Source organism: Scyliorhinus canicula, chromosome 7 (genome assembly GCF_902713615.1).
Source record: "Scyliorhinus canicula chromosome 7, sScyCan1.1, whole genome shotgun sequence".
Lineage (NCBI taxonomy): Eukaryota > Metazoa > Chordata > Chondrichthyes > Carcharhiniformes > Scyliorhinidae > Scyliorhinus > Scyliorhinus canicula.
The window spans coordinates 17,231,699-17,358,767 of NC_052152.1; the positions used below are offsets into that span (position 1 = coordinate 17,231,699).

At 49.1% G+C, this 127,069-nt stretch overlaps 1 protein-coding gene across 1 annotated transcript; it reads left to right on the top strand.

Annotated features, from left to right (window-relative positions):
• Positions 1-53,453: 53,453 nt before the first annotated feature.
• Positions 53,454-116,217, top strand: tmprss3a (transmembrane serine protease 3a). Its single transcript, XM_038801412.1, has 13 exons — positions 53,454-53,532; positions 54,766-54,913; positions 55,468-55,584; positions 76,695-76,811; positions 78,760-78,883; positions 83,393-83,518; positions 85,170-85,213; positions 96,750-96,915; positions 101,050-101,219; positions 102,477-102,572; positions 108,671-108,816; positions 111,649-111,801; positions 116,158-116,217. The coding sequence occupies exons 1-13, from the start codon at positions 53,518-53,520 to the stop codon at positions 116,176-116,178; spliced, it is 1,443 nt and encodes a 480-aa protein (XP_038657340.1). The 5' UTR covers positions 53,454-53,517; the 3' UTR covers positions 116,179-116,217.
• Positions 116,218-127,069: the final 10,852 nt, after the last annotated feature.

A 127,069-nucleotide genomic window follows, 5' to 3' on the forward strand; every position in this document is an offset into this window, starting at 1 on the left:
CTACCCACTTGTGATTACCCTCACCAGATGCACTGATTGCCCCATGGGGTTTGTGGAACACGAGCTCCCCCGCTGATGAGCAGAGTCCCTCCAGATGAGGCTCATTGAATCAACCCTTAAGAGCCAGCTCAGATTAGGACCGGCATGATCCTCGGTTGGGGCCTATGTGCTGTACACCACATTGTAGGGGTTTTTTTTGGTTATAAATAAACCTCTGTTTGAATCACCTTCTCGGATCTCCTGACCTCTTGTACAACTGAAACACAACTCGCACATCAGGTGGTCAGGTCTATCAGAAGGGAGACTGCAACAGAGCAGAAAGAAAGTATTGTCTGATTAATTCACTTTAAGAGATGATGCTGAATAAGAGCTGGTTGGTGATCCCAGATATTATTGCAAGTGGTGTCATAAAAGCTAACGGAAAGGCAACCTTGCTCTTGATGTCATCAAATGATTGCCAAATGATCAGCTCCAGATGCCCCCATTAAAAATCCACATAAAAGACATGTGCGTTTCTTAAATCTTAACACTTCCTGAAAGCTACAAATCAAAGCTCCGCTCATCCCGGATGTTCAGTGCTGTACTCCAAGAACTTGCCTGCTGTTTGTCATCAGGGGAGCTTCCCCTCAGGAATCCCTGTGACAGGATTTACAAGAGGCTGATGCTCTCTTCCTTTATTTTCATGTCAGATGCCATCTCAATTTGCTGAGCGTAACATGAATCATTCCAAGTTGCCCATTGCCAATTGTCACTGCATCCTATTAACGGAAAACACAAACGTCCTGTCGATCTGGTCAGCAATCAGTCAGCTTACACGTGACATCCTCTTTTGGTGCACAATCTAGCGCACAGCTCATTTCCGAAGCTGTGTGGGGGAAATAGAGACATAAACCTTGATTCTTTCAGGTGTTCCTACAGGTCGACAGGAACGGAAGATTGCTAACTGACACTGTGCATGCGCCGACATCAACTTTCACATCGTGTCAATTATGAAGAAATTTGTCACTTCACCTTCAGTGTATTTAGGGCTAGTCAAGTGGGCCTACGTCAGGCTGCCAAATGCTTTTGGACATATCATCCCAAAATACACATTCAGCATCCCTTAAGCACACCCCAGTAACATTGTGCGGAAATGATTTATTCCTTGTGTACAAAACGCTTATGTTGCTGTAACAGATTGAAGATCGCTGCCAAAATAGTTACAGAGGGAGATAGAGGAACAATGTTCTCTTGCACAGGATTTTGTTTCAATTCAATTTGTCCTCTATATCCTATCTTCTCACTCCGTCCTGTATGCCACACAATTGGGTTCTTGTTGATGCTCACAGTCCTGGAGACACTGGATTAGTTAAAGAAATTAAATGAAAATCGCTTATTGTCACGAGTAGGCTTCAATGAAGTTACTGTGAAAAGCCCCTAGTCGCCACATTCCGACGCCTGCTCGGGGAGCCTGGTACGGGAATGTAAAGGCACTGCCAACATTCACAAAGGTGTTTCATGAGAACATTCTTATGCTCTTGTTCAAGAGAGGGATTGTGGAGTGAAACAATATTCCAACCACTTGAAGTCTTGACTCTGTATCAGTGTTTTTGCCCATGCAAGCCATCTACTTTAACTCTGTTCTTCTGCTCACTCCCCATACCCTTCAATATTCCTTTTCTTTAAGCAATCATTTACGTCAGGAGAAGTGGTGACCTCATGGTAATGTCACTGGACTAGAATTCCAAAGGCTCATGCCTCTGGGGTATGGTTCAAATCAAGAACAAGAACGAAACAGGAACAAGAGGAGACCTTAGGCTCATCGAGCCTGCTCCATAATTCAATACGTTCATGGCTGATCTTCAACTTCACTTATACTTTCCAGCCCACTTCCCATATCCCTTTATTCGCTGAGAGACCAAAGGTCTGTCTGGAGTGTGTGTGCATGTGTGAGAGGGGTGAGCGTGGGTGTGTATGATAGAGAGAAGGATGGGTGTATGTGTGTGAGCAGTGAGTTTGTGTGTGTGTGAGAGGGGGGTGAGTGTGTGAAAGAGGATGGAGAGTGTATGTGTGATACAGGCTGAGTGTGTGCGTGTGAGAGAGAGAGGTAAGAGTGTGTGTGAGAGAGAGATGTGTGTGTGTGTGTGTGTGAGAGAGGGGTGAGTGTGTGTGGAGGGGTGAGTACGTGTGTATGAGAGAAAAGGGGGAGTGTGTGTGTATGTGTGGACTGAATGCATGTGTGTGAGAGAGGGGCAAGTGTTTATGTGTTTCTGTGTGTGATTGGGGTGTATGGGCAGCACGGTGGTGCAGTGGTTAGCATTGCTGCCTCACAGCGCCGAGGTCCCAGGTTTAATCCCGGCTCTGGATCACTGTCCATGTGGAGTCTGCACATTCTCCTCGCATTTGCATGGGTTTCACAACCCAAAGATGTGCAGCTTAGGTGGATTGGCTAGGCAAAATTGCCCCTTAATTGGAAAAAATGAATTAGATACGCTAAATGTATTTATTTTTAAAGTGATTGGGGTGAATGTCGGTACACTGATGTGTCTGAATTGATAAACAAGCTCTCTAGCAACTTTCCCAGTTTTAAAATCAATCTGTGAGCAAAAGGTTCCAATAAAAACTGACAAAACGTAGGTAAGACTTATAAGTATTTTTTGAACAACAGAACATTTAATTACAATAAATGGAAACATATATGACGTAGAAACATCTTTTAAGTTTGTTTTTCGTGTTTGTAGCTATTGCGCAATTGTTGTGATTTAATTTTTCAATATAATAAAAATGTTTCTTTGGGGTGCATGTAGGTCCCTTGGGAGGTGAAAAGAGTATCACTGGTAAACTTTGGGAAACTCTGATTTAAACTTTTGCACTTGGTACCATCGTGTCCAGCAGTGAAAGTAAAAATGTGAACTAAAAGCCCTTATTTATCAACCATACAGTGAATGACAAGCCAACTAATTACCACCCTATCAGTATCAGCAAAGTGATGGAAGGAGTCATCCACAGTGCTACCAAGTGGCACTTACTCGGCAAGAACCTGTTCATAGACACTCAGTTTGGGTTCCGCCAGGGTCACTCAGCTCCTGACCTCATTACAGCCTTGATTCAAACATGGACAATAGAGCTGAATGCCAGAGGTGAGGTGCGAGTGACTGCCTTTGACATCAAGGCGGCATTTGATCGAGTATGGCATCTCAGAGCCCTAGCTAAACTGGAGTCAATAGGAATCTGGGGGGGAAACTCTCTGCTGGTTGGAGTCATACCCAGTACAAAGGAAGATGGTTGTGGTGGTTGGAGGTCAATAACCTCAGCTCTGGGACATCACTGCAGGAGTTCCCAGGGTAATGTCCCAGGCCCACCCATTGTCAGCTGTTTCATCAATTACCTCCGTTCCATTATAAGGTCAGAGGTGGGTTTTTTTTACGGATGACTGCACAATGTTCAGCACCATTCGCGACCCCTCAGATAATGAAGCAGTCCATGTCCAAATGCAGCAAGACCTGGCAGCTTGGGCTGCCAAGTGGAAAGTTACATTTGTGCCACACAAGTGCCAGGCAATGACCATCTTCTACAAGAGAGGATCTAACCACCACCACTTGACATTCAATGGCATTACGATCGCTGAATCCCCCACAATCAACACCCTAGTGGTTACTATTGATCAGCAACTGAACTGGACTAACCATATTAAAACTTTGGCTACCAGGACAGGTCAAAGGCTAGAATTCGTACGGTGAATAACTCACCTCCTGATTCCCCAAAGCCTGTCCACCATCTACAAGGCACAAGTCAGGGTGTAATGGAATACTTTCCATTTGCCTGGATAAGTGCAGCTCCAACAACACTCAAGAAGCCCGACACCATCCAAGACAAATCAGCCTACTTGATCTTCCACAAATATTCAAACCCTCCACCACCGGTGAACAGTGGCAGCTGTTTGGTCTGGTCCATGTCAAAGTTTATATAGTTATCCACCCGGGCAAACAAGGCATCCATGACTTCACAGATGCACTTCTGGGCTGAAGCCACACAAGTCCCCGCTTGAGCCCCAGAATGATTCTGAGGCATAGACGTTCACGGCTGCGGTGACCTTGACAGCCATCAGAAGCAGGTATCCTCCTCCTCCATGTGGTGCCAGGTCCACAAGGACATGGCACAGGTGCCACACTGAGGCAGAGCCTCCTGCGGCACACACTGTCCACCATCTGTTTGAAAGACCAGCGATGTCTGTGCACCGTGGGCTATCGCCGGCCTTCCCGTCTGGGTCCCTCCCTGACCTGATGGGCGGGTGGGTCCTCAGGGTGTGGGGCAGGGCCGTCCAACCCAACCCAATCTTCCTAAATCCCCACCTCCCCTGAAGTGTCCCCTCGGCGCCCCAGAGGTAAGTTTAGAGAGGATACTCACCTCTTCACTCCCCCTCGGAGTCCACGGCACCAGGTTGGCGCTGAACGGGGGGATTGATCTGCGGGGGGGCCTGAAGGGGGGGGGGGGGGGGGCATTTGAAGAGTCCATAATGGGGTGTTCCTCATTTGGGGGAGGGGGAACTTGCCAACGATTTGGGGTGGGGGGGAAGGGGATCATTGCCATTGATTGTAGGGGAAGTGCTGTAGGTTTATTCTGAGATCAAAAAATATACATCAGCTACAAAACATACCATATAATTTTTTACATTAATGTGGGTGCATAACACACCCTCAGTGTGTTATATGCCTTCAGTCCTAGTCTGTAAAAAAACTAACCACAATTACTGACAATGAAGGCAGCACAGAATCCACAACAAAAGCCTCATACAACTTGATTTTTATAAGAAGGGATCGGATGCTTTGGAGTTTAGATTCAGGAGCCTTTTAAAATGCAAAATACAGTGATTGAGAAACCAGAGGGAAGCCGTAATCTGTTGAATTAATTGAGAGTACATGAAGTCTCATTATCTCCATAGTGACCAAGGACAAATAACCTCAAGTAAACACAGAGGGCTGCGGGATATTCTGCCCTACTGAGATCCTATCAAAGAATTAGTGAAGCAAAATAAGGAAGGTGCTTCATTAAAATATACACTCAGTGATATGCAAACAATCTGTGCAACATTATCCTTCAACTCCTGTCTGCAAAAATGCCCAGAGCAATAAGTCAGTGCGGAACTTAAACACCAATGTCCCTGAAGATCATTATTCTCCTGCAGTAGAGCAGAGACTTGGCAATATTTGGGCTTTTGCAAGCAAAAGAACAAAGTGGCTTCTGCTCCCCGCAATATGTGCACAAATCTTTCTCCCCCGCAATTGTGCGGAAAATGTGAGTTTATTCTTCAATTCTATCTTGAGGCAACTGAGATTCAGGAGGCTAAAGGGGAATACCTTGACACATAAGATGTACTTGGGCTCCACGTTCCCTTCTGTTTATTGCCTGTGCTGCCAACATCTGAGGACCGATGAATCTCGTACTGGAACAATTTAATTTTTCGCACCTTCTGACGAATGGGGCTGAGTTTGTTTGCCAGGGAGAGACGGGGACAGGAGTTAAGGTTGTTTTTTGGGTCAGGAAATTTTCCCCACTGGTTGATTTTCACGGAAGAGGAAGTTGCGGGGGTTAGGTGGGGTGATGAGCTTTCATTAATATGGAGGTGGGTTCTCTGCTCAATTAGCGCCAGTGACAACAGGAATGGAGGTGGGTCAGTTGAAGTGTGGACCTCATTTTAGACTTCTCACCGCAGCCATCACTGGGGCTAGTGGTTGTCCAGTGAAGGGAGGCCAGTGAATCGTCTTGGATTCTTCCACTGCACCACAGGGAAGGGAGGCGTCGCAGGGGAGCCGGAGGACCGACACACAGGGTAAAATTGCCACTTGCTTCATCAATGTCAGCTTGGGTGTCATTCTAAAGGCTCTGAGAGAGAGGAGGGAGGTTGCATTCGCAGAGCGGGTCAGGAGGAAGCCACCTGTAGAAACCAAAGAGGCCTAAATTCAGACCGCTACAACCATCAGTGGCAGAATCGAAATGAGAATAACCTGGATCCAATGGTATAAAAGGATTCACTTATTTGATATGCTCGGACGGCGCCGAGCTCCCAGGTTCGATCCCGGCTCTGGGTCACTGTCCGTGTGGAGTTTGCACATTCTCCCCGTGTTTGCGTGGGTTTCGCCCCCACAACCCAAAGATGTGCAGGCGGGGTGGATTGGCCACGCTAAATTACCCCAAAATTTGAAAAAAATGAATTGGGTACACTAAATTTAAAAAAAAATTGATATGCTCAGGAGAGTTGCGTGCAACCCCCAAGCTTCAGGACAGGGTTCACGGCCTATACCATCCAGCCCACCAGAGGATCATCTGGGTACATGTTGCTCCTCAACATGGGAGGGGTGTGTGTCCAGGTCACATACTGATCCTTCAGATGGGCTCCCAGCTGCAATGTCGCTGGGGCCTGCCATCACTGTGACATGCAACTCCGAATGGATAGGGGCTGGTGACATTAGACACCGAGATCAGAAATGCTTTATCTCACTCACTACTGTATTTGCAGGTGAAACGAGTAGACAATGTGAGGGAGAGGGATCGGACGGGAGGCGGAGTACCGTTCTTCACCAGAATTATCCCAGTGGAGCAGGCAGTGATGGAGATAGCCAGGATGGTGAGAGAGGAGGTAAATGGACCTGGCGGAACAGTTCACTGTGGACCTGGTGATTGCAGAGGGTGACGTCGTCATTAAAGGGGTGTTCTGTACGCCACCACATTCAACAGCTGGTCACAGATGAGTAAGATTGGGTAGCCTCAGCACGTCAGACATTTCTGCTCCGAGGCCAACTCTCATCATCTCTTTTTGCGTCTCCCACAAGTACAGGTGCCCCACACCTGGCAGCATCATCTCCCCATCCCACCACCGTGAACCCAGAGGAAAACACAGGATGTAAAGAAGCATCATTGCAGCTTGTAAGCACATCCTCCACCAGTTCAGATACTCTCACATTGGTGAGTCCTCATGCCCGGTTAGATATGGTGGCACTGGTTGCTGAGCACAGCATTGTGTTCAGGAGGAGGGGCCAAAGGCCGAGCCAGCTGTAGGCAGTCCCCCTCAGAGGATGAAGTCACTGGAAATGAGGTAGCAGAAAATATACTGTGTGTCAGAGTTCGCTAATGTGAAGATGCCGGCAGTGGTCTGGGGTGGGCACAGTAAGAAGTCTCACAACACCAGGTTAAAGTCCAACAGGTTTATTTAAAATCACAAGCTTTCAGAGTGCTACTCCTTTATCAGGTGAAGTTGAGGCAGGTTCACAAACACAGCATATATAGGAGAGACACAATATGCAACATAATTACAGATTGGCATCACGTCCTTTAGGGAAGGAAATTTGTCGTCCTTACCTGGTCTGGCCTATATGCGACTCCAGACCCATAGCAGCAATATGGTTGACTCATAACTGCCCCCTCAAGGGCAATTAGGGATGGGCAATAAATGCTGGCTCAGCCGACAACACTCGCATCCCATGAACAAACCTGTCTCTCTCTCTCTTCCTCCTCTTTTAATTCTCTCCTTAAAGCATACCTGTGCAAACAAGCATTTGTTCCAATGTCTCCTCATGTGGCTACTTCTCAATGTTTGTTTGACAATGTACTTTGAGATGTTTTATTATACAACAGGAACAAAATCAATGTAAGTTGCTGTTGTGAAGTCAGGATTCCGGAACTGCAGAATTTTGCTTTTAGGTATTCGTCTGCCCTCAGAACTGGAAGCTGGGTGTTAAATGCGTCCCATATATCATTGACTCAGAGTACAGAGATGCAATTAATGGATTCAATGGCTTGTGAATAATTTAGTTTCTTTGAGAAAGAGGTTTAAAAAATGCAGGACAATTTGCAAGGGTCATCTGGATGGGCAAAAAGAGCATCAAGTCAGATGTCAGGAAGTCCCCCCACACCCACTGCCCGACAGGCAGTCATCCCCCTCCGGAATTAATTACCTAAATATCCGATGAGTTTGGATTCCCTATAGTCCATTCAAGTGGAACTTTACTGAGTTGGAAAGATAGATCCAGTCATGAAGGGTGTGTCGCCTGTTCCCTTTTGATGTAAGAAGCAGTAGCAAGGCCGAAACTTGATGCCCACCCTTGCTAGTCAATTTCGTCAACAGGATACAGCTAACAATGTAGGCTGACTTCCTTATAGATCATTAATGAGCCAGCTGAGTTTTAGTCACCATTTATTTTGGCTCCCTTCTCTCAAATTTCCAAAGGAATTAAACTTTGCAATTTTCTGTGATTTGAACTTATGCGGTGGGATTCTCCGGTTGCCGATGGCGAAATCACGTTTGGCCATCGATCCGGGAATCGCCGTTGATGGCCGAATCGGGGACGGCACCGCTTTCGTGATGCTCCACCCCCTCCAAAGCGGCGTATTTTGGCGAGCCGGCCAAAGGGGGGCACTATTTCGCAGGCCGGGTCCGCTAGCGGCCGGCGCGATGTTGCACGGTGCGGCCACTGTAGGCCACCGCCGTGCACATGCGCAGCCACGGACCGAGCACATCTCTGGGCCGTATCGGCAGCTAGAGCCGGATGCTCCACGCTGCCTTGATGCTCGCCCCCAACCAAAGGGAGGATCAGTGGCCGTTTTACGCCATTTTTTCTGTTGTAAAACGCCACCGTTCCCACGCCAGCGTGGGGACATAGCCTCAAAATCGGAGAATCCAGCTCATGATCTTTAGATTACGAGCCAATATCATGACCATTAGGTATCATATCCATTGTGGCTGGGTGACGCCATGAGTCACCAACATCTCAGGTTGGCCTGATTGATTTTCCCTCAGTAAGTCAGAAGATAGTTCCCCAGACTTTCCCCGGAATTGGCGGCAGGAAGTGATGTGCGGCTGGAAGGTGGGGGTAAGTGCAGCAAAACTGGTCACCTATTTCCGAGGCGGTGGGGTGAGGGGACGGTGGTTGACTTCATGGCCAATACCCAACCATTCTATCATCATGTGTACGCAGCAGGAAAAGATCTAAAAAGAAACATCTGGAAGGCAGGAAGATCAGAAAACTGAAGGCAGAGAGAGGATGGGTGCTGAAATCTGAAGTTATTGCAGTGAATTTAAAATGCCAAGGAGTTCATATTGTCCCCTCTCCGGTTAATGTCCCAGATTAACATCCATCAGCTGCCAATATTTATGATGTGATTGATCATGATCAGATAATCTGCTTTTGTGATGTTGATTATGGGACAGATATTGGCCAGAACACCTGGGATAACTCCACTGTTCTTCTTCACATAGTGGCCCAGGATCCATTACATCCACCTGAACAGGGAGATGGGACCTGGGTTTACACGCCTCATCCAAAAGCCAACACGTCTCTCAATGCAGTGCTCCTTCGATACTGCACTGCAGTGTCAGCCTGGATCTGTCCCTGCCCAAGCCTTGGAGTGGGACTTCATCCCTGACCCTGTGGTTCAGAGGTGGCTACCAACAGCTGACACACACCCAAACCCTGTTTGGAATTACGTTGGGAATGAGTAACATCCCACCGGGATGGTGATTCAAACTTACCTCTCCATCCCCGGCCCACCCCGCCTTCTTGCATCAGGAAACGCATAATGCCGTGGCCATGCATGCACATCTTGTGATGTTGGGATTGCCCGTATAAAGGCCTGGGGGAATTTGAATTCAGCAAATTAGCACAGATGCTGGAATCTGAAATAAAAACAGAAAATGCGGAACAATCTCAGCAGGTCTGATAGCCTCTGTGGAGAGAGAAGGGAGCTTGATTGTGGCACAGAAGGGAATTTGAATTTCATGACCTGTGCTATTTCTGATGCGATGGGAGGGGTTTGTGGAACCCTGTGGGAATCTCACAAGTCAGATCTGTTCATGAACCTTGAAAGAAGCCTGCTGAGAAATCGGGAGACTTTTGAGAAGTTAACTTAAACTGCCTTGCGAATACCCTCTCATATCTCCCATCCTTCCTCCATGCTTCTCATATCACCTGTGCTCTCTTCATGTCTTCTCATGACCCCCATGTCCCCTTCCTGTCCCTTAATATCCATTCCATATGACCGTGTCATTTCCAACTCCCTTGCCCCTTCCATTCTCCTTCTATTACCCCCATGCCACAATGCATCATCAATACTCACTCTTCAATTATCCATTATGTACGGAAACAATGAGCTACATAATAACAATGACGAGTCTTTCAAATGCTTTAAAACTGAAAAAATGAACAACTCAGAAACCATTTTTATAAAAATAGCTTTAGCTCTTACAACTGCATAAAAGTGTCAATCAACGTCAGTCATTCATATTATGAGTGAATAATGCTTAATCCTCATAATAGCTCTTAATCTCATCAAATAAATAGGTAGGCATTGAAAAACCACATCAAAGAAATACAGTGAGCACTGTTGCTTCACAGCACCAGTAACCCAGGTTTGATTCCCAACTTGGGTCACTGTCTGTGCAGAGTCTGCGCATTATCCCCGTGTTTGCATGGGTTTCCTCCGGGTGCTCCGGTTTCCCCCCACAAGTCCCGAAAGACGTGTTTGTTAGGTGAATTGGACATTCTGGATTCTCCCTCAGTGTACCCGAACAGGCGCCGGAGTGCGGCGACTAGGGGATTTTCACAGTAACTTCATTGCAGTGTTAATGTCAGCCGACTTGTGACAATAATAAAGATTATTATTATTATAAACCTCAAAGTGTTAATCAAATAAACATAGCACTCCCCTTCAAGCTGTCAACTTCACCTACAAGACTGAGGGGTGAATTCTCTGTCCCCCCAGCCCTCTGTTCCTTATGCGGCCTGACATCGCCGGCAGCGGGATTTTCCATTCCCACTGCCGGCCAGTGGGATTTCTCATTGCGCCCACCGCATGCTGCCGGGAATTGCAGGGGCGGCAGTGCGCTGCCGGCGGAACAGAGAATCCCGATGGCAGAGAATTCACCCCAGAGTTCATTATTCAGTCTTAAAGCTTATCGTGGCATTCCTAATGAGACAACCTGGTAACTGTATCAACAGAGGCAAACTGAACAGATGATCAGATATCTGTTTTTCCTCGATGGACTGGGACACCAATCAGCCAAAACGGTACTGGAATGAGATTGCAGAAAACTGGGCAGGCCTGTTAACCAGTCTGCCTGCATTGCTGCCTTATGCCTGCTTTGGGAGGAAGTGGGACCAACATCTCAAGAGAGTTCCCCAACTTTCAGAAGTCGGGTATGCAACGGCGGGAAACCGCCTGACCTATTGTTCCCGACTCTAAGGGGAAAATCTGGCCCACGTTGTTTCTTTGTGTTGACCATGTAGGAGGAAAGGTCCTGACAATATTTTGAACTAACCTCTACTGGTGATTGGTAGCGATGGGTCCTATGCGAGTTGCATCAAACCTTTAAAATATACCGTGCAAAATCTCTGACATTTAAAGAACTCATGATATTCCATTAATATGGTGAAGTTCCTTACATTAAAATGACAACTAGACTTTAGAATAGTCCATTGCCAGTTAAACACTTTGGGATGTTCTCGGGTCATAGAACTCAAGTCTTTATTTTAGATGGCGCCTGTTGAATTATATGAAGTGGGTTAACACCTCAACTAAAATGCCAAAGAGAGAAACTTCAGGAAAATATGTTGAACTGTCTATACATAGGTTAATATCCCACACTTTGTGTTCAACATATCCGTTCACACTGCTCCAAGTTCAGATCGAGTTCAAAACAGTTGACTAGCCAAGGAGAAAGTTCCTCGTGTTACTTCCCTCTGCATGTGACAGAATATAGATAGTTTACTCTTTAAAGGTTCCACACACGGTTTGACAGGCTTTAGATCACAGTGAGATTCCAGAACTGCTTCAAATGGTTCTCTAATAGCCTTGACTGCTTGTGCTGTGGAATTCAATCCATTTAAAAACTGCTGCCCACACGCAGGACAGGATATGGGCATTAATTTAACAGTCAGTTTTGTAGCCTGGAAAACCCCTGGCGACTATCCGAGTGAATAAAGGTTTGAAGTGCTCAAGTGACACTTTTAGCAAAGATTCATTCACTTAAAGTGACTGGGCTGGATTCTCCACAGCCCGACGGTGAAATCGTGTTTGGCGATGGGGCGGAGTATCCAGTTTCCCGCATGAAATTGGAACACGGCGCCGGTTCAGCGATTGTCCGACGCCTGAAAAGCGGCATACTCGGGGAGTACGCCGCGCCGATTATCCACCACATGGGGCCATTGCCCGAGGCCCGCCCCGCTATTCTCCACCCCCGACCAGCCGAATTGCCAACGGCGTGGACCACTCATGGTCCCACTGTCTGTGATACTCGCGAGGCGGCTGCGGACTCAGTCTGGGGCCACCACAGTCGGGGGAGGGCCGATCGGAGGACAGGGGGAGCCTCATTCGGTACTGGAGATTTTTCATGCAGTCAGTTTGCGTCGGGCGAGTGGCCTATCGGGGGCACTATATCCGCGGTCCAGGTCCATGGTCTGAGTCCACCATGGAGCACGGCACGGCCGCCAGTGGCCACCACCATGCGCATGCACGGCATCTGACCCGGATGTGCGGGGGGCCGTATCGGCAGCTGGGGCTACGAGCTCCCACGACAGCCGCCTGCTAGCCCCCTACAAGGCTGTGAATCTGTGGCCTTTTGACACCGGTTCTCGGGCATAAAAGACCACAGTTTTTGTCATGATATGCAAACATGCGACCAATGACCACTCAGAATAGGACACAACCAATGGGCAGTCAGGACACTCAGAGGAGGCATCACCACAAGGGGACATGACATAAACACTATAAAAGGGATGAGACACTCACACCCTGCCTCTTTCCACAGACAAATATCTGGAGAGTTGGACAGGGTTGATCAGCAGCATCACACCCCAGCACGTGGCTTAGAGCAAGCTGGTACAGTTAGACTGAGTTACTACAGTTAGATTAGCAGAGAGTCAAACTCATTTGAGAACTGTGTTAATAGTTCAATAAACAAGTTGAACTCATTTCAGAGTCTGGAACATCCTTTAGTTAAGACTGCATCAAATAGCAGCCTGTGTTATACGAAGCAACATAACACAACAGTTTTCACGGCGGCGTGGAGACATAGTCCCTGAAAAGGAGAATCCAGCCCTATGAGTTAATGTTTGTGTTAAAATAGTGAAAAGAAATTGAAGCCAATAATGTGGATTTGTGAAATTTATTTTAGCTTTTGGACCACCCCAGTGGGATGGTCCCATTGCTGCTCTGTACAAACAGTGATGGGATGGTCCCATTGCTGATCTGTACAAACAGTGAATGGATGGTCCCATTGCTGCTCTGTACAAACAGTGATGGGATGGTCCCATTGCTGATCTGTACAAACAGTGATGGGATATCCCATTGCTGGTCTATACAAACAGTGAATGGATGGTCCCATTGCTGATCTGTACAAACAGTGATGGGATGGTCCCATTGCTGATCTGTACAAACAGTGATGGGATGGTCCCATTGCTGATCTGTACAAACAGTGATGGGATGGTCCCATTGCTAGTCTGCACAAACAGTGATGGGATGGTCCCATTGTTGCTCTGTACAAACAGTGATGGGATGGTCCGATTGCTGATCTGTACAAACAGTGATGAGATGGTCCCATTGCTGGTCTATACAAACAGTGAATGGATGGTCCCATTGCTGATCTGTACAAACAGTGATGGGATGGTCCCATTGCTGCTCTGTACAAAGAGTGATGGGATGGTCCCATTGCTAGTCTGCACAAACAGTGATGGGATGGTCCCATTGCTGATCTGTACAAACAGTGATGGGATGGTCCCATTGCTGGTCTATACAAACAGTGAATGGATGGTCCCATTGCTGATCTGTACAAACAGTGATGGGATGGTCCCATTGCTGCTCTGTACAAAGAGTGATGGGATGGTCCCATTGCTAGTCTGCACAAACAGTGATGGGATGGTCCCATTGCTGATCTGTACAAACAGTGATGGGATGGTCCCATTGCTGGACTCTTTGGGCATCAGTAGTTGTTCAAGTCGCCATCTAAAATGAAAGGAACTGAAGAAATCCATTTCTGCACAAAGTTGACAACTCTGGGGAATCTGCTGTGGTAATTTTGTGCAGTGAAATATCAATCTTTTGTCTTTTTGAATGCACTTGCTGTATAATTATGTACAGTGACTATACTGATTACTCCCCTATATTCTTTATCTCAGTTTACTGCATCATTCAACTTTGTCCCCATGTTTTTGCTGATGGCAGACTGTTGTGTTGTGAATATATATCACGTGCAGAATGATTCACTTACAAAGTACATCAAGTGTTTGATTCGCATGGCTTCATTTGTTTGGGAGTGAAGCCGTAAACATCATAACATTGAAAGATGTCTGGTGCATGCCTACAAACACTTGAGTGAGCAGTTAAGAGTGAGTCTGGCGTTTCCTACATCTCTCTGACCAGAGGGGTGTGATTGACCAGAACCCATCTCTGTTCATCCGACTTCAAACCTGTCCCCAATGCATCAAAAGAGGAATGGCCATTTTGTCGACTGGCAGACCCCCTCAGCACACGCTAGCAAAATCCACCAGCAAAAACCGTCCAAAATCACTACAAAGCTGTTTCTGAGCCTCAACAAGAGATGGTTGGCAATGGTCGTCTATTCACCAGCTTGCATGCAGAGGGAGAACATTTGCAAGGACGTCGGCAGGTTTCCCCGTTTTTTTGTGATTTTTCTATTCATCAGGTAATGAATGTTAACAAAATGGAAATGGAAAGCTTTTGCTGTAGGAGGTCACAGAAGTGTTGTAGAAGGGCATAGAATTCCTACAGTGCAGAAGGAGGCCATCTGGCCCATCAGGTTTGCACCGAACCTCTGAAGGAGCACACCTACCCAGGCCCACTCTTATCTCTGTAATCCCACCTAGCCTTTGAGTTTCTGGACACTACGGGGCAATTTTAGCAGGGCCAATCCATCTAACTTGCACATCTTTGGACTTTGGGAGGAAACCGGAGCACCCGGAGGAAACCCACGCAGACACGGGGAGAACATGCAAACTTCACACAGTCACCCAAGGCTGGAATTGAACCTAGGACCCTGGTGCTGTGAGGCAGCAGTGCTAACCACTGTGCCACCGTGCCGCCCCAGTTCCGGCTACAGCAGTGTGGCCTTTTGTATTTTCCACTGATTTGGGTGAAATAGCCAATTATGTTAATTGAAGACTATGGAGCTGTTGTGGTTCAATGGGTACCATATCTGCCCTTATGTCGGAAGTTCTGGATTCAAGCCCCACTTCAGGTCCTGATGGCCATGGAAGGTTCATTCATAACGTGACCAAACAGGCTGACTATCAATCTGCAAAATTCTTCCCACATACCTAGTGGCAGATGATAAGAATGGGAATGATTCCTGGCCAGCGTGTGATGGGAAGAAACTGGAGCCACGACCATCATTATCCATCGATCCAGGCTATGACATGCCTGTGAAAGCGCATGTTGCCACGGCAACCTGGACTTCTGAGGAGTCGCGGGGCACAATTGGCTGGATGGCCAGTGTGGATCAGAATGGTGCTAACTGCATGGGATTCGGTTCCCATTCCGGTTGGGGTATGATTCGGGACCTCCCTCCTTGCCCTACCCATGTTGGAAGGTGTGGCACCATAGGTCGGACCTGCCTTTAGACAGAGAATTGAAGAAGGTTTCCCAGAGAACCTAACGGACGTGGACCGAGTTCACTTCAACTGGCTCAATGGCCGTCTCGTAACTCCAATCCATTCAGAGGAAACCTTCAGCTCATCAATCAACCCATGCACTTGAAATAAAAAGGGCAATGCCGATCTTCTTAAAGTAACAGCTCCACCCAGACATCTTCAGTTGGTTGGCTGTTTGGCATATCTCGGCTGGCATGAATGCCACCGGAATACGAATATGAGAGCACAAGAAATATGAGCAGGAGTCGCCCACATGGTCCATCAAGCCTGCTTCACTATTGAATATGATCGTAACTGATCATTTGCCTCAACTCCACTTTCCTGCGCACTCCCCATATCTTAAGCGAGCAAAATCTTTCTGTCCCAGCCTTAAATGTATTCAACGATAGAGCATCCTAATGCCCTCAGGAGTACAGATTTCAAAGATTCACGAACCTGAGAGTGAAGAGGTTTCTGCTCATTAACTCGATTCTGTTGCTGTGCCAGTATATTTATTTCCTTAACTGATGTTTACTGAAGGATCCCGGACCCGATCAAAGCCAATTTCAGCATCAGAACTGAAGCATGTATTTTCAGCCGTTCGGATCAGATCTTATTTCCGCAGTCAGTCCTGTGAATGGTGGGGGACAATTGAAAAAATTAGCTGGCGGATGAGGCTTCACAAATATCCCCATCCTCAATGATGGAGAAGCCCAGTACCTCAGTGCAAAAGACAAGGCTGAGGCATTCGCAACCATAAGACCATAGGACCATAAGACATAGGAGCAGAATTAGGCCACTCGGCCCATCAAGTCTGCTCCGCCATTCAATCATGGCTGATATTTTCTCATCCCCATTCTCCTGCCTTCTCCCCATAACCCCTAATCTCCTTATTAATCAAGAACCTATCAATCTCTGTCTTAAAGACACTCAGTGATCTGACCTCCACACCCTTCTGCGGCAAAGAGTTCCACAGATTCACCACCCTCTGGCTGAAGAAATTCCTCCTCATCTCTGTATTAAAGGAACGTTCCTTTAGTCTGAGATGGTGTACTCTGGTTCTAGTTTTTCCTACAAGTGGAAACATCCTCTCCACATCCACTCTATCCAGGCCTCGCAGTATTTTGTAAGTTTCATTAAGATCCCCTCTCATCCTTCTAACCTCCAACGAGTACAGACCCAGAGTCCTCAAACGTTCCTCAGACGACAAGTTCTACATTCTAGGGATCATTCTTGTGAACCTCCTCTGAACCCTTTCCAAGGCCAGTGATGCACTATCAATTACTACAAAGACAAGAGTAGTGAATAATTGAGGCTTCATTGAGCAAAGATGTTGTGCCTCCTGTAGCTGCTACCAGAATGCGAGGAGCTCGGGTGTGCACACACATTCATACACCGCCTACTGGGCGGAGCCAGCAGGCAGGGATTTATCCATGTACCTCTAGTACAGGAGCCTTACCGTACTACAGCTAATATCTATTATACAGTTAGTGGTCACTACCACATTCAACCCCTGTTAAAAAGCAGTCTGGCGGCGGTGGTGGAAAATCTTACAGTTCAGGCAAAATTTACAGGTTCAGTCGGTCGGGTGCCTTGATCGTCCGGTGTGATTGCCTCGGTCCCGGCGGTGATGCGGGCGCCAACGTGGTCAACTGTGACTCCGGGAGTGTGTCTTCATCGCCCCCGAGTGGAACCAGTGGCAGGATGGATCGTCCTGGGGCGGGGGCTGTGGTGCGCTGGGGGGAGGGTGAGTGGCGCCGGGGCAATCGGACGGGGGGGGGGGTGTCAGGTGGTGGGCCATGGGTGGGGATCCAGCTGGTGCCAGGTCCCAGAGGGAGACTGTGACCTGGCGCCCGTCGGGGTGCGCCACGTAGGCGTACTGCGGGTTCGCGTGCCATAGTTATACTCTTTCGACCAACAGGTCCGCCTTGTGGGTCCACACGTGTTTGCGAAGGAGGACGGGTCGAGGAGCTGCCAGCAATGTTGGGAGTGAAACCCCGGAGGTGGACTTCCTGGGGAAGGCAAGGAGACGTTCATGGGGGGTTTCGTTAGTCGCAGTGCAGAGTAGTGATCGGATGGAGTGGAGCGCGTCGGGGAGGACTTCCTGCCAGCGGGAGAGCGGGAGATTTTTAGACCCTAGGGCCAGCAGGATGGCCTTCCAGACCGTCCCATTCTCCCTCTCCACCTGCCCGTTTCCTCGGGGGTTGTAGCTGGTCGTCCTGCTTGAGGCAATGCCCCTGCTGAGCAGGAACTGACTCAGCTCATCGCTCATCAAGGAGGATCCCTGGTCGCTGTGGACGTAAGCGGGGAAACCGAACAGGGTGAAGATGCTGTTGAGCGCTTTAATGACTGTGGCAGAAGTCATATCAGGGCATGGGATGGCGAAGGGAAATCGGGAGTGCTCATCGACCACGTTCAGGAAGTACGTATTTCGGTCGGTGGAGGGGAGGGGCCATTTGAAGTCCATGCTGAGGCTTTCAAAGGGGCAGGATGCCTTCACCAGGTGCACTCGATCTGGCCGGTAAAAGTGTTGTTTGCACTCCGTGCAGACCTGGCAGTCTCTGGTGACAGCCCTGACCTCCGCAATGGAGTAGGGCAGGTTGCGGGCCTTTATGAAGTGGAAGAATCGGGTGACCCCCGGGTGACAGAGACCATCGTATTGGACCCGGAGTCGGTCCACTTGTGCGCTGGCACATGTATCTCGGGATAGGGCATCGGGGGGGCTCATTGAGCTTCCCGGGGCGATACAAAATCTCGTAATTGTAGGTGGAGAGCTCGATCCTCCACCTGAAGATCTTATCATTTTTGATCTTGCCCCGCTGTGTATTATTGAACATGAAGGCAACCGACCGTTGGTCAGTGAGGAGAGTGAATCTCCTGCAGGCCAGGAATGCCTCCAATGCCGCACAGCTTCCACGATGGCTTGGGCCTCCTTTTCAACAGAGGAGTGCTGGATTTTGGAGGCATGGAGGGTACAGGAAAAGAATGCCACGTGCCTGCCTGCCTGGTTAAGGGTGGCAGCCAGTGCTAGGTCTGATGCATCGCTCTCGACCTGGAAAGGGAAGGACTCATCGACCACGTGCATCGCGGCCTTGGCGATGTCTGCCTTGATGCTGTTGAAGGCCTGGCGGGCCTCAGCCGTCAGTGAATGAGTGGGAGGACCTTGTCCGCATAGTTAGGGACCCACTGGGCATAATAAGAGAAAAACACCAGACATCGTTTCAGGACCTTGGGGCAGTGGGGGGGGGGGGGGGGGTGGAGTTCCATGAGGGGGCGCATGCGGTTGAGGTCGAGCCCTCGAACTCCGTTTTCCACAACATAGCCAAGAATGGGTAAGCGTTAGTGCGGAACATGCACTTCTCCTTATTGTACGTGAGATTAAGGAGTTTGGCGGTGTGGAGAAACTTGCGAAGGTTAACGTCGTGGTCCTGCTGATCGTGGCTGTAGATGGTGACGTTGTCCAGGTACGGGAAGGTGGCCCGCAGTCCGTACCGGTCAACCATTCGGTCCATCTCATGCTGGGAGACCGAGACCCCTTTAGTGACGCTGAAGGGAACCCTAAGGAAGTGATAGAGGCGCCCATCTGCTTCGAACGCAGTGTATTGGTGGTCTGCCTTGCGGATGGGGAGCTGGTGGGAGGCAGATTTCAGGTCCACTGTGGAAAAGACCCGGTACTGTGCAATCTGATTGACCATATCAGATATGCGGGGAGTGGGTACGCATCTAACTGCATGTACCAATCGATGGTCTGACTGTAGTCAATGACCATCCTGTGATTCTCCCCAGTCTTTACTACCACCACTTGGGCTGTCCAGGGGCTGTTACTGGCCTCAATGATGCCTTCCTGCAGAAGCCGCTGGACCTCAGGCCTGATGGAGGTCCTGTCCTGGGCAATGTACCGTCTGTTCCTGGTGGCGACGGGTTTGCAATCCGGGGTGAGGTTTTCAAACAAGGAAGGTGGATCGCCCTTAAGGGTCGTGAGGCCGCAAACAGTGAGGGGGGGTAGGCGTCCGCCGAATTTTAAGGTTAAGCTTTGGAGATTGCATTGGAAGTCCAGACCGAGTAACAGGGCAGCGCAGAGGTTGGGGAGGATGTAGCACACAGCAGCAAAATGTCCCTTCTTTCCGCAGGCCTTGCAGGATGCGCTCCGCGCCGGGCATCGTTGCCGGGGGGGGGTTTGGTCTGCCCGCAGAAGTAGCATTTGGGCCCCCCGGGGTTGGCTGGCTGCCGCACGGTGCAGGCTTGCGGTGGGCTGGGGTCTGTAGCTGGTGGGGCCCACAATGTCCACGAGGGTGCCGTGCAGTCGGGGGCGTACGACTGGACGTTACAGGAGGCCACTGCTAGTGAATTCGCGGCAAGGTCAAGTGTACCCCCCTCCAATAGGCGCTGGCGGATGTACGCCGACCCCATGCCCTTAACATAAGCATCTCTGATTAACAGTTCTGTATGCTTGACTGCCGAAACTGCCTGGCAATCACAGTTCCTCGCCAGGATGTGCAGGGCACGCCAGAAATCGTCTAGGGACTCACTGGGGAGTTGCTGTCTCATAGACAGGAGGTGCCTGGCATAGAGTTTGTTAACCGGCCGAACGTAACATCCTTTCAGGCGCTCCATTGCTTCAGAGTAAGTGAGCGCATCCCGGATGAGAGGAACAATGTCAGGGCTCACCAATGAATAAAGGACCTGGAGCTTCTGTGCGTCCGAGGGTTGTTCAGCCGATGTTCGGAGGCAGCTTTCGAAGCAGGCTAGCCAGTGGTCAAAGGCGGAATTGGCGTTGGCTGCTTGAGGGTGCAGCTGTAGGCGATCAGGCTTGATGCGAAGATCCATCATTTAAAAAACTTTGCTCAATAAATTGATGCACTATCAATTACTACAAAGACGAGAGTAGTGAATAATTGAGGCTTTATTGAGCAAAGATGTTGTGCCTCCTGTAGCTGCTACCAGAATGGGAGCAGCTCCGGCGAGCACACACATTTATACGCCGCCTACCGGGCGGAGCCAGCGGGCAGGGATTTACCCATGAACCTCTAGTACAGGAGCCTTACCGTACTACATCTAATATACAGCTACTACATCTAATATACAGTTAGTGGTGACTACCACAGCCAGCACATCCTTCCTTGAGATATGGGGTCCAAAACTGCTCACAATACTCTAAATGAGGTCTGACCAGAGTCTTATACAGCCTCAGAAGTACATCCCTGGTCTTGTATTCTAGCCCTCTTGACATGAATGTTAATATTGCATTTTCCTTATTAACTGCAGACTGAACCTGCACGTTAATCTTAAAATAAGCGTGAACAAGGACTCCCAAGTCCCTTTGTGCTTCTGATTTCCTAACCATTTCCCCATTTAGAAAATAGTCTATGCCTAAATTCCTCCTTCCAAACTGCATAACCTCACACTTTTCCATATTGTATTTCATTTGCCACTTCACTGCCCACTCTCCTAGCTTGTCCAAGTCCTTCTGCAGCCGCCTTGCTTCCTCAATACTACCTGTCCCTCTACAGATCATTGTATCATCTGCAAACTTAGCAACAGTGCCTTCAGTTCCTTCTTCCAGATCATTAATATATATTGTGAAAAGTTGCACAGATCCGTGAGGCACACCACTTGTCACCGGCTGCCATCCTGAAAAAGACCCCTTTAGCCCAACTCTCTGCCTTCTGCCAGTCAGCCAATCCTCTATCCATGCCAGGATCTTACCCTTGACACCATGGCTTTTAACTTATTTAACAGTCTCCTATGCGGCACCTTGTCAAAGGCCTTCTGGACATCTAAATAAATCATGTCCACTGGTTCTCCTTTGTCTAACTTCCTTGTTAACTCCTCAAAGACCTGTAACAGATTAGTTAGACACAACCTCCCTTTGACAAAGCCGTGCTGACTCAGTCCTATTTTACCATGCACTTCCAAGGACGAAACAACAACCTTCAGCCAGAAGTGCCGAGTGGATTATCCATCTCGGTCTCCTCCGGAGGTCCCCAACATCACAGATGTCAGTCTTCAGCTAATGTGATTCAATCCACATGATATAAAGAAACAGCTGAAGGCACTGGATACTGAAAAGGCTATGGGCCTTGACAATATTAGGACTGAAGACTTGTGTTCCAAAACTTACTGTTTCCCTAGTACAGCTACACACTGGCATCTACCCAGCAATGTGGAACATTGCCCAGGTGCGTCATGGACACCGCTATAAATAACAGTGAAACGGAATGTCATGATATGCAGACATGCAGATAATGATATACGGACAGGCACAGACAAGCAGCTAATGGACACAGAGAACAGGACATGACCAATCAGCAGGCAGGACACTCAGGGGTGGTATCTCACTATAAAAGGCACAAGGCGCTCACACTCCGCTCTTTCCACTGATGAACATCTACAGAGTGAGTCAGGGTGTATGTACAGTATCACACCTCCAGCACGTGGCTAAGAGCTAGTCTGGTTCAATCAGACAGAGTAACCACACTTAGGTTAGCAGAGAGTCGAACTCATAGAGAACTGTGCTAACTGTGCTGCTGGTTCAATAAATCAGATTGAACTAAGTTCAAGGCCTGGAGTATCTTTTGGTTAAAGCTGCATCCAGTTGCAGCCTGTGTTATCCCAGAGTACATAACACATCACAGAATACCCGGAGGCCTTGTTCATCATGGCCGGGGACTTCAACCAGGCCAACCTCAAGAGTGTACTGCCAAACCTCCACGAACACATGTCCTGCCCCATCAGGGGCCCCAACATCCTTGACCACTGCTACACAAACATCAAAGGCACCTACCGATCTATCCCCCAACCACATTTTGCAAAATCAGACCACAAGCCTTCTCCCAGCGTACAAGCAGAAACTTAAGTGGGAGAATCCGGTTAAGAAGGTTGGGCAATGCTGGTCTGAGGCAAGGGAAGACCTATTACATGACTGCTTGGAGTCAGTGGACTGATCCATATTCAAGAACTCAGCAGTCAACCTCGATGAGTATGCATTCATCATCACTGACTTCATCAGGAAGTTTGTAGAAGATTGATGCCAAAGAAAGTAGTACATACAGCCCCAACCGGAAAACGTGGTTTAATCAGGGGATTCACTCCCTACTGAAGTCTCGGTCTGAGGCATTCAAGACAGATGATCCTGACCTATAAAATAAATATAGGTACGACCTCCGCAAAGCCATCAGGGATGCCAAGGGACAATACCAGACTAATCTAGAGTCACAGACTAGGGTGGTCTGTAAGAAAGCAATTAGCAGAGCAATGTGAGTATCTGAGACAGCTCTGGCTGGTAAAGTAGGCCAAGTCCCAAGATATTCTATGAAAATATCAATGGGACGAGGATAATCAGGGAAGAGTAAGGTCCATTGAAGACCAAGGGGGAAATCTCCGGGTGGCGCCAGAGAACATTGATAGGGTGTTAAATGAATGCTTCACATCCGTCTTCACCCAAGAGAATGAGGAGGTAGACAAGGAACTCGGGGAGAGAGACTGTGAGGTTCTTGAGCAAGCTGACATACAGTGTCAAGGTATTAGAGGTGTTGGCAAGCTTGAAAATGGATAAATCTCCAGGTCCGGGTGAATTGTGTTGCAGGCTGCTGTGGGAGGCAATGTAGGCGATTGCACGGGCTCTGACCCAAATGTTTTTATTTCTCTCTGGCCACAGGGGAGGTGCTAGAGGATTGGAGAACAGCTAGTGTGGTTCCACTATTTAAGAATGGTTGCCAGGGAACTACAGGCCAGTGAGTCTCACGTAAGTGGTAGGGAAACTATTGGAGAACATTCTGAAGGAACAAATCTATCTCCACTTAGAGAGGCAAGGTTAGATCAGGAACAGTCAGCATGGTTTTCAGAGGGAGGTCATGCCGAACGAATTTGATTGAATTTTTGAAGCGGTGACAAGACGTATAGATGATGGTATTGTAGTTGATGTAGTTTATATGAATTCCAGCAAAGCTTTTGATAGGGTGCCACATGGGAGACTTATAAAGAAGGCAAATACATGTGGTATACAGGATAACTTGATAAGGTGGATTAAACTTTGGCTTAGCTGTAGGCGACAGAGGGTGGTGACAGATGCCTACTTTAGTGACTGGACGCCAGTGTCCAATGGCGTTTCACAGGGATCTGTGCTGGGTACCCTACTATTTGTCATTTATATAAACACCATAGATGACTATGTGTAGGATCAGTAAGTTTGCGGATAACACAAAAATTGGCAAGGTGGTTAACAGAGAGGTTGAGTGTCTTGAGTTGCGGGAAGATATAGATGGGATGGACTGTCGGGGGTTCTACTACGTCAGTCTGCGTTCCCATGCCTTATTCATAGCCCATGTGACACTGTGAGCCTTTTGAGGCCCTCCTACCCCTGGTTCTGTACTCGGGACTTACAGCAGAGTGAGTGTAAAAAGACAGGCAAGGCCTCTGATGAAAAGTCAAAAATAGGGTTTATTTCAAATAAAAACAAAATCATCAAACTTACACTACCCCTCCCACCCGGCTTATTCACTCTTCCAACTTCTTCCATCAGGCAGGAGATACAAAAGTCTGAGAACACGCACGAACAGACTCAAAAACAGCTTCTTCCCCGCTGTCACCAGACTCCTAAATGACTCTCTTAGGGACTGATCTGTTCTCTTCACACATCGTCTCTACTGAGTAGTACTACACTCCTGTATGCTTCACCCGATGCCTGTGTCTATGTATTTACATTGTGTATTTTATGTTTGCCCCATTATGTATTTTGTTTTCATGTACGGAATGATCTGTCGGGACTGTATGCAGAACAATGCTTTTCGCTGGAGATTGGTACACGTGACAATGAACAGATCCAACAAATCCAATGCCACAAACTGGATGAGGGACAGAGAAGGGAACAAGCAAATACTATATACCATAAGGAAAAGAAAACAAATCCCAACACCAACCTCCCACTTCCCTCTCCTGACTGACTAGATTGGGGCTTGAGGTGTCAGGAGCTATGCTCACCACTGTGATCTGGACAGATGCTTCCAACATGCGGTTCAGTTCCCCCCTTGGCATTGCCTGGTTGGTGGTATTGTATCCCAGTCATCGTTGAAGCCCTCTACTGCATTCCAGGTCAGTCGGGGTGTGTTCCGTCAGTGGTTCTCTGGTGAGGTTTCCGTTGCTGATGTCGGTTCCTTGTTTCTCAGGTTTGATCTCGATGCACCTGGGTAGATAAGCTTGAAACTTCCTGAAGTGCTGGAACTGGACTGCACCCCTTTCCTAAGAACAAAACTCAATTCTTGACTTCTCCCACCCATATTATAGAACATAGAACATACAGTGCAGAAGGAGGCCATTCGGCCCATCGAGTCTGCACCGACCCACTTAAGCTATCACCTCCACCCTATGCCCGTAACCCAATAACCCCTCCTAACCTTTTTGGTCACTGAGGGCAATTTTATCATGGACAATCCATCTAACCTGCACGTCTTTGGACTGTGGGAGGAAACCGGAGCACCCGGAGGAAACCCACGCACACAGGGGAGAACGTGCAGGCTCCGCACAGACAGTGACCCAGTGGGGAATCGAACCTGGGACCCTGGCGCTGTGAAGCCACAGTGCTATCCACTTGTGCTACCGTGCTGCCCTTATAGTTGCCAGGATGGACGATCTGGGTGCCCAATCTTGACTTGGTTTTGCCTTGCATTATGTAATAACTGCTTCCAGGTTAACCTGACCAGGTGCTGATTGCTTGGCCCATTGTCCTGATGTAGTGGGTAAGCTGTGGGACTGTCTATGGCTTAATGGGACTGTCTGTTACTGGGCCTTTGTTGGGATGGAGGTGTTAACGGGGTTTGTGGACTATCCTCACATTGAATCTGGAGGTGGAGGACAGATGTGGGCGGTGTGGGGATAACCCGGCCAACCATGTTCATATGTTTTGGGCATGCCCAAAACTGAGGGAATTCTGGCAGGGATTTGCAGATGTTATGTCGGACGTCCTGGAAGGTAGGGTAACTCTGAGTCCAGAATTGGCAATATTTGGGGTGTCGGAGGATCTGGGGGTGAAGGGGGGGAGGGAGGCCGATATCCCGGTCTTCTCCTCCCTAGTGGCCCGGAGACGGATCTTGGTGAGATGGAGGGACACGGAGCCACCAAAATCAGGAGTGTGGGTCAGCGATATGGTAGGGTGCCTCAGTCTGGAGAAAATCAAGTTGGCTCCAAGAGGATCAATACAGGGATTCGCCCGGAGTTGGCAGCCGTTCATCGATTTCTTTAACAAAAACTGAACGTCAGCAGTAAGGGGGAAAGGGAAAAAGGGGGGGGGGGGGGATGACAGGAAAATAGGAGGCATGGTAATGTTAAATAAGGTCAGGTAATTTAGTATATGGGCAATTGGGGATAGGGCGGGAGAAGGGGGTACGTGGTTTATTGTTTGTTGTTATTTTAGGGAGTATTTTGCGTGTCGACCTGCACGGTTGTTTTAGAAATGTCAATATGTTAAACTGTGAAAATTACAAATGCTTCAATAAAATATTATCTGAAAAAAAACACTGCAATGATGTTACTGTGAAAAGCCCCGAGTCGCCACACTCCGGCGCCTGTTCGGGTACACTGAGGCAGAATTCAGAATGTCCAATTCACCTAACAGCAAGTCTTGCGGGACTTGTGGGAGGAAACCGGAGCACCTGGAGGAAACCCAAGCAGACATGGGGAGAACGTGCAGACTCCGTACAGACAGTGATCCAAGCTGGGAATTGAACCTGGGACCCTGACACTGTGAAGCAACATTGCAACCATGCTGCCCAACCAAGTCATAGATTACAAAAGCAGGGAGGTCATGTTGGAATTGTATAGAACTTTGTTGAGGCCAAAGCTGGATTACTATGTGCAATTCTGGTCACCACATTATAGGAAGGATGTGATTGCACTGGAGAGGGTACAGAGGCCATTCACCTGGATGTTGCCTGGGATGGAACACTTAAGTTATGAAGAGAGGTTGGATCGGCTTGGGTTGTTTTCTTTGGAGCAGAGAAGACTGAGGGACAATCTGATCGAGGTGTACAACAGTGTTTTTCAAACTTTTTTTCCGGGGGCCCATTTTTACCAACCGGCCGACCTTCAGGACCCACGTCGACTGACCTTCGCGTCCCATGCCAGACAACATTCGCGACCCAACATTTTCCCTTATCTTTAATGCGAGAGGTGAGTCTGCTTGGTCCTCATATACTTGTTTAACAAAATGGAGGATTCACAGTTGTGCCCAAACATGTGGGGCGCGATTCTCCGCACTCACGACGGGGCGGAGAATAGCGGGCGGCGTAAATTTTTACGGACACGCTGGTCCGACGCCCTCCCACTATTCTCCCCCCCCCCCCCCCCCATGCCCGCCTCCCGACACAAATCACTGCCCGCCGTTTTTTTACGGCGAGCAGCTATTCACCCCTGGCCGATGGGCCGATTTCTAAGGCCTTTACGGCCGTTTTTATGAACGTAAAACACACCTGGTCTGACCGTTCGTAAAAACGGCCGTAAAGTCCCGATCTGGGGAACCATGGCACCGATTGGCACGGCAGTACCATGGCCGTGCCAAGGGTGCCATGGGCCCACGATCAGTGGGCACCGATCGCGGGCAGTGGGTACTTACCCCACGCACTCTTTCTCCCTCCGCCGCCCCGATGGATCCATCCGCGGGGCTTCTGCGGGGCATAACGGCCCGAGCATGCGCGGGTTTCACGCACAAGCGCGATGCAGTCATCCGCGCATGCGTGGGTTGGAGTCGTCTAATCCGCGCATGCGTGACTGACGTCACCTGACGCGTCAGCCGTCGCTAACTCTGGCTAGCAGGCTTAACGAAATTCGTTAAGCCCGCGATGCCGGAGTTCACGGCCGCGCGATGCTAGCCCCGACCGGGGAGATGAATCGGTTCCCGGTCGGGGGGGGGGGCGGAGGCTGGCGTCAAATGCGCCCGTTTTTGACGCCAGCTTCCCGAGTTTTCGTGACTCGGGAGAATCGCGCCCATGATGTCAGCATTCGGTGTGTGTGACCTGCTCTCTGCCTTGCTCCAGGCAGGAAGACTGCATTGACAGTTTAAAAAAATATTCTCCTATGTCAGCACGCTGACGACAGGAGGTGGCGGTGCTTCTCGCTGGCTCCGTGCATGCGCACTGATGAGCGGGTATGCATGCGCAGTGCGCCTGCATTTTCTTAGCTGGTTTAGCCCGTCATTTTTAAAGCCGCTTGCAGCCAGCAATATTAAAAGTCGGCTGCTGTGGCCATTAGCCGTGAATTCCTGCAATTAGGAGCGCCACGGCGGATGGCTCCACAACCCTCCCGACACCCGCCCGCAACCCACCCACCGGTCACGACCCCCATTTTCAAATGCCGGATAAATTATGAGGGGCATAGACAGGGTGGATAGGGATATCCTGTTTTCCCTAGTTGAAGGGTCAGTTACAAGGGGACACAAGTTCAAAGTAAAGGGTAGGAGGTTTAGGGGGGATTTGAGGAGATTATTTTTTACCCAGAAGGTGGTGACAGTCTCGAATGAATGGCCTAGGCGGGTGGTAGAGGCGGGGTGCCTCATATCCTTTAAAAAGTACCTGGATTAGCAGTTGACCTTCAAGGTTGTGGGCCAAGAGCTGGTAAATGGGGTCAGGTAGGTGGGTCAGGTGATTTTCACTTGTTGATGCAGACCCGATGGGCCGAAGGGCCTCTTCTGCACAGTGTGATTCTGTGATGACTTCAGCTTGTTTTCGGTACATGCATGGTGAGGAGGGCTTACGTTGCAAAAGCAGAAATGGCTTGAGGGAAAACTAGGTTGTTGCTTAGCAACAGGGGCCACATTGGGATGGAACAAACGTGTGCGTTAGTTTAAAGCTGGGTGCAGGAGAAGCTGGACAGGGCCAGCGAGCTGCAGGGAGCAGGCTCCCCAGAAAAACAAAAGAATGTCAAGACGTCAGGGAACAAAAGGAACATCTCAGGAAGACGGTGAGGTTAAAGGAACAATGAACAAGAAGCTGAGCAAGTCGTGCTCAGGGGAATTCAAGTAAAAGGCAGAGAAAATGCTCCAAGTTAAATAGGCAGCTGCAAGAACCAGATTTAAAGTCATTCAGGTGAAAAACCAGTCACTTTAGGTAAATCAACAGTTTGGTGGCATCTGCCTATGAAGCAGTAGTTTTCTGTTGGCATGACTGAGTACCTGGCAGATTGCGTGGAAGTTTGACTGCATGTGACAATCCAAGGCAGAGGAACACTGAAAGGAAAGATTGAAATCCTGGAACTGGATCCTTGGTGAAAACATTCGAGAGAAAGCGTTGTTTGGGAGAAGATTGTGACGAACCAGATAGGGACTGCTGGGATCTTGGATTCATGTCTCACTACATTTAACCCCCCACCATCTGTCCGGGCTTGTGAAATCCTACTAGCTGTCCTGGCTTGAGACAATTCGCAGCTCTTTAACCTGTGATTATCCCTCCCTCCAGTCGCACTGTCTAGACCTGTAAAGACTTAATTACCTGCAAAGACTCCCATTCAAAGTATCATCTTGCATCATTGACTTTGTCTTTATATGCTGTGTTTGTGTCACCTAGCTCTTCACTCACCTGAAAAGCTAGTGATTCCAAACAAACCTGTTGGACTTTAACCTGGTGTTGTGAGACTTCTTACTGTATCTTATAGTGTACCAGTAGTGTTAAAAGTTGCAAAGGCTTTGGGAAAATGAAGCCATCTTTTCATAGTGTTGTTTTTTTTTAAGGGGAGGTGTGATGAATGTGGGAACTTTTAACATTTATTGTATTATGTGGCTGCTGAAGTAATGTTACTAACATAACTTTGGTGAAGGTATCCAGATGACATGTCTGATAAAGCTGTGATTAAGGTTTTAACAGTGGGGCAGGCTGCGATGTCACTATTGCAAGGGGCTGAGTGTTTTTATTTTATTTTCCAGCCCAGCCCTGTGTCTGTCTGAGCTTTCTGCTCTGGGTTGTGAGGGGGGTAAGTTTCTCCGACTGACTTCTGAAAGCTTTCTCTCCAAGGACTTTGTGAATAAATCTGTAAGCCACTGAGTATTAATTTTATTAATACGTCTGATTTGATCTGTGTGTTGATTTGGCTTAATTGAATTTTTAGAAGTAGATGGGAGAGATCTTTCTTTAGTTTCTTAAGAACTGTTTAACTTTTAATTGAAAGGCTGTTTTCCAGGTTCTCTTCCGTAGCCCTGTAGCTTCGAGCAATTAAGGTTCAGGTCCAGGTACTTTTAAAAAGAGATTAGTGTCTCTGCCTCCACAACCAACTCTGGCAATGATTTCCAAACTCCCACTACCCTCTGCGTAAAAACTTTCTTCCTCAAGTCCCCTTTACACCTTCTGCCTCTTCTCTTGCATCTATGTCCCCTGGCTCTAGAATTCTCCGCCAAGGGAATCAATTTTATCCTGTCACTCTATCTCTTCCCCTCATAATTTTGTGCATCTTGGGCAGCACGGTAGCGCAGCGGGTTAGCACTGCAGTCTCACAGCGCCAAGATCCCAGGTTCGATCACGGCCCTGGGTCACTGTCCGTGTGGAGTTTGCACATTCTCCCCGTGTCTGCGTGGGTTTCGCCCCCACAACCCAAAGATGTGCAGGGTAGGTGGATTGGCCACGCTAAATTACCCCTTAATTGGAAAAAAATGAATTTGGTACTCTAAATTTAAAAAATATAATAATAATGTTGTACACCTCAATTAAGTCACCCCTCAGCCTTCTTTGTTCTAAGGAAAATAATCCCAACCTATTTAATCACAGTTTACAAATTGAAAAATCATTGGGGTTTCCCATCCGATTTCCTAATATAAATTAGGGATCTGGTCTGGTACTGGAACAAGATTCCAAGGTTTTTTTGAGAGTTTGGAACCCCTCGTGTAGAAGTCAGAATTCCAGTGAGACCAGTTAGCTCACAGTGTGATAAGCAACTGGGGACATGATGAAAAATCCACAAAGGTTTTATTGAGTGATGTCTGTCGCTGGGTTTGACAGTGTGCTGTGTTGGTTGGCCTGTTGGTTTACATGGACAGTGCACCTACTAAGAACATTAGGGCATAAGATAACTTTTGTAACTTGTGTTATTCTGGCCATTGTGATAGGCGATATTCTGAAGGACAATACAGAGGCCAATCAACCTGCAAACTTAGAAGAGGTGTCAAAGAGATTTCACAAAAGGGAAATGCACCTTTCAAGCCACTGAGGTGACCTACCTGGGGCAGGGTGGATACACAAGGATAACATGAAAGACAAGGTCAAGGTGATAAAGGTAGTGCCAGCCCCACAAACACAACTGAGCTCAAATTGTTTTGGGGGATGGTAAATTACTGTGGGTGTTTTTGACCAATCTTATCAATGATCTTGACCCCCTTCAATATTTCTGCTGAAGAAACATTATAGTTGGCCTTGGAAAGCTCCCCTGGAGGAGACTTTCAACAGTGTAAAGCAATTGCTACATTCCTCAAACCTGTTCGTACACTTCGACCCATCTGAAGAACTGATATTGACCTGCGACACCGCTCCGTATGGTGTTGGCGCCGTGTTCTTCCACGAGATGGACGAGGGCTCTGAAAGGCCGAAAAGGGTATGTGTCAAGAACCCACTCAGAGACTGGAAAACGTTACTCGCAAATCGAGGAGGAAAGACTATCAATTGTCATTAACGTCAAGAAATGCCACCAGAATCTATGTTTCTGACCACAAACCGCTCTTGCGTCTCTTCAAAGAGGTCAAGGCTACCCTGCCGATCGCCTCAGTAAGAGTTCAATATTGGACGTTAATTCTGTTTGCTTATGAATAAACCTTCAACCACCGAATCACCAATCTGGAACACACTTAGTGAAAGAGGGTACTCTTACCCGCCTACCTTTGCAAGAAAGTATCACACGTTCTCCAGTACCACAAGAAATCATCATGGCATTAAATGTTTTAGACACATTGCGGGTCTCGGCTATTCCATTTGAAGCTGGGTGGTAAGGAACAGTTCGAATGTGGTTGGTACCTTTGAAAGTGGTGAAGTTTTGAAACTCAGCGCCGTAACCACATTCGAACTGTTCCTTACCACCCAGCTTCAAATGGAGTAACTCAGAGAGCTGTCCAAACTTTCAGGCCGAAAGAAATTGCCAGGAGGAACCTTGGAGACAAAATCTCACCATTCCTCCTTCTCTAGCAAACCACTCCACAAACAATAAGGGAAGTTCCACCAGCAGAACTGCCAATGAAACACTGGGCGTGATCTACCGGCAGCATTCCGCTCTCGCTCGAGAGCAATGCAGCCTGTAGATCCCAGGAGACGCCTCCCACGGGCTTTCCATCATCCTTTATGCCTTGCGGCATACAGGACTCAAAGATTTTCCATTAAAAACCCCCCATCGGCTCAGAGCGAGACTGAGCCTCATATTTCCAAATTTGCCCAGGAGGGTAAAAACGAGTCAATCAGAAAGCAATACATGATTCACACAGTACAGCACAATCATTGATGGTAAATTAAGTTGTAAATGAGAGAAACCTCAGTCGTGGATCAAGTTGGATCACAGGAATTATTGTCTCTTACACTGGACACCTTTCATACCCTTCCCTTCTCTCTCTTTCCATCTCTCTCTTCCCTTCTCTCTCTTTCCTCCTCTCTCTTCCCTTCTCTCTCTTTCCTCTTCTCTCTTCCCTTCTCTCTTCCCTTCTCCCTCTTCTCTTCTCTCTCCACAGAGGCTGTCAGACCTGCTCAGATTGTCCAGCATTTTCTGTTTTTGTCCCTTTCATACCAAGTGAATGTGGAGGGAAGGATCATTCGTAAACGTGTGGATCACCTGAGGAGTATGGAGACGATCCAGCTGTCAGTTTAGTCATCAAGAAATCTTTTCATAAGCACCGACGTACCTGATTGACCGGTTATCAACATACCTGATTTCTCCGTGGATGCAGATAGCAATGAACTGTCTGTAGCAGACGAGGTTCCTGTTAATCAGTTCCTGTTAATATCAATTCCAAGGAATTACGCCCACTGTACAAGAAACAGAAAACCCCCTCAAAGACTTGATTGACAATTGTCCAACTCATGTATGTAATGTTCAGTTAGTATTTAGGACCGAGTGAATTGCTATTGAAGATCTGCAAACAAAAAATAAAAGCTACTGTCTATTGAGCCAGCGTTCCATTCTGGGGCCTGACTGCTGAGTTGTAACATCAGCTGGGGTTGTAACATTAGTCAAGTTCCACTTTATACAGTGAAGGGTACACTGGTTGTGGGGGGGGGGAAAGAATGTTGATGAGGCGAGGGCCAAGTGCGAGAAACCTAATTCTCATAACTCCATTTCGATGGGGAGACTGATGGTAATTGGTGACATTGTCTCCTTCCGAAGCTGGGTTTGCTGGCCTGCCCTTCCCAATACTTTGCTCTCAATTTGAAGTGTTCCGGTTGTTCCATTTAAAATGGCGGTCTTTGGCTCACATGGCCGACCCTTGACGACCAGCAGGGATTCTCCCTGGAATTGAAGAACAATGAACGCAACACAATTGTGAGTGAAAACTGGGTGAGGAGGGGGTGGGAGAGACTCACAGGGACGCTCCCCAAAGTTGTGCTGCCTGTTTCTTCACTCTTTCCGGTCATTGATTCAAGGCATTTCGCGACGCGGGGGGGGCAAGGTGGGCTGCTTGACTGGCAGTCAGGATTCACCCAATCGAAGGACGAAGAACCTGCTCGCTGCCCCATTGGATTTGGGAAGGTGGTGAGATGTGGGCCCAATGGGGGAGGGTGAGGGGGGGGGGGGGGCGGAGAGATGTGGGATTGGGGCACTTCGAGGTAGGGAGTGATCTGATGAAGCCCCCAGAAAACCCCCCAATCAGAGTTGGCAGCTCTACAGTCCATAAGACCAGAGGACAGAGGAGCAGAATTAGGCCATTCGGCCCATCGAGTCTGCTCTGCCATTCAATCATGGCTGATATTTTCTCATCCCCATTCTCCTGCCCTTTCCCCATAACCCCTGATCCCCTTATTAATCAAGAACCTATCTATCTCTGTCTTAAAGACACTCAGTGATTTGGCCTCCACAGCCTTCTGCGGCAAAGAGTTCCACAGATTCACCACCCTCTGGCTGAAGAAATTCCTCCCCATCTCTGTTTTGAATGATCATCCTTTTAATCTGAGATTGTGTCCTCTCCACATCCAATCTACCCAGGCCTCGCAGTATCCTGTAAGTTTCAATAAGATCCCCCCTCATCCTTCTAAACTCCAACGAGTACAGACCCAGAGTCCTCAACCGTTCCTCATACGACAAGCTCTTCATTCAAGGGATCATTCTTGTGAACCTCCTCTGGACCCTTTCCAAGGCCCACACATTCTTCCTTAGATACGGGGCCCAAAACTGTTCACAATGCTCCAAATGGGGTCTGACCAGAGCCTTAGGCAACCTCAGATGTACTTCCCTGCTCTTCTATTCTTGCCCTCATAGAATCATTAAATTTACAGTGCAGAAGGAGGCCATTCGGCCCATCGAGTCTGCACCGGCCCTTACAAACAGCACCCAAGTGAAGCCCACGTATCTACCCTATCCCCGTAACCCAGTAATCCCCACTTTTAAAAAAAATTTAGATTACCAAATTATTTTTTCCAATTAAGGGGCAATTTTAGCGTGGCCAATCCACCTGCTCTGCACATTTTTGGGTTGTAGGGGCGAAACCCACGCAGACACGGGGAGAATGTGCAAACTCCACACGGGCAGTGACCCAGAGCCGGGATTGAACCTGGCACCTGGCAGCAGTGCTAACCACTGCACCACCATGCTGCCCTACCAGTAACCCCCACTTAACATTTTTTGGACACTTAAGGCAATTTATCATGCCCAATTCACCTAACCTGCTCATCTTTGGACCGTGGGAGGAAACCGGAGCACCCGGAGGAAACCCACACAGACACGGGGAGAACGTGCAGACTCCACACAAACAGTGACCCAAGCCGGGAATCGAACCTGGGACCCTGGAGCTGCGAAGCAACTGTGCTAACCACTATGCTACCGTGCTGCCACTCAACATGAATGCTAACATTGCATTTGTCTTCCTAACTGCCGACTGAATCTGCACGTTAACTTTAAGATAATCATGAACAAGGACTCCCAAGTCCCTTTGTGCTTCTGATTTCCTCAGCATTTCCCCATTTAGAAAATAGTCTATGCCTCCATTCCTCCTTCCAAAGTGCATAACCTCACACTTTTCCACATTGTATTCCAGCTGCCACTTCATTGCCCTCTCTCCTCGCCTGTCCAAGTCCTTCTGCAGCCCCCCTGCTTCCTCAATACTACCTGTCCCTCCACAGGTCTTTGTATCATCTGCAAACTTAGCAACAGTGCCTTTAGTTCCTTCTTCCATCAATTAACATGACAAGTCGCAGTTACGGATGCAGAGCTCTCATCCTCCTCTCTGTCTCTCATGTGAGCAAGTCACCCTCAATGCAACCAGTAGGGAACAGTGAGACTACCTCCCACAATAGTCCTTTTGGCCGTCTAATTGACAGCAAGGGGGCATCGTTTTAAAGTCAGAGCCGCGAAGAGGTGAAATCGGGAAACGCATGGAAACCTCATGGCGTGGCAGAAATCCGGGATAGCCTTCCCCGGAAAGGCTGTGAATCCTGGGAAATAACCGGGAGGTTACAAGAAACTGAGATGGATCATTTTTCGAGACCCAAGCGAATGAAAGGACGTGGAGCAAAGGGAAGTCGAGGTGCAAGTCAGCCCGGGGAATGAGTGGCCCAATCCTGTTCCTCAGCTTCCCATCCGGCTGGGATTTAATCAGATTCTGATTGATTGTCAATGTGGCAGAGATTAAATGGACAAACCGCAGCCATTGTTGACGGGCTGGTGGCGTCACTTAGTTTATGTGGTACTTTGCTGCCCTCCTGTGGCACCGACTGAAAGTGCAGATCCAATGGCAATTTTTTTTAAAACACGCAGCAAAATGCGGCCTTGAACACTGAGTGGCAACAATCCACGCCCAGAGCCTCTTAACACATGGGTCAGGAGGCCCAACCCACCTCAGGTGGCAAATATCTGCTACTCTTAATAATTTGAAGATCTACATCTTCACCAAAATCATACAAGAATGGACGCCATTCAGTGCGTCAAGCTCCTGCATGGCTCTCTGGAAGAGTAGTCCAGCTCCCTGTACCCTTCCTCACAGCCTTGATTACCCCCCCTCCCCCTTTCTTGAACTAATGATCAAATTCCCTTTTGAAAGCCATTAATGTATCTGAATAATAATTTGAGTACCTGCACCTTTAATTATGTGCCTACCTGCAAACCAAAGTCCATTCAATTTAAAATCCGAGTATCGACGAGCATTTTGGCCTGTGCTTACTCCCAAAGTAAACTCTTCCGAACTGGCATTGCTGTCCATCGGGTTAGCTTCTTTGGATTGGGTTGGATTTGTTTATTGTCACGTGGACTGAGGTACAGTCAAAAGTATTGTTCTGCATACAGTCCAGACAGATCGTTCCATACATGAAAAAAAACATAGGGCATACATAAAAACACAATGTAAATACACGGACACAGGCATCGGGTGAAGCACAGAGGAGTGTTGTACGACTCAGTAGAGAAGATGTGTGGAGAGATCAGTTGAGTCAATATGAGAGCCATTCAGGATTCTGATAAGAGCCGGGAAGAAGCTGTTTTTGAATCTGATATTTTTGTATCTCCTGCCCGATGGAAGAGATTGGAAGAGTGAGTAAGCCGGGTGTGAGGGGTCTTTGATTATGCTGCCCGGTTTCCCCAGGCAGCGGGAGGTGTAGATGGAGTCAATGGATGGGAGGCAGGATCGAGTGATGGACTGGCCAGTGTTGACGACTCTCTGAAGTTTCTTACGGTCTTGGACCGAGCAGTATTCTTCTTCAGATTTTAATCGCTCCCCATCTGCCCATCAATTTTTCGTCCATCAACAAATTTCCATACCGCTTGCATAGTTCCAAACTCCAGACCATTCCTTTATGTAGGGCATGAGCAGAGTCCTGCCACAGGCTGCTGCCCAACATTACCCGCCTCAATAAGGCCCAGAAACAGACACTGGGGTTTCTTCTGCCTCAAGGCTAAAGATGATCCACCAAATTCGCAATTCAAAGGGGTTAGGTCCCAACCCAATGCGTCACTCAGTCTCCAACAGGCTCTCTGTTATTAATCAAACGCCACACATTAAAGAAAAAACGGCAGACTGACAAAATGTGTTTCTGATATTGTGTCTATTATTCACACGTATTGGGTGCTGCTCTGCATAAATATAGACTTGGTGTTAATATGGAAAAATAGCAACAGCTTGACTTCAGTCCACTGGGAGCCGCAGTTGGCTCGTTAGTGTGACCAAGATCATCCTTAAACATAAGGCTTTTCTTCCCTTCTATCCCTGATTGCAGACGTATGTAAACACATACAGGGCCCACAGACAAGGCGAGCACCGAGTGGGGCCTGTGTTTGTTTGTCCACTGGGGAAAGACCGACCTGCCCACAGTGAACCATCCACTGGGGAAAGACCGACCTGCCCACAGTGAACCATCCACTGGGGAAAGACCAACTTGCCCACAGTGAACCATCCACTGGGGAAAGACCGACTTGCCCACAGTGAACCATCTTTTCGGCAATGCTGTTCTTCTGATCCCGTTCTCTCTCGGAATAAGGGTGTTGCGTTTCTCGCTGGTCCTGAGCTGCCCTTGGGAGGGACCAGGGGCTGGTTTAGCACACTGGGCTAAATAGCTGGCTTTTAAAGCAGACCAAGGCAGGCCAGCAGCACGGTTCAATTCCCGTGACAGCCTCCCCGAACAGGCGCCGGAATGTGGCGACTAGAGGCTTTTCACAGTAACTTCATTTGAAGCCTACTTGTGACAATAAGCGATTTTCAGGCGGGGAGAGGGGGAGGTGGGGAGGTGGGAAGGTGGGGAAGTGGGGAGGTGGGGAGGTGGGGAGGTGGGGAGGCGGGGAGGGAGGTGGGGAGGTGGGGAGATGGGGAGGCGGGGAGGGAGGTGGGGAGGTGGGGAGGTGGGGAGGCGGGGAGGGAGGTGGGGAGGGAGGTGGGGAGGCGGGGAGGTGGGGAGGCAGGGAGGTGGGGAGGTGGGGAGGCGGGGAGGAAGGTGGGGAGGCGGGGAGGAAGGTGGGGAGGCGGGGAGGGAGGTGGGGAGGTGGGGAGGTGGGGAGGCGGGGAGGGAGATGGGGAGGTGGGGGGGAGGAGGCGGGGAGGGGGGGGAGGCGGGGAGACGGGGAGGTGGCATCATGGACCTGAAACTTAACTGTGTTTTTTCTCTCTCTCTCTCTCTCCACAGATGCCTGCCGGACCTGCTGCGTTTTCCCAGAATTTATTTCAGATTTCCAGCAGCCGCAGTATTTTGCTTTTATTTCACTTGTGCAACACCATCACCCGACTTCATGCAGGATCCAACTCAATGAACTCGGAGATCCTCATCCATGCCTTTATTTAATCTCCCAGTCTTGACTGTCCCTGGATTCCCCCAGCTGCTCTCTGTGTCCAAACCTAACCTGCAGCCAATTCCATTCATCTGCTCACTGACCAATACCGACCAACACAGACCAACACTGACCAACACAGACCGGGTTCAGTAACGTCTCGATTTCAAAACGCTGATTTCTGTTTTCCAATCTCTCCGTGGCCTCACCTCCCCGACCTCTGTAACCTCCTCCAGACCCTGTGCTTCTCTGAGCAACCTGGCTCGATTTTAAGTTGTGTCTTGTGGGTGTGACGGGACGCTGGAGGCTAAGCGTTCTGGAGAAATGGACTGCGCCGTGCAGCGTGTTGGGTCACCGGAACAGCAAGCGCGGAAACACCCCTCAGCTCCTCCACCCCACCGTTCTCAGGCCCTGGGGTGGTGAGGGGCAGGGTCACCTTCAAGGAACATAGGAGCAAGAGTGTCGGCCATCCAGCCCAACAAGCCTGTCCCGCCATTCAATACCATCATGGCTGAGCAGCCACTTCGACAATCAGACGATAAAGGCGAAGGGGCAGAAGTAAAATCGTAGGTTCCGTCAAGCCGATGACAGATTTGTTATCAATAATCCTGATTTTAATCCAATCGTAATTAAATCAAATCCACACTCGCCCGCCCGCCCCCATTGGCAGAGAACGAACATGTTTGTTGTGCACTTTCAATGACAGTGCGCCTGCCCAGAGAAATATTTTACATGTAGCCCCTCTGCCACCTAGTGGCCCAATATAATAACTACACGTCACAAATTACTCTGCGCATTATGTGAAACTTTATGCTTCATCTTGTTAACACTGAATCAAAGCACTTACACCCTGACAAAAGAGCATCATTATCAAAAGATGTTTGAAGGCTTATTGCATTGTGCCTTTAGCACAGGGTGAAAACCCTCCCCAGGGAGCCAAACAGAGGCAGCCTCTTGAAAGGTTATTTTATTCTGTTGAGTATCTGGGTTTCGACCTCATTTCCTCCCGCTGTCCTGTCAGATCCCAGAGGGAAAACACGGTGCGGACCTGTATTCTTATTTCCCCATTTTACTGACTTTCTTCCTTCTGAAATTTCGACCAGACCTGTTCGTCTTCAGGTCTTCTTGAGAATCCATCTACTTGAACGACCCTTTTTTGATCACACTGCTATCCCTTTGCATTGGTTCTATGGCCATTTTTGTCGAAGTTTGCCTCTAGGAAGTGCCTTTTAGATGATTTCTATTCATATGTTTGTCCATATTTGCAGGTCTCCGGGCCACATATCAATTCCTGCAGGAATTGCCCAGGAGTATGTCAGTCTTTGCAGGATGTCAATGGGAGAGTACTGGGCAAATGGTCACCCATTGAAGACAGAGATCAGGAGGAATTTCTTCTCTCAAAGGGTAGTGAATCGGTGGAATTCTTTACCACAGAGAGCTATAGTTAGGTGAATTGGACATTCTGAATTCCCCCTCTGTGTACCCGAACAGGCGCCGGAGTGTGGCGACGAGGGAATTTTCACAGGAACTTCATTGCAGTGTTAATGTAAGCCTACTTGTGTCACTAATAAAGATTATTATTATATTTCTGTTTTTCTTAGAGGATCACAGAATCCCTACAGTGCAGAAGGAAGCTATTCTGCCCATCGCGTCTGCACTGACCTTCCAAAAGAGCATTGCACCGAGGTCCACTCACCATCCCTGCAAACCCTGTAAGCTAAGCTGCCTGCCTTTGGCCACCAAGAAGCAATTTAGCACGGTTGATCCATCTAACCTGCACATCTTTGGACTGTGGGAAGAAACCGGAGCACCCGGAGGAAACCCACGCAGACACGGGCAGACTCCGCGCAGATGGTCACCCATAGTCGGAATTGAACTCGGGTCCCTGGCACTGTGAGGCAGCAGTGCTAACCACGGTGCCTCTGTGCTGTCACGTGGCTCATCAGGAATCTTTCCCGCTCTTACCAGGGGCCATTGGCATGTGTTGGAAAGAATTGCAGGTCGCTGCCCCACCTGTCTGACTGCAGGAGGGACACATCTTCCTCAGAGCTCTTGGCTCAGACACAGAGATGTTGTCCCCCACACCCCACGACATTGTCGGGCAAGTTTAGCTGATTGCTACCACATTGCTTCGTAAACTGGCTGCTACAGTGTGACAGCAGTTAGACTCATAAATACTCAGTTGGCTGTAAAGTGCATCTCAGGGTCATCGGCATCAATGCCAAGTTCTTCCTTTTGAACGGAGCAAAGAAAAGAAAGGCTGAGGATTTATATTTACGTAGGGCCCAGTATGTCTCTCAGAAACTTCCCAAAGAGGTTATTTTTCAAGTAGAACTGCTGGGAAGCATTCAGCACAAAACAAGGCCTCGTGAGCAGCAGCAAGATGAAAAATCGCTTACTCCGCGTTTCATAGAACTGTACAGCACAGTACAGGCCTTTCGGCCCGCAATGTTGTGCCGACCATTTACCCAAATCTAAGATCAACCTAACCTACATTCCTTCAAAGGGGCTGGGTTAGCACACTGGGCTAAATCGCTGGCTTTTAAAGCAGACTAAGGCAGGCCAGCAGCACGGTTCAATTCCCGTACCAGCTTCCCCGAACAGGTGCCGGAAAGTGGTGACTAGGGGCTTTTCACAGTAACTTCATTGAAGCCTACTCGCGACAATAAGTGATTTTCATTTCATTTCAATTTACTGCTGTCCATGTGCCTGTCCAAGAGTCGCTTAAATGGCCCTAATGACTCTGACTCCACCACCTCTGCTGGCAGTGCATTCCACACACCCACCACTCTCTGTGTAAAGAACCTACCTCTGACATCTCCCCTATACCTTCCTCCAATCACCTTAAAATTATGTCCCCTCATGACAGCCATTTCTACCCTGGGAAAACGTCTCTGGCTATCCACTCTATCCACGCCTCTCATGACCTTGTGCACCTCTGTCAAGTCACCTCTCTTCCTTCTCCGCTCCAGTAAGAAAAGCCCTAGCTCCCTCAATCTTTCTTCATAAGACATGCCCTCCATTCCAGGCAGCATCCTGGTAAATCTCCTCTGTATCCTCTCCAAAGCATCCACATCCTTCCTATAATGAGGCGACCAGAACTGGACACCAGGAGCGGGATTCTCTGGTCCTGAGGCTAAGCGTTGACGCCGTCGTAAACGCCGTCGCGTTTTACGACGGTGTCAACAGGCCCCCAGGAGCAGGGATTCTGAGCCCCTCAGTCGGCCAGCAAATGGGCAGCGCGGTGGCTCCCTTCTCCACGCCGGCCCCAACACAACATGGTGTAGGGCTACAGGGGCCGGCATGAAGCGGCCCCCAGGCCGTGAGGCCGGCCCACCGATCGGTAGGCCCCGATCGCGGGCCAGGCCGCAGCGGAGGCCCCCCCCCCCTGCCCAGGGGTCGGATCCCCCCCCCCCCCTCCCCCCCCCCCACCCCCCAGGCTGCCCCTGGAAGGATGCACGGCTCAGTCCCGCCGGGTAAGACCACACGTGGACGGCGGCGGCGGGAATCAGATTTTTGTTTTGCGACCACTCGGCCCATCCCAGGCTGAGAATCGCCTGGGGGGGGACCGTGTAGAGCAGTCCCCGACCGGCGCCCCGTCGACCGTGCCGGCATCATTCTCTGTTCTCTGGAGAATCGGCGGACCGACGTCGGGGCGGCGTCGCGACTGGCCTGGCGATTGTCCAGCCTGGCGATTGTCCAGCCTGGCGATTGTCCAGCCTGGCGATTGTCCGGCCTGGCGATTGTCCGGCCTGGCGATTGTCCAGCCTGGCGATTGTCCAGCCTGGCGATTGTCCAGCCTGGCGATTGTCCGGCCTGGCGATTGTCCGGCCTGACGATTGTCCGGCCTGGCGATTGTCCGGCCTGGCGATTGTCCAGCCTGGCGATTGTCCAGCCTGGCGATTGTCCAGCCTGGCGATTGTCCGGCCTGGCGATTGTCCGGCCTGGCGATTGTCCAGCCTGGCGATTGTCCGGCCTGGCGATTGTCCAGCCTGGCGATTGTCCAGCCTGGCGATTGTCCAGCCTGGCGATTGTCCAGCCTGGCGATTGTCCAGCCTGGCGATTGTCCGGCCTGGCGATTGTCCGGCCTGGCGATTGTCCAGCCTGGCGATTGTCCAGCCTGGCGATTGTCCAGCCTGGCGATTGTCCAGGCCTGGCGATTGTCCGGCCTGGCGATTGTCCAGCCTGGCGATTGTCCAGCCTGGCGATTGTCCAGCCTGGCGATTGTCCAGCCTGGCGATTGTCCGGCCTGGCGATTGTCCGGCCTGGCGATTGTCCAGCCTGGCGATTGTCCGGCCTGGCGATTGTCCGGCCTGGCGATTGTCCGGCCTGGCGATTGTCCAGCCTGGCGATTGTCCAGCCTGGCGATTGTCCAGCCTGGCGATTGTCCAGCCTGGCGATTGTCCGGCCTGGCGATTGTCCGGCCTGGCGATTGTCCGGCCTGGCGATTGTCCGGCCTGGCGATTGTCCGGCCTGACGATTGTCCGGCCTGGCGATTGTCCGGCCTGGCGATTGTCCGGCCTGGCGATTGTCCAGCCTGGCGATTGTCCGGCCTGGCGATTGTCCGGCCTGGCGATTGTCCAGCCTGGCGATTGTCCGGCCTCGCGATTGTCCGGCCTGGCGATTGTCCGGCCTGGCGATTGTCCAGCCTGGCGATTGTCCGGCCTGGCGATTGTCCGGCCTGGCGATTGTTCGGCCTGGCGATTGTCCAGCCTGGCGATTGTCCGGCCTGGCGATTGTCCAGCCTGGCGATTGTCCAGCCTGGCGATTGTCCAGCCTGGTGTGGGCTGAGAGAATCCCGTCCAATATTCCAGGTGTGGTCGAGTTTTATAAAGCTGCAGCAAAACCTTGTGGCTCTTAACTTCAATCCCCCTGTGAATGAAAACCAACACACCATACGCCTTCTTAACAACCCTATCAACCTGGGTGGCAACTTTGAGGGATCTATGTACGTGGACCCCATGATCCCTCTGTTCCTCCACACTTCCAAGAATCCTGCCTTTAACCCTGTATTCAGCATTCAAATTAGACCTTCCAAATGAATCACTTCACATTTATCTAGGTTGAACTCCATCTGCCACTTCTCAGCCCAGCTCTGCATCCCGTCAATGTCCTGTTGTGACCAGCAACAACCCTCAACACTATTGACAACTCCACCAACCTTCATGTCATTGGCAAATATACTAACCCACCCTTCCACTTCCTCATCCAAGTCATTTATAAAATCAACAAAGAGCAGAGGTCCCAGAACAGATCCTTGCAGGACACCACTACTCACCGACCTGCAGGCGGAATAGTTTCCATCCACTACCACTTGCTGTCTTCTTTCAGCCAGCCAATTCTGTATCCAGACATCCACATTTCCCTATATCCCATGCCCCCTAACTTTCTGAATGAATCTACCAATGGGGAACCTTATCAAATGCCTTCCTGAAATCCATGTCCACCACATCCACTGCCCGACCTTCATCAATGTGTCTCGTCACATCCTCAATGAATTCAATGAGGCTTGTGAGGCATGACTTGCCCCTCACAAAGCCATGCTGACTATCTTTAATCAAACAATGTTTTTCTAAATAATCATAAATCCTATCCCTCAGAACCCTTTCCAATATTTTGCTCACCACAGATGTAAGACTGATGCGTCTGTAACTCCCAGGGATTTCCCTTTTCCCTTTCTTGAACAGGGGAACAACATTCGCCTCCCTTCAATCATCCGGTATTACTCCAGTGGAGAGTGAGGACGCAAAGATCATCGCCAACGGCGCAGCAATCTCCTCCCTCGCTTCCCGTAGTAACCTTGGGTATATCCCGTCAGGCCCAGGGGACTTATCTATCCTGATGCTTTTCTAAAATTCCAGCACATCCTCCTTCTTAATATCAACCTGCTCGAGTCTATTAACCTGGTTCACACTGTTCTCATGAGCAACAAGGTCCCTCTCTCTAGTGATAACAAGCAAAACATTCATCCTCTTATTTCTCACATAAGTGCAGAACGCCTTGGGGTTTTCCCTCATCCTTCCCACCAGGGTTTTTTCATGCCCCCTTCTAGCTTTCCTCAGTCCATTTTTGAGTTCCTTCCTGGCTACCTTGTAACCCTCTAGAGCCGAGTCAGATCCCTGCTCCCTCAACCTTACGTAAGCTTCCTTCTTCCTCTTGACTAGAAGCTCCACTTCTCCTGTCATCCAAGGCTCCTTCACCTTACCATTCCTTCCTCGTCTCAGTGGAGCCAAACTATCCAGCACTCGCAGCACGTGCTCCTCGACTGTCTGGCGAAAGGAGGAAAATTTGGGCAGGCCGCTGAGAACGATAGAGAGGGGAAGAAGGAGAAGGACGATAAAGAGCAATTAAACAAAATGTGAAGGATGGATAAAAGAGGACAGGAAAAGAGTGGCGACTGGACAGGGAAATAAAAGTCAGCTGAAGTTTCCGCCGAGGTTCCCTGGCGGGGGCGGGTGTGAGAGTGATCATTTCACCATATTTCACCATCCACCTTGCAAAAAAATGATGCCAAGAAGCTATTAAGAACTCGGCCAAAGTTCAGCAGACGCTGTCTGCAACCATGGATTAAAGCATTTGTGTCTGAGGAAATAGCGAGAGTAATCTGAATCAAGGTGACGGGGAGAACCGAGTGGAAGGGTCTCTGAGCATCATGTGAGAGGCAGCCAAGTATCGTTCAGTGGACTCTTGACCCTAAGTCACAGGACATTGGACTGACTGAAACACCACTTCATCATTTCATCATCTGTGCTAAATACACCACTGACAAAAAATTAAATACCGCCGACACTTCATCACGAATATGCCATCTAGTATGAATTGAGATAAATTTACAGAAAGAATTCTTGCTGTATTTATATTCAGCTTCTCGTGTGAAAACGATGATCATCGTGTTTGTGAAAAAGGCAGGGAATTCAAGGTTGCTGTTAGGGAAGGGGGTGTAACACAGAAAGTACAATCTGAGTTTCATTTATCAAAAGCCTTTGAAGGCACAGGGAATGATAACAACGTACAAGATCAGGAGGATCATTGCTCACCATATTTCACAGTTAACCACTGAATTTCTCTTTTTAAAATATTTTTATTGGTATTTTTAGCATTTAGTAACCTGCGGCGGGATTCTCCAGCAATCGGTGGGATGGCCCGATGCTGGCGCCAAGAACGGTGTAAACCACTCCGGCATCGAGCTACCCGGAAGTTGCGTAATCCTCCACAGTTCCGGGAGCTCGGCCGGCGCCGGAGGGGTTGGCGCCGCCGTGGTCCCACGTCTGCGCAGAACAACCACCGTGTTCTTGCGCATGCGCGGGGAGTTCTTCTCCACGCCAGCCATGGCGGAGCCCTACAGAGGCCCACAGATCGGTGGGCCTCGATTGCAGGCCAGGCCACCGTGGGCACCCCCCGCCCCGCTGGAGCCGGATCCTGCTGCGCCCCCCCTGAGGATTCCGGTAGACGCCTTCTAGCCAGGTCCCGCCGTGATGGACCATGTCCATTTCACGCCGGCTGGACTGGCCTAAAACGGGTAGCCACTGGGCCCATCGGGGCCAGGAGAATTGCCGGGAGGGCCGCTGCCAACGGCCCCCGACTGACGCGCCGTGATCCGCGCCCGAAAATCGACACCGGAGAATTTGGCAGCCGGCGTCGGAGCAGTGGGGCGGGATTCACTCTGCCCCCCAGGGATTCTCCGACCTGGAAGGGGGGGGTCGGAGAATCCCGCCCAAGGTTTATACACAGCAAAAGACACAAATGAAGAAATTGAGCAACAACAACTTCATAAACGTCTGTACAACAGGTTGTCACTTTCCCTGTGACCCAGGTTCCTCTGCTCGCATTCGCTTATTTACATTTGTATTTACGATCAATGCCAGAACTCCAGAACTCTTTACTTTCTTTATATTTGTACTCGTTTTGATGGGGTGGCCCGTTGAGTTTTTGAGGGAGGTTAGGGTGATCCGCCTCCTCGGATTTCCATTTGTGGGAGGGGTCTGTGTCTACTCCGGCGAACGGCCTTCATCTGCTAGATGTGAGCTTCCTTTCATCCCGCTGCTACTCCCTGCCCCCTCTCACCACTCCGTGCCCTCCTTTCCCCCTTCATAGTCCCATCCTTCCTATTTGTCCCCCTCCTTACTATCTGCTCGCCCACCCCATCTCACCCACCTCAGTTAGCGGCTGCCTGCGAACAGGCCCTCAAAGAGGTTTGTGAACTTCTTCCATGAGTCGTGGAATCTCTCCTCGGATCCTCTGATCCAGAACTTTATCTTCTCTGGACTCAGTAACTGGGCCAGGCCTGAGAGCCACTCCGAGGCTCTGGGTGGCGCCGCAGACCTCTGACCGAGCGGAAGTCTCCGCCTGGCCATCAGTGAAGTGGAAGGCCAGGGCATCCGTAACCCCCTCCGTGTGTCGCACTCTGGAGACTCTGACACCCCGAAGACCACCACAGAGGGGCACGATTCCATCTAGACCCCCACTAATCAGTATGAAAATATTGAAGATGGGGCTGTTGGACCCAAAAGCATCCCTATAACAAAGTGTCTTTTCAATTCCCAATTGGCCTGAGAAGTCAGGGTGCGCGGTGATGGCAATGTTGGGCGACTAATGGCTGGAGATGAGGGTAAGGGGTAGATGGAACCAGGAGGCCATGTGCTGAAGCTTCCAGGAACACGTCCAGTCAGAATTTTGAACCCCAACACAAATACACAGACCCAAACATTCCGTGCCTCTTCCAGCACGCTCCCATCGGAGCTCAAGTAGACATGCGGCTGGGTAATCCGCCAATTCTCATCATCCTTGGGCCGGATTTTATGCTTCCCTGTCAGTGTGTTTGAAGGCGCTTGCGGCTGGTAAAATACAGCGTGATGCCTCCCCACCACCTTCCCGCCCACCCCTGAACAGGGGGCGTTGCGCTTCTCAGACTTTGAACTACTTAGAGTGGAACACGGCTCGGCTTCAAGGTTCCCAATATTCATTAACCAATCCACGCATCTTAAAATAGCCGACACAGTGCTGTGCCAGGTGAACGAACAATCCTCGCAGTTAAACCTACCCTTGCCTGTTGAATATTGGTGATATTTTGCTGCGAAAGGTTCAGGGGCAGGGGGATGACATGGACTGAGTCAGGAAGTGTAACTTAGAATGAGCGAATTCAATGTCAATTCAGTTACAGAAAGAGAATTAAGAGAGGAAATAAAGATTGGATTAAAAGTGAAAAAAAGAAAAACAGAAAGAAAAATATATAGATGTTAAACCTTCAAAATCAATGGAAACTTGAAAGAATGAGACTCCACACTTGCAATAATTTATTTTCAGTGCCAAAGTGTTTGACCGGCTGTAATTAACATCTATCATGCTGTTAGGGATAGTTTGACATGAAATGACTTGACTTTCCGTCCTGACTTTAATAAATAATAATAATCTTTTACTGTCGCAAGTATGAAGTTACTGTGAAAAGCCCCTAGTCGCCACATTCCGGCACCTGTTCGGGTAAGCTGCTACAGGAATTGAACCCGCGCTGCTGGCCTTGTTCTGCATCACAAAGCAGCTATCATGCCCACTGAGCTAAACCAGCCCATATGTATGATGAGTTTAACCAGATGAGTTTGACACATGTCCACCATACTCATATTCAGGTACAGGAACTTCACCTGCTCCATCAATTGAAGGGGGAGCTGGACAAATAAATATGGGGAGACAGCAGCATAGTTTTATTACCCTGGGCTGGTGATGCAGAGACCCAGGGTAACGCTCTGAGGGCCCGGGCTTGAATCCCACCATAGCCGGTGGTGGAAACTGAATCCGATAAATATCTGGAACTAACGATGACCATGAAATCATTGCCGATTGTTGTAAAAGAAAACCCAGCTGCTTCACGAATGTCCATTAGGGAAGGAAACCTGGGCCGGGATTCTCCCCTACCCTGCGGTGGGGTCGGAGAATCTCGCCCCTGCTCTCTTCACCTGGTCGGGTCAACAAGTGACTCCAGATCCACAGCAACATGATTGACTGTTAAATGTCCTCTGAAATGGATTTCCCAACAGCGTTCCCACAATGGGAAACCCCGTTGACCGGCTGGCGTAACGGAGCATCCCGCCGGTGGGGTGAGGCAGAAATGTAGCGCAGCAGGGCGGAGCATCCAGCTGAATGTCTCAGGCACCACTCTCACCATCCCTGGGTGTGTCCGATCTCACCGGCAAGACAGACCCAGCAGAGGTGGCAGCACAGTGGGGTACAGACGTGAGGGAATTGTCGTGGAAGTCCTCAACATCGACTCTGGATCCCATGATGTCTCATGACTCCAGGTTAAACATGGGCAAGGAAACCTCCTCCTGATTATCACGTAGCGGCCACCATCAGCTGATGAATCAATGCTCCTCCATATTGAACACAACTTGGAGAATGCACTGAGGGTGCAAAAGCACAGAATGTACTCTGCATGGGGGACTTCAATGTCCATCACTAAGAGTGGCTCGATAGCACCATGAGTCCTAAAGGACATAGCTGCTAGACTGGGCAGGTGGTAGGTGGTGAGGGGACCAACAAGAGGGACAAACATACTGGACCTCATCCTCACCAATCTGCCTGCTGCAGATGTATCTGTCCATGACAGTATCGGTAAAAGTGACCACCGCACAGTCCTTGGGACGACGAAATCCCATCTTCACATTGAGGATATCCTCCATCTTATTGTGTGGCATTAATCTTGTGCTAAATGGGATAGATTCAGAACAGATTTAGCAACAAAAGACTGGGCATCCATGAGGTGCTGTGGGCCATCAGCAGCAGCAGAATTGTACTCAGCCACAATCTGTAATGACTTGGCATATCCCCCATTCTACCATTACCACCAAGCCAGGGGAACAACCCTGGTTCAATGAAGGGTGCAGGAGACCATTCCAGGAGCAGAACCAGGCATACCTAAAAATGACGTGCCGACCTGGTGAAACCACAACACAGGACTACTTGCATTCCAAACAACATAAGCAGCAAGTGATAGACAGAGCTGAGCGATTCCACAGCCAATGGATCAGATCGAAGTTCTGTAGTCCTGCCACATCCAGCCGTGAATAGTGGTGGGCAATTAACCAATTCATTGGAGGAGGAGGTTCACAAATATCCCTGCCTTTAATGGTGGAGGAGCCGAGCACATCTGTGCAAAAGACAAGGCTGAGGCATTCGGAAAAATCTTCAGCCTGAAGTGTCGAGTGGCTGATGCATCTCGGTCTCCTCCGGAGGCCCCCAGCTTCACAGGTGTCAGTTTCAGCCAATATGATTCACTCCACGTGTTATCAAGAAACAAGCGAAGGCAGTGGATACTGAAAAGGCAACAGATCCTGACAATATTCCACAATAGTACTGAAGTTTTGTGCTCCAGAACTTGCTGCACTCCCTGCCAAGCTCATCCAGTACAGCTACAACACTGGTGTTTACCCGGGCAATGTGGCAAATTGCCCAGGTGTGTCCTGTACACAGGTAGCAAGACACATCCAACCCAGCCAATTACCGCCCTATCAGTCTACTCTCCATCATCAGTAAAGTGATGGAAGGAGTCATTAACAGTGTTATCAAGTGGCATTTACTTAGAAATACCTGCTCAGTGACGCTCAGTTTGGGTTCTGCCAGCTCCTGACCTCATTACAGCCTTGGACAGCAGAGCTAAACTCCAGTGGGGAGGTGAGAGTGACTGCCCTTGACATCAAGACAGCATTTGATTGAGTATGACATGAAGGAGCCCGAGCTAAACTGGGGTCAATGGGAATCAGGGAGAAAACTCTCCGCTGGCTGAAGTCATACCCGGCACAAAGGAAGATGGTTATGGTGGTTGGAGGTCAATCATCTCAGCTCCAGGGCATCACTGCAGGAGTTCTCCAGGATAGTGTCCTAGGCCCAACTATCTTTAGCTGCTTCATCAATGACCTTCCTTCCAACATAAGGTAGATGTGGGGATGTTTGCTGATGACTGCACAACGTTCAGCACCATTGGTGACTCCTCAGACACTGAAGCAGTCCACATGCAAATGTAGCAAGACCTGGACAATATCCAGGTTTGGGCTGAGAGGTGGCAAGTTACATTTGTGCAACACAAATGTGAGGCAATGCCCATCTCCAATAAGAGAGAACCAAACCACTGCCCCATGACATTCAATGGCATTACCATCACTGAATCCCCCAAAATCAACATCCTGGGGGTTACCATTGACTAGAAACTGAACTGGACTAGCCACATTAATACTGTGGCTACACGAGCATGTAAGAGGCTAGGAATCCTGCAGCAAGGAACTCACCTGCTGACCCCCTTTGTTCACCATCTACAAGGCGCAAGTCAAGAGTGCGATGGAATACTCCCCTCTTGCCTGGATGAGTGCAGCTCCAAGAACACTCAAGAAACTTGACACCATCTAGGACAAAGCAACCACTTGATTCGCACCCCTTCCACAAACGTGCACTCCCTCCACCACCGACTAACAGCGGCAGCCATGTGTACCATCTTTAAGATGCACTGCAGGAACTTACCAAGGCTCTTTTGGCAGCACCTTCCAAACCCATGACTACTACCATCTAGAACAGTGGTTCTCAACCGGGGTCCACATGGACCCTGGGGGTCCATGTAACATTACTGGGGGTCCACACAAAAAAAAATACCGAATCGGGGGTCCACGGTGATATTTTAGTGGTCCATAGAGCAATTCTACTTCAGAACAATTGTTATTACTGAGAATTAAATTTATTCCATCACCACATAATGCAACGAAACCAATGTGCCTCATATGTATGGATATACTTTCAAATGATAGCATGAAACCCTGTAAGCTTAAAATCCATCTGGAGACCAAGCACAAAGGAAAGAAAAAACAACCAGTAGAATACTTTAGAAAACTCCGTGATGATTTTCAAACAAGAAAAACAGTGACTCAAGTGTTTAATAACAAAGTAAGTAAAATTAATGATGGTTTACTGGCATCTTATGAAATTAGCAAGATAATAGCAAAGGCTGGGAAACCCCATAATATTGGTGAAACAATAATTTTGCCAGCTTTGTCTGTTATAATTTCATCAGTTATGAAACAAAATGCAAATGAAATTACTAATTCCATCCCTTTAAGCAACTCATCTGTGTCGCGACGCATTGATGAAATGGCGGAGGATGTAGAAAAACAATTAATAGCTAATTTGCAAGTAAAACAGTTTGCCCTTCAACTTGATGAATCTACCTTAAGAGATAATGAAGTCATTCTATTAGCATATGTGAGATTTATAGATTATCAAGGACCCAGAGAGGAAATGCTCTTTGCCAGAAGTCTTAGGACAGACACAAAAGGTGAAACAATTTTTAATGAAGTTGTTACTTATTTCAAGGAAAGCAATATTCCACTCAAAAATATAATTGCATGTGCTACTGATGGTGCACCATCCATGACTGGCAAATACAAAGGTTTTATTACATTCTTGAAAAAGGCTGTCCCCGAAGTATTTTGCATACACTGTGTGATACACCGTCAACACTTAGTTGCAAAGCAATTGGGCGGACGTCTGCATGATGCCCTTAGTGTTGTGATAAAAGTGGTTAACCATATTAAATCAAATTCTCTTCGAGATCGCCTCTTTCGTGAATTCTGCAGAGAAAATGGAGAAGAGTTTGAACGCCTTGTAATGCATACTGAGGTGAGGTGGTTATCAAACGGGAATTGTCTTCATCGTTTTACTGAACTTTGGGACTCTATTGTCTTATTTCTGGCTAACACCCAGCTTGGAGAACTGCTTGCAGCTAAATGGGATGTATTTTACTTATCTGATATATTTGAAAAAATCAATTTACTTAATAAACAGCTCCAAGGAAACCATTCTGATCTCATATCCAGTAAAGGTGCTATTACTGCTTTTCTGAGAAAACTGCAGCTGTACAAAATTAATATCAGACGTCGTGCATTTGAACAGTTTCCTTGTTTGACCTCGATTAGCAGCGATTTGCACGATGATGACCTTGCATTGTATGCTGAATATTTGGAAAATTTGCATGAAAATATGCAAACTCGGTTTAGTCACCTACTCATGATGGATATACCAACTTGGGTGGCAATTCCTTTTGAAGTTAATGCTGCCGATGTAGACATTTCTTTACAGGAGACAATCATTGAATTACAAAGTGATGAAATATTGCACGCAAAATTCAAAGATGGGAAGCATAATATATGGAAAACAAATGACACTGCTAAAAAGTACCCACTACTCTGAGATAAAGCACAGCTCTACGTTATAGCTTTTCCATCATCTTACCTTGTTGAATCAGGATTTAGTCGTGTTTTTCACTTGTTATCAAAAGCTCGTAATAGACTCGACATTGTGAAAAAGGGTGATCTTCGACTATCATTGACCTCGATGGAGCCGAATATAAAAAAACTCGCTGAGCAGCATCAACCACAGGGATCTCATTGAATAAATCTGCATTTTTTTCTTAATTACTCACTTAGGCCTATCTTAAAATGGTTTATTATGAATTATTTACTAGTGTACATAATGCTCTATAGAATTTAATTGTTAAATATGAAGGAAATTAGTTTTCCTTCAAAATAAAGCATAATCATTTACTATTTCTTTAATATTTGATACAATTCCTTTACTTTTTTGTTAGTGAAAAATATAAGAAGCTTTTTTTTCCGTGGAATGGCTATGGGGGTCCACAAAAAAAAAATTAAGAGGAAAAGGGGTCCATGGGTTAAAAAACGTTGAGAACCACTGATCTAGAAGGACAAGAGCAACAGATACCTGGGAACCCCACCACCTGGAGGTTCCCCTCAGAGTCACTCATCACCCCGACATCACTGAACCTTCACTGTCACTGGGTCAAACTCCTGGATCTCCCTCCCTAACAGCACTGTGGGTGTACCTACACCACATGGACTGCAGGGGTTCAAGAAGGCAGCTCACCACCACCTTCTCAAGGGTGATTAGGGATGGGCAACAAATGCTGGCCTAGCCAATGAAGCACACATGTGTTTTGCCATGTTTGGAATATAAATATCTTTCGAAACAACAATGAATTACAAAAAGATGTCCTTTCAGTTACAACAATTACCAATTTCAATGCTTTGTAAACATTAACTCTTCCACAAAATTAGAAGAGATAGATTATAATGGGGTGTGATATTTGGGGACAGTTATGTTCTACATGGGTATTTGAAGTGAAGCTTTTCGCAGGCATTCTGAAGCGCACATTGTGTTAAATTGATGTGTCAACCACAAGGTGGTGTTGGCTTACCATTTGATCCTGATCATAATGAGGAGCGATGTAACGCTGCCTGGTATCCATAGCCACCTGTTCAGTGGAGGAGCAACCTGATAGTCACTATCTGAGCTGTTTGCTGGCTTCTCATTGTTCCTCGCACAGGGATTATCAAACAACCGGCTTTGGCAACTGTGCCTTAATAGCGATTTCTTCAAGACCACGGGGCCCGGCTGGATTAAGTCATGTGCATGCCCTGACATGGTTTTGTAATCTGTGTGAGAAATGTCTTCCACAGAGGTAAGCTGAAGAGAAATAATTGGGGCCTCAACAGTCTGGCCTGAGGTCCGATCATTTATTCATCTGTTTTCTTTTGCCAGAGCTTTTTGAGACATTGGAGACAGATAGGTTGACCAGTAATCTGTAGGCTGTCATACGCGGGGCGGTGTAATGTTAAAGAAAATAAAGGCTTGCGTTTGTAATAGTACCTGTCACCACTCAGGACGTCCCAAAGTGCTTTGCAGCCAAAGAAGAACGTTTGAAGTGCCGTCGCTGTTTTAATGGAGGAAATGCTGCAGCTAACGTGCACAGCAAGCTCCACAAACAGCAGCGTTAAAACGATCAGACAACCTGCTTTAACGGCATTGCTTTTGAGGGATATATATTGACCAGGAGAGCTACCCTGCTCTTCTTCAAAGCAGCACAAAGGGTATTATATTCCCCTGTGAAGGGGGCGACCTGGTCTTGACTTCATGCCTCACTCCCTCATGCAGCACTCCCTCAGTACTGTAATGCAGTCAGCTTTGCCACTGGCAGAAGTTACAAAACCCTCAAGAAACGTAGAGGAAAGACGAAGGCCCACTTTTAAAATCATCACCTAAGGTGATGTAAATCAAGGCTCGGCTTTTGACTGCAGGAGGGGAAGGGGAGCTTGGAGACAAAAACAGTTCCATTTTTTGCAGCGGCCAGCAAAGAACCCGATGAATATGTGTCCCTCGGCATGAAGATACTGGGGAGCGAAGCGTATGGCGATGGGCCAAATGGCCTCCTTCTGCACTGTTGGGATTCTGTCAAACTTTGTATTCGGGGAAAGCACTTCAGAGGGGAAGGGACTCTTGTTGCTCTCGATCCTGCGCATAACTGATCAAAATTCCATCTGTATCCCACACCGGTTAAATCCTATTGGTCGCAATCCTGCCCCCAGCATCTTTGTACCTGCAAACTAACTACGGCTCCCTCTTCCCTGGAACACTGGAGCCAATGCTGTTGTCCACATTTCCCTGTCATTCTCCACCCAACCCCTCCAACCTCCTGGAACTGAATGGCTCAAATAAGCTAACGTCATCACACCTTAGAGTATCAATACTACAGTTAGTTAGTTGAGCTTCAAAGCAAACTCCTTTGCAGTGTGATTCTTCCATTGGGGATTTTAAGATATATTTTTAGAAATATCGAACTTTGATAGACCCCAGTTCTACTATGGAGCAGTAGTGTGTGCCTATTTTAAAGACTTTTTTACTCAATTGACTGCAGGTACAAGCTGAAGCAGCCGAGAAAGCAGACAGCACAAATTTAGAAATAGTATCAGTCACCGAAGATGAGCTGCCTACCATCGAACTCCCCAACACCGCTCAAAGAATCTCCAACACTCTTGAAGCAAAAGTATTGCCCGTCGAGGCAGGTAAAGTGATTGTTTTTCTGTCTCTATTCTAGTGACATTTAGGTGAGGTCCTGGCTATAAGCATTTATCGAAGAGGGTCACGTTCCAGAATCAACGGTCAGATAAATTGGCAAATGTCCTCTGCTACGATGTGGCCATATGTTTACGTTGCTTATTAACAGAAAGAAAAAAGTGAATGTCCTCTGCATTTCCAGAGTCGCAGAAATGTTACGGTGCAGAAGGAGGCCATTCGGTCCGTCCGCACTGGCTTTCCAAATGAGTATCATAACTTAGTGCCATATCCCTGCATTTTCCCCGTACCGCTGAACATTGTTTCTATTCAAGGAACCATTGGGCGGCACGGTAGCACAGTGGGTATCACAGCGCCAGGATCCCAGGTTCGATTCCCAGCTTGGGTCACTGTCTATGCGGAGTCTGCATGTTCTCCCCGTGTGATTGGTTGATAAAGGTAAATAATGTAGGTGTGCACCTGATTCCATAGTTTTATTTGTTGTCAGCCGAAACAACATTCAATATTCCAGTTGCTTCATCACGTCTTTTTTTAAACTTTCCAGATAACCAGGACCTAGCCTATTCAAAGTGCCATTTTCTTGCATCCAAGAAGCTTCTGATTTTAGTTGCAGTGGGTGTGAGTGGCGCAGTATTAATCACAATCGCCATTGCTGTGGGTGGTGAGTACAATGTCCACACTTTTCAGTGCTTGAGCTGTACGCATTTGGTGCTCTTTTCTGAATGGAAAATATAATTTGTCCCCTTTTTAGCCTCTCCAATCCCTCCGGTTTGGGGATGGAGATGAAGGCAGAGTGGTGGAAGAAATGTCCTATATCACTATTAGTGAATTCATTACAGTACTGGATAGAATTCTATGTTCGCTGGTTGGAGGGAGATTTTATGGGTTTTTTTGTAGCTCTGTCACAAGTCAGAAGGTTACAGGTTAAAGCTCCACTCCAGGAATTTGAGGTGATGATCTAGCCCGACACTCCCAGTGCTGTACTGAGAGAGTGCTGCACTGTCTGTGGTGCCTTTTCTCAAATGAGACATTATGGTAAAAATTCAATGAGCGCATGGGTGAACAGCAACAATTGAAATGAAATGAAAATCGCTTATTGTCACGTGGAGGCTTCAAATGAAGTTACTGTGAAAAGCCCCTAGTAGCCACATTCCGGCGCCTGTTCGGGAAGGCTGGTACGGGAATTGAACCGTGCTGCTGGCCTGCCTTGGTCTGCTTTAAAAGCCAGCGATTTAGCCCAGTGTGATAAACCAGCCCCTGTTTTTTTTTGTTCATTCCTGCCTGGCACAAAAATAAAACTGGAAAGGTGGTCAAACCAGGGTTTACAATGGAAATTAGTGATAATATTACATCCAAGGAAGAGGCATACAAATGGGCCAGAACAACAGACCTGAGGATTGGGAGCAGTTTAGAATTCATCAAAGAAGCACAAAGGGATTGGTTAAAAAGGGGAAAATAGAGTAGGAGAGTAAGCTTGCGGGGTACCTTAAAACTGACTGTAAAAGCTCCCATAAGTATATTAAGAGGAAAGGATTGGTGAAGATTCCCCGCTGGGTCACTGTCTGTGCAGAGTCTGCACGTTCTCCCCGTGTCTGCGTGGGTTTCCTCCAGGTGCTCCGGTTTCCTTCCACAGTCCAAAGATGTGCAGGTTAGGTGGATTGGCCATGCTAAATTGCCCTTAGTGACTAAAAAGGTTAGGAGGGGTTATTGGGTTACGGGGATAGGGTGGAAGTGAGGGTTTAAGTGGGTCGGTGCAGACACAATGGGCCGAATGGCCTCCTTCTGCACTGTATGTTCTATGTTCTAAGTCAAATGTAGGACCCTTACAGTCAGAAACAGAGAAATTTATAATGGGGAACAAAGAAATGGCTGACCAACTAAACATATTAGTTCTGTCTTCACAAATCAGGACAAAAAATAACATACAAGAATATTCGGAACACAGGATTTAATGAGAGGGAGAAACCGAAAGAAAATAGTATTACTAGGGAAATGGTGTTCGGGAAATTGAAGGGATTGAAGGCTGATAAAAAATATTCAATAACCGAGAACTTGGGAAACAGTGGCAGGATCGGACACAGTCAGCATGAATCTACAAAAGGGACAACATTCTTAACAAATCTACTGGAATTATTCAAGGATGTAACCAGTAGAGTTGACAAGGGGGAAAGTGGATGTGGTTTACTTGAACTTTCAGAAGGCTTTCAACAAAGTCCTACACAAGAGATCAGTGTGTATAATTAAAGAGCATGGGATTGGGGGTTCTGTATTGAGAGCAAACTGGTTGGCAGACAGGAAACAAAGAGTAGGAATAAATGGGTCTTTTTCCGAATGGCAGACAGTGGCTAGTGGGGTACCGCAGGGATCTGTGTTAGGACCCCAGCTATTCACAATATATATTAATTATTCAGTTGATTAATATTCAGTTGAGGCAACTAAATGTCTCCACATTTGCAGATGACACAAAGCTGGTTGAGAGAGCAAAAACAGAAAGGCAGATTGCTATCTGACTGGCTCTGGATTGAGAGAGAGGGATGTGCAACGGGACCTGGGTGTTCTCGTATACCAGTTGCTGAAGATAAGTATGCAGGTGCAGCAGGTGGTAAAGAAGGCAAATGGTATGTTGGCCTTCATAGTGAGAGGATTCTAGTTCAGAGGTAGGGATATCTTGCTGCAATTATACAGGGCTTTAGTGAGACCACACATGGAATATTATGTACAGTTTTGGTCTCCGTATCTGAGGCAGGATGGCTGGGATTCTCTCACCCCGGGGCCCAGCCGGACAATCGCCAGGACCGGCAGGAAACGCGCCACGAGGCCTGGTTGGCGCGGCGGCATTCGGAGGCCGCTCTACGGGCCCCCCCCGGCGATTCACGGCCTGCGTTGCGCCAAGCGCTCATGCTAAAAAAGCCGAGTCCCACCGGCGCCGTCCACACCTGGGGCAGGATTCTCCGCAAACCGGCGGGGGTGGGCCACTCCACACCTTCAGGGGCTAGGCCGGCGCCAGAGTGTTTGGCACCAGGCCTGCCACTGCAGAAGGGCTTGGCGTCAAGCCAACCAGCGCCGAAGGGCCCCCGCCGGCCGGCTCATGCACGGGAGCGCCAGCGTGTGCTGGCGTCATCCCAGCGCATGTGCAAAGTGATTCTTCACCGCACCGGCCATGGCGGAGGTTGACAGCGGCCGTTGCGGAGGGAAAGAGTGCCCCCACGGCACAGGCCCACCCACGGATTGGTGGGCCCCAATCACGGGCCAGGCCACCGTGGGTGCATCACCCCGAGGACTCTGCAGGTTGCCCGTGGAGCCAGATCCTGCCGATAAGGACCTGTTGTGATTTACGCCGGCGGGACCGGCCGCAAATGGGATGCCACTCAGCCCATCGTGGACCAAAGAATCGCCGGGGGTCCACTATCAATGGCCGCTGACTGGCGCGGTGCGATTCCCGCCCCAGACAAAGCCCCGGCGCTGGAGAATTCGGCAGCCGGCGGTAGCAGGATTCACGCCGCCCCACCGGCGATTCTTCACCCCGGCGGGGGGTCGGTGACTCCCGTCCCTGCTCTTTCCCGGTGGGATCTCGGCGTGGATGCATCTGGTGGAGGGGGAGGAGGGGCCCGACCCCGGGGGAGGCCTCCGCTGTGGCCTGGCCCGTAATCGGGGCATACCGATCGGTGGGCTGGCCTCTCGGGCTGGGGGACCTCTTTTGTTCCACGCCGGCCCCTGTAGCCCTACACCATATTCCGTCGGGGCCAGCGCGGAGAAGGGAGCCACGGGCATGCGCGGCAATCGCGCCGGTCCCACTGCGCAGGCGCGGACCCCGCAGCGCCCATCTGACACCGGGATCGGCAGCTGGAGCGGCGTGAGTCACTCCAGTGCCGTGCTGGCCTCCTGTAGGAGTCAGAATTCCTGCTCCTGAGACCATATTGACGCCGTCGAGAAACGCAATGGCGTTTACTGTGGCGTCAACACATAACCTCAGGATCAAAGAATCCCGTCCGATGTTCTTGCTGCAGAGGGAGTGCAACGAAGGTTTACCAGGCTGATTCCTGAGAAGATAGGACTGACGTATGGGGCGAGATTGAGTCAGTTTGGATTATATTTACTGGATGTTTGAAAAATTAGGGGGGATGTCACAGAAACCTATAAAATTCTAACAAAGCTAGACAGGATAGATGAAGGAAGGATGTTCCTGATGACACAGGAGTCCACAACCAGGATTCACAGTCTAAGGTAACGGGATAGACCTTTTATGTCAGAGATTAGGAGACATTTCTTCACCCAGAGAATGGTGAGTTTGTGGAATTCGCTACCACAGGAAGTAGTTGAGGCCTGAAAATTGTATGTTTTCAAGAAGGAGTTTGATATCGCTCTTGGGGCAAAAGGTATCAAAGGATGTATGGGGAAAGCAGGAGCAGGTTACTGAGTTGAATGATCAGCTATGATCATAATGAATCGCGGGCCAGGCTCGAAAGGCCAAAAGGCCTCTCCTGCTTCTATTTTCTATGTTTCTATACTGATCCCTGGGGTACATATCACATATATCTTCTTCCATTCTGGGCAGCAATCATTCACCATTACTCTCTCTCCTTTAGTTAATTTTACATCCAGTGACCTTTTATTCCTATGGGCTTTCAAGGATTCCCTACAGTTCATGAGACTGTGCAGCCCTTCAAGGCTGCACTGACCCTCCAAAAGAGCCCCCCACCTAGGCCCAATCCCCCTCCCCATTCCAGCAACTTCACCTCACCTTCGGACACAAAGGGGCAATTTAGCATGACCAATCTACCTAACCCACACATCTTTAGACTGTGAGAGGAAATTGGAGCACTCGGTGGATACCTACGCAGACACGGGGAGAACTTGCAAACTCCACACAGACAGTCACCCGATATTCGGAATTGAACCCGGGTCCCTGGTGCTGTGAGGCAGCAGTGCGAACCACTGTGTCAACGAGCCACTTTAATTCTGCTGGCAAGTCTATTGTGTGGCATTTTATCAATCTACTTTTGAAGCTACAAGATCATCAATAACCTTTTCCATTACTTCATCAGATAATTCAATTAATACAGTTAAACATGGTCTGCCTGTAATAAATCCATGCTGACTTTCAATTATTAGCCAAGAATTTTTCAAATACCAATTTATTTTTTTCCTGGATTATGGGCCTGATGTGAAATTGCTGACTTTATCCCCTCTTGTTTTGAACAGGAAGGGTAAAATTATAGATGTCACTTGAACTGTAAATAAAGTGTTTCAAAACATTCTGAAGGATAATGCAAGCGGCCATATTTGAGCTAATCCGAGACATTCAGCATGGTGTCATTAATGGGAGATAATGCTTGACTACTTTATTGGGGTTTTTTGAGAATTTATTTTTGTTCATTCATGCGGAACGACCATTTTTTAATCCGTTTACGGGATGTTGGCGTCACGGGCTGGGTCAGCATTTATTGCCCATGTCCCTAACCGCCCTCCATTTCAGAGGGCATTTGAGAGTCAACCACATTGTCAGAATTACCAGACCAGGCAAGGTTGCCAGATCTCCTTCCCTCAAGAGACATTAGTGAACCGGATGGGGTTTTTAAAGTCAATCATTTCATGGTCATCATTAGGAATCAAACGGAACCATGTGCCATGGGCAGAATTTGATCCCAGGTCCCCAGATTGTGCCCTGGGTCTCTGGATTACTATCCAAGGGACAATACCACTTCCCCACCACCTCCCCGCACTCCAACCAGTAGAGAGTTTCCTCTCATTCCCATTGAACCCGGTTTTTCTAGGGCCCCTTGATGCCATATTCAGTGAAATGCTGAGTTGATGTAAAGGGCAGTCACTCTCACCGTCACCTGGATAGGGGAGACAGTGCATATTACCTACCTGGTCTTCAAGAAGACATCTAACCTCGTTCTACACAGCATGCTCCGGCATAAAACCCAAGCTCAAACAAGAACAAGAAACCCAATTAAATAAACACGTGGAGAGATCTGACTCAGGTCGATTGGACAAGCAGATTAAAAGGTAAACAGAGGGAACTTTTAAAGAAACAATACAAAAATATGTTCCATTACAAAACAAAATCTCAGCAAGGAATATCCATCCTCACAAAGCATGTGAGTGATTCTATTTGATTAAAAGATGTTGCAAAGAATCACAGTAAATCTGATGGGAACACAGCAAATGTGACCAAAATGTTGATTAAAAGGTGGGGAAAATGGGCTATGAGATTAAAACACTCAGGAATGTAAAAACAGATGGTAACAGCTTTAACAAATGGTGAAAAAAAGAAAGTCACAAAGTTAAGCAAATCCCTTCGAGGTAGAGAAAAGATAAATCATTATCAAGAATGAGAAAATGGCAGAGACATTAAATAAATATTTTATGTTTGCTTTCATAGTAGTAGAAGACACACATTGCATACCACAGGCAAATAAGAATGAGGAACTTAAAGTAATTAATATCAGCTCTGGGGGAAAACTGAGGGGAAAGCTCAGAATTCCCCAGGACCTGGTGACCTACATCGTTAGGTTCTAAAAGAGTAACTGCCACGATTGTGGATGTGCTGGTTAACCATGGGACGAGGGTCCCAGGTTCAATTCCCGGTTTGGACCACTGTCTGTGCAGAGTCTGCACGTTCCCCCCGTGTTTCTATTTAATTTGTTCATGGGACGTGGGCTTTGCCAGCATTTATTGTCAACCACATTGCTGTGGGTCTGAAGTCACGTGTAGGCCAGGCCAGGTAAGGATGGCAAATTTCCTTCCCTAAAGGACATTAGTGAACCAGATGGCTTTCTATGACAATCGACAATGGTTTCATGGTCATCATTAGACTTTTAATTCCAGATATTTTATTGAGTTTAAATTCCATCACCTGTCATGGTGGGATTCGAACCCGGGTCCCCAGATCATCATCCTGGGTCTTTGGATCACTAGTCCAGCGACAATGCCACTATGCCACCGCCTCCCCTGTTGGTGTGGGTTTCCTCCGGGTGCTCTGGTGTCCTGCCACAAGTCCGGAAAGGCATGCTGTTAGGCAATTTGGACATTCTGAATTCCCCCTCCATGTACCCGAACAGGCGCCGGAATGTGGCGACGAGGGGATTGTCACAGTAACTTCATTGCAGTGTTATTGTAAGCCTTCTTGTGACACTAATAAATATTATTTATTTAATTATTTTCCAAAACTCCCTGCGTTTTAGAATGATCCCAGCACATTGCAAGTTGCAAATGCAACACCTTTATTCAAGAAGGGAGGAGAAATAAAACAAGGAAATACAGGCGAGTTAACCAGACATCAATCATCAGCAAAATGCTATAATCTATTATAAACAAAGTTATAAAAGTGCTCTTTGAAAATCATAGTATGATCAAATGCTTTTATGAAAATGAAATCATGTTTGACAGGTATATTAAAGTTTTTGGAGAATGTTACTTATAGGGTTGATAAAGGAGAACCAGTAGATGCAGTATACTTGTATTATGTCACCATAGTTCCAGATGACCAGAGGCTGCTTTCCCCTTTGAGGGGGGGAGCTGACTGTTGGTGGTTTAACCTGAGGATCACCACACCTCAGGCGAGGGGAAAGTTTGAGAAGGCAGGGTCTTCATAAATAACCTCAGCCGGTACAGGGATTGACCCGTGCTTTTGGCATCGCTCAGCAACACAAACCAGCCACCCAACCAACTGAGCTAAACCCCCAAAATACAATCAGCTGCACAACTTTTCACTGGCACTGAGTTAAACAGGGGGATTGGAATTAACACTTGCATAGGCACTGAATCTTAGACCGCTCCGCCATGATATCAGAGGCCGTGTTTAGTGGAGTGACATAAGGCTGTATGAAGGACTTGTGACACGGTAATGTCCCTACCTCTGGGGCAGAAGCTCTGGGTTCGAGACCAATCCCAGGAATTGGTGGCCAAAGAGGTGCATTCATAATTTGGATAAAAGGTTGAGTATCAATTGCAAGACCCTTCCAACACACAACAGTGGCAGGTGGTGGTGTCACCATCTCTGTGTGTGTCTTGAATGCCCATTGGTCGTGTCCTATCTTACTGACCTATTGGTTGACTGTCTGTGTGTCATGATGTCTCTGGTGCTCCCTCTAGTGTCTAGCTAGGTGTAGTGTATTCACATTAACCCCTTGTGTATTTAGTGTCCTAGTGTATCTACATTAACCCCTTGTGTATTTACAGTGATGCATATCACCACAGTATCTACTTGCCTTGGAGGCAATACAGCAAAGGTTCACTAGATTGGTTCCTGGGATGAGCGAGTTGTCCGACAACAGGAAGCTGAGTAAATTGAGTCTATATTCTCTGAAGTTTGGAAGAAGTTTAGAGTTTAGGGCGGTGATCTCATTGTAACATATATCATTCTGAATGGGCTAAACAGGGTGGATACTGAGAGGTTCTTTCCCCCCTGGCTGGGGAACCTAGAACACTTGTGAATTGAGGGTACGATAAGTCGGTTCACAGATGACACAAAAATTGATGGTGTGATAAATGGTGAGTAGCAAGGCCTTAAATTACAGGACGATATAGACAGTCTAGTTGGATGGGCAGAACAGTGGCATATGGAATTTAACCCTGTAAAGTGGAGGTAATGCATTTTGGGAGGAATAAAAAGGCAAAGGAATATACAATGAATAGTAGGACGCTACAAAACACAAAGGATCAAAGAGACCTTGGTGTGCATGTCCATTATCCCTAAAGACAGCAGGGCAGGTAGGTAAGGTGGTTAAGGAGGCATATAGGATACTTGCCTTTATTAGCGCAGCATAGAATACAAGAGCAGGGCGGTTCTGATGGAGCTGTATAAAACACAGGTTAGGCCGCAGCTGGAGTACTGTGTGCAGTTCTGGTCACCTCACTGTAGGAAGGAAGTGATTACACTGGAGAGGGTGCAGAGGAGATTCACAAGAATGTTGCCTGGGCTGGAGGGTTTCAGACCCCCACTGGATAGGCTGGGGTTGCTTTTCCTTGGAGCAGAGAAGGTTGAGGGGAACCTGATTGAGGTGTGTACAATTCTGAGGGATATTGATAGCCTGGCTAGGAAGGAACGTTTCCCCTCAGCGGAGGGGGTCAATAACCAGGGGGCATAGATTTAAGGCCAGAGGCAGGAGGTTTATAGGGGCTGTGAGGAATCTGGAACTCACTGCCTGAAAGGGTGGTAGAGACGGGAACCTTCACAACGTTTGAGAAATATTTAGATGAATACTCGAAATGCCACAGCATAGGAGGCTACAGGCCAAATGCAGGAAAATTGGATTGGAGTAAGTAGGTGCTTGATGGCTGGTGTAGACATGATGGGCCGACTGGCCTCTTTCCGTGCAGTAAAGATTCTATGCCATGATTCTCTATCTTGGAGTCTAAGTGCTCCCGCTATCGGAAAATCATGGCAGTTTTGCGCTGTAACTGGGAGAGGCGCCCAGCTGTGAGGCTCACTCCTAAACCATTCGAATTTATGCATGGTGGAGAGCTCACCGGATTCCCCCCCGCCAACCCAAACCCTCACTCCCACCCCCCCACCCCATTTAAAAGGATGGGCATCCTCTCCCCCACCACGGGAATAACGGATCACCCCTCCCACACCACGCTCGCATGTGACTGACCTGACCCCTCCACTCGAACACCCCACCCACCCCAGTTACCCTCATACTCCACAGCTCTCCTACAGCCCCCATCAGCAGCCCATCGGACCCCTCATCATCCACTGCCATCAGCCACCCCATCAGCCCCCCCATCAGCCCCTCATCAACCCCTCATCAGCCTCCACCATCAGCCCCCCCATCGGAACCCTCATCAGCCACTGCCATCAGCTCCCCCACCAGCCCCTCATCAACCCCTCATCTGCCCCCCATCAGTCACCCATCAGCCCCTCATCAGCCACCACCATCAGCCCCCCATCGGAACCCTCATCAGCCACCCATCAGTCACCCATCAGCCCCCCATCGGAACCCTCATCAGCTACTGCCATCAGCCATGCCACCAGCCCCCCACCAGCCCCCCATCTGCACCCCCATCAGCCCCCCCATCAGCCCCCCATCAGCCACCCCATCAGCCCCTCATCAGCCACCACCATCAGCCCCCCATCGGAACCCTCATCAGCCCCCCCATTAGTCCCCCATCAGCCCTCCATCAGCCACCCCATCATCCACCCTATCAGCCCCCCCACCAGCCCCTCATCAACACCCCATCAACTCCCCATCAGCCCCTCATCGGAACCCTCATCAGCCACAGCCAGCAGTCACCCCGTCAGTACCCCATCAACCCCCCATCAGCCCCCCATCAGCCACCCCATCAGCCCCTCATCAGCCACCACCATCAACCCCCCATCGGAACCCTCATCAGCCACCCATCAGTCACCCATCATCCACCCCATCAGCCCCCCATTAGTCCCCCATCAGCCCTCCATCAGCCACCCCATCAGCCACCTCATCAGCCCCCCACCAACCCCTCATCAGCACCCCATCAGCTTCCCATCAGCCCTCCATCAGCCACCCCATCAGCCCCTCATCAACACCCCATCAGCCCCCACCTCTCATCAGCCACCCCTTCAGTCACCACCCTCTGTCATTGCCAAAGTTACCGTGCCGCCTGGTACCATGGCACCTGCACACTGGCAGTAACATGCGCGCCTGGGACAGTGATCCCCAAGAAGGAGAGGGTCAAGGGGGTCAGGCTATAGGTCATGTGCCCCACTGCTACTGCCAAGCTGCAGAAGGGGGTTCCCACAAGGGTTGTGGGGCTTGGATGGCCTTGGGCTGTTGGTGAGGATTTGACCTGGGACCACCGCTCCTGTGCCTGTTCTACCCCTTCCAGCCTTGTGCAACCTAAAGGTCACCATTGGCATGGTAATCTCAATGCTCAATGGCAACCTCCTTGTCTAAGTATTTAATTGTGTCGCGCCCTCCTCACCCTGAACTACTCTGCCTGACATCTGAAGCGCAGTCCAGAGAAGAAACAACACAGCAATATTTTCCCTTTCCTAACATCTACTCCCTCAGACAAAAACCTTTAAAATAGCAGCTGTTACAAGTGTCAGAGGCTTCCAGGAAAGCCCACAGCAATTAAATTCCCCTGCCACCCTTTGAAATGTAAAACGTCCCTTCAACTTCACAGAGCAATACCTCATGAGCCTATGATTGACAGCTTAATGGTACAGACACAGCTGCTTGGTGGGTTGTTTATTTGTCTTTCCCTTCATGCTTGAACACATCTCAAGGACCCTGCTTTTGCAATGACTGACAGCTCCTCACCGCATCACAGGAGCTAAGTAGTTTTGCTTCTTCCCTGCTCATAGCAGAAAGCTCTTAGCTCCTCTCCGATGGAAGAGCTGCACTTTGACCAACCTCACACTAGGGATATGGGGAGTCAATGGGAAAGTGGAGTTGAGGCCGATGATCATGTTGAATGGCAGAGCAGGCTCGAGGGGCCAAATGCCCTATCTTGCTCCTAATTCCTAAATTCCTGTGTTCTTTTCAGCTCGATGGGAAAAATGAATTGATATGATTGATAAAGAAAGTGGTTCTGCAGGGCCAAGCATGTCGGAAGGCAGCCAGTTGCCAGTGGAATGTCACAAGGCTTAGTACTGGTGCCATAAGTGGTTTGAAGGAAAAGGATTATGTCAAAACGCATGGAATAATAGAAGAACATTGTTATAATTACAGATTATAAACTCTGCTCCCATGTAACTTTAGGGATTGCAGCTGTTAGTAATGATTTCTGCATTTTCAACTTTTGAATCTTAACTTGTCTATTCCCTCCTTTTTCGGTGTACTATCATCTTTTATTAGTTAATTTCTCGTGTCTACCACCCGATCACCAACCTTTCCTTTTGTTCATTTTCTCCCCTTTCCTCCTTTCTTGTAATTACCCTTCAAACCAGATGCTGCGTATTTACAGCATTGTTTGCTTTTAGAGGACAGGTAGTATTGAGGAAGCAGGTAGGCTGCAGAAGGACTTGGGCAGGCTCGGAGAGTGGGCCAAGAAGTCGCAAATGGAATATAATGTGGAAAAGTGGAAGGTTATGCACTTTGGTCGGAAGAATGGAGACTATTTTCTGAATGGGAAAAGCCTTAGGAAATCAGAAGCACAAAGGGACTTAGGAGTCCTATTTCAGATTCTCTTAAGGTTAACGTGCAGGTTCAGTGGGCAGTCAGGAAGGCAAATACAATTTTAGCCTTCATGTCGAGAGGGCTAGAATACAAGAGCATGGATGTACTTTTCAGGCCCCAAAAGGCTCTTGTCAAACCCCATTCAGAATACTGTGAGCAGTTTTGGCCACCATATCTAAGGAAGGATGTGCTGGCCTTGGAAAGGGTCCAGTGGAGATTCACAAGAATGATCCCTGGAATGAAGAGTTTGTCATATGGGGAATGGTTGAGACTTCAGGGGCTGTACTCATTGGAGTTTAAAAGGATGAGGGAGGATCTTATTGAAACTTACAGGATACTGCGAGGCCTGGATAGAGTGTACGTGGAGAGGATGTTTCCACTTGTAGGAAAAACTAGAACCCGAGGGCACAGACTGACTAAAGGGACGATCCTTTAAAACAGAGATGAGGAGGAATTTCTTCAGCCAGAGGGTGGTGAATCTGTGGAACTCGTTGCCACAGAAGGCTGTGGAGGTCAAATCACTGAGTGTCTTTAAGACAGAGATAGATAGGTTCTTGATTAATAAGGAGATCAGTGGTTATAGGGAGAAGACAGGAGAATGGGGATGAGAAAAATATCAGCCATGATTGAATGGCGGAGCAGACTTGATTGGTCGAATAGCCTAATTCTGCTCCAATGTCTTATAGTCTTATTTCATATTTACAGCAGCATTTTGCTTTTAATAAAAATAAATTGTCAGGCTGCAGAACAAGAAGTATAATGCATAAATTGAAAGATGTAATTGGAGATTTGGTCCACTCTACCCAGGCCTCACAGTATCCTGTAAGTTTCAATAAGATTCCCCCCTCATCCTTCTAAACTCCAACGAGTATAGACCCAGAGTCCTCAACCGTTCCTCATGTGACAAGCTCTTCATTCCAGGGATCTCATCAGGGGTGCAGTGTGTAGCCTTGAGCTCCCTGTGACAGAAAGGGTATCCAGTTATTGGAGGGGATATGGAGAAGATCTACACAGTTGATTTCAGAATCTAAGGGAATGACAAACGTGGAAAAATTTCAACCCCAGGTCTTTTCGCTCTGGAAAGAGACCGAGAGATGGAATTATACAAGTGGTACAATGGTTCGCACTGCTGTCTGACAGGGCCAGGGACCTGGGTTCAATTCTGGCCTTGGGTGACTGTCTGTGTGGAATTTGCACTTTCTTTCCGTGTCTGTGTGGGCTTACTCCAGGTTTTCCGGTTTTCTCTCACAGTCCCGGTCAGGTAGGGTTACGGGGATAGTGCGGGGGAGTGGGCCTAGGTAGGATGCTTTTTCAGAGACTCTGTACAGACTCGATGGGCCGAATGGCCTCCTTCTGCACAATCGGGATTTTATGGAGACTGAGAGATGGATAGTGTTATGTGAGAGTACCTTTAAGAAATGGGTGTTTAAGAAATGTACCTTTAAGAAATGGGTGTTTATCAGTGATGTCAGAGTGTGGGTAGAGCTGGGCTGTCTGTCAGCGTTTTACTTTCGTTTTAGGCTGTTTGCTGCAGGGTGTGTTTTAGTTTTGTTTTCAGAGCTGGAAGCTGCAGTCACAGCCAGAAGGTGTATGAGTCTCTCTCTCTCTGTAATCTAAAGACTGTCAATCGATCCTTTGGTGATTTAAAACTAATAACTGCTCTCAGTAGTGACTTTAACCTGATGTGCTTCTGTTAAAAGTTTTTTTTAAGTCTTCTGGATGTTAAAAGGAAAGCTTAAAGGATTACTTAGTGTTGTATTTGAATTGATGCTTGCTAAGATGTTCACTGTTTGTTTCAAAAAGGTTAACTTGAGTTAATAGAATAAACATTGTTTTGCTTTAAAAAAATACTTTTCCATTTCTGCTGTACCACACCTGTAGAGTGGGCTGTGTGCTCCCCATACCACAATGTATTAAAAGTTGTGGGTCAGGTGAACTCCATGATACACTTTGGGGTTCTCTAAACCCTGGCCCATAACAATAGACTGTTTAAAATAATGAAAGATTTTGATAACTTAGATCCAAAGTCAGTTTAGGCCATGTGCAGAATTTAAATCCAGCAGGCCATGTTTACAATTCTGAAAGGAACAAATAAAACATGAAGGAAGAACATTTTTACATAAAGGGTGGTGATTATGTGAAGTGGATTATTGCCACGGGTGATGAAACAGGAAACTGAATGATTTTCAAGAGGGAACCAGACAGATTCTTGACAACAAATGGGTTTTAAAAATGAGAAGAAATGCACCATGGGAATACTGTGCATAAATAAACTAGATGGAGTGTACTTCACTGCTGCCTAAAACTCTTGTTATGTGACTCAACAAGCTCAACACCATCCAGGACAAAGTAGCCCGCTTGATTGGCACCTTAAACATAGATGCACTGCAATAATTCACCAAGTTTCTATACACAGCACCCTCCAAACCCATCACCTCCACCTCTCTGAAGGACAAGGACCACAGGCACATGGGAACACCATCACCTGCAAATTCCCCACCAAGTCACACACCATCCTGTCGTGGAAATATATCAGTCGCTGTGTCAAAATAATGGAACATCCTCTCTAACAGCACTGTGGGTCGAAATAATAATAATAAATTGCTTATTGTCACAAGTAGGCTTCAATGAAATTAATGTGAAAAGCCCCTTGTCGCCACATTCCGGCGCTCGTTCGGGGAGGCCAGTACGGGAATTGAACCCGCGCTGCTGGCGTTGTTTTGCATTACAAGCCAGCTGCTTAGCCCACTGTGCTAAACCAGCCTCTACCCAGAGCACATGGGTTGCGGCGATTCAGGATGGGATTTGTCAACAAATTTTCATGGGTAATTAAGGATGGGCAATAAATGATGGTCCAGCCAGTGACAGACAAGGAAGACTGCATAAATCTATTAGAAAATGAAACACCTCAAGTTGCCTCCAAAGTGCATTACAGCTAATGAAGTAAATTGAAGTGTAGTTCCAGATAATATTGTCGGGAATCATGGCAGCTAATTTGACACAGAATGCTCCCACAAATCGAGAGGAATGGATAGCTTGCCCTGCTGATTCAGTTGGTGAAGTTGGTGTATTACTGCACCTTGTTGACAAGAGGTCGGAGGTTCAATTCCTAATGAGTGCTGAGCTGGGTGGCCTCACATTGACACAAAGGCGCATACTGACTCTCAGTAAATTCACATCGAGGGGCTGCAAACAATTTTCTAATGAGCGCTGCCGGAACCGGACATGTGACGGCCCACATAGTAGAATGGCATGTTACCGTTGTTCACACACTGTTTGCGATCAGCGTTGTCTCGGCGCAGAAACAAAATCAATTTCAAAATAACCACTTGTTGGATATTAGTTTGTTTTAAAAGTTGCTGAACTTGATCCCTGTTTCCTGACCATGATGTGTCACTGATCGATCATTCTACACAGCATTGCCTTTCTTACCATCATTTGACCCCTCGCACTCACATTTCCGGAAAGAATCCATCATTTTATTTTCAAAGCGTCCCAAGCAAATGCACACGGCTAAGGGCACATTCCTCTGACGGACATTTACTCAGATAGTATTTACTACCTTACAGCTGACTTCAGTGCAATCAGTTTGTTGGCAGCATGGTAACACAGTGGTTAGCACCGTTGCATCACAGCGCCAGGGTCGCAGGTTCGATTCCCAGCTTGGGTCACTGTCTGTGCAGAGTCTGCACGTTCTCCCCGTGGCTGCGTGGGTTTCCTCCAGTTTCCTCCCACAAGTCCTGAAAGATGTGCTGGTTAGGTGAATTGGACATTCTGAATTATTTCTCTGTGTACCCGAACAGGCGTTGGCGTGGCGACGAGGGGATTTTCACAGTAACTTCATTGCAGTGTTAATGTAAGCCAACTTGTGACAATAATAAAGATTATTATTATAATTACCCGGATATTATCTAGGTAATACAGGATTAGCCATTGGTTTTCGCAGATCCATATACCTGGCAAGCTAGTGAAGCAAGATGTGTACATACCCAGATAGAGAGAAATGTACATGGCTTAGAAGTCTTTAACTTCCTCTTAGCTCTATTGACCTGTGTTCACAGCAAATAAATGGCTTCCATTAAAAAACAATCGATGTAAATTTGAACCTTTATGCGCAACTCAATTGGGATTTCAGTCCAGGGCCAACAGCACCTTTAATATTGCATAAAGCACTCCGAATCAAGTTCACTCCGGGAGGTAGGAAGTATCACACTGTGCAATAATTATGTTCTGGGCAAAAATAACAATCACGTTTATTAGCAAATTACACAATTGTACAGAATTAACATACTTTGAATATTCTTCTTGTGCAACCGGAGGCCTTGTGACACAATGGGTAGCTTCCTTGCCTCTGAGATGCAAGCTCCGGGTTTCAGTCCCAGTCCAGGATTTGCCAGCCAAATAAGGTGCGTTCATAACGCGGCCAAACATGTTGGGTGGAATTTTGAGCCCATTTTAGGCGTCAGCGTAAACGGCGCCGCGGGTCCAAAATCACGCGAGAGTCGGAAAACGAGATTCTCCCTGGCGAGGATCTTGTTTCTCGATTTTCCATGCCCCTTGCCCATGACACAATGAGGTTCGGTGGGTAACCTCATGTTAATAAATTACAATATCATTAGAAAGCCGTCACTCTGCACCCCCCCCCCCCCCCCCCCCCCTCAGTGAATATTACAGCTCTATAAGACGTGATCCTGGCGGCCTCATCTCCGAAGGGGATATCAGAGGTGAGCACGCAAGTCGCCATTACACACCAGGGGGTCCAGTGGAGAGGAAGTGTGAGTACTAGCTAACTCATTCCCGGGTGGAGGGGCATTTGAGTCCTGACTGTTTGCAGAGGGCGGGTGCGGGGTGGGAGAGTTTGCTGCTCACAGGCCCTTGTGAGGCTTCCATTATTGTGATGTTCTTGGTCTCCAATAAGGGGGGCCTTTGAATGGACTTTGCGCATCTCAGGTTTAAGCAATGGTTGGTCTGAGAGATTGCCTTTCTGGAATAGCAGCTGGAGAGCGGGAAAACTCACAGGGTCAATACAGGAGTCCGAAGGCGGGGCTCAGTGACACTCCAGGTTGGATGGGCAATGTGGGGGACTGTGACATGGAGTGCTGATAAGCACCATTAGGGCAATAGGACCCTGACACAGAGGGGATAATGAGGCCAGTCACATTTACCCCCAACCCTCAGACTGCAGTGGACAGCTGTAGGGTCTGAGCAATGTCGGTGGACACTGTCTGTGGTCCAGGAGACCAGGCCATCAGGGGTGTTATCATAGGTGCCTGGGTATGCAAGATGGAAGGCTCGTATGATCCACTACCCAACAGGGAATGCAGGTTACAGTTAGGGATCATGTTGAGTATAATCTGGAGGCTTGAAATAAATCAGAGCTCAGCAGCCAGCAGTGAAACAAGAAGTGTTGTGGGAGCGTTTCAACCCCCCCTGGAAGTCAGTATGCAGGGCAGACCTTGTACTCAAGTGTCCTCAGCCCTCACCCTTGGGGAGCATCTGTGGGCCACTAAGGCTACTCAAGGTAGATGCCCATCTGTCACACGGAGTTGGGAGAGGTTTGAGTGGCGACATTTCCATTGCGTGAGAGGGTAAGGAGGTGAAGATCATTGGAAAGGCCATGAGGTCCCATGTCTTGATCAGGCAATGGGTCAGGGCATTGACAGGAATCCTCATTGCTCACAGGTCTGCTCCCTCTCTTTCAGTCCGAGGAATGTGATGATGATGGAGCCAGTGGACATGACCTTGCTTCTTATTGCCATGGGTCGGCAGGGCCTGATGAGTTAATGGGGTCAGGGCCGCACGTGGAGGTTGTGCAGGGGAGGCACTGCTGGCTATGTGTGTATTGGAGGAGAGCAACATACCTCCAGATGGACGCGAATCAGTGCCATCGACTGCGGTTCAGGGATGATGGATCATCTGAGCCAGGTGATGCCACATGGGCTGGGAGGTCACCCATTGCCCGTGGCCCTGCAGCTTTCAGCCGTGCTGAACATTTATGCTAGCGGCTCATTTCAAGGCTGAACCTATGTGGCTTTCCCCAGGTTCAAATCCCGCCATTGCCGATGGTGAAATTTGAATTAAATTAAAATCTGGGATTAAATGTCTAATGATGACCATGAAACCATTGTCAATTGTCGTAAAAACCCATCTGGTTCATTAATGTCCTTTAGGGAAGGAAATCTGCCATCCTTACCTGGTCTGGCCTACATGTGACTCCAGACCCACAGCAATGTGGTTGACTCTTAACTGCCCCCTCAAGGGCAATTACGGATGGGTAATAAATGCTGGCGCAGCCTGTGACATCCACGTTCCATGAATGTATATTAAAGAAAAAGACAGCGGACTGGATTCTCCATCCCACCACACCAGATTCCTGCTTCAGCACCCGGCATGATGCTCGGTTATGCCGGCTGGTCAATGGGTTTCCCGTTGTGGGGTAGCCCCACGCAGTCAGGAAACCCCCGTACTGCCTGCAAAACGGAGCGTCCCGCCGGCAGAGAATCCAGCTCCAGGATCTTTGGCTTGCCCTCCTCTCAGAGGAGATCGATGATGAGCCAACGGTGCATTTCCCACATGATCATGGGGGTTGGCTGTGGATGCTGTAACAAAATGAGAGCAGGGAGGCACTTTAAGGGTGCACATTGTGGCTTTTAATAGATTAAATGGTGCGAACATAGATGGTACATATCTGCTCATACCTCAACTCACCCGTGACCACGCTGTGACTAATTTCATTGCCTTCCTAACTCTCCTGCTACATCAAGTTGTCTCTCCAGGATCCACAGGTAAGGATAAGGTGGCCTGCTGTCTTCCACACTCTGTTGCCTGAGATGACATTGACGGGTGTCCTTTGGCAGGCGAGGAACTTGAGGGCAGCACGGGTGTAGTTGTGCTGCCTTTCCTGGTGTGTGGGGCTGGAGGTGTGTCAACCAGAGTGGGGTGGGGGTGAGGGGGGATACAGATGGGCTGGACAGCCCCAGGATCTTCTGGGTGGGAGGCCTTGGGCTATGCACCAGACGATCCTCTCCCCTGTGGTTGCAAGAGGGAGTCCCAGGGTGCCAACTTGCCCTGTTCACGCCCACCTAGGGGTCTCTGATGGCCTGGGTGACCACTCCCCAGTTGCTATTACGACTTTTCCATGTTTGTGGAAACCAGTGCTGAACGGTGTCCTGGCGAGGTCTCCCAGGCACGGCCGTTAGATCCCGAATGCTGGGGAATCCCGTAAAAGCATATTTAAAGGGGCCTTATGGATCATTTAAATATGCAAATCTGGATCACACCCAGTGTGGGCGAGATCCGTGTGACATTGTGGGAAATGTTTAGAATACAAAGGGTTAATGTCATATCACAATTAACCTCTAGATGGAGCTAGATGCGGATCTATATAAGGCACTACTCACAGGCTTCTGGAAGAAGGCTGGAGAGGAGCAGTGAGAGAGTGTAGAGTACAGTTATAGATAGGGGGCGGGATTCTCCCATGCCGCACCGCATGGGTGAATCGCTGTTCTCGCCATTTTTTCCCATAGTGCCGTTTTGACACCGGCAGGCGGTTCTCCGAGGAGCGGAGAATTGGCGCCATTTGCGGCGGTGCGTTTGGCGCGGTGCCGGTCTCGGGCCGCTGTCCGCGGCCAGGCCGCCGATTCCCCGGCCTTGATGGGCCGAGCGGCAGCGCAGAAACGGCAGAGTCCCGCCAGCGCCGTTCACACCTGCTCGCAGCCGGCGGGAACTCTGCGCGTAGGGCCGGGGGGGGGGGGGGCGGCCTGTGGGACGGGGAAAAGCGTTCCTTCACCGCGGGGCCTCCGATAGGGTGTGGCCCGCGATCGGGGCCCACTGACCGCCGGTGGCCTCTCCAGCCCTGGCCCTATTTTATTACGCAGCCGGCCCCTGAACCCCCATGCCATGTTGCGTCGGGGCCGGCGCGGTGAGGAAGTCCCCCGCGCATTCGCAGGTTGGCGCGGCCCAACTGCGCACATGTGGGTTGGCAGTGGGAATGGAGGCTGCAGCAGCATGAACTGTGAGGGCTAGAATTGGTAGTGCCCGTGACCTGAAACGTGATGGCGTTCACGACGGCGCGAACACTCTGCCTCCATTTCGGAGAATCCCGCCTCCCGGGTGTAGAGACCAGTGTTAGTTGAGTGTAGATTGTAGATTACTAGATTATTGTTTACTAGAGGAGTAATTGGTCGCGCTTTAATAAGTAGTGTAAATAAAAGTTAGCTTTGTTAATGAATTTAGCTCCTGTGGTCTTTATGAACACTACGACATCCATCCTGAGAACAAGAATCACAAAGAACACCACAGTCCAGATCGCGAGATTTAGTTCAATCGCGCAAAGCGTTTTGAGCATCACAAATTCCGCAAGGTGCCTCTCGCGAGATTCAACGGCCTAGTCCTCCACACCAAGTTGGGCGTGATGAAGCCGCTGAATCGCGCCCATTAACTGCCACAGAATAAATGTAAATAGCTTCCATTAAAGACAAAAAGTAGCCTTCATAAGGCACATGCCTGAACAAATCACTCAGCTGGTTTGGATTTGAATTGAGTGACTTGGCTCCTCCCTCAAGCAAACTAGCCGTAAATCAGCCAAACAATGTCCATTTTATTCAACTGGGGGGACAATTTCTGTGAGAGAATTTGATTTCTAACCGCCCCCCCCATATCAAGAAAATATTAAAGCTCACGCTAATACATATTTCACCCGTAACTCTTGTCCCAGCCTCATTTACAGCACAGCTTACCTCTATAGTGCTTCCACCTTATGCTAAAATGTAAGGAGTAATTTTGTGAGGATCTGCTGCCAGTGATCATGTTTAGAGAGTCTTTGCACCATCAAAATGCTCCAGTGTAAATCCAGTGTCAGGGCCTATAGTGAAATATAAGGTCGGCTATTTCACGCTCATTGTAGTGTTGTGACCTGAGCCATTTCTTTCTGAAGAGAAAATTATTAGATGCGAAAAACAGTTTAAACAAAATGAAGATGTAGAATGATTTCGGGGAGATGGTGGCACTGCCACTCGACTAGTAACCCAGAGACCCAGGTTAGCGCTTGTGAGGATACAGGATCACACCCCACCACTGGTGGGATTTAAATGCAATTACATCTGGAATTGAAAACTAGAATCAATAATGGTGATATGAAAACCCATCTGGTTCACTAATGTCCTACAGGGAAGGAAATCTGCCATATTTACCTGGTCTGGCCTCCAGGTGACTGTAGACCCACAACAATGGGGTTGACTTTTAACCCCCTCTGAACTAGCCCAGCCAGCCACTCAGTTCTGGGGCAATTAGTGATGGGCAACAAATGCTGGCCTTGCCAGTGAAACCCGTGTCCCCTGAAAGAATAAAGAAAAATTCAATCCTGTTGCTTTTGTGAAAATGTATTCTCGAACAAAGCTGAGTTGGCTGGATGGCTGGTCCGCGATGCTGAGCGACGCCGACAGCGCGGGTTCAATTCCCGTACCGGCTGAGGTTACTGAGGTTTCAAACTCGCCCCTCGCCTGAGGTGTGGTGACCCTCAGGTGAAATCACCGCCAGTCAGCTCTCAAAGGGGAGACGTCCTCTGGAACTGTGGTGACATTTACATTTTTCATTCATTCACTTTGAGAAAGCAACTGTTCAAAGTCAGAAATGATTACAGCACCAATTAAAATTGTTTCAGTCACACACAGCTGCGTTGGCAAGTTCCCATGTCATGCGTCCTCATCGTGTATATGGCACACAGCTCGGTGCGATGGTACGAAAGACTGCGCTTCGGGAGAAGATGAGCTGGGATGCGGTAAAGTAGAAAATTGATTCCTCTGAGTGTTTGTTTTCCTATTGGGACAAATGGTGCTGGAGAGGTAACAGAACGTCGATGATGCATGCCATTATTAATAAATAAATCAGCCAGCAAAGTAAGGGGATTGGGAGACGCTGTGGGTAGCTCATCCCCAAACTTTGCTGACTGATTTCAATTGTTTGCTTTGCACAAAATGACATCTAACACTTCATCTTCGCTAATGACACAGCAAGTTGGTAATGAATAGCTTGCATATCCTTTAACAACAGGATGTTTGTCAATGCAATGCACATCAATCTCCCGGGCCCAGAGTGGGAGCAATTTAACCTGTCCAAACTCATTCCTGCAAGTAGTAAATTCTTCTCAGAGATTTCAAAGATGTCAAACCTTAACGTTGAACATGATTTTCCGATTTGTGCTCTTCACCTTTTCCCTCCCTCTTCATCGAATCATCCTTCTCCTCGCTTTGGATGGGATCTTCCCATATTTTAGGTGCTAGTTTCAGCAAGAAAACCAGCTTGTAGCTGTCCAGCTGCACAGCCGAGTTTTCTCTCCAGGTTCTCTGACATGTGGTCCACAGACAATTCGGGGGCACGGTTTGTGGCGTCACTCTGGCAGGGCGGGGCCTGGTAGAGCCGGCAAGGACGGCGTCACAGAGATCGTGGTGCCATCTTTCAATGAAGCCCAACTCCCCCTGACCCCCCTCTCCTCCAGGAACACAGGAGACACCCCCACAGGTATCAGGACAGGCCACCCTAAACACAGACATCGGGGAACACCAACCCCCACATAGACATCAGGGTGAATCCGCCCCCCCCCCCTCCCCGAAGTATCAGGGTGATCTTCCACTCCCCTACACACATGTGTTTGGTTTGGCCAACACCACCACTTCCCCACAAACATTGGGGTGACCCCCCACCCCCGTCCACAAGCAGGCATCTGGGCAACCAACCCAACACATAAGGGGAACCGCCCCCCCCCCCCCCCCCCCCCCCATGGGGCTCCCCCAGAAGGCCTGCCTGTCAGTGCCACCCTGACAGTGTCACCTTGGCAGTGCCATCTTGGCAGTTTCAGTGTACTGCCCAGGCATGCTCTCCCTCCCCCCCCCCCCCCCCCCCAAACCTCCAGGCAGCCATACTTCCCTTTGCAAGTTCTCCTCGACTCCTAAAATGTTTTAAACACCTGTTGTAAACCAATGAGAGGATTCAGTGAGGGTGGGGGGAGGCACATATTGTGGGAAAATGCTTGAATCATATTAAATTTTGTTACAGTGTGCTGAAATGAGTTTTCCGCTCTCTGAGGGGCGGGGGAAATTGGAAAACGAGATCTCGCTGGCGAAAATCTCGATTTCCAATTCTCCTGAGATTTTGCGCCCACATCACCGTTTGCGCTCAGGGCAAACACGGGCCTAGAACCGTCCCATTTATTTCTTTCCTGGACCTGATTTGACTCTGATTCACCTGAATTCCTTCTTCATTATCCTTCTGTTGTTTTATTTTTGATGCTTAAACCTCTCCGGTTGAGGGGATAGACTGTTGGCGTCATCATTCGCTGAGGTCCGTTGCCTTCTCTGTGCAAACGTCAGCCTACACTTCCAGAAAGTTGCGGCCCGAGGAACGTTTGAGCTGACGGGGAACAAAAATACATTTACCGGATGGTGCACATCATGAGACGAGCCCACTTCAATATCGACCCACTGAACTTTTGTGTTTTTCAAAGCGCGGAATTTAATTGCTGGAGGATGGGACATAATTCCCATTCAAACAAGGAGCAACACCCGCTCACATGGCAAACATACAACGGACATTGTGGATGATGTTATGCTTGCTGGGTTTAAGGAGCTCGGCAAGGGAATGCCTATTGTTGACAGCTTACAACGGTAGGTTTGGGAAGTGTATCTGCTCCAACTGTAACCTTACCCTCTTTTCCCTTTCTGCTTTGTTAGTGCGTGTCAGTGGGAAGAGTTCAGTAGTGCAGATTTATACAGGAGGGACCTGGAGGACGGTGTGTTGGGAGGGATGGAATGCTGTACATGGAACCGCTGCATGTAAACAACTTGGATACAGCAGGTACGTTTAGTCTTTAAAATGTATCTTCTTCCCCAAGCCCAATCACACAAAAGCACTGATTCTCTGCTGCAGTGCTGCACTGCTGGAACTGCTATTTTTCTAACGCAACAGTAACCGAGGCCTGATCTCACCCCTCAGCTGGGGGTAAAAGGTCGCACGGCACTGCCTCCAAGAAGGACTGGCAGGTTCCCCCCAGTGTCCTGGCTGTTTGAGTTTTGAAAGGTAACCAGTCGGATTGACCCCTCTGGCTTGCTGTAGTCACGTGATTATGCCACGAGGCTGCCTCTGGAGGGAGACATCTTGGCAACTCCTAATGCAGGTTCCGCAGCCACATGGCCTGGCGAACAACAGAAAACACCGTGAACATTGGTAGGACCAGAGGTCTCCACCGCCGGCCAATGGTGAGCCACCTCTGTCGCCTTCGCCACCGTAAAACACACTGCGGGGGGAGGGGGAGGTGGCGGAAAGTCCCACCACCCACTGAGAACCCAGGAACACAGAAAGGTTAAAAATCTGGGAAAAAAGCTGCTGAAAAAGATAAAGGAAATCAGACAAATTTTGCAAGGCTACAGGTGAGCCGCAGCTAAGAATAAAATACAGAGAAGTGCGAATCAGCAAAAAAGCTGCTGAAAAAAGAACAGAAGAAATGTAGACACAAAAGAACGAAAAGAATACAAAAAAAAGCTTCAAGTAAATTACTAAGTGAAAATGGCTGCAGTAGATTTCCATTCTTATCGTGAGTCAGAATTGGCTGTTTTTCCACTTACAATGGCCAAAATATATGACTACAACAGACCTAATTAACAAACCTGAACTGATGCGAATAGCCACACTGTTAATGAAATGAAAAATGAAAATGGCTTATTGTCACGAGTAGGCTTCAATGAAGTTACTGTGAAAAGCCCCTAGTCGCCACATTCCGGCGCCTGGCCGGGGAGGCTGGTACAGGTAGGACTGCTACAAAGTGTGTATCACTCTAAATCTAACAGGTGTACAAAAAAACACAAAAGATATTTTGAGAGCCCCAAAAGCACCTTTTGAACCCCGAGTGAATAGTACAGATGAACGTTATGTTTTCAACACTAGAGTTCTGAGTGAAAACGGGAACATTGTATGGCACGTGATGTTAGAAGAATCAGGTGCATTTGGACAGCATTAAGGTGATCTGATTAAAGATAAATTATCCATAGGTGTGAGAGACCCCTCAGTGAGAGCAAGTCGACTACAAGATGAGAAACTGTTGCTCAAGAAAGAGATAGACCTGCGACAAATTATGGAGTTTGCGAAGCGTCAGCTGGAGCATATGTAAAGCAAATCAGGACAGGAGATACATTATGCTGTGGGAGCAGCTACACTGAAAGAGCGGAGCAATCACAGACAAAGAGCAGGTTGCAAATCCTGCGGAGCACGGCATGCACAGGGAAGGAAGAATTATCCAGCGGGGGAAAGAGTGTTTTAATTGCAAGAAGTAGAATCATTTTGTGCACAAGTGTCTGCCCAGAAAAAAAAATCAAATCAAGCCTATTCAGATGGTCACTGGAGACATATCAGCAGAGTCTGATGAAGAATTACACACAGTTCAGTCAAGACTATCAGCAACAAATGGTTTGTGATTGTTACCATGATGACCTCAGAGGGAAGTGTCAAGTGAAAAGAAATGCCAGATAGATACAGGGGCATTGTGCATTGTAACGGCCTGCATACATCTGTGTGAAGAGGCTCAGCATGGTGATCGAAGATGAAGCCTTCAAAGGTAAGATTGAGGCTTTATGATGGCACGGCACCCATAGTGAGAGGATGGTCTAGTCTGATGACTGCGATGGAACATCAGTTACCATGGAAACAAGGGCCACGGGAACGACAATCTCTGGACAATAAACATCGTCCAGCCATTGTCAATGCGCACAGACTCCAGGAAGAGGCCTGCACGATTTAAAGACTGTGGGTGGGATTTTCCTGCCCCCCCCCCCCCACCTTCTGTGACATGTTTTCCAGCGGTGCAGGTGGCTTGCCATTGGCTGCTGGTAAGAACCTCCGGTCCCGCCGATTATTACGGCACTCTGCACGGCTCGCCCATCCCGCCAATGGGCAACGCGCTACAGTGGGTCACCTGCGGCAAGATCTTGCCAACAGGAAGGGCTGGAAAATCACCCCCTGAATGTGTACAATGCATGTGCACAGACTGACGAGTAGAACAAACACTTGTCGGTGCATGAGAACAGTGGAGGTATAAGGCAGGTAAACATGTATTTTGTTCACTGGGAAAAAGGGGATGTTTGCATCTTCAGTTCAATATGAAAGGGGGATGTTTGAGTTTTGAAAGGTAACGGGCGCGATTCTCCGCTGCCCACGACGAGTCGGAGAATAGCGGGAGGGCCTTCCCGACATTTTTCCCGACCTCCTGCTATTCTCCCCCCCCCCCCCACGGCCGCCCCACGACACGAATCGCTGCTCGCCGTTTTTTTACGGCGAACAGCGATTCTCCCCTAGCCAATGGGCCGAGTTCCCAGGCCTTTACGGCCGTTTTCACGAACGCAAACACACCTGCTCTCACCGTTCGTGAAAACGGCTGCAAAGTGCCATTCCCGACAACTATGGCACCGATTGGCCGTGCCAAGCGTGGCATGGGCCCACGATCGGTGCCCACCGATCGCGGGCAGCGGGTCCGAAACCCGCGCACTCTTTGTTCCTCCGCCGCCCCGCAGGATCAGTTCGCGGGCGGCTGAGGGGCATGACGGCCCACGCATGCGCGGGTTTGACGCATATGCGTGATGACGTCATCTGCGCATGCGCGGGTTGGAGCCGTCCAATCCGCGCGTGCGCGGCTGACGACATTGTGCGCATCAGCCGCCGTGGCCCTTGGCGCACGGGCTTAGCGACGGTCGCTAAGCCTGCGATGCCGTGCTTCGCGGGGCCGCACTGCTAGCCCCGCCCGGGGGGGAGAATCGGGTCCCGGGAGGGGCGCGGAGGCTGCCGTGAAACACGGCCAGTTTCATGGCAGCCTTTACGACTCTCCGCATTTGCGGAGAATCGCGCCCAACACATCTGATTGACACCTCTGGTGCTCCGTAGTCACCTGGCAATGCCATGAGGCTGCCGCTGGAGGCAGACATCTTAAGATCAATTTAGTAAGGACATCTCACAGAAGCAGGCACTGAAGAAGGCTGCTGCCCTTATGCCTGAAACACTGGCCAATATCTATCCCTCAATCAGCACCACCAAAACAAACGACTTGGTCGCTTATCTGACTGGTGTTTGTTTGGAGCTCGCTGTGTAAACCCGCCTTCACAACCCCCGCCTTCACAACCTTGCCCCTCGCCTGAGGTGTGGTGACCCTCAGATTAAGTCACCACCAGACTCTGGAACGGTGGCAACATTTACATTTCAAAAGTATTGGCGGTAGAGCGTTTTGGGAGGTGTTGAGGCGGCTGCATGAAAGCCCACTAGAGAAATTCAAACCCTTCTTTTTTTTCTTGCCTATCCCTGATTGCCTTCGAGTTATGGATAAGGAAGAGTGCGTGAAGCGGCTGAAGATGTGAGACATCAAGTCAATTGAAACTTTCAAGACGAAGGTTGATTGATTATCGGTGGCTAAGGAATATCAAGAGATGTGGGTTAACTGTGTTTAAATGGAGGTGGAGGCACAAATCAACCATCATCTAATCGGATGTGGAGCAGATTCAAGAGGCTGATTGACCAAACGGTGCAGAATTCTCACATAGCGTGGGGCAAGTGGTTGATTAATGACCAGATTCACTCAACAGCTGAGGTTTTCGCAAACAGCGGGCCTGATAAAACATATAAGAGGTCGGCACTGCATTGAATTGTCAGGACCAGAGTTAATCAGTTGGACGTAGGGGAGGGAGCCAGCCAGAGAGGTCTGCATGGATGTGACGGCCCAAATGGCCTCCTCCTTTGTCGGAACCGTTCTACGATTTTAAATCGTGTTGAGTTCTTTATCTTTCCACAGCTCCCAGGAGGCCATGTGGAGTAGAAGAATGCATATACACGGTAACCTCTCTAGTCCAGAATGCTTGGGACCAAGTCATTTCTGGATTTCAGAATCTTCTAGATTATAAAATGACATTAGAACGCCGAACCACAAGTGCACGAACCAGAAAGCAATGTGAATATAAATATCTATGTTGCCATGAGTTCTCGGACCTGCTCAAAGAGTTTCTGTACAACTGGTGTTTCCGAATGGCAGATTTCCAGACTGGAGAGGTTTGAGTGTATTGTGACACATAAAACATCACAATTATGTGGGACTCCCTGGATGGAGCAGCAGGTCTTTTCTCTGTCCGCCCTTTGTTCCTGTGTTTGGACATGCAATGCAATGGGAAAGTTCCCCGGATTTTCCTCAGGGTGCAAGGTGATGCATGGGAAGACATGGCTTCCCATACTGTTACCTATCGTTCGAATTTTTATTTGTCTGGTTGTAAAGTGTTGCTGGTTTTGACTCTGCGAGCAGTAAGACCTTTCCCTCATCTCTCTGCGTTGTCTTCCCAGTTATATCAATTCCACGGAGCTTCCCATTGCATCCATTGAGGAGAAGCTGAAACACAACTTTGTGGAAGTAAACTTCAGCCAGCACACGATCCATAGCTCCAGGATACAAATGGTGATCCCACTGAGGTACATAAACCATGAAAGATTCATGTTTTATAAGCTTAATACATCCAAATCAATTGCTTTTGCTCTGGTGATTTTACTGATTTTCAATTCAGTCACATTCCCGGACAACAAGTCTTAGAAATATGACTCAGATAGAAAATGCGAGGTCGGGTAGGCACGGTGGTGCGGTGGTTAGCACTCCTGCCTCACGGCACTGAGGACGCGGGTTCCCATGGCCGGCACGGTCGCATAGTGGTTAGCACTGTTGCTTCACAGCTCTGGGGTCCCAGGTTTGATTCCCGGCTTGGGTCACTGCCCGTGCGGAGTCTGCACGTTCTCCCCGTGTCTGCGTGGGCTTCCTCCGGATGCTCCGGTTTCCCCCCACAGTCCAAAGATGTGCGGGTTAGGTGGATTGGCCATGCTAAATTGCCCTTAGTGTCCAAAAAGATTTGATGGGGTTACAGGGTTACGGGGATAGGATAGAGGAGTGGCCTTAAATAGGGTTCTGTTTGCAAGGGCCGGTGCGGACTCTAAGGGCCAAATGGCCTCCTTGTGCACTGTAAATTCCATGATTCTATGAATCCCGGCCCCGGGTCACTGACCGTGTGGAGTTTGCACATTCTCTCCGTGTCTGCGTGGGTCTCACACCCACAACCCACAGATGTGCAGGGTAGATGGATTGGCCATGTTAAATTGCCCCTGAATCCCTGCTGTCTCACGGCGCCGAGGTCCCAGGTTCGATCCCAGCTCTGGGTCACTGTGTGGAGTTTGCACATTCTCCCCGTGTTTGCGTGGGTTTCACTCCCACAACCCAAACATGTGCAATGTAGGTGGATTGAACACACTAAATTGCCCCTTAATTGGAAAGAAATTAATTGGGTACACTAAATTTATATTTATATGCATGGGAAGACATGGCTTCCCATACTGTTACCTATCGTTCGAATTTTTATTTGTCTGGTTGTAAAGTGTTGCTGGTTTTGACTCTGCGAGCAGTAAGACCTTTTATTTTTTTATTTTTAAATTAAAAAAATAAATTGCCCCTGAATTGGAAACATTTTTAAAAAAGGAAAGTGTGAGGCCCAATGATCTACTGAATGTCTCAAGTTACTACTCTTCGTCAGACCTACATGTAATGATTGACTATAATCGCTGCTTTTTGCTTTATCATTGATTTTCGGCCCAGTACTCCACAGTTTGCAGACAAGAATCTATTGCAAGTTGAGAGATCCCAATGTGGTTTGAAGTTAACTGTAATGTTAATCAGATTTAAAGGTCACAGGATAAGTTTGGGTGAAGAAATCTCTGCAGCTCATTTGATCTCAATTTGGCAAGACGTCTGCGCATTGGAGCATCTAACTTGTTTTTCAATGTGTTGGAAGGGATTATGGGGGGGGGGGGGGGGGGGGTATAACTTGAGGTCAACGATGAACCTGACGATTTGTAATACGATCAGGTTATTTTAACAGTCTATGGAGAACATGGATAGTCAATGGATATCCAGGAACGATTCCAAAAGCGTTCCGAGTCCATTTCCATCGATGCTGAACGAAATATTGAACCTTAACGAAACTCTATCGTCGCGTTGTTGGCCATTTTCGTATTTTAATGTAAATGTACTTGTTCAGTTTTGGCTTTTTACCTCTGATTTGCTTTTCTTTATTTTTTGCAGTACCGAGTGTAATTCGGGCAAGGTGACATCACTGAAATGTTTAGGTGAGTTTCATGGAGAGAGGATCCTGTTCCAGGTACTCGAAGATGTTGATTATTATTACAGTAGTCCCCCGTTATACCGCGCCCCGCAATACCGCGGTTCGCGATATACGGCGGGGGTGCTTATGGACTCCAACTTTTTTCACTCTTTTTGAAACACCTTTTTAAGCCGGTGAACTTGTTTGTCATTCCGATTAGCCGCGATGATTAGCCCGATTAGCCGCGATAAATAGCCGCGATGATTTGTAATTAAAGCGTATAAATACAAAATGCCTAAGCGCAAGTCTTACACAGTGAAGGAAAAGATAAATTTGATAGACCGTATTAGAAACGGCGAAACAAAGGCAAAATTATCCAGAGAGACTGGTGTGCCAGAGTCAACCCTCCGTGGGTGGGAGAAAGATGAGGACAGTTTGAGAACTTATGTTGAGACAGTTTCTGAGAGTGAAGGGCTTGCCAGGAACATCCTCAAGGACTACATGGTGCAAGAGGAGCTGACCCCAGAGCAACTCTACAATGCAGATGAGTCAAGGCTCTACTGGAAGATGCTGCCTGACAAGACCCTAGCTGTCAAGGATGATGCCCACAAGACTCTGGGGTTCAAGCAAGCCAAGAACAGGCTCACCATCCTGTTTGCCAGCAATGCCACAGGAACACACAGGCTGAAGCCATTGATTGTTGGCAAATTCAAGTCTCCTAGATGCTTTCACCACATCAACATGGAGAACCTACCCATCACCTACCGGAACTCTGGCAAAGCCTGGATGACAGCTACCCTATTTGAGGAGTGGTTCTTCAAGTAATTTGTACCCAGTGTCAGGGACCACCTTAGTGCCCGCAACTTACCGCAGAAGGTCACACTCCTACTGGACAACTGCTCAGCCCACCCTCAGGGAGATGTTCTCAAGACCAGGGATGGGCAGATCCAAGTGCTCTATCTCCCAAAGAACACCACCAGCAAGATCCAGCCATGTGATGCTGGCATCATTCAGACCTTCAAGTCTGTGTACAAAAAGGAACTGATCCTGGAAATGATAGACTCTCCTCTCACTGTCCCAGATTACCTGAAAGCCATCACCATCAAGGATGCCTGTTATCTGGCAGGGAAGGCCTGGGGAGCTGTGACAGAGAAGACCATCGCCACAGAAACATTCACAGAGGAGGAGATCATCGACCAGGTCGTCCAAGAGGAGGCAGAAGAAGAGGCAGAAGAAGAAGAACCCCAGCCCACAGTTGCAGCAAAGAGCCACTCGGATGCCATCACGCACCTGAAGTGGCTCATAGAATATACAGAGCAACAGGACTTCGACCCCATATACATACTACATCTAAAGAATCTCCAGAGGCAAGCACAAGTCAAGATGAGGAAGGGGATGTGCCAGAAGAAACTCACAGACTTTTTCATGTGATTTAAATGATTTTTAAAATATGCTTGTAAGTGCTATTTTATGTATTATTGTTTATATTTTTGAGTGGTATTTTTTAATAAATTTAAAACTTGAAAGAACTTTGATGTTTTTTATTTAAAACGCCCTTCCATTCTTACATCCACAATACTGAAACTACCCTGATAGGTTCACTTGTAATTATTCTTTCCCGCAGCAGAACATTATCTGGCCATGTGTTGCTCTTTCAAAATTTTCGTAGGCTCTCCGAGGCTCGGATGCAACGCGGGTGGCTGTCTTGGACCCCAACACCCGCGGTATAACGGGGGACTACTGTAACAAGGTTGCAAAGTAAAAAAGTGTCACAAAGCGCTTCATGTATTGGTCACATAGGACAGACGATCAAAAGCTTGGTCAAAGACATGTTGGGCAACACGGTTCACAGCGCCAGGGTCCCAAGTTCGATTCCCTGCTGGGTCACTGTCTGCGCGGAGTCTGCACATTCTCCCCGTGTCTGCGTGGGTTTCCTCCGGGTGCTCCGGTTTCCACCCCCAAGTCCCAAAGGACGTGCTGTTAGGTAATTTGGATATTCTGAATTCTCCCTGTGTGTACCCGAACAGTGCCAGATTGTGGCGACGAGCAGCTTTTCACAGCAACCTCATTGCAATGTAAGCCTACTGTGACAATAAAGATTATTATTATATAATTATAATGAAGGTCTTTAAGGAGGGAGAGAGAGGGAAAGAAAGATGGAGAGGATTACTGGGGGAAATGGGGGCAGACAGGGAAGTGGATGTTCCTATGATTGGAGATGAATTTCCAGTGTTTAGCTCGTTTAAGGCAGTGGGCGCCGCCATCTTCTCCCCCTCAGACTACGCGCGGTCAGTGGGCGCCGCCATCTTCCCCTCCACACAACAGGTGCGGCCCATGGGCACCGCCATCTTTTTCAACCGCCGCCACGTGCGGCCCATGAGCGCCATCATTTTGTCCTCCCCAAGATCTTCAGGCGCCGCCATCTTGTCTCCCCCACGGCACATGGGCACCACCAACATTCCAGGACCCGTGCTCCCTGGGCACCCCATCAATCGACACCAGCGACGACCAACCACGACTCGCCTCAGTGACCATCGACCAGTCTCGTCCGCACAAACTGGCCATCGCATCAACCAGCGTTAAGATCGGCGGACACGTGACCTCTTGCCTGCTGGACTCCAGGAGCACCAAAAGCTTCATTCACCCGGATACAGTAAGGCACTGTTCCCTCGCGGTACACCCCGCCAATCAAAGAATCCCACTGGCATCCGGATCCCATTCCGTGGCAATCCGAGGGTACTGTACGGTCACACTCACGGTCCAGGGCATAGTATTCAGCGGCTTCCGCCTCTACGCCCTCCCTAATCTCTGCGCTGCCCTGCTACTAAGCCTGCATTTCCAGTGTAACCTCCAGAGCCTAACCCTGAAATTCGGCCCCTACCACCCCTCACTGTGTGCAGCCTCGTGACCCTAAAGGTCGATCCACCTTCCCTCTTCGCAAATCTAACCCCGGATTGCAAACCCGTTGCCACCAGGAGCAGAAGGTACAGCACCCAGGACAAGACCTTCATCAGGTCCGAGGTCCAGCGGCTGCTTCGGGAAGGCATCATCGAGGCCAGCAACAGCCCCTGGAGAGCCCAAGTGGTAGTAGTTAGAACTGGGGAGAAACACAGGATGGTCGCGGACTACAGCCAGACCATCAATCGGTACACGCAGCTCGACGCGTACTCCCTCCCACGCATATCTGATGTGGTCAATCAGATTGTACTTCTCAACGGTAGACCTCAAATACGCCTACCACCAACTCCCTATTCGTAAAGCGGACCGTCCATACACGGCCTTCGAGGCAGACGGTCGCCTCTATCGCTTCCTCAGTGTTCCCTTCGGCATCACCAACGGGGTCTCGGTCTTCCAAAGGGAGATGGATCGAATGGGCGACCTGTACGGTTTGCGGGCCACCTTCCCGTACCTAGACAACGATACCATCTTCGGCCATGATCAGCAGGACCACGATGCCAACCTTGCCAAATTTCTCCACACCGCTCACTCCGCTAACTTTTAGTCGCTGGCTTTTAAAGCAGACCAAGCAGGCCAGCAGCACGGTTCGATTCCCGTACCAGCCTCCCCGGACAGGCGCCAGAATGTGGCGACTAGGGGCTTTTCACAGTAACTTCATTGAAGCCTACTCGTGACAATAAGCGATTTTCATTTAATTTCTCCTAAACCTCACCTACAACAAGGAGAAGTGCGTGTTCAGCACAAACCGCTTAGCCATCCTCGGCTATGTGGTCCAGAACAGAGTTCTGGGGCCCGATCCCAACCACATGTGCCCCCTCATGGAGCTCCCCCTCCCCCACTTCCCCAAGGCCCTCAAACGCTGCCTGGGGTTCTTTTCATACTACGCCCAGTGGGTCCCAAACGATGTAGACAAGGCCCGCCCACTCATACAGTCCACCCATTTTCCCCTGACGGCCGAGGCTCAACAGGCCTTCGCCCGTATCAGAGCTGATATAGCCAAGGCCGGGATGCACGCAGTAGACGTGATGCTGCCCTTTCAAGTGGAAAGCGACGAATCAGACGTGGCCCTAGCCGCCACCCTCAATCAGGCAGGCAGACCCGTGTCATTCTTTTCCCGCACCCTTCATGCCTCAGAAATTCGGCACTCATCCGTCGAAAAAGAGGCCCAAGCCATCGTTGAAGCTGTGCGACATTGGAGGCCTTACCTGGCCAGCAGGAGATTCACTCTCCTCACTGACCAATGGTCGGTAGCCTTCATGTTCAACAACACGCAGCGGGGAAAGATCAAGAATGATAAGATCTTGAGGTGGAGAATCGAGCTCTGCACCTACAATTATGAGATTTTGTATCGTCCCGGCAAGCTCAACAAGCCCCCAGACGCCCTATCCCGAGGTACATGTGCCAGTGCACAGGTAGACCGACTCCGGGCCCTACACGACAGCCTTTTGTCACCCGGGAGTCAAACGGTTGTACCATTTTATAAAGGTCCACAATCTGCCCTACTCCGTCGAGGAAGTACAGACAATCACCAGAGACTGCCAGGTCTGTGCGGAGTGCAAGCCGCACTTCTACCAGCCGGACCTTGCGCGCCTTCTGCCCCTTTGAGCGCCTCAGCGTGGATTTCAAAAGGCCCCTCCCCTCCACTGACCATAACACGTATTTTCTCAGTGTGGTCGATGATCACTCCAGATTCCCCTTCGCCATCCCATGCCCCGACATGACGTCTGCCACCGTCATCAAAGCCCTCAACACCATCTTCGCTATTTGGCTTCCCCGCCTGCATCCACAGTGACAGGGGATCCTCAGTCATGAGTGATGAGCTGCGTCAGTTCCTGCTCAGCAGGGGTATCATCTCCAGCAGGACGACCAGCTATAACCCCCGGGGAAATGGGCAGGTAGAGAGGGAGAACGGGACGGTATGGAGGGCCGTCCAACTGGCCCTACGGTCCAGGAACCTCCCGCTGACAGGAGGTCCTCCCTGATGCACTACACCCCATTCGGTCACTGCTGTGCACTGCCACTAACAACACACCCAATGAGCGTCTCTTTGTCTTCCCCAGGTCGTCCACATCCGGGGTGTCGCTCCCGACTTGGCTCGGAGCTCCAGGACCCATCCTTCTCCGTAGGCACGTCCGACTCCACAAGACGGACCCGTTGCTCCATGCGAACCCCCAGTATGCCTACGTGGCATACCCCGACGGCCGCTAGGATACTGTCTCCCTCAGGGACCTGGCACCAGCAGGTTCCCCACACACACCTCTCCAGCCTGGCGCCACCCTCCCCTCCCCCGGCGCTCCCAGCAGCAACCCCCCCAGGACCTTCCGCCCTCCCCCTGCCCACGCCCGAGGATGAAGAGGATTTTGGCACGCTCCCAGAGTCCCCCGGGCAGGGGGGGACTAGTGTGGGGACCCAGCTGGCGCCAGGTCCCTGAGGGGGACTGTGTCTTGCTGGCCGTTGGGATACGCTACGTAGGCGTACTGCCGAGTTCGCGTGAAGTAGCTGTACCCTCTCAACCAACGGGTCTGCCTTGTGGAGCCGCATGTGCTTGTGGAGGAGAACGGGTCCTGGAGCTGCCAGCCACGTTGGGAGCGTAACCCCAGAGGTTAACTTCCTGGGGAAGGCAAAGAGACGTTCATGGGGACTTTCGTTAGTCGCAGTGCAAAGGAGTGACCGGATGGAGTGGAGGGCGTCGGGGTGGACCTCCTGCCAGCGGGTGGCCGGAAGACTTCTGGACCGTAGGGCCAGCAGGACGGCCTTCCAGACCGTCCCATTCTCCCTCTCCACCTGCCCGTTTCCCCGGGGGTTGTAGCTGGTCGTCCTGCTCGAGGCAATGCCCCTGCTGAGCAGGAACTGACGCAGCTCATCGCTCATAAATGATGATCCCCGGTCACTGTGGATGTAGGCGGGGAAACCGAACAGAGTGAAGATGGTGTTGAGGGCTTTGATGACGGTGGCAGATGTCATATCGGGGCATGGGATGGCTAAGGGGATTCTGGAATCTTCGTCGACCACGTTAAGAAAGTACGTGTTTCAGTCGGTGGAGGGGAGGGGCCCTTTGAAATCCACGCTGAGGCGTTCAAAGGGGCGGGAGGCCTTCACCAGGTGCACTCGGTCTGGCCGGTAGAAGTGCGGTTTACACTCCGCGCAGACCTGGCAGTCTCTGGTGATAGCCCTGACTTCCTCGATGGAGTAGGGCAAAACCCGTAAAAACGGGTGACCGCTGGGTGACAGAGATCTTTGTGTAGGGTCCGGAGTCGGTCCACTTGTGCGCTGGCATATGTACCTCGGGATAGGGCATCGGTGGCTCGTTGAGCTTACCGGGGCGATACAAAATCTCGTAGTTGTAGGTGGAGAGCTCAATCCTCCACCTCAAGATGTTATCATTTTTGATCTTACCCCGCCGTGTGTTGTTGAACATGAAGGCTACCGACCGTTGGTCAGTGAGGTGAGTGAATCTCCTGCTGGCCAGGTAATGCCTCCAGTGCCGCACAGCTTCAACGATAGTTTGGGGCTCCCTCTCGGCGGAAGAGTGCCAAATTTCAGAGGCATGGAGGATGCGTGAAAAGAATGCCGCCGGCCTGCCTGCCTGGTTGAGGGTGGCGGCCAGAGCGACGTCTGATGCATCGCTCCCGACTTGAAAGGGGAGGGTCTCATCGACCGCGTGCATCACGGCCTTGGCGATGTTGGCCTTGATACGATCGAAGGACTGGTGAGCCTCGGCCGTCAGAGGGAAAGTGGTGGAGTGAATGAGTGGGCGGGCCTTGTCCACATAGTTAGGGACCCACTGGGCGTAGTGCAAAAAGAACCCCAGGCATTGTTTGAGGGCCTTGGGGCAGTGGGGAAGGGGGAGTTCCATGAGGGGGCGCATGCGATCGGGGTCGGGCCCTAGAACTCCGTTCTGAACCACATAGCCGAGGATGGCTAATCGGTTCGTGCTGAACATACACTTCTTGTTGGAGGTTAGGTTGAGGAGTTTGGCGGTGTGGAGGAATTTGGAAATGTTGGTGTTGTGGTCCGGCTGGTCGTGGCCGCAGATTGTGATGTTATCCAGGTACGGGAAGGTGTCCACAGTCAGTACCGGTCAACCATTCGGCCCATCTCCCGTTGGAAGACAGAGACCCCGTTAGTGACGCTAAAGGGAACCCTAAGGAAGTGATAAAGGCAGCCGTCTGCTTCAAACGCAGTGTATGGGCGGTCCGCCTAGTGGTAGGCAGATTTCAGGTCCACTGTCGAGAAGACCCGGTACTGTGCAATTTGATTGACCATATCAGATATGCATAGGAGGGGATACGCGTTGAGCTGCGTGTACCGATTGATGGTCTGACTGTAGTCAACGACCATCCCGTTTTTCTCCCCAGTTTGCACAACTACCACTTGGGCTCTCCAGGGGCTGTTGCTGGCCTCGATGACGCCTTCCCGCTGCAGCCGCTGGTCCTCAGACCTGATGAAGGTCCTGTCCTGGGCGCTGTACCGTCTGCTCCTGGTGGCGACGGGTTTGCAATCTGGGGTGAGGTTTGCAAATAGAGAAGGCGGGTCGACCTTAAGGGTCGTGAGACCGCAGACAGTGAGGGGTGGTAGGGATGCGCCAAATTTTGGGGTTAGGCTCTAGAGGTTGCACTGGAAGTCCAGGCCGAGTAGCAAGGCAGCGCAGAGGTTGGGGAGGACGTAGAGCCGGAAGCCGCTGAACTCTACGCCCTGGATGATGAGGGTGGCGGTACAGTACCCCCGGATCACCACGGAGTGGGATCCGGAGGCCAGGTTGATGTTTTTGGTTAATGGGGTGTACCGCGATGGAGCAATGCTTTACCGTATCAGGGTGGATGAAGCTCTCAGTGCTCCCAGAGTCCAGAAGGCAGGATGTCTCATGGCCGTCGAACTTTACTGTCGTCGACGCGGTCGCGAGGTTGTGCAGTCGGGACTGATCGATCGCGATGGAGGCGCGGCTGGTCGGCGGCGGTTGCAGGCGATGAACGGCCCGATGAGGTGCCCGACAAGCAGGGGTCCTATGGCGGGGAAGATGGAGGTGCCCACGGGCCGCACGTGCCCTGAGGCAGGCAAGATGGAGGCGCCCACGGGCCGCACGTGGTCTGAGGCGAGGAAGATGGCGGCGTCCACGGGGCGCACGTGGGGGGTGCAGGGACAATAGCGGCGATCGAGCGGGCCTGGCACACAGCAGCAAAATGGCCTTTCTTCCCGCAGGCCTTGCAGAGCGCGCTCCGCGCCGGGCAGCGTTGCCGTGGGTGTTTTGACTGTCCGCAGAAGAATCACTTGGGTCCCCTGGGGTTGGTTGGCTGCCGCGCAGCGCAGACCTGGTGTTGGCTGTGGGCGGTCGCTGGTGGGGTCCACGATGGGGTATTCGCTGGCAGGGTCCACGATGCCCAGGAGGGGTGTGCCATGCGATCGGGGGAATACACCTGTACATTGTGTGAGGCGACTGTGAGGGAGATCGCTAGTTTCTTGGTCGCCGCGAGGTCGAGGGTAGCTCCATCTAAGAGTCGCTGCCGGGTGTAAGCCGACCCTCTGCCCGTAACGAACGCGTCTCTAATTAGAAGTTCAGAATGTTCAACGGCCGAAACAGCCTGACAATCGCAGTCCCTTGTCAGAGCGTGCAGGGCACGCCAGAAATCATCGACAGACTCACCGGGTTGTTGATGCCGCGTGGACAGGAGGTGGTTCCTGCTGTTGATTTTGTTGGTCTGCTGAGTGTAGTTCTCCTTCAGTAGCGCCATGGCCTCAGCGTAGGTAGGCGCTTCCCGGATGAGGGGGAAGATATCGGAGCTCAGCCGCGTGTAGAGGATCTGGAGCTTCTGTGCCTCTGAGGGTGGTTCTGTCGCAGATCCGATATATGCTTCGAAGCAAGCTAGCCAATGTGCGAAGTCTGACTTGGCGTTGTCTGCTTGAGGGTGCAGCTGCAGGCGATCAAGCTTGATGCGGAGATCCATCATTGTAAAATCTCTGCGTAATAAATTGATGCACGATCAATTACAACGAGACGAGAGTAGAGAGTAATCGAGGCTTTATTACGCAGAGATGTGGAGCCTCCCACAGCTGCTGCCAAAATGGCTGCAGCTCGGAGAGCCCACACATTTATACTCCACCTACTGGGCGGAGCCAGCAGGCAGGGATCTACCCCCGTACCTGTAGTATAGATGCCTTACCGTAATACACCTCATATGTGGTACATACAATACAACAGTGGTGACTACCACACACGGGGAGAACGTGCAGACTCCACACAGACAGTGAGCCAAGCCGGGAATCGAACCCAGGTCCCTGGCGCTGTGAAGCAACAGTGCTCACCACTGCGCTACCGCGCCACCCATCTCAAAACGGCGCGCTTTTCAAAATGGTGAAGAGAGACTTGCATTTACATAGCAGCCTGAACGCATACGCAAAATTGGTGCAGGGCGGAAGGAGGCCATTCATCCCATGACGTCTATGCTGCCGCCCCACGTAAACAATACGCCCCCTGACATTCCCCCCCCACCCCACCACCACCCACCCCCCCCCCCCCCCCCCCACCACCACCGCCACCACCCGTAACCCTGCACATTCTTCCTTTTCAGACCACAGTCTAATTTCCTTTCGAACTCCTCGATTGAACCGGCTTCCACCATGCTCTCAGGCAGCGCATTCCAGACCCTGGCCACTCACTGCATGAAAAAGCTTCAACTAGTGTTTGATACAAGTTCAACATAACCTCCTTGCTCTTGTACTCCACTGCCCTGAACCCCTCTCCCAGGTTAAGCGATACCATACCACAGGGGGCATGTAGGAGGGTGGTGGAGGTTAGAGAGGCTGACAAAACAAAAATATTGTGAGAAAGTGATCGACAAATAGAAATGTGTAGTGAAGCTCATGAAACATAAATCCGGCATTCTGGTAAATTAAATAAATGAGGCTGTTGGGATGCAGTACCTCCCATTGACTTCAGGTGGCACTGCTGAGACCAATGTCATTTAGTGGTACAACAGCGCCACCTGCTGGAGGGGAAAATGAAGCTCGCAGACATGAGCATTTGCTGTGAGGATTTTTATGATGTGGAGATGCCGGCGTTGGACTGGGGTGAGCACAGTAAGAAGTCTTACAACACCAGGTTAAAGTCCAACAGGTTTGTTTCAAACACGAGCTTTCGGAGCACGGCTCCTTCGTCAGGTCACTTTCACATCCATATTTCACATCCTGAAGAAGGAGCCGTGCTCCGAAAGCTCGTGTTTGAAACAAACCTGTTGGACTTTAACCTGGTGTTGTAAGACTTCTTACTAGGATTTTTATGAGCATTTTCCTGGGAATACAGGCTAAGTCGCAGGTTGAAAAATTCAGCAAGCTGCATACTATATGGCCTGTATGACTTTTGAACGGGCACAGAATCGGGCAAGCAGCAATTAAAAATAGAGAAGTGAGGGACGAGTGGGGAGAAGGAACAGGAGTGAATATCAGGAGTGAGGATGAGAATATGGATGTGAAAGTGAAGAAGGGAAGGAGATTTTCCAAATGAGGGAGAGGGAGTGAGGGAGGGGGGAATGTGCGGGTAGGAAGTGTGTGTGTAACTGGGGAAGGAAAGAGTTCTAATGAGCTTTGAAGAAGGTGTGTGAGAGAGAGAGAGAGGTGAGGGAGGTATCGATTGGAGGGCTAAAGGAGTGGGTGAAGGAGGGAGGCGTGAGGGATGGAAATTTTTATTACAGGAGGAATGAGTTAGGAGTGTGAGTGAAGGAGATGAAGTTAGAGAGGTACAGGGAGGAGGAGGGAGAAGAAAAGACAGGAGGGATAGGGAATGGGGAAGACAATGTAGACTTAAAGACACAGTTCTGTAGCGTATGCAGGAACAGAGGGACCCAGGGATTAATGTATGTCAACCTATGAAGATGGAAGGCCATGTTGAGATAGCATTTCACAATGTTACGTGGTCCTGGGGTTCGCCAATACAGGATTTGAGTATAAATCTCAGGTTCGGCCACAGTGAGCCTCCTGTGCCCAGTTCTGGGCACCACAGTTCAGGAAAACATGGGGGTCCTTGAGAGGCTGCAGGGGAGATTTATCAGAACTATTCCAGGGAAGAGGGAGTTCCGTGACAAAGTTGGGCTGGAGAACCTGGGCTTGTTCTCCTTGGAGCAAAGGCGCTTGAGGGGAAATTTGATGGTGGTACACAATGTAAAGCTGTCACCATTAGGTGGTGGCGAGCGGTCACAGATTTGAGATTTTGGGCAAGCGATATGAGGGTGGTGGGGGTGGAGTGGGGGAGTGGTTGGCAGCGGGGAACATAGAACATACATACCGTGCAGAAGGAGGCCATTCGGCCCATCGAGTCTGCACCTAAGGGTGGTGGCGGTGTGGAAAATAACTTTTTTGCAGAGTGGTAGCAAGCTGGAATTCGCTGCTTACAGAGACAATGAAAGGTAGACACTTAAAGGAAATAAATATGCAGGAATTAGGGATTAGAGCAAAGGAATAGGACCGACTGGATTACTCTGGCTTGAACCAGATGGGCTGAATGGCCTTTTTTGGTGCCATCAATGGCTCTCGGACGAAGGGAGGAGGGAAGGTAAGGACAAAACTATAGTGCGTATTCTGCCGTGAAACTTGTGTGACTTCTCTTGTTGCAGAGTGTGGCTCCAGGCCCAGCTACTCGCCTCGAATTGTTGGTGGGAATATATCGGTGCTTGGTCACTGGCCATGGCAGGCGAGTCTTCACGTCAATGGACATCACCTATGTGGAGGGTCCATCATCTCGTCACAGTGGATAGCCACCGCTGCTCACTGTGTTGTTAAGTAAGTCACATTCCCCAACCCGGGGCAGAATTTAATAATAATATAATAATGATCGCTTATTGTCACGAGTAGGCTTCAATGAAGTTACTGTGAAAAGCCCCTAGTCGCCACATTCCGCCGCCTGTTCAGGGAGGCTGGTGCGGGAATTGAACCAGCACTGCTGGCATTGTTCGGCATTACAAGCCAGCTGTTTAATACCCGCTTCATCCCTATCCCAGTGAGTTCAAAGATAGTTGCGGGGTGGGGGAGGGGGGGGGGGGGGCTGTGAGATCAGCTGGGGCTAATGGGTGTCAAGTCCAGGGCCAGCAGCCTCCTCACCTGGAGGCAAATTGAGGTACTAAAGTGGCCACAAAATTTAAGGGTCATTTAAGGGCCTCATCGCACTGCTGCTGATATTCAACTAGCAGAGGACTCACTATCTGGTGAGGCCGCACAGCAACCAGCATCGTACTGGAGGGTCCCTTTGTTCATGGGCATTCTGTGACCAATTGAGATGTCTGGTATCAGGGTATGGGGGTCCCACAGCAAGTCACCCACCCTCCACAAACCCTCCAACCTTCCGAACAGCGTATCCCGCCCCACCCCACCTCACAGGTGACCCCCCCCCCCCCCCCCCCCACTCCCCGACTCTAATCCTGCCCACATGCACCTCTATCCCAGGTCCATAGCCGATTCCTCCTGCAGGCCTGGGTGTAATACTGGCAGTGGTCACTGTTCTGGGTGACGCTGCCAGTAATGGAACATGGAAACGTAGAAAGTTGGAGCAAGTGTAGGCCATTCGAGCCTGCTCCGCCATTCGACATGATCACGGCTGATCCTCCATCACAAAGCCGGACTCTCCCATTCTCTGCCCATACCCCTTGACGCTTGCAGTGTCTCGGAATCTATCTAATTCCTTCTGAAATATATTCAGTGATTTGGTCTCCACAGCCTTTTTGGTAGAGAATTCCTCAGGTTTATCAGCCTCTGAGTGAAGACATTTCTCCTCATGTCGATCCTGTATGGCCTACTTCATATCGTGAGACTGTGACCCCTTGTTCTAGGCCCACCACAGCTAGTCTGTCCAGCCCTGGCACAATTTTGTACGTTTCAATTAGATCCCCTCTCATTCTTCTAAACCCAGGTGGATACAGGCCCAGTCTATCCAATCTCCCCTCATTCGACAATACTGCTATCCCAGGAATCAGTCTGGTGAACCTTTGCTGCACTCCCTCTATGGCAAGTATATCCTTTCTTACATAAGGAGACCAAAACATCACACAATACTCTAGGTGTGGTCTCACCAAGGCCCTGTACAGCTTCAGTAAGACATCCTTGCACCTGTATCTACAAGTCCTCTGGCAATGAAGGCCAACATGTCATTTGCCTTCCTAACTGCCTGCTTTCAGTGACTGGTGCAGTAGGATACCCAGGGGTCCCTCTGTACGCCGACATTTCCCAGTCTATCACCATTTCGATAATACTCAGCCATTCTGTTTCTCTGTCCAAAATGGACATCTTCACATTTATCCACATTAAACTGCATCTGCCACATAATTGCCCACCAACTCTACTTGTCTAAATCACCTTGAATCCTCTTAACATCCTCCTCGCCACTCACCTTCCCACCATGCTTCGTGTCATCAGTAAACTTGGAAATATTACTTTTGTTTCCCTCATCCAAATCATGGATGTATATTGTGACGAGCTGGGGATGAGCACTGATCAATGTGGGACCCACTAGTCACCACTTGCTCTTTAATAAAGACCTATTTATTCCTACTCTCTGTTTCCTGTCTGCCAACCAATTCTCAAACATGCCAACAGGGCAGCATGGTGGCTGTCTGTGCGGAGTTTGTACGTTCTCCCCGTGTCTGCGTGGGTTTCCTCCGGGTGCTCCGGTTTCCTCTCACAGTCCAAAGATGTGCAGGTTAGGTGAAATGAAAATGAAAATGAAAATGGCTTCAATTAAGTTATTGTGAAAAGCGCCTAGTCGCCACATTCCGGCGCCTGTCCGGGGAGGCTGGTAGGTAGATTGACCATGATAAGTTGCCCCTTAGTCGCCATCGGGTTTGGGGCAGGGATGTGGGCCTGGGTCGGATGCTCTTTCAGAGAGTTAGTGCAGACCTGATGGTTTGAATGGCTTCCTTCTGCACTGTAGGGATTGTATGAGAATATATTACCCCCAATCCCTTGTGCTTTAATTCTGCACATTACCCTCTTATGTGGGACTTTATTAAAATGCACATCAGCCTCTGATTTGCCAGCAACTCTTGGGGATGGGATTTTCATTCCGTTGGGGGCTTAATCAGATGGGAAGCTCGACTCTGCCCAGGTAAGGGCCTGATTGAAATTCCCATCGCCCACATTAAATTCCAGCTCTGATCTCAACCCACGGTGACCTTTGATGGAAAGTGGATGTTTATCAGGCGGGGTCTGGAATGGCCTTGGTGGAATAGCCTGCAGAGATGAATCATTTTCTATAACGTCATGCCGTGCTGTTAGTGTAGCAAAACATCCGACGGCCCTTGACAAGAGAATTATCCAAAATAAAACAGACTCCGAGCTGTGTAAAGAAATATCAGGGCAGGTGATCAGAAATTTGGTGAAAGAGGCTTCAGCAAACATCTTGAATTTGAAGAGAGAGAAATAGAGAGAGAGTGAGGGGACACAGAGAGCGCGGGATTTAAGGAGGGTATGCCAGAACTTGGGCAGCTGAAGGCACCAATGGTGGAACCAGGGAAATCGGGGATGCCAAGAGGTCAGAATTGGGTGAGCACCGAGATCTCGGATGATTCCAGGGCTGGTGTGAGTCGCTGACATTGGGAGGAGTGAGGCCCTGCGGAGGTCAGAACACAAGGATGAGAAGTTAAAAATCGAGGCCTTGCCAGATTGGGAGCCAACACATGTCAGTAAACCGCAGGGGTGATGGGTGAATGGGACATGGCACAGAGTATTGGATTGAGGCGCATGTTTCCAGAGGGTGAACAGTGGGAACCTGGCCAAAATAAGTCTGAGCTCACGCCGTTGTGACATTACCATAAATGTAAGGAACTGTAAAGGTTAATGTAATGTCTAAATCAACCACTAGAGGGAGCTATAAGCACAGCTATGTCGGGCATTGATGCTAAGCCTTGGGGTGAGAGGTGAGGACAGACTGAAGGAAAGATAGTGTGAGTGAGAGCAGATCATAGTTAATGTAATCGTGAAGAGATTAGTAGTAGATGAGTGTAGATAATATGTTTATTATCAACTGTATATTATTTAGGAGTAAGTGTCAACTCCAATTAAGTAGTGTTGATAAATGTACAGCGTTGTTCAATTTAAAAGCTATTTGAGGTCTTTGTGAACACTACGCAACCATCCTGAAATTAGCAACACAGAGCCGCGATTGGTTTGGCCATGATAATGGAGGACAGATAGCAAGAGGGGAGGCAATGGCATAGCAGTATTGTGACTGGACTCGTAATGCAGAGATCAACGGTAATGCTCCAGCAGATGGTGAAATTTGAATTCAATGAAAGTCTAATGATGACCATTGTCGATTGTCGTAAAAGTCTATCTGGTTCACCAATGTCCTTCAGGGAAGAAATCTGCCGTCCTTACCTGCTCTGGCCTACAGGTGACTCCAGACCCACAGCAATGTGATTGTCTCTTAACTGCCCTCTGCCGTGGCCCAGCAAGTCACTCAGTTCAAGGACAATTAGGGATGGGCAACAAATGCTGGCACAACCAGCGACGCCCACATCCTATGAATTAAAAAAAGAAATGTATCTGGATCAGCATCTGAAAGACAGAGGTAAACACTAAAAACCCTTGGATGGATTCTCCCCCCCCGCCCCCCCCCCCCCCCCCCCCCCCCCCCAGTCCAGCTGTCTCTCGGAGGAGAGCCATTCTCTGGCGTCTGGATTCTCAACTGCAATAGGATTCCCCATTGAAGGTCGCCCCACGGCACTGGGATGGCCGTGTGCAGGGTGCGCTGCCCGCGGGAACAGACAATCCCTATGGCCGAAAAATTCCGACCCATGTCTCACATCGGGATTTTGACTCTCACACCTGTGGTAAATCTGTTTTCTCACCTGGGAAAGGGGGCGAGGGTAGAGATGATCACGCGATGAGCCTGGCCTAACTCAGTACTAACCTTTCTGGTCTCAGGTTTTTATTTATCACCTCGTGGAAAGTTTATGTTGGAATTGTAAAGCAACCCCTGACTGAAAGTTCATCCTACGTTGTGGAGAAGATCATACACCACAGGAAATACAAGGAGCGGAGCTATGATTACGACATCGCACTCATAAAACTGGAGGGACCATTGACGTTTAATGGTAACTTTGTCTCCCATTCCCCAAGCTCACAGAAAGAGCCTTAACTTTGGTTTAGGGACACTGTGTGAAAAGTAAATGCAAAGCAGTTTTTTAGTGGGGCGCGTCAGCAAGCTACACACTCACTCGTGATTTAGGTGAAGATTTAACACAAAAGGATTGGGTAAAAGTCTCTTCTCTTCATTAAACCATCACATTGCTGTCTGAAAATGAATCTTGCCATACTCTGAATACAATTCCTCCTTCACCTAAACCCACAGAACAAAAACAATACAGAATTAGAACATAGGACATAGAACAGTACAGCACCGAACAGGCCCTTCGGCCCACAATGTTGTGCCGAGCCATGATCACCCTACTCAAACCCACGTATCCACCCTATACCCGTAACCCAACCCCCCCCCCCCCTCCCTAACCTTACTTTTTAGGACACTAAGGGCAATTTATCATGGCCAATCCACCTAATCTGCACATTTTTGGACTGTGGGAGGAAACCGGAGCACCCGGAGGAAACCCACGCACACAGGGGGAGGACGTGCAGACTCCACACAGACAGTGACCCAAGCCGGGAATTGAACCTGGGACTCTGGAGCTGTGAAGCATTTATACTAACCACCATGCTACCCTGCTGCCCCCTCTGCTACCCTGCTACCCTGCTGTACACTGACTGGCAGTAAATGCTGATACAATACCCAGACTGCTTACACAAAAGACTAATGTTTCACACAGGCATTTCACAATACCATAGTTCTCTTCTGAGTTTAAAATGTCTTCAAAATAGACTCGGCTAAATCCAGGCTTGGTCAGGGATTAGGAAGATTGCTGATTTGGGATATGGAAATTTCACCCAAGTGCAGTTCCCTGACATTTTGTTTTTGCCAAGGATGACGTTAAGCTGTGGTCAGAGTAGAAAGAGCTTTATTTGGAATAAGACTGCGTACTGCAGGGAACAAAAAAAAGTCTCCTCCAGACCTACAACCCTCCGAGAACGTTATGTTCTCTAATTGTGTCCCCTTCCCCATCCCCAATTTTCACTGATTAACCATTGGCGGCCATTCCTTCAGTCCCTGGCCCCTAAACTCTAGAATCCATCCACTCTCTCCCTCTAGACCCCCAAGACCCTTCAAAATGTGTTCATCAGCTCACGGAAATCAAAGATGTGTTTTTTTTTATTGACCTGTGCTTTTTTAGATTCTTTTTAGAGATTCCAGTTTTGAAAAGTGCTTCCAGGGAATGACTTGAGGATTTTATTTTCCACAGATTGGATTCAGCCGATCTGCCTCCCCAATTCAGGGCAGGAGTTTGAGGAAGGTAAAACCTGCTGGATTTCAGGATGGGGTCTGACCGACGGAGGAGGTAAATGGAGTTTGAAAATGAAATGAAATGAAAATCGCTTATTGTCACGAGTAGGCTTAAATGAAGTTACTGTGAAAAGCCCCTAGTCGCCACATTCCGGCGCCTGTCCGGGGATGCTGGTAGGGGAATCGAACCGTGCTGCTGGCCTGCTTGGTCTGCTTTAAAATCCAGCGATTTAGCCGAGTGAGCTAAACCAGCCCCAGTTTATAGAAATGATTACATCATTTGGGGCAGCACGGTAGCATTGTGGATAGCACAAATGCTTCACAGCTCCAGGATCCCACGTTCGATTCCGGCTTGGGTCACTGTCTGTGCGGAGTCTGCACATCCTCCCCGTGTGTGCGTGGGTTTCCTCCGGGTGCTCCGGTTTCCTCCCACAGTCCAAAGATGTGCAGGTCAGGTGGATTGGCCATGATAAATTGCCCTTAGTGTCCAAAATTGCCCTTCGTGTTGGGTGGGGTTACTGGGTTATGGGGATAGGGTGGAGGTGTTGACCTTGGGTAGGGTGCTCTTTCCAAGAGCCGGTGCAGACTCGATGGGCCGAATGGCCTCCTTCTGCACTGTAAATTCTATCTCAGTCAGTCGAAGCGGCACCACTTGGGCTCCATGCTCCTGGGTCAAGGAGGTGAATAGGTCGGCAGGGTCCCTGGTCCTCACCATGGTTGACTCCTGCCGAGGAATGGACATAGTGGCAGCTTTGGATAAAATCTGCCCCTCGTGTTCAAACAGCCTGCTGAGACTTACTTGCAAAGAATGGCCACTTTAGTGAGTGGGCTGGTGGGCTGCTGTGTCCACTTAGTACCCCACAGCAAAGCTCAATGCCTTCAAAAGAGCAGCGGAGTAAATTTGAGAGGAGTAAATGGGTAACATCCTACTGGGGAATAGTACAGTGTCACAATGCATTAATGCGCAAGCATGCATTATCACAGGACAGCGTTCTATGTAAATGCCTTGTGACTCCAAATATAATATGTCAGTTGTAAAGTCCTTCTCATAGCTGGGGCTCTACTCGGCCTGGCTTCCAGTCTTACTCTGTATAAAAATAAAGCCGCCATAGTCCCAGATGGCCATGGGCTGCTTTCCCTTTGAGGGGTGAGAGCTGACTGGTGGTGATTTAACCTGAGGATCACAACACCTCAGGCAAGGTTCAGAAGGTCGAGTCCTTCATGAATAACCCCAGCCCGTACAGGAATTAAACCCACTGCCGCTGGCCTTACTCTGCATCACAAACCAGCTGTCAAGCCAAGTGAGCTAACCCGGCCCTGGCCCTGGTCATGTGACAGCGTGGAATAATTCAATCAAACTTCTTTATTGCGCATTACAAGTCCCTACAAGTATGCTCACAAAACGGCAATCGGCCTTCCCGTCCGAGTGAGCTCAGTCCGCTGAACGAATCCTCTCGGCATCTTTGGTGGCTGACCAGGTCGCTACTTCCTGACACTCACGAGCTCCTGATGTTTAGAGAGTGCAGCCGGTCGCTCACGCCAATGTCCGTGACCCCTCCGGGTCGTCAGACGGCAGTGGCACACATCCCTGTTCAAGTTCATGAAAGTTCAACCTTGAGCCCAAAAAAAACAACTTCAGCACATACACTCCCTTGTCTGCAGGACCGTCTTGAGGGTAAACAGTCTCGGTTCTTATCTTCTCCGCCCCAGGGATTTTGCAGCTGGGCCTATTTTGTCCATTGAGCGAAAAGCAGAAAAACACATTTTTAACCTTTGTCCAATTAAGCGATCACCTATGTTCTGTTTTGTTCCCATTTCTTCAGTCAGGCAGCCTTCCCCTGTTTCATCCTTCTTTGTCCATCTCTGCACACAGGACTGCCAGGCACCTTTTACCAACATGAGTGTGATACCTAAAGCAGCTTCGTCGATGGGCATTTTAGGAAGCGTGGCTTAAAAAAATGGGCTTGAAAAAATCTTCGAAGAAAACTAATCTTGCACAGTCTTAATAATTGACAGGAGAAAAATGAGCCAGGGTTGCCTTTCCTGATCCAAATCCGTGTTGTAAACATGAAGGGCGCGATTCTCCTCCCCCCACGACGGGTCAGAGAATAGCGGGAGGGCCTCCTGACATTTTTCCCGACCTCCCGCTATTCTCCCCCCCCCCCCCCCCCCCCCCACAGCCGCCCCACGACACGAATCGCTGCTCGCCGTTTTTTTACGGCGAACAGCGATTCTCCCCAGGCTGATGGGCCGAGTTCCCAGGCCTTTACGGCCGTTTCATGAACGCAAACACACCTGCTCTCACCGTTCGTGAAAACGGCCGCAAAGTGCCGTTCTGGAGAACCATGGCACCGATTGGCACGGCCACACCACGGCCGTGCCAAGGTTGGCATGGGCCCGCGATCGGTGGGCACCAATCACGGGCAGCGGGTCTGAAACCCGCGCACTCTTTGTTCCTCCGCCGCCCCGCAGGATCAGTCCGCGGGGCGGCTGAGGGGCATGACAGCCCGCGCATGCGTGGGTTTGACGCATATGTGTGATGACGTCATCCACGCATGCGCGGGTTGGAGCCGTCCAATCCATGCATGCGCGGTTGACGTCATCGTGCGCGTCAGCCGCCGTTTCCTTGGCGCGCGGGCTTAGCGAAGTTCGCTAAGCCTGCGATGCCGTGGTTCATGGGGCCCCGCTGCTAGCCCCGACCGGGGAGCAGAATCGGGTCCCGGGAGGGGGCGCGGAGGCTGCCGTGAAACACGGCCAGTTTCACGGCAGCCTTTACGACTCTCCGCATTTGCGGAGAATCGCGCCCGAAGTTTTGACTATGACACTATCCGCTGTGTGATGGTGTATCCAATAATACTTGCCATCCAAGTTCACAAAAAATACTGTGCTCAACAGAATGAGAGACTATCACCGATGGAACTCTTAAGCACAGCAAGGAGTCAATGGGTATAATTTTCACCTTGCGAGATGGGTGCTGTGTCAATGAGAAGAAATGTTTTGCAGGCCACTTCACTCTCAAAGTCAAACTGTACCCTCTGCCTACGGGAGAGGAGACGAGGGGAAGAGGGGAGATTAGGAGGGAAGAAAATATAATTGGTTTCCTAGTTTCACTACAGTATAACTAGTGTTGAATAAAGCACGAATAAATCATTTAACATTATTATCAACTCTGTCGCTAGGGGCATGGACTCAAGCTCAAGAGAGGAAGGTCAATAAACAGTTCTGATGTGGAGATGCCAGCGTTGGACTGGGGTGAGCACAGTAAGAAGTCTTACAACACCAGGTTAAAGTCCAACAGGTTTGTTTCAAACACGAGCTTTCGGAGCACGGCTCCTTCTTCAGGTGAATGGAAAGGCTTGTTCCAGAAATGTTTATATAGACACAGTCAGAGATGCCCCGGAATGCGAGCACCTGCAGGCAATCAAATCATCAAAGATGCAGAGAGAGAGGTAACTCCAGGTTAAAGAGGTGTGAATTGTCCCAAGCCAGTTCAGTCGGTAGGCCTCTGCAAGTCCAGGCTTGTTGGTGGGGGCCGAATGTAATGCGACATGAATCCCAGATCCCGGTTGAGTCCGCATTCATGCGTGCGGAACTTAGCTATAAGTTTTTGCTCAGCAAATCGATGACATTTTTTTCCTTTGGACCCACGGCGAGACATCACTGAAACGACTACACGATGACATCAATAAGTTCCATCCCACCATCAAACTCACCATGGACTATTCTCCAAATTCAGTTCCATTCTTGGACACACTCGTCTCCATCAAGGACGGTCACCTCAGCACCTCGCTTTACCGCAAGCCCACAGATAATCTCACGATGCTCCACGTCTCCAGCTTTCACCCGAAACACATTAAAGAAGCCATCCCCTATGGACAAGCCCTCCGTATACACAGGATCTGCTCAGACAAGGAGGAGCGCAACAGACACCTACAGATGCTGAAAGATGCCCTCGTACGAACGGGATATGGCGCTCGACTCATTGATCGACAGTTCCACCGCGCCACAGCAAAAAACCGCACCGACCTCCTCAGAAGACAAACACGGGACACCACTGACAGAGTACCCTTCGTCGTCCAGTACTTTCCTGGGGCGGAGAAACTACGACATCTTCTTCGCAGCCTCCAACACATCATCAGCGAGGATGGACATCTTGCCAAGGTCATCCCCACACCCCCACTACTGGCCTTCAAACAACCGCGCAACCTCAAACAAACCATTGTTTGCAGCAAATTACCCAGCCTTCAGAACAGCAACCACAACACCACAAAACCCTGCCAGGGTAATCTCTGCAAGACATGCCAGATCATCGACATGGACACCACCATTACACGTGGAAACACCACCCACCAGGTACGCGGCGCATACTCGTGCGACTCGACCAATGTAGTCTACCTCATACGCTGCAGGAAAGGATGTCCCGAAGCGTGGTACATTGGCGAGACCATGCAGACACTGCGACAACGAATAAACGGGCATCGTGCAACTATCAACAGGCAGGACTGTTCCCTTCCAGTTGGGGAACACTTCAGCAGTCAAGGACATTCAGCCTCTGATCTCCGGGTCAGCATTCTACAAGGAGGCCTTCAGGAGACGCGACAACGCAAAATTGCTGAGCAAAAACTTATAGCTAAGTTCCGCACGCATGAATGCGGACTCAACCGGGATCTGGGATTCATGTCGCATTACATTCGGCCCCCACCAACAAGCCTGGACTTGCAGAGGCCTACCGACTGAACTGGCTTGGGACAATTCACACCTCTTTAACCTGGAGTTACCTCTCTCTCTGCATCTTTGATGATTTGATTGCCTGCAGGTGCTCGCATTCCGGGGCATCTCTGACTGTGTCTATATAAACATTTCTGGAACAAGCCTTTCCATTCACCTGAAGAAGGAGCCGTGCTCCGAAAGCTCGTGTTTGAAACAAACCTGTTGGACTTTAACCTGGTGTTGTAAGACTTCTTACAATAAACAGTTCATATTTGGCAGCTTCACAAAGGTGGTAGTCAAAGCATGGGTATTTAAAACAAGCTGGATTGACTTCTTAGGGAGGGCAAGCATGAAGTGTATAATATTATATGAACTCTTGGTCCAACTCGATTGACGGTAATGAGCTTTTCCAATCCTGTAAATCCCTTTGTAAATTAAAAGCAACAACCCAAACGTTGCTGGAACAATGCATCTTGCACTGTGGCCCTGTTATTTTGAATTCTTTCCTCTTCCTACAATATGAAACCTTATTCAACTTGCAACTTCCTGGAGGTGCGAGATGATAGCAGAGGAAATGGGAATCTGGGACCTTAGTCAACAATGGGACCGATAGATCTTAGTGCGATTTAAGAACAATAGTGAGAGAAATAGAGTGAGTTTGAGTCAAATCAGATGGAGAGAAAGAGAGGGAAGGAGTGAATTGAGAGAGAGAAAAGAGATACTGAAAGAAAAAGAAAGAAGAAAATGGAAAATTTTGATGCAAGTTAACAACTTACTACCTGTAGGAATGAAGCTTCATGATTTGAGTTTAGGGCTGAAACTTCATGATTTAAGTTGTTCCCTTCCAGGGCCGGAGAGTTCGAGTGACATAAACCTTCTGCTCAGAAACCTACTTATACTGTTAAGTTCCAGCCCTAACTTTCTGCAAAGGTTAATAATAATCTTTTAATAATAATAATCTTTATTAGTGACACAAAGAGGCTTACATTAACACTTGCAATGAAGTTACTGTGAAAATTCCCTAGTCGCCACACTCCGGCGCCTGTTTGGGGGCACGGAGGGAGAATTCAGAATGTCCAATTCACCTAACAAGCACATCTTTCGGGACGTGTGGGAGGAAATCGGAGCACCCGGTTAATGGACGGTTTAATGGTCGATTAATGCCTTATTGTAGTCACTTTATGAAACTCATTGGGAGGGTCAGTGCAAATTGCTGTTTTATGTGAGGTGAGAGGTGGATTATTGCAAATGGTCTAGCAGCTTACCAGCACTCTCTCGGTCACAGGATTCCTCACCATGAACTGCTGGATGGCTAAATAGCGATAGCATCAGCTGCCCTTAAACTTGCCGTTACTTTGCCGGCTAGACCTGGGCAAAGGCTGTTTTTTGAGTGTTCCGTTCCTTTGAGAGAAATATGCTAAATGATTTGCATTTGTAATCCAGCAGATGAAATTTCTTTTAACCTGAGGGAGGCCCAGGTTCCCCTAATATCCAACCACGTGTGCAGTCGACCTGAAGTTTACTATAAGAGCATAAGTTCCAGAATGATTTGCGCTGGGTATCTTCAGGGAGGTGTCGATTCCTGTCAGGTACGGTCCCAAAATGTACCACACGTCTGGGTAACTGTCGGGGTAAACACGACGGCGTTTCCGACGACATCAACACTTAGCCTCAGGATCACAGAATCCCGCCTCTGATGTTTTGTTAAAATATACTTTATTCATAAAATATCGGAAAGACCATTGTAAACATTTCAAAATGGCCATCTTACAAAGTGCAATAACATTCAGGTTCTCTACAGACATCATGTGGCACTCTGAGCTGCCTCAAGAAGGTAATGGAAACATCGCAAGCATTTCAAAGTGGTCAATACAAATGGTGTAAAGGTATTTAGGTTTTCTACACAGATCGAGTTGCACTCTGAGGTGATACACATGAGATTCACTGTGTACATTCAACATGAGTTGCACAGCCCGAGTGGGTTCTGTACAATTCCACTCCCCTCAGTACAGCCCCGAGCTTCTGTGCACCCCTCAGCACGTATTCCTGTGCTTTGGAATGTACCAGGGTGCAACACTCGCTCAGGGACAACACTTTGCATTCGAAGGCCGACAAGCCTGGCTGCATGGTAGCACAGTGGTTAGCACTGTTGCTTCACAGCTCCAGGGTCCCAGGTTTGCTTCCTGGCTTGGGTAACTGTCTGTGCGGAGTCTGCACGTTCTCCCTGTATCTGCAAGGATTTACTCCGGAGGCTCCAGTTTCCTCTCACAGTCCAAAGATTTGCAGGTTAGGTGGATTGGCCATACTAAATTGCCCTTAGTGTCCAAAAGGGTTAGGTGGGGTTACGGGTATAGGGTGGAGGTTGGGCTTAAGTAGGGTGCTCTTTCCAAGGGCTGGTGCAGACTCGATGGGCCGATTCTGCACTGTAAATTCTATAAAGTTTCAGTCAAACAACGAGCACCTTTCAACGAGTTGACGATCTACTGATGTTTGTCTCAGTGCACATTCCTGGGGCACATCCCTTCGAGGGCTGTTAGCACCAAGCTGATCCATATTGACCATTCAACCAACTGGCTCTCCAAGGAGTCCGAGTTGCTATGATACAATATTGATGGACAACATGTACATTTATGTACATGTTGTAGTCCGGAGCTATTCATAGTGATGATAGAAGCTCCAGTTGCCTCTCCATCACATTGTAGAGCCATGCACAGGAGAATTGGGTTCATAGAATTAGATACGCTGATGATGCAGGAGGCCATCAGGCCTATGCTGGTTCATTCAAAGAGCTATTCAATGGAACTCCCTCCTGTGCCCCTTCTCCTAAACTCTTGCCATTTTTTCAAATGTTTAAAGCAGATAACCAATTAATTTGTTGAATATTATGATTGAATTTTCTTCTACCACCATTCCAGTCAGTACCTTCCGGACCATAACAACTTGTCTCATAAAACAATTCTCTTCATCTAGCTTGTTCGCCAATTATCTGAACCTCTGTTTCCTGATCCTCCTGCCAGTGAAACCAGTTTCCTCCGGGTGCTCCGGTTTCCTCCCACAGTCCAAAGATCTGCAGGTTAGGTGGGCTGGCCATGCTAAATTGCCCCTTAGTGACCAAAACAGTTTGGTGGGGGAACAGGGTTATGGGGATAGGGTGGGGGTGTAGACTTCAGTAGGGTGCGCTTTCCAAGGGCCGGTGCAGACTCGATGGGCCGAAAGGCCTCCTTCTGCATTGTAAATTCTATGATTGGGGCAGCAGGGTAGCTTGGTGGTTAGCATAAATGCTTCACAGCTCCAGGGTCCCAGGTTCGATTCCCGGCTGGGTCACTGTCTGTGTGGAGTCTGCACGTCCTCCCCCTGTGTGCGTGGGTTTCCTCCGGGTGCTCCGGTTTCCTCCCACAGTCCAAAGATGTGCGGGTTAGGTGGATTGGCCATGCTAAATTGCCCGTAGTGTCCTAATAAAAGTAAGGTTAAGGGGGGGTTGTTGCGTTACGGGTATAGGGTGGATACGTGGGTTTGAGTAGGGTGATCATGGCTCGGCGCAACATTGAGGGCCGAAGGGCCTGTTCTGTGCTGTACTGTTCTATGTTCTATGTTCTATTCTATGGGTTGGGTTTATTTACAAGTATCTGTGTATATCTGCCTGTCTATTTCCATTTGTTGAGATCCTGAGCCTCATTTTGCCCCATGCAGGGTTGAATGCAGAGGTGAGAAAGTCTAAAAATACTTGCTGTTGTCCGGCATGTCTATTCGCCAGCTCCATTCTGTTCCGGAACCATTTTCTTGGAGGCAGGATAGGGCTTCAAAGGGCTAAACGCCAGTAAGTGACAGCTACCAAATTAAGGGTAACTGAAGGTCTATGAACAGTTATTGTCAATGGCCGAATGGAATTTTCTAGTCAGCCCGTGCGGTCTCCATGAAGCATGCAGGGAATAGGCCAGCTGCCTGGAGGTGGTCTCCCAGTGGAGAACTGAAGGGGGCAGCACTCCTGGGAGGCTTTCAGACTCTCCCTGCCTGACTGGTCCAGCATCGGTGGCCAGTTTTTTGATTTAAAAGCTTTGGAATTTGCCACGGGGTGGCGGGGGGAGGGGGGGGGGGCATCACAAGGTCGAGGGACTCTCTCTCTCTTCCTTACCTGGACTGAAGGCCTCCTATTGGCCCTCCACCTTTGAGGACCACCTGGACAACGAGACGGCCGTCTGGCTACTAATTGGCCAAATCGAGGAATATCACTGCTGGGTGACACCGGGCGGGTCTTGACCTCTACGTGACCCCGATGCAGGACGTTCCAACCCAAAACCTCATGTCCCGTGTACCCCATGTGCATTTGCATCCGTGTGAGTTGTACACGTGTGCTCAGAGGGAGAATTTATCCATGATTTTCTGCTCACCTTTGAACTTTTCTCTCCGGCTCTAATAAACAGGGAGACAGCGGAGGCCCCCTTGCTTGCAATGAGGACAACACGTGGAAATTAGTTGGAATTACGAGCTGGGGAGCGGGCTGTGCGAATCAGAACAAACCCGGAGTGTACGCTCGGGTCACCGAATACCTCGAGTGGATCCATGAGCAAATGGAGGTGGGAGGAACCTGGACTCCACGATCACAAGTTTTGTTTGCTGCGTCTACCTTGTTCTATAACAGCCTCGTTTTCCCTCTCCCTCTATCATTCCCCATTCACTGAATTCATAAGCAAAATATTCTTTGGCACTCCCCAATTTCAATCTGCAGTCTAACCGACAACTCAATGCAGGTGTGATATAGTTGCCACCAGCTGATTTTGATCTGGACAGTTTTTGAGTGCTGCATTTGAAGATTTTTGGACAAGGAGTCCGATGTTTAAAATACATATTTCCCCCCATTTAGTTTGTGTCTCATAAAAAAGCACTGCTGAAGCACTGACTTCAAAGGGTAGTTTTCAGCCTACCTCTTCCTTCCAGTGGAATGTAAATCAAGTCACGTTTGCAACAAATTGCTATTATCTAAATGGTGAGAGATTACAGAGCTGTGAGGTGCTGAGGGATCTGGGTGTCCGAGTGCATGGGCGGGATTCTCCCGCAATTGGTGGGATGGCCCGGCGCCAAGAACAGCGCGAACCACTCCGACGTCGGGCCAACCGGCAGTTGTGGAATCCTTCGCACTTCCTAGGCCGGCGCCGGAGGGGTGGTGCCATAACAACCGGCGGCGAAGGGCTGGCGCGAGTTGGCGCATGCGCAGAACTGCCAGCGTGGTTCCACACATGCGCAGACCGGCCGGCGTGTTTCCTATTCATGCGCAGGTGAGTTCTTCTCCGCTCCGGCCACGGCGGAGCCCAACAGAGGCCGGCGTGGAAGGAAGGAGTGCCCCCACGGCACAGGCCTGCCCACAGATCGGTGGGCCCCGATAGCGGGCCAGACCACCATGGGGGCCCCCGCAGGGTCGGATCCCCCCGCGCCCCCCTGAGGACTCACCTAGCTGGCCTACAAGCCAGGTCCCGCCGTGATGGACCATGTCCATTTCCGCCGGAGGGACTGGCCAGAAACTGCGGCCCAATGGGGCCCGGAGAATTGCTGGGGGGCCGCTGCCAAAGGCCCCCGACTGGGTCAGCGTAAACCCCACCTTCGCCCGAAAACCGGCACCGGGCAATACGGCAGCCGGCATCGGAGTGGCCAATGAATCACAAAAGATTAGTAAGCAGGTACAGCAAGTAATTGGGAAAGCTAATAGGATGTCATCATTTATTGCAAAGGGAATTGAATACAAAAGTAGGAATGTTATACTTCAGTTATACAGAGCACTAGCGAGACCACATCTGGAGTACGATGTGCAATACTGGTCTCCATATTTAAGGAAGGACGAAAATGCATTAAAAGCAATTCAGAGAAGGCTAATACCTGGGCGGGTCATCCGATGAGGAAAGATTGGACAGGGTAAGTTTGTATTGTTGGAGTTTAGAACAAGGTAAATTGATTTATATAAGATCCTGAAGGATCTTGACAGGGTGGATATGGAGAGGATTTTCCTCGTGTGGGGTCATTGTTTAAAAATAAGGGGTTACTCACTTAAGACAAAGATGAGGGGAAATCTTGGGCGGGATTCTCCGACCCCCCGCCAGGTCGGCGAATCCCCGGGGGGGGGGGGGGGGGGGGGAGGGGCATTGTGAATCCGGCCTCGCGGCTCCGACATCAGCTGCCGTATTCTCCGGCACCGGATTTCGGGCGAGGACGGGGTTTACGCCGCGCCGGTCGGGGGCCCTTGGCAGCGGCTCCCCCGGCAATTCTCTGGGCCCTAATAGGCCGAACGACGTTCGTTTCCTGGCAGTCCCGCCAGCGTGAAATGGACATGGTCCATCACGGCGGGACCTGGCTTGGAGGCCGGCTAGGTGAGTCCTCGGGGGCGTGGGGAGATCCGGGGCAGGCCCCTCACAGTGGCCTGGCCCACGATCGGGGCCCACCGATCAGCGGGCGGGCCTGTGCTGTGAGGACAATCTTTCCTTCCGTGCCGGCCTCTGTAGGGCTCCGCCATGGCCGGCGCGGAGAAGAATCCACCTGCGCATGCACAGGAAACACGCCAGCCGGTCTGTGTATGCGCAGAACCACGCTGGCGGTCCTGCGCATGCGCCAACCTGCTCCGGCCCTTCGGCACCGGTTGGCGCGACGCCAACCCCTCCGCCGCCGGCCTAATCCGGTAATCCGGAGGATTCCGCAACTTCCGGTCGGCCAGACGCCAGAGTGGTTTGCGTCGCTCTTGGTGCCGGCGTCGGGCCATCCGGCCCAATCTCTCAGAGGGTCCTGAGTCTTTGGAACGCTCTTCCTTAAAGGTGATGGAAGCAGAGTATTGGAATGTTTTTTACAGAGTTAGATAATTTCTTGATGAACAAGGGGTTGAAAGGTTATCAGGGAGTTGAGGTTAAAATCAGATCAGTTTATTCAATAATGGAGCAGGCTCAAGGGGCTGAGTGGCCGACTCCTGGCCTAATTCAGATGTTCGCATCAGAATAGGTTTACAATAAGCAGGCGATTAGCTGCATTGATTGCTTGCCAGATGGAAGACTTAAAAAAATGATTGCCATTCTCCCATCTGGGAGAGGGCCGCAATTCCCTGGTCCGGCGCCAGAGTGCCGGCCTTGGTGCCAAACCGGGAGTACTTTACTCCGGCGCCAGCGCCGGTTCCAAGACCCAATTCTTGCGTCCTGGGGGGGGGGGGGCAGTATGGTGCTGGAGTGGCTGTCGGTCCTGGCGCCGTGGGGTCCGCGCATCCGCGGTTGGGCCGGTGCCAACTAGCGCATGCGCAGTGGCCTTCTTCTCCGCGCCGGCCTTGACGCCAAATAGCGCAAGGCAACAGGAGCCGGTGTGGAGGGAAGGAGGCCCCCGACAGAGAGGCTGGCCCGCCGATCGGTGGGCCACGATCATGGACCAGTTGGACTCCCCGGGGTTGGACCCCCCACAGGCCACCCCCGGACCCTTCAATCCTGAGGTCCGCCGGCCCAGAGCATGTTAGAACGACGACGGCTGGACTCAGAATTTTTCGGACGGCCGCTCGGCCCATCCAGGCCAGAGAATCGCAGCGCCGCCGGAGGTTTGCCGCTACGGCCGTTTGCGGCGCTTCTCCGTGCGGCCCAACACCATTGGGCCTGCCCGTTTTTGCACGGGCGGGAGAATGACGTCCCGGCGCCAGGGCGGCGTGGTGCAATTCGTGCGGCCCCCTGCTGATTTTCCAGCCCCGCGGGGGGCGGGGGGGGGGCGGATAATTGCGCCCCGAGGAGAATGCAGCCTTCAAACTTCGACTTGGGTCAGATGTGACCATCTGCAGCGCTCCACTGGATGGCTGAAACAGCCAATTCTGAAGTGGCAAAGTCTGCCATTCATGAAGTTGTCCCTTACCCATGCTCTGGATCGATCTCCACTGATGCCCTGCTTATAGGTCTGGCGTCAACATTTGAGCTTCTGAAACCAAAATGTCATTATGGTGCTGAACCCTGCCCATGACTGGTGTCGCCATTTACATCAGTCGTCAGCGAAAGTTTTCCACTTGCCATGGGTGATGACGGGGAGCTCTCATGTCTGTTTTGACTGTCCTGGAATCAGAGCTTTGGGCTGTTCTTTTGGCACAGACTACCCCCCCAGTATAGCTTATCCTTGGAGATGCAGCTATCTTCCACCATGTACACATTCCCAAGCCAAGGGAGCTATCATAACCCCCATGGGGAAACCATTAACAATCTCCCTGTGGGGATCGTGGAGTAGCAGCTCCCCAAGTAGGGGGCAGAGGCCCACCCAGCTGGGGCTCATTAGAACCGACCACAAAGGCTGGCCCGAGGAGTGATCGGCATGGTGGTTGTCCCAACGGAGACTGTGAGACAGTTACTGCCGAGGGCAGATTATTGTTCAAAGTAAAATAAATCTTTTTCTTCCTACTACCAGTTTCCTTGGTCATTAAGGTAGCCTTCTTTGTTTAATTTGTGCCAGCAAGTTGTCATGTTTGCCCGAGATTTGAAAACGCCCCTGCAGTGCATGTATACAAGCAGAGTTCTATTTGTCCTGCTCAGAAAATAGACAAGAACCGTTATGTTTCATAACACACATGAGAGGCCAATGTGCCCACATACACCCTTTGCCCCTCTAATACAAGGCTGCACCTTCCGATTCACCAGTAATGGTCATGAAGTTAGGCTCTACATGTGTTCTGCTGACCGCCTCAACTTAATCCCTCTCAACACCCCGATTCTGGTGTTTCCAAATGCTTCCTGAAATTCTTTCCTGCTCTCCGTGCCTTTATTTCCTCCAAACCTGTTGATTTTTCTCTTCAGCACCTGCTGGTATCCACGTTCCTTTCTCCATCCAGTAGTGCTCTGCGATCCTCTCAGTCTCTCTATCTCTCTCTCTCTTTAAGGCTCGTTGTCAAAAATGTAAGGTGTTGTGGCTGATTGTGCTTTCAATTTATTTTTATTTCACAGAAAGAAGAATTAAACGGCTGAAGACAATCAAAGAAATAAAATAATTTAATTAAATTGATGCTTAAGTTTTGTCCTGATTGTAAACGTCATTGTATCTTTTGAGGTTCCACACCGGTATTTCAAGTATTTTCTGTGGGTTTTATTTTAGCACACCTTCATGTCAAGGCCACCTGATGATAATCGTTGAGGCATGGTTTTTTAAATAATCTTTATTGCCACAAGTAGGCTTACATTAACACTGCAATGAAGTTACTGTGAAAAGCCACATTCTGGCACCTGTCTGGGTACACGGAGGGAGAATTCAGAATGTCCAACTTACCTAACAGCACGTCTTTCAGGACTTTTGGGAGGAAACCAGAGCACCCGGAGGAAACCCACGCAGACACAGGGTGAACTTCCAGATTCTGTACAGGCAGTGACCCAAGAGGGAATCGAACCTGGGACCCTAGTGCTGTGAAGCCACGGTGCTAATCATTTGTGCTACCGTGCTGCCCGTTGCCTTGTTCTTCTTTGGCACCGGTATGATGGTGGTCTTCATGGAGCCGGTGGGGACCTCGGAACGGAGCAGGGAGTGGTTGAATTGTCCGCGAACACATCTGCCAGCTAGTCCTTGCAGGATCTGAGTGCGTGACCAGGGACCCCGTCATGATCCGTCGCTTTCCAAGGGTTCACTTTCAGGAAGGTCGATCTGACTTTGAAAACTGTGACGGTAGGTATGGGTGCATCCGAGGCTGCTGGGGCAGTTGACAACGGTTTGATGGTTTCCTTCTCGAACCGAGTATGGAATGGATTGAGTTCATCGGGGAGGGGTGGGCTGCTGCTGGAGATTGTACTTGGCTTCGCTTTGTAACCCATTATGTTGTTTAAGCCTTGCCACAACCGACGAGTGTCCGTGACGTTAGACTGTGACTCCAGCTTGGTCTGATATTGTCTCTTGGCATCCCTGATGACTTTGCAGAGGTCGTACCTGGATTTCTTGTATAGGTCAGGGTTGCCTGTCTAAACGCCTCAGACTTGGACTTCAGTAGGGAGTCAATCTACTGATTAAGCCATGGTTTCCGGTTGGGGAACGTACGTACTACTTTCTTTGGCACGCAGTCTTCTACACACTTGCTGATAAAGTCTGTGACGGTGGTGGCATACTCGTTTAGGTTGGTCGCTGAGTTCTTAAATATGGATCAATCTACTGACTCCAAACAGTCACGTAGGAGCTCTTCTGTTGCCTCGGACCAACACTGCATGACCTTCTTAATCAGATTCTCCTGATTAAGTTTCTGCTTGTATGCCGAGAGAAGGAGCACCATCTTATGGTCCGATTTTCTGAAGTGCAGTCGGAGGATGGTTCAGTAGGATGGATTTTTGTGCAGCAGTGGTTGAGAGTGTTGGCTCCTCTGGTGGGACAAGAAATGTGTTGGCGGAATTTTGGCTGAACATTCTTAAGGTTGGCCTGTTTGAAGTCCCCTGCCACGATGAACAAGGCCTCCGAGTGTTCTGTTTCATTGTTATTTATAGTTGTGTATAACTCGTCCAACACCCTTTTCTCTTCTGCCTGGGGTGGGATGTAGACCACTGTGATAATGGCTGAAGTGAACACCCGTGGAAGGTAGTAGGGGCGGCACTTCACAGTGAAGGGAATTATCGACTCCTTGCTCGATAGATGCTATTAATGTTGAGTGAGTTATATTATGGGCGAAAGTTAAGACCATTGGGCTTATTTACTTTAGGGAAAATAGAAACTTCAAGGTCTATTGATTGAAATCTCAAAGATTATAACCTCTACCAAATTGCCTGAAACAGGCCCTGAAAAGATAGAAGGAAAACTCCGGGTGGGGGAGAATTTTGGAAACTATAGGTTGGATTTCCATTTGAGAAGTAGGTACTGTTATATTACTGGGTCTAGTAATATGTATTGTTACTAATTGCTGTTGATGCCGATGGTTTGATGGTGTGATCCTGAAGAAAACACAAGTCTTCAACTTAAACAAACAAATTTATGAAAGTAACGATTGATTATATCTGAGTTTGACACTCTACAGAACTATCTCCAGAAATCAAGTAATTAAATATGATTGAATTAACTGATTCACAACTAACTATACTGAGCTCTATCTAAATACAGAACTTCTTACTAAACACTCCTGGGTAGAAAGAGACCAAGATCCTCTAGGAACTTATACTTATACTGGATCTTGTAATGCCCTCTAGTGGTAGTGTGTTACAGCTAGATGTTATAATTAATCCTTTAGTAATATACACAGAGACATATCATTACAGGTACCATGAGTTGAGAGATTTCCCAACTCAGTCCTTCCATCTCGGTATAAAGTTCCTGAAAAGGTGGAATTTTCATTCCGGGTGGGGGTGTTGCGGGGGAAGGGTGCTGTCCTGATCCATGCTAACTCATGCATCTCATGCCCCTCTACACACTTTCCCATGGCTCCTAATATCCTCCATGCCAAGCTTCCATGCCAATTCACCCAGTATACAGAACAAATGGACATGAAGGGTACAACAGCTTGTGTGATAAAGCTTGAAAAAAGTCATTCATTCATCATTTTCTCCTTTCTTAAAATAAACCTGCTTTTACTGCAGTCCTGTAAAAACGCCAATTATTCAGAGATTTAAGGGGGCTTTTCAGTCCCTGTTTTCGGCCGGCGGGAAGGCTGAAGGGGGTGGAGAACCGAATGGGAGTCCCAAAATGGATTTTACGCCGGCAGGGTTTCGATAGAGATAATGCCCGCCCCCCCACCAATTACATGATGGTGTCCCTGCCATGAGGGGTCGGGAGCCCCGTTAGCATATATTTAGCATTAATTTCATGGGTCTCCTCACCATGTCATCCCCCCATGTAGATAATTCTCCCCCCACCAGCATGGCATCACATCAACAAGGTTTACAGCATGTCCTGACAAATGGGGATGCTGGTGGGGGTACACAGTTAAGTACAGCCCCCAGGAGGGAGAGGGCATGCCTGGACAGCATCTTGGCAGTGTCCTCTAGCAGTGACCCTCCTGGGGGATCGGGAAGTGCCAGTAGTTCCAGGGAGCAGGGAGCTTCTGTTGGGGAGATTCAGGGTTTGTTGGGGGGGGGGGCGCGGGAGTTGGGGGGAGGGCCCTGGGGGTAGATCCCGTGTCAGTGGGAGGTGTGGTTCTGGGGGGGTGGGAGGGTTCCCTGAGTGTGGGAGGGATCTACCACACTACCACTAGAGGGCACCCTTTAGAACAGGCACTGCAATCTGACCCCATCCCGCCAGCGTGACGTGTGGGGGATCCACCACTTCCTCTATTTCTCTGGAGGTGGGAATTTCCGTGCAGGCTTGGATGTGAAGCACGACTCTTCGGAAAAGCTGGCCCGACTGCACAAAACCTGCAGGGAACCAATCAAGTTGGGTATGCAGAATCCTGGTTCACGGCTCACACTAGATTTTTACTAGAGGAAAGCCTGCTTAAATGAATACAAGTGTTTGGAACCCAAGGGCCTTTGCTTATTCACACCATGTATATCATGGGGTGCCTCACTGGAACGATGACACCAACTGATAATCACGTTCTCTGAGTCAATCCATGCTCTCTCATCGTGTGCAGTTGATTTTGTGTGGAAACCTTCGCCTTTGGAGAGGAGCTGCGCATTGTATTTCTCTTGGCATTATCTTTCCCAGGAATGTGCTTTCAAAGCTCTCTTAAGTCATTCAATTATAGTTCAACTGAAGGTTGGAAGAGTTGTCATGGCAGCAAATCTCCCAGACTAACACAGGCATACTCTCATAACTCCGCTTTGTTTTGTTTCATTTCAAGATATTTCATTATTTTCTCCGTTGGTCTTCCAGCCCCTTGTAACAGATGGAGAGGAAGCAAAACAGTTGCCAGCCTCCTCGTACCAACCCCTATACTGGCCTGTCGGTATTGCAGAGAGTAATCTCCTCTCTTCCCATGTATTTTCTTGCCAAATGTCTGCTTGCCTTTCCTTGCCTGAGAATATTACCTGGGTTATGGTTCCATTGTTAACAATTCCCCCGCACGCTCAATGGGGCTTGATGGTGAGTGTTGGTCAGGATAGGTCAGAAAACAAATTCATCCTGTTCTGGAAATTGTTCACTTTGGCAGGAAGAGTAAACAAGAGCAGTCATACTTCAATGCAGAATGGCAGCAGAATTCCGAGGGGGTGATTTAAGTGGGGCTGGAAGATTTGCCTAACATAGGCTGAAGGGACGGAATCTTGAGTGTAACCATCACACTAAATGTCAGTTCTTGGATAGGAAATTTAAAAAAAAAAAGAATATTACTTAAAAGGAGAACAGCTTCCGAACCCATGACCACTACCATCTAGAAGGACAAGAGCAGCAGATACGTGGGAACACCACCACCTGGAGGTTCCCCTGCGAGTCACTCAACACCCTGACTTGGAGATGTGCTGCCGTTTCTTCACTGTGGCTGGATCAAAATCCTGGAATTCCCCTCCTAACGCACTGTGCATGTACGTAAATCTCAGGGACTGCAGGGGTTCAGAAGGCAGCTCATCGCCAAATTCCCAAGGGCAACTAGGCATTGGCAAAGGCTGGCCTAACCAGTGAAGCCCAGATCACATAAAATGAACGTTTAAAAAGCTGCAGAATTCCAAGATGCAGACGGATGTCCTCATACATGAATCACGAAATGTTATTACACAGATATAGCAAGTAATTTAGAAGGCCAATTGTGATAACAAAAACTCTGGGAGACCACTAGTAGATGAAGACAACAACTATTCATTTACAGGCAGAAAGCTAATTTACCAAACATAACAACGGAAAACAATAGATCCTACCAACTCCTTGTCCAGACCTTGACTGCAGGTTTTAAAGGTGATGCACAATCAATGGACACGAAACGTAGATAAAGTCCGAACGATAGGCTTTAATACACAAGAAGTGGACCCGGCAGCAGACGTACAGAAGAATGGCAGACTGCCGGGGAACACAGGTTCTTATATCCTGCCTCGTAGGCGGAGCTACCTACCTCTCAGCCAATCGGCTGAGACGCACTTGACATATCTGGGCCAATGGGCAGCGAGTCCTCTGCACCAATGGCAGCTCACACCCCCAGGTACCATAATACCCCTAGTCATACTACCACAAAACGCCCGTGCTCAGCCTTGATCCGTGTGCACTCCCATTCCATTGGACAGGGAGTCAGTTGGCTTCCAAGATTTATTGAAACCTCAGACGAGGAAGTCACGTGTCTCCGAGCTTCGCCGCAACACTAATGGAGAGCAACACTCATTACAAGAGGAATCGAACATAAAAGTGGTGGTGTTATGTTTCAGTTACACAGGGTATTGATGAGACCTCGTCATGAATATTGTGTGCAGTTTTGGTCTCCCTATTTAAGGAAGGATGTAAATGCGTTGAAGGAGGTTCAGAGAGGTTTACAAGACTGATACCTGGGAAGGAGCAGGTTGTCTTATGAGGGTTGGTTGGAAAAACTGGGCTTATTTCCATTGGAGTTCAGAAGACAGAGGGGTGTGACTTGATTGAAGTGTATAAGATCCTGAACGTGTCTTGACAAAGTGGATGTGGAAAGGATGTTTTCCCCTTGTCGGTGAGTCCAGAACGAGGGAGGCACTTTTAAAGTTATGAGTTGCCCTTTTAGGACAGGGGTGAGGAAAAAGCATTTCTCTCAGAAGTTGTGTGATTTTGGAACTCTCTGCCTCAGGAAGTGGTGGAAGCAGGATCACTAAGTTTATTAAGGCGGCGGTAGATAGATTCTTGTCAGATAAGAGAATCAAAGGTTGTCAGGGGTAGATGGGAATGTGGAACTCAACACAAATGATTAGCGGAGCAGGCTTTGGAGGCCTTTCGGCCGATTTCCGATTTTGTATGTTCATATGAACAATATTGCATAGGGGCTGGTTTAGCTCACTCGGCTAAATCGCTGGCTTTTAAAGCAGACCAAGCAGGCCAGCAGCACGGTTCAGCCTCCCCGGACAGGCGCTGGAATGTGGCGACTAGGGGCTTTTCACAGTAACTTCATTGAAGCCTACTCGTGACAATAAGTCATTTTCATTGGTGTCTATCCCCTATCCTCACCTCATGGTTAACTCATGTAAGCACTTTCCAAGGATTTGTGTCATAGTCAAGGTAAACTCTCTCTCCTCTAATTCATGGTACCTTATACAATTGGACACGCCAAAATAAAAAGGAAGTCAAGTAGATGAGGGTTTTAGTAGACTGGCATCTCAATACATCCAATCAATATATAGATGAAATCAGAAAAATAGGTTACTGATCTATATCACCAAAAAATACAATACCAGTCTCTCTTAAATGTAGATATCAGCATTGCTTTCATGATAGCTCATGTGCCTCTGACTCAGTAGGCCATGGATTCAAGCCCAACCGTTGAGGCTGGCACATCAGAACATGGCTGTGGGAATGGATTCTCCGTGGCGGATCCCTGTTTCACACTCACGCCCGGTGGATTTCCCGACGGTGTGGAGATGGGAAACCCCATCGGCCGGCTGCCGGGACAGAGAATGACGTTTTGCCTGCGGGGCATGCCTCACCGGAAAACGATGTGGCGTAACGGAGGATCCGACCCCAGGTCTTTCAGGTGTGACATTAAATGGAAACCCATCCTTGTCCTTGCATTGAATGTCCAGTCACTTTATGTTTCAGGTCTGTGACCTTTCACCTGCAATTCTGATGAAAGGTTGTCAACCTGAAATGTTAACTCTGTTTTTCTTCCTTCGGAAGCTGTGAGCTTGTAACATTTTCTCCTTTTATTGCCCATTTCCAAGGTGTGCAGTATTTTGCTTTTAAGGACCTGGAATTGCTGAGACTGGAGGTGACGGCTGGGTGGATGAGGGGTTTAGCAGCATATGGGCTGAAATAGTAGTGGAGACAAGGGGTACAATTTAACAGACAGGAAGCAGAGTCCCGTTTTGGGTGCATTTAGCCGGGTGTTTCCCGGCGCTGGGAGCACCGAGAATTTGTATATGTCACAGGCCTAATCTACTTCAGGCAGCTACAGTGTTCCCAAAGCAACATGACATGAGACACTCTCGGACTGTGCATGTTTATGGTGTATGCCATAGCTGGGGCTATTTAGCACAGGGCTAAATCGCTGGCTTTGAAAGCAGACCAAGGCAGGCCAGCAACACAGTTCAATTCCTGTAACAGCCTCCCCGAACAGGCGCCGGAATGTGGCGGCTAGGGGCTTTTCACAGTAACTTCATTTGAAGCCTACATGTGACAATAAGCAATTTTCATTTCATTTTCATGTTGAATAATTCAGCGTCCATTTCTCACCTGGAGGAGAGGCCTGGGTAAATGAATTTCAACGCCAATGTATGCAGCAAGGATCAACAGGATTAACCCTCAATCCATATGAAGAAGCACACTTACCGATTTACCATGCAGCACGGCAGCATTGTGGATAGCACAATCGCTTCACAGCTCCAGGGTCCCAGGTTCGATTCCGGCTTGGGCCACTGTCTGTGTGGAGTCTGCACATCCTCCCCGTAGGTTTCCTCCGGGTGCTCCGGTTTCCTCCCACAGTCCAAAGATGTGCAGGTTAGGTGGATTGGCCATGATAAATTGCCCTTAGTGTCCAAAATTGCCCTTAGTGTTGGGTGGGGTTACTGGGTTATGGGGATAGGGTGGAGGTGTTGACCTTGAGTGGGGTGCTCTTTCCAGGAGCCGGTGCAGACTCGATGGGCCAAATGGCCTCCTTCTGCACTGTAAATTCTATGAGTAATGCTGAAAACCCATGCACTTGATTTTTAAAAAATGATTGCTGAAATGTGGCTGCTTTTTTGTTGACGCAAATTAAGATTCACAGCGGGTAGTTTACTGTGCAACGTTCACATCTTCCCAAAAACTAAACACTTTCATGTTGCTTGCCTGCTGTTTCAAGGGTTCCCGATGAGTTACAATTAGCACTCTGTACGGCTGGTAACCTGCGGAATATTTCTGATTCTGACGTGATATTAATTAATTATTGATTCATACTGAATGAATAGTGAACGCTGGTCATGCACAGGTCTGGGAGCAACCTCGAAAAGAGAAATGTCACATTCGCAAGTCGGACGTTGCCACTGTAGGAACTGCATATTCATGCAAGCGGTTTTGATGTTTGGCAGCGCAGACTACATAACCAATGAGCCGGAAGCCCATTCTGTGAGAACAACGTCAAAAAAGATGAAAGTTTTTTGAAATAATAGATACAAGCTTCTTAAAAAATATTGATTTTCATTTAATCATTCCCATTTGAAGCAAACAGAAGTGATATAACATCAGCACATATATCCGTTCCCCCCCCATTTTGACCATCACATATAAATTGAGTACTGAGGTACACTTGACATCTCAAAAAAGCATTAAAACATATTTATACAAAAATAGTTCACACGGGTTCTCAAATCCGAGACAGCTTTGTCACCAGGTCTGCTCTAGCTGTTTGGCGAAAAATACAAATTGTAAAGTTAACAGTTATGATATCTAAATGGCTGGAACATTCCAAAGAACCTGGGTAAATAATTGCTTGAAAGAAGCAAGCACATGGCCTGCAATACTACCCAAGTGACCCTCAACTTGAGTCATATTGTAAGTCCCAACAAGTTCTCTGAGTGACCTCGGAAGGTCCTGTTAGTGAGGACTATTTTGTTTTGGCAAATACAAGTGAAGGGGTAGAGAAGGAATACTGCCTTTCATCAATTTATGCTGTTACCGTGACAACATATGTGGCCCAAAGTAACCAAATGGCGCTAGGCCCAAAATGACTTTGTACGCTCGCGCCTCAATCTCTTGGGTTTCCAACGCTTCAGGAGTCTGTAGGAATTAAAGATTGGCCTTCAGGTAACCCAGGAGGAAAATCATCCGGGGTTTGTAAAAAAAGTGTTCTTTTTCTTATTTTTAATTGATTCGTGACAAAAATATCCGCAACTGGACAGAAAAAGGTTGTTTGGTTGGCAAGACTGTCAAGTGTCATCCAATTGGGTGACCAGGAATCTGTTTGCCATCTAATTGATGGAGGAATGTCATAAGGGTGGGCATTTTAGGTGATCACTTGACGGCAGCAGCGTTGGGGAAGGGGTGGTTGGATGCCCGAGGTCACGTGACGGAACCTCCAGGAACATGTCCAGCCAGAGGTGGCAACCTCAGACTCTCTGGTTTTCTTCTCTATTTTGTTAACTCATAAAATAATATGTTTATTCCTTCATGACAATATGTCACATGCATCAAAGAACTAAACTTTTTGTGTGCAAGCTGCAACTTCAGCACATTGAAGGCGGAACTATCTTTAAGAGGAAAATGACAATTCACGTTTTTTGGGGGGAGTGGGGGGGGTGTTTGCTTTCCGGCACAACAATGTGAAGCACATCAGTATGTCACAAGAGCTTTGTGACAAAGAGGGCACAAGATTCTTCTAATATCTGACCCTATTCAGAGTTAATGGAAGGATACAGCAAACACACTTTGATAGCAACAAAGACAGTAACCATTTAACCTTTACTCAAGGGAGATTTCATAAATAATACAATCTGAAACTGTGAGATAATCCCCTGAGGATGCGGATCCAGGAGACATGCATGGCATGCTCTTAATTCTAAGGGCGATGCCCTGCGGAAGCATGAAGCTCACTACTTGCTTGGCTGGGACTCAATCCGGCCCCCGATTGATGTTGATTAGACAGTGGTCCAAAGATGTAACTGAGCATTGTGGTGCTCAAGAGGAGGGGTTGGAGGCTCTTGAAGGGCAGGCATTCATTGTGTAGCATAAAAACCTGAGTACTGCTGAAAATAAAAGCCGTCTGCACTCTTCGGGACAAACGCAAGAATGCCACATTTCGAAGGGAACAACAAATTATACTGCATTTGAAAAGAATACCGATCGATCGACAAGTCAACTCTGATTGGTTGAGGCTTTGCCACAGAGACTGCACCAGGGAACTATTGTGCCCCATGCTTTTTTTAGTTCAAAAAAGGCACAATGGCGGTACATGTCCTTTTACCTACATTGGACAGGTCCCTCCATATGACTGTGTAGCTTCTGGCAAGCATAGGTGAGCCAGAATGTGCGCCCAGCTAATGATCTTAATTGGTAGTTAGTAATTCTCGGCGCAATCAGGATTGTTCAGCAAGTGCTGACCAGCATATAATGTTAAACATTATGTCCTGAGGTTTGCAAGCACGCAGTATGAATTTTGGCACTCTCGCATCAGCCCTGATGTGCGCATGACAGAAAGCTTCAATGGCATGCCTCTTTCAGTAATACTCAAGTTCGTTGCTACCAATCGATTATAAAAAAGGTGTCCTTCCAACCTTTGCCTGGTTAAATCCCTTACTCCTGGGAGGCCTATGACAGGACACCACACCTCCACATGGGCATGACTGTAATTTTCATAGAGGCTTCAGGCTGCCTTCAGTAGCATATTGGTGAACAGCCGAATGACATGACTGCACCCCTCACATCAACATTTGCACTATTGGATGGATTATTTAGTTTGACTTAATGGAGTCTGTCCAAATAATTTATCTAAGTTCTGTTGGCTTCCCTCCCTCCAGAATAGGGTACTGTGCAAAATGATACAGGCTACTTCATCGATAGTTGTAAAATTGTCCACATATACAATATTCCTGTTAGGTACCGTGTGGTTGCACCAATATGACTTTTGTTGGACTTCCTCTTCCCGTCCCAACTTCATCCCACAATACAATCAACCTGAGCAGGTTCAGCTTTATCATGAGACAAGACAGCAAGCCTCTGACAAGACAATGCTCTGTCTACAATGACACGCCTGCATTGTAACGTGCAAAGAGATTCAAGTAACATATATTGCATTCTAATTGCCTAAAATATTTACAGTCACGTAATAGTGCCCCCCTCCTCAAAGTGGAGAGGGGCAGGACAAAGACTATTTCTGTAATTTCACAC

Excerpts from the sequence above, each read along its gene's own strand:
- tmprss3a (XM_038801412.1), top strand. Across the intron at positions 55,585-76,694 it reads AATCGCCATTGCTGTGGGTG|TCACACACAGCTGCGTTGGC; the intron begins GTGAGTACAATG and ends AAATTGTTTCAG. Across the intron at positions 83,519-85,169 it reads CAAATGGTGATCCCACTGAG|TACCGAGTGTAATTCGGGCA; the intron begins GTACATAAACCA and ends TATTTTTTGCAG.